The sequence below is a fragment of the Cenococcum geophilum genome, assembly GCF_001692895.1.
Source record: "Cenococcum geophilum 1.58 unplaced genomic scaffold K441scaffold_17, whole genome shotgun sequence".
Lineage (NCBI taxonomy): Eukaryota > Fungi > Ascomycota > Dothideomycetes > Gloniales > Gloniaceae > Cenococcum > Cenococcum geophilum.
In genome coordinates, this window is record NW_027137575.1 from 1924574 (window position 1) to 2063900 (window position 139327).

At 42.1% G+C, this 139327-nt stretch overlaps 27 protein-coding genes across 27 annotated transcripts; 16 read left to right on the plus strand and 11 right to left on the minus strand.

The window, feature by feature from the left end:
• Nucleotides 1-12750: 12750 nt before the first annotated feature.
• On the plus strand, nucleotides 12751-15337 carry K441DRAFT_676889 (molybdenum cofactor sulfurase protein-like protein; the record flags this gene model as incomplete). Its single annotated transcript, XM_067651003.1, has 2 exons — nucleotides 12751-12826; nucleotides 12888-15337. 2 exons carry the CDS (start codon nucleotides 12751-12753, stop codon nucleotides 15335-15337), a joined length of 2526 nt encoding a protein of 841 aa, XP_067504924.1.
• Nucleotides 15338-15408: 71 nt separating this feature from the next.
• On the minus strand, nucleotides 15409-16126 carry K441DRAFT_81870 (uncharacterized protein). Its single transcript, XM_067654475.1, has one exon. The coding sequence runs from the start codon at nucleotides 15938-15940 to the stop codon at nucleotides 15479-15481; it is 462 nt and encodes a 153-aa protein (XP_067504925.1). The 5' UTR covers nucleotides 15941-16126; the 3' UTR covers nucleotides 15409-15478.
• A 703-nt stretch (nucleotides 16127-16829) lies between these two features.
• On the plus strand, nucleotides 16830-17615 carry K441DRAFT_686767 (uncharacterized protein; the record flags this gene model as incomplete). Its single annotated transcript, XM_067652022.1, has 1 exon — nucleotides 16830-17615. One exon carries the CDS (start codon nucleotides 16830-16832, stop codon nucleotides 17613-17615), a length of 786 nt encoding a protein of 261 aa, XP_067504926.1.
• A 609-nt stretch (nucleotides 17616-18224) lies between these two features.
• On the minus strand, nucleotides 18225-18947 carry K441DRAFT_81878 (uncharacterized protein). The gene has a single exon (XM_067654476.1). It carries the CDS (start codon nucleotides 18842-18844, stop codon nucleotides 18383-18385), a length of 462 nt encoding a protein of 153 aa, XP_067504927.1. The 5' UTR covers nucleotides 18845-18947; the 3' UTR covers nucleotides 18225-18382.
• Nucleotides 18948-32949: 14002 nt separating this feature from the next.
• K441DRAFT_705207 (uncharacterized protein) lies at nucleotides 32950-33799 on the minus strand (the record flags this gene model as incomplete). The annotated part of the gene is made up of 1 exon (XM_067653577.1): nucleotides 32950-33799. The coding sequence occupies exon 1, from the start codon at nucleotides 33571-33573 to the stop codon at nucleotides 32950-32952; it is 624 nt and encodes a 207-aa protein (XP_067504928.1). The 5' UTR covers nucleotides 33574-33799.
• Nucleotides 33800-39190: 5391 nt separating this feature from the next.
• K441DRAFT_676892 (uncharacterized protein) lies at nucleotides 39191-40016 on the minus strand (the record flags this gene model as incomplete). Its single annotated transcript, XM_067651004.1, has 2 exons — nucleotides 39191-39759; nucleotides 39821-40016. 2 exons carry the CDS (start codon nucleotides 40014-40016, stop codon nucleotides 39191-39193), a joined length of 765 nt encoding a protein of 254 aa, XP_067504929.1.
• Nucleotides 40017-41342: 1326 nt separating this feature from the next.
• K441DRAFT_556659 (uncharacterized protein) lies at nucleotides 41343-43058 on the minus strand (the record flags this gene model as incomplete). Its single annotated transcript, XM_067643338.1, has 2 exons — nucleotides 41343-42448; nucleotides 42500-43058. 2 exons carry the CDS (start codon nucleotides 43056-43058, stop codon nucleotides 41343-41345), a joined length of 1665 nt encoding a protein of 554 aa, XP_067504930.1.
• Nucleotides 43059-43863: 805 nt separating this feature from the next.
• K441DRAFT_556345 (major component of the proteasome) lies at nucleotides 43864-49619 on the plus strand (the record flags this gene model as incomplete). The annotated part of the gene is made up of 6 exons (XM_067643320.1): nucleotides 43864-44040; nucleotides 44187-44230; nucleotides 44289-44978; nucleotides 45169-47817; nucleotides 47870-48071; nucleotides 48138-49619. 6 exons carry the CDS (start codon nucleotides 43864-43866, stop codon nucleotides 49617-49619), a joined length of 5244 nt encoding a protein of 1747 aa, XP_067504931.1.
• Nucleotides 49620-53612: 3993 nt separating this feature from the next.
• K441DRAFT_556731 (sensor histidine kinase-like protein/response regulator) lies at nucleotides 53613-56402 on the plus strand (the record flags this gene model as incomplete). The annotated part of the gene is made up of 3 exons (XM_067643342.1): nucleotides 53613-54561; nucleotides 54612-55265; nucleotides 55321-56402. The coding sequence occupies 3 exons, from the start codon at nucleotides 53613-53615 to the stop codon at nucleotides 56400-56402; spliced, it is 2685 nt and encodes an 894-aa protein (XP_067504932.1).
• An 883-nt stretch (nucleotides 56403-57285) lies between these two features.
• K441DRAFT_557131 (calcium ATPase) lies at nucleotides 57286-60622 on the plus strand (the record flags this gene model as incomplete). The annotated part of the gene is made up of 6 exons (XM_067643363.1): nucleotides 57286-57403; nucleotides 57459-57616; nucleotides 57678-58280; nucleotides 58328-60040; nucleotides 60130-60452; nucleotides 60514-60622. 6 exons carry the CDS (start codon nucleotides 57286-57288, stop codon nucleotides 60620-60622), a joined length of 3024 nt encoding a protein of 1007 aa, XP_067504933.1.
• A 528-nt stretch (nucleotides 60623-61150) lies between these two features.
• K441DRAFT_609904 (cell division control protein Cdc6) lies at nucleotides 61151-63169 on the minus strand (the record flags this gene model as incomplete). The annotated part of the gene is made up of 2 exons (XM_067645521.1): nucleotides 61151-63063; nucleotides 63118-63169. The coding sequence occupies 2 exons, from the start codon at nucleotides 63167-63169 to the stop codon at nucleotides 61151-61153; spliced, it is 1965 nt and encodes a 654-aa protein (XP_067504934.1).
• Nucleotides 63170-64672: 1503 nt separating this feature from the next.
• K441DRAFT_695927 (uncharacterized protein) lies at nucleotides 64673-67278 on the minus strand. The gene has a single exon (XM_067652846.1). It carries the CDS (start codon nucleotides 67208-67210, stop codon nucleotides 64895-64897), a length of 2316 nt encoding a protein of 771 aa, XP_067504935.1. The 5' UTR covers nucleotides 67211-67278; the 3' UTR covers nucleotides 64673-64894.
• A 360-nt stretch (nucleotides 67279-67638) lies between these two features.
• K441DRAFT_695928 (uncharacterized protein) lies at nucleotides 67639-69033 on the minus strand. The gene is made up of 2 exons (XM_067652847.1): nucleotides 68453-69033; nucleotides 67639-68397 (listed from the first exon to the last, which is right to left on the minus strand). Exons 1-2 carry the CDS (start codon nucleotides 68914-68916, stop codon nucleotides 67752-67754), a joined length of 1110 nt encoding a protein of 369 aa, XP_067504936.1. The 5' UTR covers nucleotides 68917-69033; the 3' UTR covers nucleotides 67639-67751.
• A 270-nt stretch (nucleotides 69034-69303) lies between these two features.
• On the plus strand, nucleotides 69304-70800 carry K441DRAFT_609910 (uncharacterized protein; the record flags this gene model as incomplete). Its single annotated transcript, XM_067645522.1, has 2 exons — nucleotides 69304-70405; nucleotides 70544-70800. The coding sequence occupies 2 exons, from the start codon at nucleotides 69304-69306 to the stop codon at nucleotides 70798-70800; spliced, it is 1359 nt and encodes a 452-aa protein (XP_067504937.1).
• A 6179-nt stretch (nucleotides 70801-76979) lies between these two features.
• On the minus strand, nucleotides 76980-78298 carry K441DRAFT_609913 (autophagy protein-like protein 5; the record flags this gene model as incomplete). Its single annotated transcript, XM_067645523.1, has 4 exons — nucleotides 76980-77321; nucleotides 77377-77644; nucleotides 77722-78096; nucleotides 78179-78298. The coding sequence occupies 4 exons, from the start codon at nucleotides 78296-78298 to the stop codon at nucleotides 77128-77130; spliced, it is 957 nt and encodes a 318-aa protein (XP_067504938.1). The 3' UTR covers nucleotides 76980-77127.
• A 347-nt stretch (nucleotides 78299-78645) lies between these two features.
• On the plus strand, nucleotides 78646-79402 carry K441DRAFT_556645 (uncharacterized protein; the record flags this gene model as incomplete). Its single annotated transcript, XM_067643337.1, has 2 exons — nucleotides 78646-78968; nucleotides 79045-79402. 2 exons carry the CDS (start codon nucleotides 78646-78648, stop codon nucleotides 79400-79402), a joined length of 681 nt encoding a protein of 226 aa, XP_067504939.1.
• A 191-nt stretch (nucleotides 79403-79593) lies between these two features.
• On the minus strand, nucleotides 79594-80051 carry K441DRAFT_676901 (uncharacterized protein; the record flags this gene model as incomplete). Its single annotated transcript, XM_067651005.1, has 2 exons — nucleotides 79594-79760; nucleotides 79871-80051. 2 exons carry the CDS (start codon nucleotides 80049-80051, stop codon nucleotides 79594-79596), a joined length of 348 nt encoding a protein of 115 aa, XP_067504940.1.
• A 552-nt stretch (nucleotides 80052-80603) lies between these two features.
• K441DRAFT_695932 (cobW-domain-containing protein) lies at nucleotides 80604-82420 on the plus strand. Its single transcript, XM_067652848.1, has 2 exons — nucleotides 80604-80842; nucleotides 80900-82420. The coding sequence occupies exons 1-2, from the start codon at nucleotides 80776-80778 to the stop codon at nucleotides 81991-81993; spliced, it is 1161 nt and encodes a 386-aa protein (XP_067504941.1). The 5' UTR covers nucleotides 80604-80775; the 3' UTR covers nucleotides 81994-82420.
• A 390-nt stretch (nucleotides 82421-82810) lies between these two features.
• On the plus strand, nucleotides 82811-84108 carry K441DRAFT_658869 (uncharacterized protein). Its single transcript, XM_067648432.1, has 6 exons — nucleotides 82811-82864; nucleotides 82899-82972; nucleotides 83053-83244; nucleotides 83455-83551; nucleotides 83804-84019; nucleotides 84051-84108. The coding sequence occupies exons 1-6, from the start codon at nucleotides 82837-82839 to the stop codon at nucleotides 84074-84076; spliced, it is 633 nt and encodes a 210-aa protein (XP_067504942.1). The 5' UTR covers nucleotides 82811-82836; the 3' UTR covers nucleotides 84077-84108.
• A 312-nt stretch (nucleotides 84109-84420) lies between these two features.
• On the minus strand, nucleotides 84421-86258 carry K441DRAFT_635190 (WD40 repeat-like protein). Its single transcript, XM_067646425.1, has 3 exons — nucleotides 86014-86258; nucleotides 85866-85967; nucleotides 84421-85806 (listed from the first exon to the last, which is right to left on the minus strand). The coding sequence occupies exons 1-3, from the start codon at nucleotides 86229-86231 to the stop codon at nucleotides 84747-84749; spliced, it is 1380 nt and encodes a 459-aa protein (XP_067504943.1). The 5' UTR covers nucleotides 86232-86258; the 3' UTR covers nucleotides 84421-84746.
• Nucleotides 86259-88178: 1920 nt separating this feature from the next.
• Nucleotides 88179-93292, plus strand: K441DRAFT_695934 (beta transducin-like protein HET-E2C40). The gene is made up of 3 exons (XM_067652849.1): nucleotides 88179-90643; nucleotides 90693-92573; nucleotides 92874-93292. Exons 1-3 carry the CDS (start codon nucleotides 88376-88378, stop codon nucleotides 92940-92942), a joined length of 4218 nt encoding a protein of 1405 aa, XP_067504944.1. The 5' UTR covers nucleotides 88179-88375; the 3' UTR covers nucleotides 92943-93292.
• Nucleotides 93293-94153: 861 nt separating this feature from the next.
• On the plus strand, nucleotides 94154-94890 carry K441DRAFT_556847 (uncharacterized protein; the record flags this gene model as incomplete). Its single annotated transcript, XM_067643348.1, has 2 exons — nucleotides 94154-94265; nucleotides 94322-94890. 2 exons carry the CDS (start codon nucleotides 94154-94156, stop codon nucleotides 94888-94890), a joined length of 681 nt encoding a protein of 226 aa, XP_067504945.1.
• A 1418-nt stretch (nucleotides 94891-96308) lies between these two features.
• On the plus strand, nucleotides 96309-97463 carry K441DRAFT_609943 (uncharacterized protein). Its single transcript, XM_067645524.1, has 2 exons — nucleotides 96309-96609; nucleotides 96662-97463. The coding sequence occupies exons 1-2, from the start codon at nucleotides 96492-96494 to the stop codon at nucleotides 97381-97383; spliced, it is 840 nt and encodes a 279-aa protein (XP_067504946.1). The 5' UTR covers nucleotides 96309-96491; the 3' UTR covers nucleotides 97384-97463.
• A 250-nt stretch (nucleotides 97464-97713) lies between these two features.
• On the plus strand, nucleotides 97714-101092 carry K441DRAFT_658878 (uncharacterized protein). The gene is made up of 3 exons (XM_067648433.1): nucleotides 97714-98585; nucleotides 98645-98883; nucleotides 98939-101092. The coding sequence occupies exons 1-3, from the start codon at nucleotides 98070-98072 to the stop codon at nucleotides 100641-100643; spliced, it is 2460 nt and encodes an 819-aa protein (XP_067504947.1). The 5' UTR covers nucleotides 97714-98069; the 3' UTR covers nucleotides 100644-101092.
• On the plus strand, nucleotides 100728-101436 carry K441DRAFT_82272 (uncharacterized protein). The gene has a single exon (XM_067654477.1). It carries the CDS (start codon nucleotides 100811-100813, stop codon nucleotides 101279-101281), a length of 471 nt encoding a protein of 156 aa, XP_067504948.1. The 5' UTR covers nucleotides 100728-100810; the 3' UTR covers nucleotides 101282-101436.
• Nucleotides 101437-101587: 151 nt separating this feature from the next.
• K441DRAFT_556446 (uncharacterized protein) lies at nucleotides 101588-102801 on the plus strand (the record flags this gene model as incomplete). Its single annotated transcript, XM_067643327.1, has 5 exons — nucleotides 101588-101649; nucleotides 101697-101751; nucleotides 101818-101897; nucleotides 101974-102501; nucleotides 102555-102801. The coding sequence occupies 5 exons, from the start codon at nucleotides 101588-101590 to the stop codon at nucleotides 102799-102801; spliced, it is 972 nt and encodes a 323-aa protein (XP_067504949.1).
• Nucleotides 102802-104703: 1902 nt separating this feature from the next.
• K441DRAFT_556130 (uncharacterized protein) lies at nucleotides 104704-104877 on the plus strand (the record flags this gene model as incomplete). Its single annotated transcript, XM_067643315.1, has 1 exon — nucleotides 104704-104877. A coding segment is annotated over one exon (174 nt), but the record flags the coding sequence as incomplete, so codon positions are not given.
• Nucleotides 104878-139327: the final 34450 nt, after the last annotated feature.

A 139327-nucleotide genomic window follows, 5' to 3' on the forward strand; every position in this document is an offset into this window, starting at 1 on the left:
ATCTTCCAAATCTAGAGTACTTTAATTCTCTTTAACTAAAATAGGGCCTTTATAAGGTAGAGCGTAAACGTCTTCTAAGCAAGTGTATATCTCCTAATCTATGCGCGCTCACTAATTAGTATTAGTATGACTTTTATAATATACAGAATATATATATCATAATGATATATACTATGCGGTGTTATAGATGGATGATTAATTCTCTAAGATCTATAAGTCGCGAGAGGTAAGGCTCGTCACGTGTTCTCCTATGACCTCTGTCAACCAATCACGATTTTCCATGCCCGGCATGGAAAATCGCCATTGGCTCGCTTACCACTAGCGCCTTGGCCGCCCTTACGATGTGTCTAACACTTTTAGCTACACTTAGTAATATAGCTCTAATTAAGAAGTACTATTTTACTAAGTATTACTATAAAACCTAAAAAAAGGCCCTATAATAAAAATAACTAATTTAAGGCAGTATATCTTTAGTATTTATTTATAAAGTCTATATAAAGGCTCTAAATATTTTTAAGTAAAAAAAATAGGGCTTTAATAAAGGGGCTAAGCTTTAAAAAAGCTAATAGTAATTAATTTAATAATATAATGACCCCAAAGAAGCCTTATAATATATATTATATAACTTAAGGCCTTTTAATAAGTATATACTTAATTAAGAGACTTGGTTACTTTTATAATAAAAATAAGTTAATAACTTTAGAGAGTTATTCTAAAGGCTGTATATATAGGCGCTTAAATATATAACTTATAATTATAACTTAAAGACTTTAAAAGTCCAAAATTATATAAATGAATAATGATAGATCTAAATATAATACTAAAATATATAGATGCAATAAACAAAGCTATAGTAAAGGTAGAGGGGAAAAAGGCCAAAATAAGGGTAAAGGGGCTAAAATCAAAGCTTTAAAATACGCTAGATAGAAAGCCCGAAGCCGATATACTAAATGGCATATAAGGGCAAATAATCAATTAAATTTTGTTGAGTGTAAATAGCTTCCAAAGTGGTGTGGCCGATTTGGTGGGGTAACCGAGTTCGGGAGGTAACCGAGTTCTAGGGGTCCGAGCTTACTACTAACTTCCTAAGTCTTTAATACAGGTGGCGTAATATAGGTAGTTTAGGGGCGATATAGTATATAGATCTGTTATAAATTAAGCTATATATCTTTCTTAAAGGCCTAGTCCCTACGTATAGTATCGGCTTAGTAAATAGTATTAATCTAGGGCCGTATAAGGTTTTCTATTATAATACTAATTTCTTCTATAAAGGAAGGGGTTAGGGGTAAGGTTTTGGGCTAGATAAGCCGTCTACTCTATATATTAAGCTATAAGCCTAAATAGGCTAGCTATTTTCGCCCTAAGATTATATTATAGCTACCTAGGTCTGTAATAAGGAAGGGGTTATTATACTACCTTTATCCGTTAACACGGAGGTAAATCCATAAGATAGTTATAATAGGTAGCCTTATCCGCCTATTATACCTATAGATATAAATTAGTTTAGGTAGTTCTTTAATAGGTATATTTAGAAAGTTAGCCAGCTTTATAGCATACTAGGTATCTATTAAGGTAAAGGTATTTACTCTAAAGTTAGCTAAAGTAAAGATTAAAACTTGGTATTTATTGCGGAATAAAGTATAAGGGATAGTGCAGCTTCTTTTACTAATTAGCTAACCTAGATTAACATCTAATATATTAATCCCTTTTAACCCTAAAGAGGAGTCTTCCTTTAGGGTTCCTCTTTTTCTAACTCCGCGCTATTCTTCTAGATTAATAAAACCTTATCCGCTTTTACGCCCGTTAGGTAATCCTTTATATAGTAACCTTTCTAACTATAAGAGAAGTAAGCTCCTTAATTACTAAGGGCCTATATATAGGGTTTACTATATATAGGCCGAGTATTTGCCAGACCTATAGCAGAACTAGCTATATAGCTAGCTGCTAAATTAGTGGTAGGCTATATAGGCGGTGCTATAGGGGTTGCTAATTGTGCTAGGGCATTGCGGGCTGTTCTTATATTGCTTATAGTCTAATTTAAAGGGTTTCTAGCTTTATACCGTTTAGCATATACTTTAATTTAGCGGAGGCCTTAGTTAATAGCTAAGCACTAGTCTATAAGTTCCTTTAGCGTCTATATAGTAGTAAAAACTAGTAGTACGGCTCGCTATAGGTTTAGGGTAAGCTTATTAAATAAGTTTAGTATTAGATCTTTTTAGGGAATTTAAGCCTAGCCAGCTAAGTACAGAAAGCAGGTCTAAAAGGCTAAGAAGGTCTCTATTGTTTTTATATTTAGGCTTTTATAATTAAGTTGGGCGTTTTATACTTTAAATGGGTCCTTATAAATAGAAGACAGGTAGATAATTATCTCTTCTTTAAAGAGGAAGGGATTTACTAAGTCCTATGCGTACTAAGGACGTAGGTACGTCTATATATCCCTACCGGTACAGCTGAAGACGTAGGCCATTTTAGCCTAAGTAGTAGGGAAGTAGTCCGCATTAACTTTAAGCTTATCCTATAATTAAAGCTTCTAATTATTAAATATAGGGTTAGTTCCGTTTATAAGCAATAAGGGGTCTATAACCTTTACGGACTATAACAATACTAATACTATATATTAGGCTAAAGCCTTAAGGACTATAGCAAGTCTCTAGGTATCTAATAACTCTTTATTAGGTATAGGGGGTTCTCTAGCTTTAAGCAGCTCTTAAAGTTATTTAATTTCGGTATTAGCTGCTATAAGCTCTACCTAGGAGTTTAAGTTAGTTGCTATTTTACTATTAGAGGTATTTAAGGGTCCTATAGCTGCTTTGCCAGCTGCTATATTTCTTAGTATTATAGTACGGTTATTAGGGTAACTTTTAGTAGGATTCTATAGGGGTTCTAGTGTATGCGTGTTCTATAGATCTTATTATTCTTTTTTATTATTCTAGTTCTATTTTATTCTTTAAGTTTTAGTAATAGTCTTTAGGTCTACTTCTATGTTTTATTCTTATTTATAAACCGTAAATATTTTTAAGTTCCTTCTTAAAAAGAAGAGGTAGTTAAGCTTTAGATAATATTAGCGACTTAGTTAATTAAGACATAAGTATAGCAAGAGGGACGCGCAAGCCTATATAATTGGTAGTCTATAAACGAAGATTTAAAGCTAGAAAAAGGAAAGGAGATGGAGGGTAGCGCCGCTCGACGTTATATACGATCCTCTAGTTATATAACGGCAACTGTCTATGACTGTCTATAACAGTCTGCAACTGTCCGCTATAATCTACTAATATCTATTAGCCACAATCCACCAGTTTCCACCAGTGCCGTAATATTACCCTTCTCCTATATAACCTGTTGAATTTTAGATTATAGCTTAGCGAGTAACTAGTAAAGTTATATAGCGTTATCCTATAGATCTAAATAGGGTATATTATCTTTTACTGCTTCTAGGTAGTTTATAAACTAAACTATACTCTAATCTTCTTACTATTTAGCGTTATAGTATCGCTAGTTATAATCTATCCCTTAATTAGTAGGGTTTTAGACTTAATTTACTAACTAGGACTTAAATTCGCTAGATTTAAAGGGTATAGTAAGTTTCTTCTTATAGCGTATCTATAAACTCTTAATAGTGCTACGTAGGAAGGTAAAAGTAATTAGTATCTAATTATACTTATTAGAGTAACGTTTTAGATCTAGCTAAAATATAGTTTCGCATTAATAGATAAGATAATTGTAGTTCTAGAGACTATCACTCTTACCCTTATTTGGGTTTTTCTAACGCTATAGCGTAGTATAGCGTTGCCCCTTTAAATCCGCTTTGTATCTAAGGTGTTTATATTTCTTCTATTTATCCTTACAATTATTGTTAATGGCTTTAATATACTTGCCTTAATTATATCTCTAACTCCTTTATTTTTTATAAAGTCTTACGTAATAATCGCTCTAATAACTCCTTAGCGGTAATTATTTTAAAGGGTCTTATAAGGTTAGACAGACTAGCCGTAGCTTTTTAGTCTTCTCTTCTATAAGTAAAGGGGATGCGCTCCTCTACGGAGACTCTATTAGCCTCTTATAATAAGGGCGTTATTTTAGGGAGTAATGTAATATAGCCTATTATCGTCGATTAATAGCTATACATTCCTTTTATAACGGATTATAAGAGGCCAGTTTAATTAAAACGTATAATTATCTAATTAATAGTATAGTATAAGAGTTGTAAGTAAGTAGAAGATAAGTTAAAGGTAAAACAAGCTTCACGTATTAAAGGATAAATGCTTTCTAACCTCTTTTATTTAGAGACTAATTGCTAGCTCTTCTCTAGAGGAGAACTAGCTCCCTTTATAATCCTCCTAAAATACTAGTAAAACCCTTCGCCTCTTATCTAACTATATCTCCTCTAAAATATTAGTAGGATATTAGTAAAACCTTTATCTGTTTTATCTAATATATACCTATATAATTACAGCACGTGGTACACCAAACGCGTGGTTACACGTTTGGTGCACTAACCACTTAGGTGCTGACTAATTAGGGGGAGGCGCGTCAGTATATAGACCACGTAGTCTACCTCAATAGAATCGACAGTTACCACCATCCTAAAGAGTATACGATACTATACGTATTTCGTGCCCCGGGATATGACTTACTTATATTATTAAGTTAATATAAACACTAATTAGTAAGCGCGCATAGATTAGCAATTACTTGACACCTCCCCCCAAGCGATACACGATAGCAACCACCCGTTTAGACTCCTAGTACGACCTATTAGAAGGTCGGAAGCCAGGGATTACGGAACTATCACTAACTCTGTATACTTATTTAAGTCTTAGTACGGTTTACCGGAAGTTTATAAACGCGAATACAGACCCTTACGGAACCCCCTATCCTTAACCCCTTAAACCTCAAACCCCTCCGGACCTTTTACGGAAACCCCCTACCCCCCTACAAACTATTACGGACCTATTAATCGCCGTTACGGACTATTATAAGACCTCTTAAACTATTACGGACCCTTTAATTAATTTTACGGACCGTTATAAGACCTCCCCCACCCGTTATAAGCTACTACCACCCGCTACGTACTATACTACATAGTATAGCAGATATAAGCAAGCAGATTAATAAAGGTCGAGAGAAATGGAGACAAGGAGTCGACCTTACGTCTATAGCTGACGTCGACAACTATATTAAGTACAAAATCCTTAAATACGGATATTTTAAGCTTATAAATAACGACCTGTAGGAGCAATATAAAGAAGACTTTACGGACTTTACGGAAGATATTCTTAAGACTTATAACCCTACTACTATCCGTAACCTACAAACCCTTTTACGTCACTAAGGTGTATAGGTTAAAAAGAATAAACGAGTTACTGTTGTATGGTCCTTATACAACACAATATAGGAGGAGGACCAAACGGAATGGACTAAAGAGGAAATCCTAGACTAGGTCAAAGTCACTAATAAACTCTTTGCTTCTCCTAAACTTAATAGCATCGCTAGCCTTATACCTAACCTACTTAACTAAATTCGTTCTATAAACCTAAGCGATTTTAGAATTAATCTTACGGGCTAAAGCACACCTAGTACTTAAGTTACGGACCGCAATACCCCCGTAACCCAAATTATGGACCGTAATACCCCCGTAAACTAAAATACGGACTAAAACCCTCCTATTACCTAAGCCACAGATCCATAGACCGCCTAAGTCACAGATCCGCAACCCACTTAAATAAAGACCTACGGCAAGGAACTAGCCAACTTGGCTAAGCTCTATACCGACGAATCTAAGTATAGCGGTAAAAATGATAACTTTAACTTTAAACTTACTATCTTTATAGACCTCTGTCGGAAGGCTAATATTCCTAAACAGGAATTTAGCTAAGCCTATTCCACTATACTGCGCGGCCTAGCCCTTAACCACTACTACACTAACCTTAAGAGTAACCCCCTTGGTGTCTCCTTTAATAAGCTATGCGAAGCTATATATAACTACTTTAAAGGGCCAGAATATAGGTGTGATATCCTTACCTAATGGAATGCGATTAAGTTACGGACCGTAATTAATAAGAATACCGAAAAGTCGACCATAGAGTGCCTGCAAATTCTTATTAAAGACCTCCGGCACCTATAGCACGGCCTTAATATTAAGCTTTAAACGGACGACTTCCTATATAATAAGCTTATTACAGCTTGCTAGGAAGTAGAACCCTATAAATACGCCTGCTATAAGCCTGCAGACACCGTAGCTGGTCTTATTAACGATTTATAGTCCTCTATTATAACATACGAAGTCTTAAACCCGCCAGATAATACCTAAGCCTTTATTACGGACCTATAAAACCCGTAAACTGACTTAGACGCCTACTTTACGGACCGCCGCTACCGCTAGCAGTACCCGCATCGACCAGGTCCTACCCGTAACCCCTATAGCAACTCCCGTATAAAAGCATACCCCCGCAGATAAACCAGCCAAAAGTGCTTTATATGCGGCAAGGAAGGATATTGGTTTATAAGGCATACCTAGGAAGAACGTGCCAAGTCTAGGAAGAGACTTAATAACCGTATTAACCAGTTTATTTTAGAATACGAAGGAGAGAAAGCAGAAGAGCCTCCTGATAAGTTAATAGAAGCCCTTATAATTGACTTTAACTTAGATACTTAGGAATAGGAGACCTTAGAGACGTTCCTAACTACTTTCAGACCTTTTACGGACAGCCAAGCCTTTAATATTACGACCGTATTAGCTGACCGCTCCTTCGTACACTTAATTGCACCCAAAAACCAGCCCATAAACACACCTGTTAGACCTATTATGGATGTCACGGACCGCAAACAGGACCCATTTACATATATTACTACTAAACGCTATACCCCCAAAGAATTCTACGGCGTTATGATTAATATAGGTGCCTCTAAGAAATCTACTGCAGGTTACGGACAATACCTTATATATAAGACCACCACAAATAATAATATGGACATTAATACTATGCAAACTAGGGCCGTAAACGTCTAATTCAGCATTAGCTTAACCACATTAATTAGATTAGTAGCAGTTAAGACCCTAATTGGCCTAGTTAACTTCCACGTAGTAAAAGCGGACACCCCTTTTCTACTCTGTTTTGCGGATATAGATAGGTTACAAGTTTACTACAATAATGTTATAGACACCGTAATTGGCCCCGCAACTGCCCCAGGAAGTAAGCATGTTACCCTACCAATTATACAACGATTTAGACACCTGTTCCTTATATAGGGAGAGACTTTATGGACCTATATTTAGGAATCTTTTAACTATAACCCGTGCTACCTTACTAGTACTAAAATCCACCAACTGTACTGCCGCTTTGGCTACCTGTTAGCCGAAAAGCTATACAGAGTCCTTAAACGCTCTAGACACGACAACGTTAATAGGAAGGTAATTGACCACCTGACCAAATACTGCTCTTTTTGCCAGAAATACGGACGTTCCCCAAGCAGATTTAAGTTTACCCTTCGTGAGGACCTTAACTTTAACCACTCAGTATACGTGGACATTATGTATATCAACGGCAGTCTAGTATTACATATAATTGACGAGGCAACCCGCTATTAAGCCGCCCGTTAGTTGCAAAATATATCCGCAAAATATACTTGGGACATTTTACGGACCTACTGGATTGATACATACCTTAGACCTCCTGAGTATATTACCCACGACGCTGGTAGGAACTTTATCAGCAAGGAATTCCAATAGTATGCTATGGCCATGGCTATTTTAACAAAAGCCGTTCCAGTTAAGGCGCATTGATTTATTGGGCTTATTAAACAAGCTTACCTAGCCCTATAGAGAGCTTACTAGATTATTACGGACGAGTATAAGGATATCTAAAAGGAACTAGCTTTACAGATAGCTGTAAAAGCTGTTAATGACACCGCTAGCCCTAACAAACTAGTACTCACCCTCTTGGTTTACGGAGCCTACCTAAGGATAAGCAACCTAGGCCCTGCTGCCCCATCTATTACGGAACGAGCAGCTATAATACGGAAGGCAATGGCCGAAATAGTTAAATTATGGGCTAAATAAGCCGTTAACAGCGCTCTATATCACCGCAACGGACCTAATACAACTTCAGTTTATGACCTCCCGCTTAATTCTAAAGTCCTCGTATGGCGTAAGAGCGGCAATTAGACTGGACCTTACCGTTTACTAGCTATAGAAGACAAAACGTGTTATATATAACTCCCTAGCGGACCAACTAACTTCAGAAGTACGTCCGTAAAACCCTATTTTCGGTCCGAAAATACCTATGCCGTTAAACCAGATAAACTAGAAGCACCTACCGAACCAAATAAACTAGAAACACCCCTACCTACTCTAGAAGTCCCCCGTAAACCTACTGAACCTGCCGTAAAGCGTGGCTAAGGATACCCCTAAAAGCACCCCGTAACAGAGAACCCTATAATGGAGAACCACCTAACCTCTACAGGCACATCCGTAAAGCAATCTCCACCTACGGATATATCAGTTCTAGTATAGGAAACCCCTTTTACGGACTTATAACGTAAAGAGATTAATAGACTACTTAAGAAGGGCGTCTTTACGGTTGTAATGGAGAAAGACGTTCCGCAAGGCGTCCGTATATTTAACTTACGCTTCGTTAACGAGATTAAGCACCCTAGTACTAACAAAGCCTTTAAGAAGTTAAGGCTTATTATATAAGCCTATAACGACCAGGGAAAGGGCTTAGTCCTTACACAATCGCCTACAATTTAACGAGTTAGTTAACGGATTATACTTATACTTACGCCTAGACTATAGTAAACCAAGCCCGTAGCCCTTTACTTACGGGATATCTTATAAGCCTATATATAATCCAATACCTACCTAAGTAGGGATATCTTTATACAACCACCCCTTAAGCTTAACTTGCAACTAGGAACAATTTTATAAGTTATAAAACCCCTTTACGGAGTGCCAGAAGCTAGAAACCACTGGTTTAAGATATACCACTAGCATTACGTCCGTAAACTTAAAACGGAATAGTCGACCTACAACCCCTGCCTTCTATATACACTATTAAACGGCCTTAATATTGTTGGACTCCAAACGGACGATACCCTCTTTATAGCGGACTAGACTTTTGTAAATACTAAAGAGAATAAATTATAAAAGGCCAAGTTCCTAGTAAAGCCGCGAGAGCAGTTAACTAAGTAGACCCTAGTTAAGTTTAATAGAGGCTTAATTATATAAAAGGGTAACCTAATCTAGTTAATATAGGAACGCCAAACTTAAAACCTAAGGCTTATTATAGCAAAGCCTACGGACCTTACCAGTTCCCGCGGAGAGACCCGTAAGACTATAAATATGAAGGACTAATACGTCGCATAGCGTGCAAGAGGCGCCTATATTGCTATAATCTGTCAACCTAAATCTGCCTACAACTTATCCTTTACGGCCTAGGTAATAGATCCGCAAGAGGAAGATATTAAGCAGCTAAATAAGCGTATTTAGTGGCAAATTAACAATGCAATAAGAGGACTTACTTTTGTACCACTAGACCTAAATTCCCTTAGCGTAATAGTATTTATAGACGCCTCCTTTGCTAATAATAGGGACCTATCATCGCAAATTGGCTTTATAATTGTACTTACGGACCGTAATTAGGACGCAAATATACTATATTGGTCTTTAATTAAATGCAAACAAGTAACCCGCAGCGTACTAGCTTCTAAACTATATGCACTAGCCCATGGCTTTAATATAGCAGCCGCAATTAAATTAACAATCCAGAAGATCCTATAATTGGAGTAGCTACCCCTGGTTTTATGCACCAATTTAAAGTCCCTTTACGACTACCTAGTTAAACTAGGTATAACACAGGAGAAGAGGCTTATAGTCAACCTAATGTGCTTACGTTAGGCCTACGAACGACGTGAGATTATGGAGGTCAAATGGATCAGCACCGAAGATAACCCAGTAGACGCTATAACTAAGGTAAAGCCGTGCCAAGCTCTTAAAACCCTAATTAACACAAATAAGCTTAACCTAAGGGTTATAGAATGGGTGGAACGAGACTAACGGAGCACTTACGGTTCATTTATGGCCCGTTGGAAGGCCGTACGGTCTACTTTACGGACCGCAAGTAGGACTTACGACCAGCTTAGAGCACCGTTTGGAAGGCAGCCCAGAAGGCACCTCGGGAGGGATTTCCTATGTATTTCTTTTGTATTTTACGGCTCCATTAAAGCGATTACGGAGGTTAGATACAATTAAGTCATTTCCAAGTACCGCCAGTGTATAATTACAGCACGTGGTACACCAAACGCGTGGTTACGCGTTTGGTGCACCAACCACTTAGGTGCTGACTAATCAGGGGGAGGCGCGTCAGTATATAGACCACGTAGTCTACCTCAATAGAATCGACAGTCACCACCATCCCAAAGAGCATACGATACTATACGTATTTCGTGCCCCGGGATATGACTCACTTGTATCATTAAGTTGATACAAACAATACCTTTTAGGAAAGCTCGTTACAGTTTAATTCCCTTTACTATATAGTTACTTTAACTACCTCTATAGTCTCTAGCGAAATAACCCTATTTTCTATAATTTATATAAGCTCTATCTTTAAACTACTTATCTTACTATAGAGTCCGCCTAAACGTTTTCTACTACTAAGATCCCTAGTTTAGCCTTTACACTTTAATCATATAATTACTTAATCTTTAACCTTTAGGTTTCTATAGTTTTCTATTTTATTATCTTAACTCTTTAATACTACTTAGGTCTATTATCTCTGCGATATACTATGGTTTTAATACCTGCTATAATGCTTAATTTATCTATATTCGTTTAACTATACTTCTACCGCCTCTCTTAGACTAGTAAACCCTATTATCGGCTTTAATTCCTTAATTAATTAGTTCCCTTATATTTGTTGCGTCTTCTATAGGTATTATTATTATTATTTAAACATTGGCCTTTGATCTTATTTGCTATTACGCCATTAACGCGCCTTTATTCTATTTAGTCTATATTGCTAGTATTTAGAACTGCGTTATATAGTCTATTGCTAACAATCTCTATATAAGTTTAGATAATTCTCTATAGTTACTACTAATTCTAGATCTCCATATATTTATATAAGTCTATTTATAAATCTTTTCTATAATAAGAACATATACCATACTTATAAGTTATTAGTTCCGGCTACTTTATTAATTTATATATTTATTAGGTAGGATTTAAACTATTCTAACGCCTAACCTAATAAAAACAACCCTATATACGCGACTTAGTCCGATAGTATAGGTAACGTACATACTATAAACACTAGATCTATTATACTTCTTTTTTATTAAATTAAAATATCAAAAGTAAATTATATCTCTTATATCTCTTAACGATATAGATTTAATTAAGAAGTATCGCTTTATTAAGTATTAATATAAGGCCTAAGAGGAAGGCCTTATAGTAAGGGTAATTAAATATAGATAGCGTACCTTTAGTATTTACATAAGTTAAGAGTAAAGCTCTAATTAGGGTGTTAAGCTTTAAGCAAGTTTAAAGTAATTAATTTAACATTATAGTTACCTTAAAGAACCCCTATAATATATATTAGATAATTAAATCCTTAATAACGATTATGCGCCTAATTGGAAGACTTAGTAGCTTTTATAAAAAGTAAGCCAACAGTTTAAGCGACTTACTATAGAAACTATATAAGGATGCTTAAATATGTAACCTATAATCGCAGCTTAAGGACTTTAAAGGCTCAAAGATTCGTAGGCGGGTAGCTATAGATCTAGATATAAAGTTTATAAATATATATTTAATTAAGCAAGCTATAGAGGAGGTAGAGGAGGTAGAGGCAAGTCCAAGGCCTCGAAGGGTGTAAGGTAGGAAATCTAGGGCCGATGTATTAAATAGCACGTAGGGGTGGAAGACTAAATTGATTTGATCAAGTGTAGATACAGCGATGTGCACGACTCCCCCCCTTTAGCGAGCGCTGCGGGATTTCAAATTCGGTACGCACATCCAATCTCGAAGTCGTATGCTTGGCTGCAAGAACTTTCGCGATCAGCCCTCCTCCGCAGTGTCGTGATCTTTGTCAAATATCGTTCGGGCGGAAACCTTACAACGGCACTGAGGAGGAAGGCAAGATTCTTGCAGTCAAGCATACGGCTTCGCTACAATTACTATGTACAGTTGGTGGCAATCAAGCGAGATTGGGTGCGCGTACCGGATTTGAATCTCGCAGCGCTCGCCAAAGTGGGGTGTGGAAGCTGGCCGTACACAAGGCTGTATTTGAGTATATGAGTATATGAGCTGTTAATTCATTGTTGCGTGGTTAGGGTGCAAGTGGATTGATGGAAAAAGCATTAAGACCCAGATGGTTAATGTGAGTCTAGCGGTGCTGTGGCGAACCCCCACTCCTCACCAAGATCGATTCTACAACCGCAACCAACTTGCAATTACTGTAGGCGTTGCATTGACAAATGTCTAATTCGCTAGAACTATCTTGCGGTCGCAGATTCTAGGAGAGGAACGCTGACATACCCACCTAATAGGAAGCAGATTTTCAAAGCAAGAAGCCTCCCGGTTGTCGGAGCTCCCCGGTCATCACGGCCTCTACCCTCTCAAAAGCTTCAAATCACCTCCAAATGGGACCTTTGGCTTTACCTCAACACCTCTTACGAGACAAAGGATAAGTAAGATATTTAAAATTCCGATTATACCAAACATCGGGAGAACGGCGGATATAGAAAAGCATGGGGGAACAAGGGCACATTAGATATAACAAAAATGTTGAGAATATACGACTGAGGGAATATCCCATGCTCCAAGGTATGTTTTAAGTTTCTACTTCTACTAGCTTATATAACCTCCTCATTTGATACATTTACAGGTACTACATACCTTGATCATGCCGGCACTACGCTGTACGCAAAGTCCTTGGTTGAGCGTTTTTCGGCGGACATGATATCGAACCTCTACGGCAACCCCCACTCAGCTTCCATGTCCTCCCAGCTATCAACGCGACGTATTGAAGATATACGGCTACGATTATTAGGTCTCTTCAATGCAGATCCCGAAACATTCGATGTCATTTTTGTTGCAAACGCCACTGCAGGGATAAAGCTTGTCATGGAGGCATTTAGGGACCAAGAGAATGGGTTCTGGTACGGATACCATCGAGATTCCCATACGAGTCTTGTAGGGGTGCGGGAAGTTGCGAAGCAGCATAGATGCTTTACCTCGGATGCTGAGGTTGAGTGTTGGTTGGACAATGACAAAGAGCATACTGGTAGCTTACAGATACCGGCTCTCTTTGCATACCCGGCTCAGTCAAATATGAACGGTCGCCGCCTTCCGCTGGACTGGTGCCAGCGTTCTCGATTGACTGAAAATAAGAGCAGACAGCCTGTTTACACTCTTCTAGACGCAGCATCTTTTGTGACTACCTCTCCCCTCGACCTGAGCGACGGCAATGTGGCTCCGGACTTCATTGTTTTGAGTTTGTATAAAATATTTGGGTTCCCAGATCTGGGTGCTTTGATTGTGCGCAAAGCTTCCGGCCATGTCTTTGACAGACGTCGCTACTTCGGTGGTGGGACCGTGGATATGGTTGTTTGCTTGAAGGAGCGGTGGCATGCGAAAAAGTCCGAAACTCTCCACGAGCAACTTGAAGATGGTACTCTGCCAATCCATAGCATCATGGCGCTAAACTCGGCCATGGACGTACATCAAGAGCTCTTCGGATCGCTTGAGCAGATCTCCGGGCATACCGCGTTCCTAGCAAAAGAACTGTACAATGGACTATCATCTCTGCGGCATGGAAACGGCACGGCTGTGTGTGAAGTGTACAAAGAGCCATCGTCGATTTACGGCAATCCAAAGACCCAGGGACCAATTGTCTCCTTCAATATTCGAAGCAGCCATGGCGGTTGGGTGAGTAATGCAGAAGTTGAGAAGCTTTCAGCGGTGAAGAACTTCCAGGTCAGGACAGGTGGGCTTTGCAATCCAGGAGGCATTGCTTCATTCCTTGGATTGGCTCCGTGGGAGATGAGGCAAAACTTCTCAGCAGGACAGCGGTGTGGGAACGACAACGATATCATGGGATCAAAGCCGACTGGAATGATTCGCGCCAGCCTTGGGGCTATGAGCACAACGGAAGATGTGAATTCCTTCGTCGAGTTTGTGCGGGGCTTTTACGCCCAGAAGGATTTCTCCCTGTCAACGCCGGCGCCTGTGTCTTCTCTTCAGATGAAGCCACCAACAGCGAGCCCTCTCCACGTGGAAAGTTTAACCATCTATCCCATCAAAAGCTGTGCAGGCTGGCAGGTGCCACTGGACAAGCCTTGGGAGGTGCGTCGAGAAGGTCTTGCCTGGGACCGTGAGTGGTGTCTTGTCCATCAGGGCACGGGAGCTGCCTTGAGCCAGAAGCGCTACCCGAAGATGGCCTTGGTCCGACCAAGTATTGACCTGGACGAAGGTGTTCTTCGGATACGATTCGGCAACTCTCTACATACTACAACACCTACCCCTGAACTTACTGTGCCTCTCTCGGCAGATCCAACACTCTTCTCAGATGGCAGTGTATTCAAGCAAAAGACTGCTAAGGTATGCGGAGACTCGATAAGTGCTAAGACATACAAATCAAATGAGATTTCACGTATCTTTACGGAAGCTCTTGGAGTGGCTTGTCATCTTGCTCGTTTCCCGGCTGTCGGTAGCGGGAACCATATGACGGCGTCGTCAAGGCACTCTAAGGCTCATTTGCAACCGCACCAAATACCCGCCCGGCTGCAGATTCCAGGCGAATTCCCAGATACGCAACCAGTGCCATTGTTATCGGCCGCTATGAGACCAATTCTGTTGTCAAATGAGAGCCCGATCCTCACTATCTCGAGATCAAGCCTCAACCGGCTTAACGAATTGATTAAAGAGGAGGGCGGCAAGGCGGCGCAAGCTGAGGTGTTTAGAGCTAATATCGTGGTTGCCGAGAACCTGGACTCAACGCCCGGGAACGAGCAGCCCTACGCAGAGGATCATTGGCGCTACATACAGATTGGTCACCAGTACTTTGAGATGCTGGGGTCATGCCGTAGGTGTCAGATGGTCTGTATCGATCAACATACGGCAGAAAAGAACGAAGAACCATATGTCACGCTGGCCAAGACGCGTCGTTTTGACGGGAAAGTCTTCTTCGGCCAGCACACATGCCACATACCGTTCCGCGACGTTTCTTCACCGTTAGCCCAGAACCCTACGATATCTGTCGGTGACCTTGTCAAACCTTACGAAGAGGGCGATGCTGCAAATGATTTGCTTCTGGAATCTCTTGTCAATACTTGAGGGCGTCAATGCGTCTTCGTTTCGCCTTTTCTCTTTGTTTTAAGTAGCGAGTTCCAATATTTGGTGCATATCCTATTAAGTACTGTTTGCACAGCGGCTTCTGTTTCTGTTCTCCTCTATTCGAGAAATCTCCGGGTGGCTTCAGATCACTCGCAGCAGGAGATGGGTGTCGATTGGTCGTTTCAGTTTCCTTGGTGTGGGTATTTTAAGTATAGAAGGATGCAACGAGTAGCATTTCAGATGATGGGGAAGCATTGGCACGCCTCGTCCGGGTAAGGCTTCTGGAGCACGCACTGGATGGGAGTCCTGTGGCTGTAAGCGCTGACAATGTGGGGTTTGGCAAAGCTTCTGTTTATCCTGTTCGGTCCAGTGAAAGGCGTGATTAGCAGCGAATCTGCCACAGCCTCTTTTGAGCGCTGGCGTGGAGAGGCGCGCGCCCCGGCCGGCAAACCACAGAATGGCTGAACAGCATTCCAACAGGTGGTCTCCTGGGAGGCTCGCTCCCTCAGGTCCGTCTTGTGTTGGAAGCGCGCGCAGTGCAATCGAGCGCAGGCAGAGCGCAGGCAGAGCACACGGCGGCTGCATTAGGTTCAGAGCCAACATAAAGTCGAGTCGTGCCAGTATGGCGGATTAGTCCTTTTATTCAAGCCATATTCCCACATTCATCAATCTTGCATCATTGATCATTGTCAGACTGGTCTAGCTCTTTGAACAGCGTTCCGCACCGCATCTCACCACACCTCGTCTCTCGTCTTACGAAAAGCGCGCAGCTGTCTCAGTTGAACAGAGCCCCAGAGCCCATCGACCACACAAGCCGGCGACGCCGTCCCGGATAGAAACTCACCGCACCGGCCACGTTGCTTTCCCCAGTTTGATCACCAACAGCGTTCAGTCAGCGGCCAAGAAGGCTTGCCTGCCAATCAAGCGGGCGTTTCATAGAGCAGACGAGGACAGCTGCAAGGGCCGCACACAAATCACACAGTGGTTTCAATCCTGCGATTCATCTTAGCAACGGCCTGGCGGTCACGGTGGTGGCAGCCAACCAGCAGGCAAAGCAGCGGGCCAACAAGCGGGCAGCGAGCAGCCAACCAACGGGCCCTGGAGCTCAAGCTGAAGCTTGACGGGCAGAACCAACCAGCGACGCGGAAGCCCCAGCAAACAACAAGCGAGCCGGCGCCAGCCCCCAAGCAGTAAGGCCGGCGGCTGTTTTGCATCACAGGCTTGCTGTTCTTAAGGGCCGTCTTTTGGATGCACCTGCAGCAAGGCGACTCTACGCGCCCGGCTCAAAATAGCAGACGAGGACCCGCTGCGGCCGCTGAAGCCAGCCCCACGCCTGTGCAAGAGGAAATAACAACAGAGCACCCGCTCAACAAAGTACCACCGCTTCCCTCCCGTCACCTCGCGGCTCTCCAAGGCTTCTGGGCTCCACCACCTTCATTGATAGTATTCCGAGTCATTCGTTTGAAGCACGGCATACTCCACCACGACCACCATGGCAGCTACCTCGACGAAGCCCACTCTGTCTGCCCTCAAGACTCCCATCTCTGCTACTTATCCCTCTGAACTGCGGAGCCCAATGGCCTCCACGCCCACCTACATCAAGCGCGAAGAGAGCCAGCAGACACCCATTACGCCTCCAGCTGCCTACCTCGATTTCCTCAAGACACTTTCTCCAGTGCTCATGAGCCCTCTGTCCACCGGAGCAAGCACCAAATTTACCTTTGGAGAGAACCGGCCATCCTCAACATATTCTATTGCCTCCACCACATCTACCACCTCTACCACCTCGGCAGCTTCCAATGACTCCGCTACTTCCACGTCCGGGCCCATTCCCGCAGACAAGCCTTCTCCAACATCCTCAACCCGCTCCTCGAGAGCTAGCAGTTGCTGCAACTGCGAACATCCCATATCACCTCTAACCAGCGCTCGTCCTTCGCCTACCAGAGCCGAAACAGCGATATCCATACCTCCTCCCACGCCCTTTGTGCGCCCAACGTCAGCCCGCACTCCCCGTCTCTCTATTCCCCAATCACCTTTCACGCCCGCAACCGCTCGGTCCCCAATGAGCGCACACTCAGTTCACTCCCCATACTCTGCTACCATGNCCCCACGATCATGGGACCTTGAGAAGAATAAAGTGGGGGGTAACACAACGCGCGCGGTTAGTGTGAGGCAGGTAGTTACGAGGACAGTGACGTACAGTCGGACCCCAATTGAGGCCACGGCGCCTGCGCCTTTGGACCCGGCGCCTAAGGGAAAGAGAAGAAAGGTTGAATAGGCTGGGCGTCTAACATGATGAGAAGATGGGCGTCTTGCATTGACAACTGGCGGCTACTGCGTTGCTCCTGCTTCGCTGCATCATGCATCCACTCCTTAATTAGGATGCTATTGACGCCGTCCACCTTCACCGTATTGCACATATCCCGGCAACCACTCTTCTCATCTCAACATCTGAAAAACACCTCAACACCCTTGACCACATCCTACATTCTCATTAACTCATCACTTGCATAATTCCACCCGACCATCCAATCAACCCTCGGGTCCTGGCGACCTGAGAGCACCGCTCTCTACAGCAGCCATTACTGTACTGGCTTTTAACATAAATCTCATTGCATTCACCAATGATCTGGGAGGCCTATTATCATTATCATTATATTCCTTTTGTTCCATTCGAATCTGCTCGTAGAGGAAAGGCCACGACATGCGTCCACGTGTGCACTTTCATGATTGTCATTTGGGAGAACTTTTTGGAGTAATTAGGAACAGGCCTTTGAGTTATTATTTTTTTTAGGGCAACTGCGCGCCGAATGCCTTTTTTGTGAGGGAGATGTGCGGCGCATTATAGGTGTTTTTGGGCGCACTGTGGGGAATATTCTCCCCTTTTGCCTGATTTCTTGCCTTGCAGAGCAGAAAGTAGGGGGACAGGAGGGAGACGACGGGGGGCAGCAGCAGTCCAGCATGTTCCGTAGAGAAGCTGGAACGGAGCAGGTATTACCAGTATACCTATCTTCACAATTTTTCCAAGTTCAAACCAAAAAGTACCTACGCATTATGTGATTGTGCATAAAAAAGACGAAAGAGCCTCTCCTTTTTTACAACAATAATTTCTGAAGTATTATCCGAGTCAGCGGCCAGGGAGCCATGAAACAGCAGCAGTTCGTCCCAAACACACCCTCCCTGCGTCAGATCCATCCCGTGTGTCGCGGCTCGCAGGTGGCCTGGGGCGACGCCATAACACCAGTCAGACAGCATTCCCAGCCTACTGTAACCTTCTTGCTCGCTCCGCGCAGCGTCCGAGTCCCCGGACGCCCAATCAACGCACCCGGTCCTCGACACCCAGCCAATCGCCACCAGAGTGGCCCCGCGCACCGGCCAATCTGCGCCCGCAACAGTTTCGTCCCCTTTTAGAGGGGAGCTAATATTACGAGTAGGGATACCGATGCTCTGGTTAAGCGCCGGGAGCTGCGAGTGCGTGATTGGCGAGACGAGCTGCCGGAGGTCCATGGGTAGTGGCAAGATGCGGCGGGCTGGTGCGTTTTCGGGGCGCTTGAGGCTGCTCGGGAAGGATGTGTTGGTGGAGCACGTATCGTGACTCGCGGGGCGTTGTTTTTTTGGGATTAGTTAGGCTGCAATTGCAGTCCGGATGCGGGGTGTTTTGCGGGAATTTTTTTCGCCAGGCCTGGTGTGATTTGGGATGTAATTGGGCTTTGTTAGGTGTGAAGTGTGTTGGTGGTTGTGAGAATCACGTGTTGGTGATTGGATATTGTTGGCACATCCAGTTGGGCTTTCATGAAATCCTTTGGGAAACTGCATTGAGAATTTCCAGACATCCAATAATGAAAATGACTCAAGACGGCATGATCCAATGTGATATTGGCTGGAGTGTAGCATCTGATCAAGATGCAGTTCAAAGCGGAAAGTCGTGAGAGTACTGGAGCCAACGAGATTACCAAGGCCCAAGTGGGTAATGAGAGGTCATGGATGTTGAACCGGGTTTGATCAAATGATTAGCCGTCAAATTCATAGGCTATCGTCGACGCCCAAATTATTAGGTAAGGCTATACGCCCTAACTGCTAATATGCAAGAGCGTCTCGAAAACACGGCGTCTACAGAACCAGCTCTAAGAGAAAGATTAACGAAGGGATTTGAACAAACCGTTCGGATGTAGTCACTGCCTTTAGAAAAATGGCGGAGATAGATTCCAATCTGGCTAATCGGACGAGAAATTTCCGCGGCATGCTCGGTCAATACGTGGCTGCGACAAACTCGAAATTGAAACGACATTGACGAATCTCTCGATGTTGGGCGAAGAGAGCTCACACCGGGCCCAAAGAGCTTCTGAAACGTCATCATTCCGCCATATCATACTTCGGGCTTCTTGCTTCGCTCCAAAACAATTTGACCACGTAAGAAGACAGTCGAAGTAGAAGGCCGCAGTCTATTGAACTTGTATCCGCAATCTCTCATGCAAATAAGCTAGGGCGAAAGCCTTAGGGGTACTGATACACATAGACTTGTAATGAAAATTTATAGCCTAGAACGCACGTTTGACAAACCTTTCGATTCCAGCAATGAAGTCATAAAATCGTAACCATCCTCGAGCGAACCGGCTCTCCCACGAGGGCCTAGATAAAAGCACCCCGAATCGGCATTCTTAGCCCACATGCGTGACGTTGCCTCTAACAAAACCATGACAACGTATAGCATGCTTCCCACGTTGGGAAGGCGGACGGAAACCGCAAATCTTCACAGGGAGATATATTCTACCGGTTAGATCAGGTATCCCCTGTATGCTACTTCATGTTATGTTCGAAGTAATCCTAAACTGCGCGATGTATGCTGGTCGACAATATCGAGCCAGGAGGCTATAGAAAACGCGGTATTTCTATCATCCTAAGAAAACAAGAGTTTGGAATTTTTTGGCGCTGAAACAACATACTCTCTTCCGAGAGGAGGGGATTATTGAGATCCTGGGTGAAGCAATAAGCTGTAGCCGCAATGTAATCTACTTGTGGCTCTCGGTGCTTCTCAGGATTAGCTGTTTCAGGAACTCGAGGACCGTGTTAAAAAATCGTATCAGATTTAGTGAGTCAACGAACTCGATTTTCAAGGTCTCATCAGATGGCGTGTCACTCTTGATCCCGGTTTTGATAACATCCTTGAGGAACTTCGGCGGTTCCTCTGGCTCATAATGAAACGGAAGACCGTTACATAAACTATTCATAGCTCATCTTCCTTTACCTCAGCGAGCTCAGACTAAGAAATCGATTGTGCGGATATAGGAATATCCGCACCGTCCGCTAAGCTGATTTAGGACGGCAATCGTTTTCTTAGTCTAAGGCACTTTGGTAAGCTTTATAGAAAACCTAAACACGGTTTATATAAGAAGACCTTATTAACTTTAACGAAATTAATCTACCCTCCTATAATACCTGTTAATATAAAAATTACACTAAATTATAGAGAAAAGCCTACTCTATAAGTTATAAGATCTTTAGCTTCTTATATATACGCAATATTAAGAGGAATTTGTTGCCGTAGAGGCCCTAATTCTACCTTTATACTGCTAAGCTGTGTAGTAAATACTAACGCTAAACGCTTATATTTACGCCGCTAGCCCTTTATATAGCTAGTGGATATTCCAGTGGATATTTTATCTGCTAGTCGGATAAAGATATTAAAGGAAGAGAAGGTTAATATTGTAAAGGACCTTCTACATTAATAGGGCTGGTCTTTTTGTAGGCTAATTTTTAAGTACTTAGAAAGTAAGAATGGGTATAAAGGTAATAGGAAGAAGAAGAAAGTAGGGGACCTACTTATTGCTTTACTAAAGGAAAAGGAAATATAAAAAGAGCTTATTAATAGGGCTGAAATTTATATAATGCTAGTAACCTATACTACCTACTATATCTAAAAAGAACTCCGCCAACTATAATTATAACGCGGCCCCTTTAATATATAGACTCTAGATATAGAGTTTTAGGATATTAACCTTAAGAATACGGCCCAGTTTGTTTAGTAGCACGGTCCGCTACTATTCTAGCTTATTAAGGGGATATCCGCACTAAATAGAGAGGAATATAGTTAGGATCCGTACGGCGGACGTATAGTTATAGTTGCCTCTATATTTCTTCTAGGGTTTACCTAAAACTCCGTAAATAGTTTTGCCTGTCTACTTAGTCTATATCTTTAGGCGCTTAGTATAAAGCGCTATATACTATCTTTTCTATATAGCCTTAGTTTAATTAATAGTTATAAAACTTTTAATGCTAAAAAGCTTAGGCTAGCTAAATGTTCTAAGGAAGATCTTATTAATTCTAATAGCCCTTCTAATGCTAATAACCCTTAAGAAACTAATTAAGTCTCTATCTATTTATAATAATGTCTATATTATTTATAATAACTTTAACTATTACTAAAAGACTTAATATTAGGTTATTAGTAAGATTAGTAAGTTTAATTTATATACTACGGAAAAGATTTTACGCGGAGTCTGCATGCCTAAAGGGGGCCTTAAGTAGTTAATGCTAAATAACACCTGTTAACTTAAGCTAGATAAGGTTATTAATGCAGCTAGAAATAGGTTTAATAACCTTTAGAAGTAAATATCTATAAGTTTTATTACGGACGCTATCTAATGCGCGTATTCTACTATAGTTAATAGTATATTTAACTTTAACGCGGATATTAAATATCTATATATACTAGCAGTTAATATTCTCCCTTATAAAAGGATAGAGTATATAACTCTAGGACCTATTCTAAATAGCAAGGCTTTTATTAATGGTAATTATTGCGTAATAGAGAATATCTTCTTAGAATAACTGTAGTATAATTATAAAACCGCTTTTAATAACTGGCTTTTTCTAGTATATAGAGATTAGAAAACTGTAAAGCTTATTTAATTATATAAAGAGGAGCGGGTTAAGGCGGAAGGTGCGTATAATAGCTATAAGTGGGTATTGCCTATTTTAGGGCTATGGTATATATAATTAAACTTCCTATATATAATTATGCGTACGTTCTATAGGGGTAAGAAAGCCGCGTAGCAGTTTTTAGCGCTTTATGCCTATATAAACCACCTAGGACGGCGTAATATTCCTAGGGAAAAGGCCTTGTTTTATTATATAGAAGAGCTAATCCTCTAAAGCTTTAATGCTTATATTATTGCGTTATTCCTACTCTATATCTATAATAAGTGTAATATTAAGGTAGATGGTAAGGCTAAGCGATATATGCGAAACCTATCTCTATAGCAATTTTTAGAGTATATTAAGGATATCTATATAGCAGCTTTTTTAAGAGATATATACCGCGATGTAAATTAGTATTTAGAGCTACCTACTAACGCACGTTAGCTAGTAGCGATGTTGTTCTTTATAGGTATATTAAGCTCTACTACTAATAATTATAATATGGAGTTCTTTAATTATATCTAGTTTCTATAGGTTATTAATACTTATAAGCTTCTAAAATATGCTATTAAGTATATAGATATCGGACTACTAAAGCGTATAATCTCTTGCTTTTGCTTATACTTTACTAGAAGCTTATTAAAGAACTATATATATAATATGCTAATCTTATAGTGACTAGTTAAAATAAGCGCTTATAATTTAGTGCTTTAATGGGCTATCCTTACTAATAGTTTAGTTAACCTTTAAGGGCGGCTAGATAGCTTTTTTAAGACGGATTGCCTTAATAAACTGCTAAATCTTTAACTTAAGGAGTTGCTCTAGACGTATAGGAATTTAATATTTAGTATAGATGAGTTGTTTAAATAAAGTGTTCTTATAATAAGTTATACTAGTGCGCTCTGTGATATTTTTAAGCGTATATTTAGTAAATGTATAAATAGTAAATATACGACTAAGTCTCTAGTGCTAGATATCCGCTATCTTGTAGATTAGATTAGAAAGGATTTAATTATATAATATACGCGGCGCTTGGCGGATTTTAAGGCTCCTTTGCTTTTATAGCGCGGATATAAGAAACTTGCAAAGAATAGCGTAAATATATTTAACGCCTTTCTATTAACTGTAGCCGGTTTACTATTTAATCCCCTTATATATAGCTTTAGTGATGCTAATAAGAATATAGAGGTACTAGGGGAAGCTGCTAAATATATTTATATAGTTTATTATTCTAATATTATACCTATACCTCTGCTAATATATATAATAGTTAGTGTATAAGTTGCTTAATAAATGCTAAAAGTAATAGTAATGTATTATTTTAATTGTGGATATACTTCTATTATGCGTTAGCGTATATAGGATGTTAGGTTTAAGGCACCTACTATTCTTTAACTTAGATTAGAGTGGCTCTTATAGGGTAGTATTACTAATTTTAATATATGGATGTTTTATATTAGCGGTTTACTATATAACCCTTATAAGGACGGATTTAATAAGGCTATGGATAATATGCTAGAGGACTTTTAAATACTTAGGCTTTTAGTACGTTTCTATCTTAATATATTAATTAAGTTCTTTTTATTAATATTAACTCTAGCTAGTATATAATCTTCTTAGTATATAGTATATAACGTAGTAGTAGGCTGTTTTATAGTGTAGATATATAAATATCTATATCTTAGCTTATACGGATATCTTTATATTAGCTTATACGGATATTATTATTTTAGCTTATATGGATATTATAATATTAATTAAGTATATTTATTAAATATAAGGCAGAGACTTAATTCCTATATATATAGTAGCAAAAAGGTATAAGCTACTATTTTATTATTGTAAACTAGTAATAATAGCTAGCCCGCAGCAATAGCTAACTTATATTTACCTATATTTAATATCTAGTAGCCTAGCATTGCGTATAAGCGTAATAATACTATACCTTAGGAACGTAAGCTTATCCTTTATTTTACTTAGAGAATCTTTAAACTTACTAAACTAGCGATTTATAGCTTAAATATCTTTCGCTATATTAGTTATCTATTTACAAACTATATTAACGCGCGTAGAAATAGCAATTACTAAATATACCCTAATAGATTCCGTGCTAGCGGAAGTGGTAGCAGTAATGGTAGCACCTAGCGTGCTAGTAATTAGTAAAAGAGTTAAAGGAGTAGTAGTAAAGCAGGTGCCTCTACGGCCGTGTATACTATTATAAGTAGGAGTCTTAATGGGAGGAAAGGTCTTAGTGGGGGGAGGCGTAATAGTATGGGCGGGGATGGTGCGAGAATAAAGCTATGTGGATATTAGTAATATCCGTATTATTAATACGCAAATATTATACCTTCTTAGTAGGCGTTTTGGCTAGACTATTAGTAGAAGCTAATTATATATATTTTTTACGCTAAGGTATAACTGGCTTTAAATTTAGTAAACTTTTTTATACGCGTGTTAGCTGACAGAATAATAGTATACTATTAGCACGTACCTTTCCGCACGACCTACTACCCATATAATATCTTAAGCACGCACCCCTAAAATAAGGCCTAGAGTCCTTCTTGTAAACGCGACATTTATAGCTATACTTCTTGTATAGAGTATATAGCGGGTTATATAGCTTATTAAAGCTACCCTTAATATTCTGGATGTGTATTAATATCTACTAGCGGCTTTCCTTTATATTCTCCTAAATACTAGCTTTTAGAGTATACCATTTATTTGCTAACGGCACTTAGATAGGAAGGCGCTTATTTATATTTATAGTACTATAAAGATTATAAGGGCTATGGAGATTATAAGGGCTGCGGAGATTATAAGAGTTGGCGTTATTAAGATCTTTATCTTTACCGCTGTCTAAAGATTTGCTATCTAAAGAAACCTTATAAATGTTTAGGTTACTATAAGAGGTAAATTAGTAGATAAGATATTAAAATAGTATAACTAATACATACGATTTAATGGCTATTTTAGCCTTTAAATTTATATTAGTAGCCTTTTTAGCCTACTTTTTAAGAAAAGAAGATAAATAAGCCTTATTAAGCCTCCTTTTAAAAGTATTAGGTGGCGGTAGTAGAGAAGCGGATAGCGAAGAAACTAATAGTAAAGTAGTTTATGGTAAAGATGTAGGTAACGGAAAGGTAGGTAGCGAAAAGGTACGCGGATTTTTAGCGGATTTCGCTCTATTTATATTTTTATTATTTACTAAATCCTATAAAGAGCGCTTTGGTATATATTTTCTAAAATTATATTAGCTATAGGTATAATTTAGTATTAAAAAGCTTACTCTTTAAGAATAGAGTCTAAAGGCTTAGTAAGAGTAGCTATGGCGTGCTTAATAGTATCCTCGTTTACTTCGCGTATATTAAGTTCCTTAACTACCTAGCTGCTATTATTTGTATTAATATTGTTTATAGGTATAAATAAAGGTATTGCAGATAGTAGAACGCCAAGGGATAGTGGATAAAATAACAATAATAAAGTTTGTGGTGCGGTGCTGTAAGGTAAAAGGTTAGTGGAAAAAGAGGTGTGAAGGTTAATTAAAGGTAAATATCTACGCTACTAATTTTATTAAATTAGCTTACTAATAAATAACTACTACTATAATAATTTACCTTAGTAATTATTAACGGTGCGGATATATAAATATCTTTATCTTACCTTATACGGATATCTTTATCTTAGCTTATATAGATATCTTTATCTTAGCTTATATGGATATTATAATATTAATTATATCTATTAAATATAAGGTAGAGACTTAATTTTTAAGTATATATATAGTAGCAGAGAGGTAAGAGCTACTATTTTATTACTCTAAACCCATAATAATAGTTAACCTATAGTAATAGCTAACCGGCATTTACTTAAATTCTATATTAAGTAACCTAGCGTTATATATAAGTGCTATAATACTACGCCTTATAAACGCAAGCTTATCCTTTATCTTACTTAGAGAATCTTTAAGCTTACTTAACTGGCGATCTATAGCCTAAATATCTTTTATTATCTTAGTTACCTGCTTATAAACTATATTAATATATACGGAAACAGCAATTGCTAAATATACCCTAATATTTTCCGTGCCAGCGGAAGCGGTAGTAGTACTAGAAGTAGCACTAGGCGTGCTGGGAATTAGTAAAAGAGTAGAAGGAGTAGTGGCGGAACGGGTGCCCCTATAGCTGCGTATATTACTATAAGTAAGAGTTTTAGGGGAAGGGGAGGTTTTTGGAGGGGGGATAGTGCGGGTATAAAGCTATGTGGATATTAGCAATATCCGTATTATTAAGATGCGGATATTATACCTTCTTAGTAGGCGTTTTAGCTAGACTACTAGCAGAAGCTAATTACGTATGTTTTTTATACTAAGGTGTAACCGGCTCTAGTCTTAGCAAACTATCCTATATGCGTATTAGCTAATAGAATAATAGTATACTATTAGTATATACCTTTTTATATAACCTACCACTTAAGTAATATCTTAAGCACGTACCTCTAAAATATAACCTAGAGTTCTGCTTATAAACGCGATATTTATAGTCTTACTTAACATATAGAGTATATAGCGGATCGCGTAGTATATTAGAGCTACCCTTAATATTCTAGACGTAGGTATATATCCGCTAGCGAGCTTCCTTTATATTCTCCTAAGCACCAGCTTTTAGGGTGTACTATTTATTTACTAATAGCACTTAAATAGGAAAGCGCTTATTCGCGTTAATATTCAATATTATAGCTTAGGCTATCTGTGTACTACAGAGCTTATAAGAGCTGTGGAGATTATAAGAGGATAAAGGAGGGCTTTTAAAAGAGTCGGCGTTATTAAGGTTATTTTCTTTATTATTATCTAAAATCTCCAACATTTCTATTAGGTTACTATAAGAGGTAAATTAGTAGATAAGATACTAAAAGAGTATAGTTAACATATATAATTTAAAGGCTATCTTATACTAAATATTTTGCGCAGCAATTTTATTAGCCTGCCTCTTAAGAGAAGTAGAAGCATAATAAGGATTAAATTTCTTAGAAGTAGTAGGCGATAAAGAAATAAGCGGCTTAAAGGTAGGCGGCAAAGAGGCAAGCGGTAAAGAAGTAGGCAGCAAAGAGGTAGGCAGTAAAGAGGTAAGTAAATTTCTAGCGGATTTCGTAATAACCTTATTATAGTACTCTGCTAGATCTAATAAAGAGTGCTTTAGTATATATTTCCTGAAATTATATTAGCTATAGGCATAATTTAGTATTAGAAAGCTTACTCTTTAGGTAAAGATTCTAAAGGATTAGTAAAAAAAAGAGCGTCCTTAAAAGCATCCTTAATTATTTTATTATTAACGTCGTACGTATTAAGTTCCTTAACTAAATAGCTATTAGACGTATTTAGAGGTATAAAGGAAGGCATTATAGATAGTAGTATGCTAATAGATAGTAGATAAAACAACAATAATAAAGTTTGCGGTGTAATGCTGTGAGGTAAAAGGTGCGGAGGTTAATTAAAGGTAAATATCCGCGCTGTAGATTTTATTAAATTAGCTTACTAATAAATAATTACTATTATAGTGACTTACCTTAGTAAATATTAACTACCTCTTATATAACACTTAAACTAAATAGCTAATATAATATAGGTTCTATAGGTTTTAGAAGCTTTAGGTATAAACCTTAATATCTCTCTAGATAAAAATCTAATAGACTATTTAAATGCGTATGTAGAGATTAACACTTAATACCTAGATATTAATTAGAGCTCTGCCTAAGTCTTAGTTAAATTAATAAATAAGTAGAACGCTAAGGAATATTAAATACTAACCTATTAAAGCTGCGTTATATCTAAAACCGAGGGCGGAGATTAAGCACTAGGCTGTAGGTTCTAAGCTATGCTTAGTTTAGAGAGTGGAGATTAAATATTAGACTGTAAATTCTAAGCTGCACCTAATTTAGAAGGCGGGGATTAAGCATTAGTACGCAAATTCTAAACTACGCCTAGTTTAGAGGGCGGAGATTAAGTATTAGCCTATAAACCCTAAGCCTTAGAGTTTCCTAGGAGCGGAGATCCAGTATTATAACTTAAATCCTAAGCCTTAGGATTTTCTAGGAGCGGAGGTTTAATACTATATTATAAATTCTAAATTTCTGGATTTCCTACTACCTGGGAACTAGTACTACGCCGCGGATATTAAACTTTGGAATTTTTCGTAATTAGAGGTCTAATACTATATTACAAATATTAAACCTTAGGCTTGTCCAAAAGTTAAGACTTAGTAGTGCACTATAAGCTCTAATACTTAGGCTGCCCTAAGGATTTAAATTTAATGCTATGCTATAAGCTTTAATATCCAGATTGCTTTAAGGGCTAAGACCTAATGCTGCGCTATAAGCTCTAATATCTAGCGTTTTAGCCACAGCCCATTTATACTTATATTGCCACTAATATTAATAAATAGACGTCTCTACGTCTTTTTTAAGGTTATACTACTAGCTAGTGTAGTACTAAAGGGAAGAATTAGCTAAAGAGACTGGCTTAGAGTTATATTGGCACTAGCTATATAAGTAGAGGTAGTACTTTTTACTTAAGCAGAGCGGCGGTAAGTGCTAGATTTACCTCTAGTTAATTCTACCCGCTAGAAGGGAGCTAACTCTATAGTTGTTAATATATTAGCCTATAAGTCTATACGTTAGGATAAGCTTCCTAACCGCACTAGTGAGCTACTAGGCAAAGTATATGGTTATTAAGCACTAGTATACAGTTAGTCAGACAAACTATTTAAAAGCCGCTATAAGTAATAAGCCTAGGTTAATAGATAAGCTGCTAAACCACTATACCAACCCTATAGATATCCGTCTACACCTACTATATAAGCTAATTCCCTTCTAGTATCCTACTACTAAGTTGCTATAGAGGATACTATAATACGGCAGTTTGCCGTTACCGTTAACACTAAATTACTATAGATTACTACTAATAACGGACTATTGCTAGCAGAATCATTAACAAGGCTATATTAATTCGCAATAACCGCACGCGGAGATCGCTATAGAGATTAAACACCACGCTATAAACTAGCGCCACCTATATTTAAGCTAATAATACTATCGGACCTCTGTTATAGAGCTTAAGGGCTATACCGCAAACTAATACCTAGGTTATTCTAAGATATAAACTAAAGTAGTAGAGAATTATAAGGATCGTATAGAGCTATATTAAGAAGCTATTAAAAACAATAAAGGCGCTATAGGAAGTTATTAGGATACTAAAGGTCAAGTTAAGGGTTCTACGGATATACACTAGACGATTTTTAAGCGGGTAGCCGTGTATTTAGAGTATGCGGATATTAAACATCCAGCTATTAAGATAACTGTAATAGAGTGGCATACGTAGTCTAGGACTAGTTTGCCTATAAGTCTTAGGTTAATATAAGCTAAGTTCTTTAAGACTTAGTTATATCTGTTTACGAGCTAAATACTAATAATAGCTATAAGGGCGGTAATACTTCGGTTTACAACGGTTAATTAAGGCCAGCACTCTTTATAGTTAATACACTAACAGGTCCCTATTAACCCACTAATAGTAGAGGTATTTATAACGAGCTTCTAGATATAGCAATATATCTACTAGATTGCGACGCAGCCTATAAAACGCTAGTACTAAAGTATCACATTTCTTCCTTATAAATAAAGCAGATAAGCGCGTCCACTTTATCTCCTAGGAAGCTATAATCCCATTTAGGTAATATTTACTTAAGGCCCTTATAAGTTAGTAGAGGTTAGATATAAAGTATATAGATTTAATTATTGGATATAATATAACTGGAAATTAGACTCTAAACTATATCCTAGTATATTATATTATTATTAATTCTATTTATCGCCCGATTCGGTCCCTATTCTAGGTCCATGCAGGCTTCTACCTTCTATATAGGAAAAATCCCTAATTAGGGGAAAACCTAGGTGTATCCTTTCAGCTAGTCTTACGCGCTCCACCTTCGCCTAGCCTGTATATCTTTGTAGTTTGTTTGCCTTTCGTACCATGCTTCCAGGGTATCTTGGAAGATCTAGGGGGTAGTGGGAGGGTTGGGTGGTTCGCCTGCGTGTCGCCTTCGACTAGGCGGGGGTGTCCAGTCCCTAATCCTAGTATATTATATTAAGCCATCCTTTAATCCACTTCTTAACACTTATAAATAGATCCTTTAAATACTTACTCTTCGCAATATTCCTAATATATAGTGCGATAATATTATACTCCTTATAAGCCTACAACGAATTATTATAATTAGAGCAACAGCGTGGACCTCTAGATAACAGACTTATCTCCTTATATAGCTTAAGTAGAATATTACATAGACATCCAGTAGCTTTATTTGCGAGCTCGTATAATATATTTAAAAGTACCGCCCGTTTCTCTATATTAGTCTTTACCCTCTTCTATTTTTCTATATACTTAATCGGCAGGGCTAATAATATTATATTCTTATTAAGTATTTAATCCTCCTCCTCCCAAGCAAATACCTGCGAGATAATATTACTATTAATTATAACGAATAAAGCCAGATCACTAGCGAAATCCGCTGCCCTATTCTCCTATATCGCTATCCTAGCAGTAATAAAGTCATGGCCGAGTCGGGTAGATAAAGGGGCTATAGGTTTTTAAAACTTTCGCTTTAGCAGTATAATATCTATAAGAGCGCCCTTATACCAGTCTTTAATAAGGATAATTATATATTTAGTAACACCGTCGCGTTAGGCGGCCCGTCTAAATTGCTATAGTATTATATTTAGGCTTTTATTAGGATAATAACCGTATATAATAGAACGGATAATATCTAGAATATCCGCACTATAGGCTAGGGCGTCTAACGTAATAAGAATACGGGTAGGTAAGTCTTCTGTATAGAAATTTCGATACTCCTTACTCTTATTATATTTGGATAATATCGCATAATAACTCCGCACTGCTATTTTAGCCTACTTTATAGTATAGCCCTTAGTTATAAGCTATAAATAGATTGTGTTTAGACACTTATAGATATAATTTTTGGTATAAAGAAAGATAATTATCTTAGGAATTAATTTGGGGCTTAGAACCTTTTATCCCTTTAGCTATACAGTACCTCCTACCAGATTTTAGATCCGCCCAACTAGTTAATAAATAGAGGTAGTAGGTATTTAACTAGAAGATGCGGATATCCTACTAGGCGCTATAGGCGTTTAGCTAGATAATACGGATATTTTACTAGACCCTATAGATATCTAGCCAAGGGTCGTGGATATATAATCCTCCTTTACTACCACCTCCTTAAATGCCTCTTTAATAACAAAGAATAGTGCCTTATAATTATTCTTATCCCTCCTCTTAATATAGCCCCTAATAATAGATAGGTCAGGCCAATTAATATTTATTTATTTAAGATCCGTTATACTCTAATAAAACCCCACTAGCTTTATTACCTTTATATACGTCTCCTTATTAAGTGTTATAGTACATATAAACTACGGCACTATTAGATTAAGCAGTAATCGGACCTTAAAAAGCTGTGCGTAATAGGGCTAAAAGCTCTTACCCTAGTTAGTAACTAGATAATACTTATTAATTATAACTAAGAAAATATGCGAGCAAAAAGCAGGCTAAGTAAGGATATAGTAGAACCGTTTACTTAATAGTAACTCTGGCGATACTAGAATATACGTAAACCAACCCGCCTTAATATGTTTTAGAATATCCGCATATACTTTTATTACCTCCGTATATATAAATACGGGATTTGCTCCTAGGATGGCCCGTATTTTTAACAGCTACTCCTCTCTAATTATATTTAAAGGTAACACAATAATAGTAACAGAAGCTTAAATTAGTAATGGAATCGCCTATATTATTATACTCTTACCCTATAATGTCTTCGCCGCTAGGAATAAGTCCCTCCGCCTATATATTACCCGTCTTAACACCTTAATTTAACTAGGTCGTCCGCTATATAGATATAGAAGCTTAATAGCTCTATCTATTAAGCTTAACTATTTATCTTTACTTACCTCCTATAAGGCCAGAAGCTTATCTTATATATCCTATAACTACCTCTCTACTAAGGACGTAAAATCCTCCTATAAATAATTATCTAGCTCCTATAAGCTTCGCAAGACCTCCTAGCGTTCCTATTTAACTATAGTCTTCTAACCCTAGCGGCTAATGCTTTTCTTCTAAGCTATAGTGGGTTTTCTATACGGATATAACGCCTAGTAGTAGTAAAGGCACTCTAGGCTAAGGGGGGATATTTTTAAGAAAGGACCTAACTATAGCACCTACTAAGTGTTATAATGGCTTTAAGTAGTAGATGTCTATATATCTGTATAGTTTTATCTATATTAGCAAACTATTTAATAAAATATAATATATGCTTATGCTTTTAATAACGCGTTTTTTAACTTTAATAAAATTAATATTAGGACTAAGCGATAGCCGTATTATAAAATTCGTACTATTTAGAAGCCCTAGTTCTTAAAAATATTATATTAACTTTTGGTAATAATAACGCGTTGTGTAAATGAATGAATTAGATATCCGTAATATCCGTTTTGCGGATTTTGCTTATGCTTTTAACAAAACTCGCCAAAGCCTCTCAGACGTGATTTTGCAATTCGGAAGACGGCGTAGGTTATTCCGATGCTAGCTAAAAAATCGCGTCTGAGCTCGCTGAGGTAACATCTTCCTATGCGCCACCCCATCGTAGGCTCTTTCCCCTAACCTTCTTGTCGTTGCCTCGGCGCCTGTCGATATCTCGATGAATGAGTTGGACAGACCAGTTTCTAGGCCACTTCCTCCTCGCAAGCTCTTCCACGAATGCAACGGAACGATGGTGCCCCAGTGCGCAATTACAGCCTACGCGTAGAACAGCTTCTGTTGGATCATATTCATCTTCTAAAGACTCGTAGCCCTCTTCTTCACCATTTTCCCTACTTTCTTCTCCATCGTCCCTACGATCCTGATCATTTTCAAGTTTCTCTGCAGTCTCTACAATCTTCGCTTCCATCGCCTCCAAAATTTCACTTTCCACCTCGTCAAGCTTCTGAACGAATTTCAGCTCCCCAAGCAGGTGCTCTCGTAGGCGTTTGGACCGTCCGTCATGCGCATCCCGGGCATTCTTAGGGGGATTCGGAATGCTGCGAAGATCGTATTTGAGATCCGGTGGGGGGTTTAACGGAGGTGTACGGCCGTGAGAGTATAATATTAGAGTGGGCCTGGTAGTTGAAGCTGACCTGTCTCTTCCATCGATTCCAACCTCTGGCGACGGAGACTCTCGCGACCTATCTTTTATCTCACTGTCCAGCTCCATGGTAGTGGGAGTTTGTGAGTGACTCAGCTAAGGGTGGAAATTAATGAGAGGATCTTTTCCTGTGCGTCTGGGTGGTAGATGGTGAGTTAGCCAATTTCCATCCAAGGAAAGTTGGTAGTCTCAGAACTCGATTGAAGGAGAGCCAAACAAGTTAGTGAAGAGACGGTTTGCTAGCATCAGTACTTTGAGTAATAAACTGTGTTCCATAGTGAAAAGTAGTTACAGCCAGCTCTCCTTCTGTGATTCGTTGTGGTGTAAGCCACTCGCAGCCGAGGTCAAATTGATGACACACCATGCCAAGTCTTTCATCCATCCCGTATCAGGAAGGTAGGGATTCTCTTTGTGGCGGTCTACGCAACATCCCTTCAATGATCTTCGCCGGTCATAACAAGTAAATAAGCATAGCGGCATTCGCTAATGCCATACTCAGCTCTAGGATTCGGAGTTGACTACTCACTAAGAGGCATGAAAAACATTCAAACTGCGTCTTCAACACGCAAGCTATTTCGCTTCTTCTTCATAATTCTAACTATATAATCCTCTCCATCAATTTAGCCTTACACCCCCTTTACATCGATCTTACATACGTCTTATCATCTGCCTTCTTTTCTATATAAAATATCGAACTTCAAAATCTCTCCTCTGTACACCTCTGAGGTTGAAGCCGTGACCATGATGAGCGGGTACGCCCTCCTAACGGGTAAACTCACCCGCGCCGTCTTTCCGCTTTCCAAAATCAACCCAGAAAATTCTCATGAGGAATTTAATTTCCGCGTTAAATGTATTCGGAAGCGCATGATCTCCGGCGGTGGACATTTCTTCAAATGTACAGACGGACGCTGACAGACGGATTATGGCGGTGACAAGCTGGTCGAGCCCAGCGGAAAGCAGTGGAAAGATGACCCAGCGCAGGACCCGGGCACCGAGGAAGAGGCACTGCCGAGTCGTATAAAACTTTCAGTGCATTATGCAGCCATTCAGTGCTTTTTTATCAATATTCAATACTTATCGATAAGGATTCAGTATTTTTCAACAAGACCATAATAACATATTGTTGAATTAAATATAAATTAAAAAGCGTTTAAATATCTATATTATTATTCTTTTTTTTTTTCCAGATATTAAAAAATACAGAATTCTTACCGATAAGTATTAAAGCACTGCAGCCATTAACGAAATGAAAGGCGTAAGAGAGAGGGTTTTGAAAGGAAACCATAATATTTGGTGTAGCCACCTCTAATTCGTATGTGCTTTATTGACTTATTAATGGATCTAGGGTCTTTGGCTACCGATCCAGACTACCAGGGTAAAGGCATTAGGAGAATGGTGATGCAGTCGGGGATTGAGTAGGCGGATAAAGATGGATTGCCGATTTACCTTGAAGCCACACCTACGAGAAAATATTTGTATGAGAAGCTCGGTCTTGAAATAGTGGAGGATTTAACATTTCCTGGGGTGGTAATGCATGAGCGTGAGCGTGGCCCGTATAAGGTGTCCATCATGTTGAAGAAGCCTAGAGAGAAGGTGGAGTAGGATATAGCTAGAGTGGCATCGATCCTAAATTCAGTTCTAGGCCTAATCTCAGGATGTCTTTCTACAACCTCTTTGATTCGTAGCTTAGCCACAGATGCAAATCCGGCGAGCATTGGAGTCACCAGGATGACATTTGGCCATGTCTCGTTTGATGCCGTATAATATTCGCCTCGTAGACTCCTCGCCGCTCAGAGGGCCTAAGGCAATGCTATTCAAGATTTATCTATTCAATCTTCACTCGCACGAATCAACACGGTTTGGGGTTTTCCGGTGCAGATGCTCGCCGGACACTGTCTGTCGATGTTATGTTCATGTCCTCAAATTGAAGTCAGGATTTCAGTAGTACAAGCAGGAAGACTTCAAACCTGCTACAATCATTGACGTTTCTGACCACACAAACTCGATTGGTAACTAAGAAAAAAACCACGAAAAGGCGAACAGAGTGCCTGTACATGAAGGGTGGCTATCCCTTGAAACGGCAGGGTCCTTAGAGGAAGTGGTCTGTGCGCGAACACCAGAATCAAAACAACGCGTATATCTATATAGAATTTAATCATGAATTATACCACCACCATGNCTTCTAATTATACTAGAATTGATGCGGACCTTNTTCAGAAGACTNAATATAACGTTCCTCCAAATNNAATTATAAAAAAACCCNGCCCTAAGCCCTNGCCGTTGCCCAAATTCGAACCTCNCNATATTNACGATTANNACGACCATAGCTNACNAAACCTACCCTCCAACGTTAATACACGCNATCCTTTTAAGTTATTTAGTCTGTTCTTTGCAGATAAGATTATAGATAAGCTTGTAGAGTGGATAAATAAGCATAAGGAGTTGTACCCGCCAGATAAGGAAAAGGAACACCTATATGCATGGTAGCTAATATGCAAGCAAGAACTCTGGGCGTACTTTGCAGTGCTGATTTATATGGGTATTACTATAGAATCGTGCATTGAGGACTACTGGAAGAGTTTAGATACATTAGCTATGAAATTAAAAGCCTCGTATTTCTGAGAACGGCTGCACGATTTAGGTGATTTGATTGGTGGGCTCTTATCGATACCGTAAGGCCCAATTTTGCCGTGTCAAGGGATAAAACGAATCCACTCGAGACGTCCCACACCTTCTCGACCCTCTCTTTTAGGGCTCGGTAGCGGCCTGAGAATATTGAAGTATCTCAAAAAGTACTGCTGGTGTAAGTCTCCGCAGTTGTTCAGCGAAGAACGACGGCTTACATCTGGTTACGACATCGAGCTCGTCATTCATACTGATTGATACATGCACGCATCGGCGAGACTGCTCGTAAAACTTGCCATGAGTCAGTGTCTCGGAGCAGCGCCGGCTCCCTTGACGAATTGTAACAGTGGTCCAAGGTCCAGCTCTTCGTAAAATCTTATTCATCTAGTTCCAAGGGTGGCGGGCTTAGACTAAAGGTGCCGTAAACGAGGCGGGACAATTTGTCGATCGGAAGACCAAAAGATCGAACTGTCTCATTGCAAGTGGCTCTAGAGCCTTATTATATAACATCTTAGCCACCCAAACGAGACAGCCACCCACTCGAGACAGCTACTGCCCCTTGCACGTGCGCACGGACTGTTTTCAAAATCAAATTCAACTTGACACCAAAATCGACCCTAAAATCGACCCTAAATCTACCCTATTATATATATACACTATAGTTTATTAGTAGTTTCTAAACGTTCCCTGCAAGGGTATTTTAACTAGGAGGGAGGCGATTTGAATGGCACGATTAGTAAAATGTCTCGGGTAGGTGGCTAAGACGTTACACTAAGTAGATGGTAAAGACTAACGTCGACACTGACGTCGATTTGAAACTGTTACCTCATTGCCACTTGATCGACATTGGTAATAGGTAATAGAAAGGTAATAGAAATAGTATGAAGTCATAAGGTGGTAGGCAACTAGAACAGGAACAGGGTGATCACCAAAATCCGACCTGGATCGACACAATTTGTCGAACGGAGAATGACGTACTTATCACTGTTTTTGATACCTAGTACCCTATGTCTCATTACCCCGCTATTTACCATCATGTCTCATCGAATGTCTAATTACCTGTTTCCACTACCGAATGACGACGTAGTCGTCATTCTATTTATCACCTATCTGGTGTATATATAGAGGCCTTAGAGCCACACTCAATCAACACACGAGTCCTCATTTTCAGACCTTATTTCCAGGTCGACACAATTCGAGGGGCTGCTCAATATATTGGCGCGATTTATTGGGTAGTAGATTTTCTTTCCCTTGTTTGTTTTTAGAGAGAAAAAACACATGTAACGTTCTCACGATGGTTACCTAAAGCTGCTTTCGGTTGCAAGTTCAGATCAGAATGAGGGCTTCAGAATGGAGTTGATCTGGAGTTCAAATCTGATTCTATCGATCTGAAATTAGGTTATACTACCCCCCCTATTTTAGATATATTATATACCCCCTGCCCCCCCCCCCCTATGGCCTGCACCTACACTATGTATATATAGCCTCTTTTTCTTCATAGATTAATCTTTACACGAGTTCTTCCTTTCTTACAATCGGTGCACGGACTACCGATCGACAGATTCTGAGGCGATTGTTCGGTTAAAAATCTCAGAATCAGAACCTAGCCACAAAAATATACGGCTTCTGAAATAGAGCTCTTGGCGTCAGTTTAATCCGGAGCTTGAAACTCTAGATTCAATCTAAAACCTTCTGTCGGACGGACAAGTCACTCATAAGAACTCTATCGATTGAAGCTGGCTCTAGAAGCTCTCTATATACATAAGGAAGGGGTAGTAGACTAAGTCGGTGACCGAGTCGGTGACCGTGTCGATGACCGTGTCGATGACCGAGTCAAAATAGTAAGAAACAGGGTGGTGAGTCACAAGGTGGTATCTGACAGTGACCTGAACGGTCGACACCTTCAGATTGCAAACGCCCGTGCAATTCGCAAAGCCATGAACGCGTGAAAAATCAGAAGGAATGCGTCCTTTCTGTCGGACTTTCAGTTCAGATTTAATCTGAAGGTTTTGCAACCAAACGCAGCCTAATAAGTCCAACAAGAAAGCACTGGAAATTTAGTACGGAAGTGCATAATAAGCATATGGGAATCTTACTGGGGAAAATCAAGGCATCGAACTGAACTTTTTAGGCCATGGCCATGCAACACCCAACAACCATCTAGGACGCCCACCATAACAAGGATGAAATGTCGTAAGGTTGTCCGTACCCACCTTGAATATCGACCTCACGAACCTGACATATGGAGCATATTCTTTGTTGCATGAATTGGGCACTGCCGAGCTAATTTCATGGTCGAGGGCCTCCTTAGCAGTGATCTTGTTGGATTGGAGTGGAGTGGATTTGGGGGTCAAATTCACTCCAAAGCTCCTGGAGTTCCACGAACGCTAAACCTAAATAGGACCAACGGTTACCTATAAAAGTTAGTAATCCAGCTCCAGTCCAGTCCAAATTGGCTCCAGTCCAACAAGATCACTGTCCCTTAGTGTAAAAACACATGAAGTAGGTGCTGCAACAACATGGAATTGTTTATGATGCAGCCTCGCAGCTGTGCAGAAAATTGGGTTTAAATCATGTTAGAGAGGCTAGCCAATATTTGATTAGCATTAAATTCTTATATCCTTTCACCTCGTCACGTCGCACTCTCGAATATAGCTCGAGTTCCAAAAATAGGACTAAATGTCCCAAGGGAAGCCCCCACGGCGGACTTAATTGGGCATAGAAATGACCCAGAAGCGCTCGATGAGAATCCCAGCGTGGAAGTCAACAAAGTGTCCAGAGGGCAAGGTAGCCACTTGTAGCACCTCTACGATCACTGCCTCAGAAAAGGATGTATGTCGCGTCCCAGATCAGTCTTTCAGGGCTTCGGGCGCTAAAGTTTAGCTCTAGAAAGAGGAAAGAGTTGATACTGATGTGAAAGAGAACCAAGAGATAATTGGGCATGCTAGACTCGCTTATCGTTATTTAGTGATTTTTTAACCCCGAGACTATCAAAATGGGAAATAAGATATTACGAGGATAAATTAAAGTCCCAATCCCTTTTGTCTGCGATGTTATCCATTCAGACGCCGAGAACCAAGCCCACGATGCCTCCGACCATCAACTCCAGTAAGCCGTTCCCCCACACCTCTACTCCATTTCCTGCGCCGGCCGTCGAAACAGCAGCGGCCGTTGAGGTTCTCTCGGTGGTAGTAGTAACCGAAGTGCCACGGGATGGTGTGGAGGAGATAAGAGATTCTAATCCAGGAATTTCAGTACCGCTTGTTGTTTCTAAAACGCTGGTTGAACTTTCTTCTGCTGATGTGACCGTTGTAGATGTTGTGAGAGGTGGTTCATAGGAATAGGTCTTCGATGAGAAACTCAAAGAGGGGACCACGATTGAAGGAGTGGAAACCGATGGAATATAAATACTTGGGACAGAGGTGTGAGGAGTGTTGATACTTGGAATAGTGATGCTAGGTGCGGAGAAGGCGAAGCTAGTAGCCGTACATAACCCCTGACTGGCATAATCGCAGCTGCTTCCTGCGTCGCAGCAGACGCCGGAATAGGCCCCAGCGCAGTAAACAACGGGAGGATTGCAAGTTTTCGCGCAGATTGGGATAGTAACTCTTGTCCATGTACACGCAGCACCTGTTCAAATTAGAGATACATTCTGTCATTGGCGTTCTATCTCATTTGGGTGTGAACATACCGCTTTGACAACATCCCAATCCATCAGGGCATACGGTATCCGTAGCCTTGGGGCATGAGGCGTCCTGTCTAGGCATTAATGCCGCAGGTGTGATTAGAGGACGGCGACCTTCATTTGCAGAAATGAAGTGGATGTGCACAGCTGTGGTAAGAAAGAATAGAATGCGTGAAAACAGAGAGATCTTTGAGAAGTACATTGTAGCTTTGGAGACTCCTAGTCAAACAGAGCCAGACGTTATTAAATGCCCAAGAGAATCTCGAATTCTGGCTATGAAAGAAACACGGCTGGGAGAAGCGTTGGTCCACATCTTGCTCCCGTTATATATGCAGTTGCTGTAGGTGCCAAGCTTGGGCTTCGCCAATGCTTTTTTTTGAATACGGGCCGTGTAGGGCAAGATCTCATGATAGCGAAGCAAATGCCGATAACGCAAGCCTCAAAATCATGGATGTCAAATGGTGGTTGATAAAAACACAGCCTGTACGAGCTCCGGCTTCTCCCCCCGTGTGCGCGCAGTCCACCGGGGGTCTGATTCATGAGATAATACACACGAAATTTCGCTAATAATTAGTTAAGTGCACCGTCCAGTGTAGACACTGTGCACTTATAAAAAAGGTTGTATACTCCGAGGCAAGGCATATACACTTACAATTTAGGTAAAGTCTCTAATTTAAGCTTAATCGTAAGAGTTAAATTTAAAGTTCTCTAGTGTGCAAGAAAGCGAAATTGCGTGCGCTCGTATCGCACACCTAATTTCGCTTTCTTGCATACTAGAGAATTTCAAGTTTAACTCTTACAATTTAAGCTTAAAAATTAGAAACTTTACCTAAATTGTAAGGTAGTGAGAGAAAGGGTAGGCGAGCTCTCTCACGATCCCGTTGTCACGACTCTCTCGCGCGCCCCCCCTTTGGGCCGTAAGGTTCAAATAGCCTCATACGAAATCAATTACTCCTCTTACGGCAGGTGTTGTGGTGTCAGTGCATATCCACCGGGCGTTACAACTCATTCACCATCCACCTCCTTGGCAAGAGTTGTGCAAGCCTCATACAAGGGGGTAGGGTGAGAGCAAGCGCCGTACTGATTCGGGCAGGTGTTGTAGCAAGTGTCCTGCCAGAAAAACCGGTCTATACCTTACTTGCGAGTGCACAGCCTTTTATAAGTGCATGGTGTCTCCGCTGGATAGTGCACTTGACTAATTGTTAGCGAAATTGGTGTTGCAAGACGGTAACATCGTGGAAAGTACGCATATTCTCCTCATGAATCTGAGCCGAATGGTACTAACATTGTCTTCCCTAGATGTCTAGGAGGTATCGCTGAAATAATAACATTAAGAAGACTCCGCTGGCATTCTAGGTAGTATGCTTGTAGCAACTGTTACTGAGCGCTGAGCTCCCCAATTCTTCGAGCACGCACCATGCATCCATAAACCCTTATGAACCCGTATCACTACCTTTATTGAACTCACGTCAATCACGGAGCTTGTATCCCTGCCAGAAACGCCGCATATATGCCATTAAGCAATGGTCTAATCGTCTGACTCGTCCAAGAATTCCACATTAACGCTCCCATTCCTCAACCCCGCATCTTGAATAGAGAGGTCTAGAACATCAATAAGCTTCTTGCCCATGAAGATAAGTTCGAATTCGACCCCTTCCTTGCCCTCCACTGGCGAAGCTTTGAGCCACTCAAAGATTCTCCTGACAGGGTCGGACAGCGCAAATCTTCGGACTTGTCTCTTCCCATCTGGAGTCCTGAATTGGATCCGGGTAGTTGCGGGGCCATTGGGAGGTTCTGTATGTGGATTTGAGGCCGAAATTGGAGAGAATGGAGAGTTGTCTGAGCCGTTGATGACCGGAGCGCGTTCTACCCCTGTAGTTTCCGTCGAGTCATCATCTACAACCTTACCTTTCCCCTTCCCTTTGACTTCAGGTTCCTTCGTTAGTGCGTCTGGATCATCATCTCTAGGCCCTTTGTTATTGTCTAGGCTATTCTGCATTGCCATCTCCAGCATTTCCTCCTCCGTCATTCGATTTACGTCAACCTTCTTGCGCTCCGGCTTGCGTGTTGCGACGGGGTTGCGAGCATTGGCCTTGAGGGAATAACGATCTAGAAATTCATGCAATTGCATAAGAAAGTCCATAGGTTTTGGGACGGGGGGCCCGGACCAAACTTTGACCTGCTCTCCTGTCCGCGGATCTACGATAGCGATGTGCGGGTAGGCATCCTGGCTGTCGCGGGTATGGAAATAGTATTGGATGTACTTGTTTCCCCGTGGATCATCCTTAGAGTACTGCATGAAAATAAAATTTTCTTTGACCGTCTCTTTGATCTGGGGGTTCTTCCAGATATCCCGATTGAGTACTTGACAATCAAAAATGGCTGGATCCTGTATATTCACTATTATCCATTTTTCATTCTCCTTCCCTTCGTCACGAGCTTCATCCCAGGGAAGCTGTGACATGAGCTCGAATGGAGGTCGGTACATCTCCGCCAACAGATTTGACTTTTGTGAAGTGTCCGAGGCGCCAGCGGTTGCCATAGATAAATCGCGGCGGCGAGCATTTGGGTCGCTGCTATCGTTATCCCACACAGAAGACCGGATTGGTCGTTGATTAAAAATCCCTGGTCGTCCTATGTTAAATATTAGTACAGAAGAGAGATTTTCAGGAAGTGAGAAATTACCAGCAGATCTCCGATTTCTGGCAGCCATTTGCTCGGCGACTAAGGCGTTCAAGTCTTCCGGATCAGAACCCCACGTTGCGCCTGGCCCGACTAAGGTTTCTGTTGTCCGAGCCATCGGCGCTCTCACATCCCCTGCCGCACCAGACGAGTCTCCGGCATAAAGCTCCTCTTGTAATCGGCGGGCCATAGCTTCATCATCTTCATATAGCGCATCGTTGGGTGGATGACTAGAAGGCGCTGCCGTTGGTGGCGTGGTAGTTGGATATTCTGCTCCAGCGTCAAAGTCCGACATGTCATCATCCGAATCAATGTGGATTGGGTCCTCATTGTAGTTTACTGGAGGGCGGGCTTGGTTTGTAGGGGCGCTAGATAATGGCGGTGGATGTGATGTGCTTGGCGCAGCTGGTGATGGGCTGGCGTTTCCGAGATCTAGATTCGGGCTGTCAAAAAAGAGCTGTATGGCTTGCTCGAGGTTGTTGTCCGTCAAGCGTAGATACTGCGCTGCACGTTCTGGATCAGCTGAGGTGATAGCTGTGAAGTTCGCGATGTTGTCATCCATATTGGACAGATATGGTCGGGTTGAGGGTGGTGTGGTGTTCTTGATACAGAAAGCGTCGACTCTCTGATTCAAGCTGGAAGATGGAGGTTGAGACGGAAAGTTTGTTGACGAGGTTCTCAAGGTAGAGTATAGGTGGGGAGCTTTTATCGGCTCATCCGTTAGTCCAGATATGAAGGGCTTTGCCTCCGAACCGATGATGATGGCTTGCCCACTACCAAGAAGGTCAATCAGTGAGATATGAATGTCCAGCAATAAATCTTTTGGGGTGTAAACACAAGTTGTGACTCGTGGTAGAACACGCAGGTTGCCACCTGTTGTTTGCTAGGCAGTCAGAACAAAATGGAGCAAGCAGACTGAAGGAGCGCAACGAGGGTGAGGTCTACGTGATTAGGTTGAGCTTGGAAGGCTAGAGTCAAACGGAAGCTGTTCGAATATCCAAGGCACAATAGTTACTGCGTCACCAGCCTGGCCCGAAGATTTTCCGCCCGGACGTGAATCAAGCACTGGGTGTGCATTTGGCGACAGACAAGACGCTGAAGTGGCACGCGAAGGTGGCACGCGAATGTGGCAACCCAGTGAGAGTAATTGTCTAGAAGCCTCTCTGAAATTGATTTGTGGTCCTTTTACACCATCTCACCTTGTCATCCAGGTGAGTATCCGGGAGACTGTCTTCCGCTAGCCACGCCATCAGCCGCTGCCTGCACCTATTGTGATTTAATATAGAGGGTCTTCTCCGTTACATGTCTTGCGTACAACCCCATCCCCGATATAACAGAGATCGAAAATACTGTCTTCGTGGTGCTAAATGGCCTCAACATCGAGTCCGAACGCAGCGGAGGCCAGGGAGCTCGCATTAGTCGGCAAGGTAGAGATGCGTATTGCCCTCACCGACACGGATGCAAAGCTAGAAGCTATACTGAAGACTTATCTTGCACCTCTACTGCTCAAGCTTGCTTCTGAGAACGTGACCGTAAGGAACAAAGTAAGCTCTTCCCATGATCTTTCATCTTCTTCTTCATCGTCACCTTTGAGCACCCTAAATTGTATTGCGTTGTTGTTCTGAAGCATATTTCGAACCCACTTTTCACCTTATTAGACACCGCTGATGGCGGTTTTCTGGATCTCTAGGTCATATCAATCTGCCAGCATATCAATGCTCGCACCAAGCCACAGTATGCTCTTGTCTTTTGAGGAACCCTCAGAAATGTACATAACCTAATTAAGTTGCAGAGAAATAAAGCTCCCAGTTGCAGCTCTCCTAAAGCAATTCAAAGAAAACCTAACAGTGCCACTCATTCGCCATTTCGATATTCTCTATATACAACAAGGCATATCCCGTCTACCCATCTCTGAACGACTAGAGCTGTTACCAATCTTAACTCGCGGCATCGAACTCGACTCCTCAAAGTCTTCTCTTCATGGCGCCCAGCTTTTCCATCTACTCTTACGGCTCCTGGGTCACTTCAAACTTCCACTAAGAGGTAGTAAGGAAGACGGCGAACTGCGTACGACCCTTGGTGTCGATGATCAAGACGCTAAATTCCTATCCTATTGGTTCGGCAAGCTAATACTACTAAGAATTGCACGAAATAGCAGCAATGAGTCGAATAGTCCTGTGGACTGTCCTGGCATCTCAGCTGATGAATACAAATTCCTAACCGTTCAAGGCAAACCAGACGCTTGGGATCCAACCACAGATGGTGGCTTGAACCTGGTAGAGACAAAGGTCATCGTATCACGACTCCTGGCTAGTGGCATGTTTACCGATGAAGAAAGGTTTTTGCCTGCCCTTTTCGCATCTGCAGATTCCAATTCTCGGATATCAGACATTGGAGATGACACGCTGAAGCGTGTATTGCCTACTACTGATCTGGAAAATCGACCACTTGTTCAACAACTATTAGAGGTCTATTTTGGAAGGTACGTACAGTTTCTCTCCTGTTATCTTTTTCATTGATACTCTGGTGGGTCGCCGCGCAACACCTCTCCTCTCCTCTGGCTCCCTCAAAAATTTTTTATCTTTTCAAGTAAAAAACCATCTCGTTGTCATTCTTCATTTCCGAAAGCCTCACCTCACATCATACCTATATCTAAAACTAACTTTCGGTAGTCAAACAACTGGTGGGCCTCCACCTGTTCGTGTTCCTCTGAGGATTAAAATACTTAATTTGCTTTCCAAGTCTGTGACAAGCACCACCTATCCGTCTCATATATCTCGTATAGTAGAAGAAGATCTAATATACGGCCATGATAGCCAGACCTCTGGGGCTGTTGGTCGAGAAATATCAAAATTCCGCTCGGCTATATTTGGACTGGCTAATTTCGTGGCTCGACATGGGTCTCGCAGTGATCTCTCTACAGTTGCACCAGGGCTTGTACAGAACCTCAGAACCTTTATTGAAGATCAGGGCTGGCCTGCGCCGGCTGGGAAACATGACCTAGAGCTACGAAGGTATGGATACGAGACAATAGGACTTCTTGCGAAGGCTTCTCCAGAAAATATTTTATTCGAACCGAAGGTCAGCTTGCTTAATTGGCTTTTCACCTCTCTCAGTGAAGATTCATCTGGAAAGGATGTTGTAGTCAGCATTGAGGAGGCACTTTCCAGCGTGCTGGGAGCATTCACAGTAACGTTCAAGGATCCAGAAACAGAATCTAGATTTAGGCAAATACTTCTCCGAAATACACTTCTAGACCACTCTAGCCAACTGGATAGGCTGAATGACACTTTTTCTGGCATTCAAAAGGTCTTGAGGAGCACACGTTATGTCGCTACTCGGTTTGCTAACCGTTGCTTGCCTTATCACGACGTGCTTGCTAGGTGGATCGACATTCTCGCCATGAGCGGGGCACTTAAAGAGAAGCATGAGGTTGTCGAGGAAGGGAAAAAAGGGCTCGACCCTTACTGGTATAGGATGTTGAATGGTTCTTACGACTCATTGGATCAAGCACCCGTCGAAGTAAAAGAGCACGATAGGTTTTCGTTTCCTGATTTCGACACACTCGTAGACTTCATCTTCGACCAAAACTATGAGAAGGACGACGTAGATATGGAAATCGAGGACAGCACACGAGTGCTTAACCGCGTTAATTGCTTTCGGGACCAATTCAGAGACGCCTTTCCGGCGGTTATAAAATACTGCTGTAAAGTCTTCATGCAATCAGCGCTGGCAGAGAAGCATATCAAAATCGAGACATCTGTGGAGTGGGAAAGAAAAATGGAAACACTGGTATCGACCGACCAGCGCGCTCGGCAAGCCATCAGGTCCTACGCAAAAGATGCAAGCCATTCATTGTCACTTGCGACATTACTGCGAGCTGCATTTGAAGAGCTAGTTCAAGATAATGTGGAAATTGGCCAAGCTGAAAAAACTCTTGTTGATCTCTGCTCGCTGTGCCCTGAGTCTGTCTGGAAGTCGGCAAACCTAATAAGAGACTTTCGGGCTCTTGAGCCTTCAGTCTTCTCAAACAATTCTCCTAGGCGCGCTGCAGCGTCTCATACTTTCGGGTTACTAGCATCACATAAGCAATGTGACAGCTTTGAGATTCAGAATTCCCTGTCACATTTACTTCAAAAGATCCAGGCATGGCAGGGAGCAGTAGGTGGAGAACTGAACAAGGCGAGTGGTGCCATTTTGGCTTTGGGATACTATTTCAGCAGGGTGCAATGGCGGGGGTTCACGACAGATAACTCCAACCAACAGTTGTCTGCGTACCTTCGAACTCTCTTTGAAATTCTGAAGACGTCTACAGACAGCACTCTCAAGGAAGCTGCTCATCTCGGCATTGAGCAGCTGAGTCTGTTTTATGTTCTGCAGCCGGAAACAGTGTGCGAGTATATGCCATACACTGAAGTTGTGGACAAGATACACGAAACGGCAAAGACTGGCAATGCGAAAGCAATCTTGGCACTCGGGCGTCTTGCCATGATTGCCGAAGAGCACGATGATGAAGAGGGAGCTAAGTCAGATCTTCATCACGTGGCAGAGAAGCTGTACAGTTTGCATGAGGTGCGGCAGCCGGAGGTCCAATTCTCAGTTGGAGAGGCGCTCAGCTATCTAGCATCTGGATGGAGTTCCAAGGCCCTAGCTGCGACGCTCGATATTGAGGGCCCAAACCAAGAACATCAGCAGTGGGATGAGGCGTTGCGCACACCTCTAGGTCCTAAAAGAGAGAAGACGTTGGCTGGAGTCTTAGAGAAGACTCTAAGTGGATGCCGCAACACGAAACCATCGCTGAAGAAAGCTTCGGTGATATGGTTGCTTTGTCTTCTCCAATTCTGTGGACAGGAATTGGAAGTGCAGAAACATTTGCCCGAGTGTCAGACTGCATTCAAGCTCTGTCTCTCCGATCGAGATGAAGTGGTCCAGGAAGCTGCGTCACGAGGTCTCGGCCTTGTCTATGAGAAAGGCGACCGGCAATTGAAGGATGAGTTGGTACGAGATCTCGTTGGGTCATTCTCAGATAACAGGCCGAAGATGGCTGGTAGTGTAACCGCAGATACCCAATTGTTTGAGCCTGGAGCGTTACCGACCGGAGATGGCTCTATCACGACCTACAAGGACATCTTAAGCTTGGCATCGGAAGTTGGCGATTCGAGCCTGGTGTACCGGTTTATGTCGTTGGCGGCGAATAACTCCATCTGGTCAAGCCGTGCTGCATTTGGCCGGTTTGGACTCAGCAATATTTTCTCGGACTCCAGTGTTGATGGATATTTAGCAGAGAATCCCAAGCTCTACCCAAAGTTATATAGATACAGGTAAACCCTAAGGCTGGAGATGAGTCTATCATGAAACGCTAACATTCTATAGATTCGATCCAAACCCCAACGTACGGCGTTCAATGAATGATATTTGGAATGCGCTAGTCAAAGATTCTTCGTCCACAATTGACAAACATTTCGATGCCATTATGGAGGACCTCCTAGAGAGTATCCTTACGAAGGAGTGGCGTGTTCGGCAAGCATCGTGCGCAGCCATTGCGGACCTCATCCAAGGAAGAACTCCTGACAAGGTAATTTGACTCTAGTTCCAGAGAGGGCATGCTTAAGTTTGAAATGTGATATTAACTATAAGACAGTACGAAAAATACTTGGGCCAAGTCTGGAACAAGTGCTTTAAAGTTCTGGACGACATCAAAGATTCTGTTCGGGTTGCCGCTGCGTCTCTCGCTCGAGTCTTGACTGGAATTCTCACGCGGAGTCTCGAAGCCGGAGAGTCCTCGATGAAGAACGCAAACGCCATGCTCGAGCATGTTCTCCCCTTTCTGTTATCTACTTCAGGATTAGAGTCAAGTGCAGAAGAGGTGCAGGCCTTCGCTTTGACTACGCTCCTCCAGATAATCAAAAAGAGTAATGGCAAGACCCTACGACCGTTTATACCAGAGCTGGTTGAACGCCTCCTCGGGCTGCTCAGTTCGCTGGAGCCACAAGCGGTCAATTACATCCACCTCAATGCATCCAAATACAACCTGACGGAGCAGAAAATCGACGATATGCGTCTCGCCAGCGTCCGCGGCAGTCCTCTCATGGAATCCATCGAGCGGTGTCTCGATCTGCTCGACGGCGACACCATGAAGCAACTTGTTCCCCGCATCGAGTCCGCTATCAAGAACGCGGTCGGCCTGCCCTCCAAAGTCGGCTGCAGCCGCATCCTGGTGACACTAAGCACGCGGCACAGCTTTCTCTTCACGCCCTACGCCGACAACTTCCTTAAATTGATCGAGAAAAGCATCCACGACCGCAACGAAACCGTGTCGAGCTCATACGGCGCCGCAGCAGGCTACGTCGCGCGCATCGCGTCGGACAAGCAGATCCTGGCCACGGCGGGCTTCTGCAAGCGGCTGTACTTCGAGTCGGACGACGACCGCAGCCGGCTCGCGGCAGGCGACATCGTCTTGGCAGTGTCGAAGCACGCGCCGGACCGCTTCGCCGCGCTGGCCGCGACGCTGCTGCCCTTCGTCTTCGTCGCCAAGCACGATTCGCACCCGCACGTGCGCCAGCTCTTCGCCGACACCTGGGCCGAGCACGTCGCTGGCGCTCGCGCCGTCCTGCTGTACGTCGCCGAGATCGTCGCCCTCGCGCTGCTGCACCTCGATTCGCCGCGCTGGGTCCTCAAGCATACGGCCGCGCGCGCGGTTGCGGATGCTGTCGTCTCCATCGCCGCGGCGGGAGACGAGATCAGTCGGCAGAATGCGGAGGTCGTGTGGCCGGCGCTGGACAAGGCGGTGGGCGGGAAGACGTGGGAGGGCAAGGAGGTCGTGCTCGAGGCGTTTGTGAAGTTTGTTGAGAAGGGCCGGCTGCTGTGGGGCGTGGATAAGGGAGTTGGTGCTCATGTGCAGAAGGTGGTGGTTAGGGAGGCCAAGAGACAGAATAAGGCGTACAGGCCGTTTGCGCTGAGAGCGTTGGGGCAGGTGGCGAGGGCGAGAGAGGATCTGAACATGAGCGAAGTGGTATGTGAAATTGTGGGAGGTGTGGTGGAGGAGCTGGTGAGTAACCAAGAAGACGGGGATAAGATGGAGGTGGATGGTGGGGAGGATATTGTCAAGGATTCGGCTACGTGAGTTCAGGCCTTTATTCCGTATATTAGGAGACTGGTGGTGCGGAGCTAATGGGGTACACAGGAAAGAAAAGACGCTTGCGAGCGCTGTGGAGTCGTTAATGGACTGCGTCAATCCAAAGGTCATACAGGGTGCCGGTAAGCATTATCCTCAGTTGAACCAACCGTCTCGAAGTCTTCTATTCCTAGATTAATATCATCCACAGATCTCACAAAGACCATCGATAGCATTCTCGCACTCGCGGCCCAAGCTTCCTCCTCCCACTCTCGCCCTGTCCACCTTGCCGCCTTTGAATCTCTCAAGACCCTCTTTGACCGCCTCGCGCCCGTGCCTGACTTGGAACTTGATTCACCGGATCTCGAAAGGAGCTTATCAAAGCTGCTGTTCGATCCTAGTTTCGAGGGTTTGAGCGAAGCTATCCGTCTTAAATGCGCGCAAGCGATTGTGGCCGTGTCGAAGATTGAGGGCGTCGAACTAAAAGAGAGGGTGGAGAGTGAGATGGCGAGGGAGAAGAGCCCTGTCGTCAGGAAGGAGCTAGAGAAGGTGGGTGTGGAGAAGGGGAGTGGAGGGTAGTTAAGTGCATTCAACTGCCATCTTTCAGGAGGGTCATGTACGTTAGTGGATGGAGATGGGGCCTGCTGGATATCAATGAGAAGGCCAGTGGCTTGTTAATTGGCATTGAGAGACGATGTGGTTTGTTCAAAAGAGTTGCAAACTGTATCAGGCAGTGCTCTACGTGCTCATTCCGCCGAAGTGTCAAGAGAAGAAGCACTGCTTAGAGCTCTAGTCACACCAGCAGGCAGGAAGATGAAGGCCAATGTCATGAGACTTCGAAATCAAGCATCGCACGAACCCTGGTTTGCCCGTAGCTAGGGCTTTATGCTGAGGCTTCGCTCGGGTTGTGATGCTCGCCACTTGGTCTTTGCTGTCCAGTTTCCTCGTAGGCTTCATGAGACGGTCTCAGTAGAGGTGGGGGCTAGGATACTTTTTCTATTGAATGGCTTCACTTTGTTCAAGGCATATTTTTGGAAGTCAAGTCACAGGTGTACGCTGATGGATAGCTCAGGAGTACCCATCATTACTTTTGTGCCATGGCGTTTTTCTGGTTGGAAAAAGAGGGTCCTTCACCAAGCTTGGCAGAGCTGAGATTTAGCCGGCATCACGGCTATCTCGCAGCGGTTCCAGACTGTCTTCATGGATTTTGGCCCACTTGATCGGAACGAGCAATGTTTACCACTGATGAGCTCGACTGCCAATGACAATATGGAATGCCTCCAAAGTTGTGGACTCTCAGCCCATGTTGATTGACTTGCATGCAGTTGACTCCCTATTAGGTGTGGCTTTGTTAGGTCTTGGCGAATAAAATGATACATAGCCTCGTTCTGGCAACGATCACCGCCGGGGCACATCAATTGCGGACAGGAAGAAATTCTCGTGGCTTGAAGATCGCCGAAATGCGACATTGATGGGGGGGGTGATAGTCAGTGCGTTGTCTGCCATGGGAAAGGCGTGTTGTCGTAGCTGGTGTGCCGGTTGTTGGAGAATAGAGAAAGCCATTCTTCGACTCCTGACCGCGCTTTTGGAAAAAATCGCGATGACAGTCCGAGCGCCAATTGGATTCGCGTTCCAATTCCCACATAACCGCCATGTAACGTTACCACCGCTATCAACCTTGGCCTGCCCAACCGCAAGTTGAAAAAAGCTTTGAATATTTTCAAATGGGGCTTCAGCACTTGCAGATGTGCATATGCGTCAACGAGAGTAAGCAATGGGGTATTATTGACCGGTTGAAGCAGTCTCACACCAACGAGACCTTTTGTTTGACGGCCGAGCAGCGTCAGCGATCAAGGGAATGCGGAGTCGAGCGCGGGAATCGGGAAAGCCTATCTCTACAGCGGCTACGCTTGTTTCCTTCAGTCCAAAGACCCGTCCGCGCGTCTTGGGATCACCAATCTGAAAATTCTGCGGGAGATGGCCAGGGCCCAGACCGTTGACATGGTGAAATGGAGTAGGGAAAAGGATAAAGGTTTCCTGTAGTGTGAAAGCCCGCAATCGCTTGCATAGCTTAAGGCCTTTAACTTCTGTGTCTATGATGCATGTGGTCAACAAGGCCAACGAGGCATCCAAAGAGCGCAATGCGAGAGTCACATCTCCGACGGGAGGATTTTTAGATGTGCGATGGCTGAGCAAATTTCGGACCACGTACGTGGGTAGAGGCATGAGAGGGGTCTGCTGGCTCCTGATCACGGGGAGTTTGATTGGAACTTTTGAAGGCCATGTTTGCTGCCCACGGCTAGTCATGGAAAAAATGTCTAAAGGATCTTGAGCAGAAGTATAGTACTCGTAAAGGCGATTCACGATTGGCCCTGGGGTTTATCCGCCACTCTCCCTCGCAAAGGAGCTAAGCAACCATTTATCCAGCACCACTCAGCAACCAGAAACTAGAAGCCAGCAGCTACCAGCCAGCAGCCGGAGCAATTAATGAGGAACATGTTCAGCAACAAAAAGTCAACGGAAACAGTGCAACACGTCATGCGCACCAACAGCCGTTCGTGTCTCAGGAGTATGTGGCACAGCACGTGCAAGCGACGGTACAATAGGCTGACAGGCTGACACAAAGAAGATGCTCTCCCTGGCCGGGCCCGGCTGCACGCTGGTTCGAGGGTTGCCTCACCGTCAGTCGCTGCTCGTAACGCAACCGCAATCGCAATCGACAAAAGACCCGCTGCCGCATCGCCCGAAGGCCAACGACGAGCATCGCGTGAGTTCTGCAGAGATTTGGACTCATGTGCCGATGCTGGCAAAGCCGCTGACGAAGGCCAAGCCCCCCTCTGCAAGCAGCTATCCCGCCGAAATGCCGCGCTAGCCCTGGCGGCTCGGGATGGCGTTTCTGGAGACCATACGGGATCCATGGATGCTGCTGCGTGTCGGTGCTGGTGCCGGTGCTGGTGATGCTGCCGGCCTACCCACTTGGCCTTAACCAGATCGCCCAGCAGGCACAACCACTCGCACCATCCCCAATCATCCCCAATCATCCCCCCGACGTCGCCAATCTCCGCCGATGCCCTCAAGCTGCATCGTGCAAAAGGGAGAGATCGTGCGACGCTGTGCTAGCAGCCCTGGAGCGTCCAGAAAAGGCTGAAACGCTGCTATTCCCTGGTCGGCCCCCCTTCTCACCTTCTCTCCTCCTGACCCACTAAGGCACCCTCGATTGGGCTGACTTCGGGGCTGCGCTAAGCGCACAATCCCTGCTCGAACGGCAAGATCAGCCCGGTCTAGAACCCCCCCCCCCATCTCAGCGTTGCTGTGCAGACTCTGCCGGCTCTTGTGGCTCTTGTATCTTCAAACATGCCCACACCCGCCTATTTTCTTCTATACAGCCGCTGTTCAAGCAGTTATTATTATTGCCCCGTAGTAGCTCGCGCGGTCCTTTTCTAGTGTTCCCGTCGAGCACTCCTATACGAGCTCGAGCTGTCGACGACTTTGCATGCTATTGACCGTGCCTCGTGAGTCCGCAGTGCACCCAGATTCCCGGGACCGACGTCGTGTTTGTGGACAAAGCCCGCGAGTCTAGACCTCGAGGCGCAACCCTTTTGCACTTGAATTCCAAACGCTTCGCGTCCGTTCCTTATGGACGAGACCGCGCATCATTACTCCTCCCATTCCTCGCCGTTTCACAGTCGGCGCCGCCTCCATTCCTTTCCCCCACACCCTCAGGTCGCACACACCCGTTAGTCATCCTACGAATGCGACTGCATACACAGCTTCTGCTCGTAACCTTACCTGAGCCGTCACCGTCAGCCAAGTCTTGTGCGAAACTGGATCCTCAAGTGTCACTTCCGGCCCTGCCGCTGCTGCACCCAGCACCGCGAGGTCGACTCCGACATTCCACAAGAACGGTGCTTCCGGCTACTCCTTCGCCTACCCGACCAACCAGCCTGCAAGCGTATACCGTGGAGCACTTCACACACGCTAAAACATTGGGGGAGTACGACGATGGGGGGGAGTGGAGTGGATACAAGTACTGAACCACCCGATATAATCGAACGAGAGTCTTTGTGCTTTGCACGTTCTTCACCAGGCATGGTGGTTCACGGAGGCGAGGATGGGTTTCGAGAAGAGCTGTCACGACTGTATTCGCCTGCCGAGAGCAATGCTGCTGAGAAGTTGATCAAGCTGAAGGAGAAGCTGCGGAAGGCCGACTCCGAGGCCTTTTGGCCTTTGCTCACTGAAGAACTTGCTGGGATCGCCGATGCCCAGTATGCTTTTGTTTCCAAGAGGATACTGCTTGACGACGAGAACATCGCCGTGGAGATGCCGCCGATTGGAGAGCCTGGAGCCTGCCTTATGGGAGCTGCATTTTACGTAAATGACGGACACGGCGTTGAGCATCAGCTGAGGAATTTCAAGTACCACGCATACTCATGTCCCTGCGCGTATATGCGTCACGACAAAATCTTTATCATACCAGAAAGGCTCAACGAATTCATCGTTAACAATCCGAACAACCTCAGGGTGCCTGGTGAAGCATACTTCGGAATACCCCTCTTTGCGGAAGGAAAATGTTTTGCGCATTTTGGCGTCATGTGGTCTCCTGAAGGTGCTGCTAGACGGAAGCTTGGCTGGGGTTATTTGGAAATGCTGTTTCACAGTCTTGAAGACCTGATATTGGGTCGTGTATTGGAAGGAAAGAGCTTTGCAACCCCCCCAGCACCAGCAACCGAGCAACCACAACGAGTAGTCCCGCATGAAGCTATTTCTGTTGCACAATCACTCAAACCTTACGCTCGCAGTTTATCGCACGAATTAAGAACTCCAATGCAAGGCGTCGTGGGAATGTTGGATGTGATGTATGCAACGGTTCAAGAAGCTGCCGAAGGCCAAGTAGATCCTCGGGTACGGAAGGTCTTTGACACACTCAAGGACAACATTGAGGCTGTCCAAGGTACGGAGCTTTGCCCCCTCTCATCACTAATTTTTTAATGTGTAATCCAGATAGCTCGAGACGCGCGGTGGAGGCTGCTGATAACGTTGTCCATGCATATGACATGAACATGGGCGTTCCAGATACGCCACTCTCTCCATCAGATAATGGCTCTGCAGAGGTCCAATCCCACGAACCAATACCCAGAGAAAGACGGCCAGACATATTAGTGACTGGAAATAACATTCCGTTGAACTTTCGTGTGAATAAACGACGAAGAGAAAATTCTACGTGGTCGGGTGGTAATGCCACGAAAATCCAGGCTACCGAGTCGAACTGGATTTCCCGCAACTATAAGTCTGAGGATTTCAGGCATCACCTCTCTGGAAACAGCCCCTTCAAAGACATGAAATTTACGCAGACGTTCGACAGCAACTATTATTCACAATCAGATGCACACGTTGAGCGGGAGAATACGCCGAGCTCGCCTGTATTTGCATCAGAACATTCGGTTGTGCCTGGCCTACGGCATACAAATCTGCGCGAGGTGCTTCAATATGTTATTAACGACTCGTTAAAAGTGGGAGGTCGGCCAGAGTCAGCCATAGCCCGCGAGACGGGTGGTGGCGAGACTATTGAGGTCAGGACGAGGAGCCCAAGCGGCGAGGAAAAGACTAAAATCATCGAATGGAAGGTGGATCCTAACGTACCAGAGACCATTCTTAGTGAGTACATCCATTCTATAAACAAGCAATTATTAGAATACTAATAGTTTCTTAGTCGATGAGAAAGACCTTGCGAAGATGATCTCTTGCGTTGCGCTCAATGCTATGAAGTTTACCGATCGAGGAATAATAACTCTCACCGCACAACTAAGTCCAAAGTCGAAATACATCATTATTAATGTCAAAGATACTGGTTCGGGGATCCCAGCTGCATTTTTACCAAATCTGTTCAAGCCATTTTCAAGAGAGGACGATTCTCTAACTCGACAAAGCGAGGGATTGGGCCTCGGCTTACTTGTAGCAAAGGGATTGGCTCGCAAACTTGGTGGTGACTTATTTTGCCTACGCTCAGACGTCTCAGGGCCAAATAAAGGCTCAGAGTTTGAAATGCGTGTACCACTCACACCGGGCGATGTGTGTAGTAGGCCAGGCTCTTCATCCGGGTCACCAACGCCGTCTATTAAGTCCCGCCTCTCTGCGGAAGTCGATGTACCACCGATGGACGCTGCTCAACCACCTCAGACACCGCCTACAGTATCGGAGGCTCTAAAAGCAGGACTCAGAGAGTCGCGCAGAAACACTCCTTCTAATCCACCTACATCATTTAATCACCTAAGCATACCTTCTCCTCAACGTAATTCCTCCCCTTCCCGTCGGAATGGCAGCATCTCCGGCCGGCGGATGTCCATTAAGAAATCCAATTTCGACCGTAATCTAGCTAAGAAGCATCCGTTAAACTTTCTTGTCGTCGAAGACAATAAAATCAATCGTAAGCTTCTCGTCAGCATGCTCCACAAACTTGGGTACCGAACCATTTTCGAAGCCTATGATGGAAGAGACGCTGTGCACCAAATGGAGATAGATCGCGGAAATGAGCAAGAGATCGATGTTATTCTCATGGATCTGTGGATGCCTTTCATGGACGGTTACCAGGCCGCCGAAGCGATTCTACGTATGGACAAGAAGCCCACTATCCTTGCCGTCACCGCAGATGTAACTGACGGAGCGCTCGAACGGGCAGCAAAGGCTGGCATGAAGGGCTTCATGACGAAACCATTCCAGATACTCGATCTGGAGAAGCTTATTGTTCAGTACTGCGCCAGTCGAACCGCCAATAATGAAGCTGTGAGTTTATGACTACGTGATTATCGCGCGCTCACGGCGATTGCTTCTACGTTTTAAGCCGCATTTGTGCGCTTTATATTGCAGGGTATTTTTACAGGTGATTTTAACAAGCAACCTGATGATGCAGCTTGGCTTGATTTTTGGGAGCTGATGAAGGATAGCTCGGTTCTTCTCGTATAGCGGATTCCCACTTCACGTTTTTCCCTTTTTCTGCTTATACGTTGCATTCTTGGATTGGATTCGCCATTGACGCGATTTGCATAGCGAAGGGGTTGGGCAGCGAATTTGGCGCATTGGATTAGGATGGGAAATGTGGGTGCTAGGGATGAGTGACCCGTGATTACCCTAGTGATTTACAGCGGTCTTGTTGCAGATGAACAGATCAAACTTTTGTTCAAATGATGGAACATGGTAATTCTGCTTGTATATTTGTGACGGGCCTCGAGGCATACCCTGAAGCACTGCCTCGTGGCCTAAATGAATTACTTCCACGGGTAAAACCGGGCCTCCTGGCCTACTGCTTTGATTTGCTGCACGTGTTGTTCCTGGGTGCCAGTATTGGACTAGATCTCTCGGTTAAGCTTAATCCCGATGACAAGGCAAACTATACCAAAGAGCCTCCTAGCCCTTCGCTTCTTAGAAAAGAACACCTATCGGTTTGAACCGCTACACTGGAGATAACTACGCGCGGCGGCCTTTGTTTCTACTCTGTACCGACCCAGTCCGTCTTTTGATCTTTAGATACTATTTTTTGATTCTCTTCTCTTGCCCACCATTTGGCATCTTCCTTCTCTCTCTGCTTCTACCTTTTTTTTTTGCAAACGGTAAGCGACGGATCGTTATAGGAATCACGTTGCACCTTGCCACTTGGAAACGACAGTCTTTGTTGAACAAGATGGAGAATGCGTACATACAATCTACGAAAGATGTTCTGGCCCATTTCCAAGTATCTGAGTGCAGTGGGCTATCAGACGAGCGAGTACTAGGCTCGAGACAAAAGTATGGACGAAATGGTATCAACCGCGAGTGACATCAATGGTTTGCGCTCGGGCTAACATAACGCCGCAGCATTGCCGGAGGACCCGCCAACGCCCGTATGGGAACTCATTCTTGAGCAATTCAAGGACCAGCTAGTCATAATACTACTCGGATCAGCCGCCGTCTCTTTTGTGCTGGCGCTCTTCGAGGATGGGGAGGGTTGGACTGCGTTTGTAGATCCCGCGGTAGTACGTATCCCCAACGGGACCTCGGGACTAGACTCTAGCTCACACGATTTATGCGATATAGATTCTTACTATCTTAATATTAAATGCTGTCGTCGGCGTGTCACAAGAAACCAGCGCCGAGAAAGCCATTGCAGCCCTCCAGGAATACTCTGCCAATGAGGCGAAAGTTATACGCAATGGAACTATCAAGCGCATAAAAGCCGATGAGCTAGTGCCTGGGGATATCATATCGGTTGCGGTGGGCGACAGGATACCGGCGGACTGCAGGTTACTCGCTATTCAGAGCAATAATTTCAGTGTTGACCAGTCAATCCTCACGGGAGAAAGCCAGAGTGTTGGAAAAAACCCAAGGCCAATCAAAGATGCGGAAGCCGTCAAACAGGATCAGATCAACATGCTATTCTCTGGAACAACGGTGGTAACTGGGCATGCTACTGCACTAGTTGTTCTCACTGGAGCCTCGACTGCCATTGGAGATATCCACGAGAGTATAACAGCGCAAATTTCTCAGCCCACGCCATTAAAAGAGAAGCTTAATGATTTTGGTGACATGTTGGCGAAGGTCATCACGGCGATTTGCATCTTGGTTTGGCTCATCAATATCAGGAACTTCAATGACCCTTCTCATGGAGGCTGGACTAAAGGCGCAATCTACTATCTAAAGGTAAGCAAGGCTGACCTATCACGGTGATTCGTTGCTAACCGGGACAGATCGCTGTCTCTCTAGGCGTCGCAGCTATTCCGGAAGGTCTCGCAGTTGTGATTACGACATGCTTAGCACTGGGTACACGGAAGATGGCAGCCAAAAACGCAGTTGTCCGAAACTTGCCATCTGTTGAAACCCTTGGTAGCTGCAGTGTTATCTGCTCCGACAAGACCGGAACTTTAACAACTAACAAGATGAGCGTTAATAAAATTGTCTTCATTAGCGAGGATAGCACCGGTCTTGAAGAAATTGATGTAGGAGGTACTAGCTTCGCGCCTGAAGGGGCCATCTCTTTCAGAGGTCAAAGGTTGGAAAACCCTGCGGCATCATCTGCGACTATCCGGCAAATGAGCGAAGTAGCTGCGCTATGCAACGAGGCTAAGCTAGCTCTAGACTCAAAAAATGGCACCTACAGCATTGTTGGAGAGCCAACGGAGGGAGCGCTACGCGTGCTTGTTGAAAAGATTGGCACTCCTAATGCTACGTTCAACTCTTCGAGGAGCGGTATGCCTACTACGGAACGTCTACACTACTCCAGCAAATACTATGAAGATCAGGCCCGGATATTAGCGACATACGAGTTTTCAAGAGACAGGAAAAGTATGTCAGTTTTGGTTGATGGCCAAAACACCCAGAGACTACTGGTTAAGGGAGCCCCTGAATCAATTCTCGACAGATGCTCCCACGTGTTAATTGGAAGTCAAGGGAAAAAAGTCGCTCTTAGCGGGAAGCTGTCAAACCTGATCTCCAAAGAAGTGGTTAATTACGGCAACCGTGGCCTCCGCGTCATTGCTTTGGCATCAGTGGAAAATGTTGGTGCGAATCCGTTGCTTAAGACCGCCAAGACAACAACAGAATACACCAAATTGGAACAGAACATGACTCTGATTGGCCTTGTTGGCATGTTGGATCCTCCTCGTCCTGAAGTTGCTCACTCAATAAGTAAATGTCGCTCTGCTGGCATCCGTGTTGTTATCATTACTGGTGACAATCGGAACACCGCTGAGACCATTTGCCGTCAAATCGGCGTCTTCGGTGCAGACGAGGATCTGACGGGCAAGAGCTACACAGGCCGCCAGTTCGACGATCTAAGCGAGTCTGAGAAGCTGGATGTTGCGAAACGTGCCTCGCTCTTCTCGCGTACAGAGCCGGCGCACAAGTCGAAGCTCGTGGATCTCCTCCAGCAAGCTGGCGAGGTCGTCGCTATGACGGGTGACGGCGTCAACGATGCGCCTGCTTTGAAAAAGGCAGACATCGGCGTTGCTATGGGCTCTGGAACCGATGTTGCGAAGCTGGCAGCTGATATGGTGTTAGCTGATGACAACTTCGCCACGATTGAGAGTGCAGTTGAGGAGGGAAGGTCTATTTACAACAACACTCAGCAGTTTATCCGCTACCTGATCTCGTCTAACATCGGCGAGGTTGTATCGATTTTCTTAACAGCGGCGGCGGGTATGCCCGAGGCATTGATTCCGGTACAGCTATTGTGGGTCAACTTAGTTACGGACGGCCTACCGGCGACGGCACTGTCGTTCAATCCACCCGACCACGATGTTATGAAGCGGCAGCCCCGGAAACGGGACGAGGCGCTTGTTGGTGGATGGCTGTTCTTTAGATACATGGTCATTGGAACTTATGTCGGTGTGGCGACGGTGTTTGGGTATGCTTGGTGGTTCATGTTTAATCCTGCAGGACCGCAGATTTCATTCTGGCAGCTCGTAAGTTATTAGGCTTCCATCTTATTTCTGTCACAGCTCACGAACGCTCTTCCTTTGGGTTTGGATTTACTAACGGTGACATCTGCCAGACACATTTCCACCGCTGCTCATCTCAGTTCCCTGAAATAGGCTGCCAGATGTTCGCAGACAGCTCGGCCAGGTCCGCCTCTACCGTTTCCCTCTCCATCCTTGTCGTCATTGAAATGCTGAACGCCATGAACGCTTTGTCGTCTTCGGAGTCCCTACTAACGCTGCCGCTGTGGGAAAATATGATGCTCGTCTACGCGATCATGCTAAGCATGGCGCTGCACTTCGCTCTGCTTTATCTGCCGTTCCTTCAAGGCTTGTTCAGCGTCGCGCCGCTAGATTGGAGCGAATGGAAGGCGGTTCTGTTAGTTAGCGCGCCGATCATGTGAGTAAAGAAAGGAACAACTCCACATCTTGCTACTGTAGAGATGCTAACAATACTTCAGTCTTATCGATGAGGTCCTTAAATTCATCGAGCGGAGAATATACATTCAAAAGCCGTCGTTGAAGCACATCGGCATGAATGGGAAGACAGTGCGGCCGAAGGCTGAGTAGAATATATACCGGCGACGGTGGACTTTTTTGATCCTTCCGTATTTCGATCACTTCTGCTTTACCTGCACATATAAGCTAGACCAGCCTGCTCGCGCGGGCGATGGCATTTAGAACCTGTGATTTTACTATCGGCATTTGACGCGCGTAGAGAGGAAGTCGAATCATTTGTTTTTGAACCCTGCATTCTTGATTTGACTTTGATTTTGATTCTAAATTTGAATATTATGCATTTGTTATGGAGTGCTGGAGGAGTGATTTCATGTGGGGTCTGCATAGCTTATGGTGTAGGTAGGCAAATTCACATCTTGCTTTTAAAGCTGTGTATTCGGTAATTAAGATTAATCTTGACACTTCGTTGAGTCTTCATCGGAGACTATGATCTATTTCTTACATCCAACTCTCCCGGCACCAGGCCACATAACCCGAAGGCTTCATACCGTAATCAGACACATCCAGAATCCAAAACATCAAAATGCTAACAGCACTCAAACATCATCCAATACAATACAATGCAATATAAAAGCAACTCTAAACTGTCTCCTCTCCTTCCAAAATCTCCTTTAAAATTGAACAGCCAGGCCCTACCAGCGCCGCAGACAGCTCCTTACACCCCACCGCACTAGCAATCCTGCGCTCCTCCACAACTCCGGCACCAAATCCTCCCCTACCCCTCTTGCTCGGCGTCGCAGCCGTCACGACCAGCGATCCCGTCTTACCCTCAACAGCCGAGATGAGCGAAAGCGTCTCCAAGCTGCCGACAATATCTCGAAACTCAGTGTTGGTGAGCGGGTGCAGGACATTCTCGCGCTTGCATAGGTTGGTGTAGGCTTCGAAGACCGCCTTGATGGTTGGAGCTGTGCTATGGGTTTTCGACGGGGTGGCGAGGACGTTTTCGACGGGCACGTTCCGCTTCTTCGTCTCGAGGGCTGCGAGAGCGCATAGCACTGCTTTCTGTTGGAGGTTGAGGTTTTGGAGACGCTGCACGGTGCCGTTGCTGAAGACGGCTGCGGTAATGCGAGCCATGTGGGCGATGGTGGCACGGGGCGCATTTTCAACGGTGATTTGGGCAAGTGATGCGTTGAGGGTATCGTAGCAGGTTGGCTTGGCGGGATTGCGGGCGACGGGTGGGGAGGAGAGGTTCATGTTCTCCACAAGAGGTGTTTTGGAAGGAGATGGCGTTGGTGATGGCGTAATTTCGCTAGCTTTCTTCGCGTGCTGGTCCCGAGTGTCGGCTTCAATGAGATCGATAGCTCGCCTGCAGATGTCGAATGCTTTGCGGAGATCGCCGGATTGCGCGGCGACTTTCTTGGAGAGAAACTGGACCGCGGTTGGGTGTATAAATGGTATGTAGTCTCTAGGGCCAGAAGTGCTGGGCGGAACCAAAGAATTGAGCTTCGAAGTAATGACGGAGGCGATTTGAGGCGCGGTGTAGGGAAGAAACGGCAAAAGGTGAGGCTTGAGACCTCGAGCCTTCAGGCGGGGAAGAAAGCGATCCGTGAAGTCGAGAGCGTTGGCAATTCCAACGAGCACGAGGCTAGAGGAGCGTTGAAGAGACCATTGGAAAAGATTATAAAGCAGTTCAAGATCGAGATCTAGAAGACAATCGATCTCATCGAGCGTGACAACGTAAGAGAAGTCTTGCAGCATGAACAGCTCCTTCAAAGCATCCACTTCGTCTCCCTCAGCAATCTCAGTGATGTCCACAAACTCTTCAAGAAGCTTTCTATACAAATCGCTCGCGTTTTTCGCACTCATACAATTGATGTATGCTGTTTTAACAGAGGTCTCCGAGTCAAATTTCCTGCAGATCTCATTTACAAATGCGCTCTTTCCAGTCCCTGGAGGACCAGAAATATAAATACATCCAGATCGGCTCGTTTTTATACGTTCTGAGACAAAGCTGTCCAGCTCTTTACGCTCATTTTCGCGACCAAACAGTGCTAGCGGTGCAGATCCTCTCGCGAACAGCTGACGGGCCTCATTGTATACGGTAGGCGCGGCGTTCCGAGGTGTTGTGGGTGTACGTGGAGTGCGAGGCGTTAACGGTCTTCCAGCAACGATTACACGATGTCTGGGCGTTACTGCGATTTTCTTAGATAACGCATCATAGTGTCGTGGTGTCTGAGGAGTTGAGATTTGAGATGGTTTATCGTTAACTTTAGGGGCCGGTTTCGTGGCTTTGAAGTGGGCATTGATCTTTGCCGGAGAAAGAGCAACACGGATTTGTGAAGTTCCATGTTTCGCTCGTGTAGTGCTAGCTTTCCTTCCTCGTTTATTGGGTGGCTTGACATCCTCAGCCAGCTCGTCCAATTCCATCTCGTCAACATGATGAATCGACTTCTTGTGACTCGGTGTAACGAATGGGTTCTCATTCTCGCTATCATCTAGAATCACGAATTGCCCTCGACGTTTCGCACATGTAGCGACTGCGGAAGAAGCATCTGCATGCGCTTGGTTAGTTTGTTTACCAAGCTCAGGAGTCCGAATGCGCCTACCGGGAGAGTCTGTAGAACCTCTAGTCCTCTTTCCAAGTACAGTGGAAGGCATTCTATACAATATAAATCAACAATGGGGAGGGTTGTGAATGATGACGGGAAAGAGCGAGTGGGAGTGAGTTGAAATTGACGGCGGGAAGGAGAAGTCGAGTCGCGTTCAGGACGTGTTTGCGCTAGTCCTTTTTCGCTTAAGTGGTTTCGTCATTTGTTCCAATCGCTTCACCCAACCGTGATCCGAACTTCTTCAGAAGACCACAAGGCGGCCAGAGCCTTAATCTACTGTATATAGACTCCTCCCATTAAGAAACTAGTACTACACCACAAGGTTCTAAATATTCGACTTTTGGATAGAGCTCTACGGCTTTAAAATCACGGTCTTGGCAAATCTGGCGTTGAGGTAGCCCTACTCGTTGAGATGGTCGGCACTTACCGGAGATGAGTGTATTTGCGACAACGGCACGGTATACATACGCCAAATAACGTCTTCAGATCTCACCGCAATAGCCAATTTTTTGTTTGTCTGACAGGTTTTCGTACAGATCCAATGCAGCTATGTCAGTTGTTAAACATGCAGCAACAAATAGTCATCTCCGGCTTCCATAGGTTGTCGCCTCGTCAATTGATTAATATATTAAGGAGACTGCTAATAACTAATATAATTCTAGTTCGTTGTTATAAGAAGTGCTCCATTTATTGAAGTTGATACGCCAACTTTAAGTCTTTCTATATCTACAAAGGGCTCTGGCACGTAGGGCGTTCGCTCAATCCACTTACTGTGAATGGTAGAACGTAGATAATGTACTCAGCCCTCCTTTTTCCCTTCTCATAAAGTAACAGACTACCAAGGCGGCTTATAAGGTTCAATCGGCCGTGCGATACGCATTTCTTTGGTCTATTTAGAGGCTCTAGTCGATAGCAACGTCTATGACTGTCTACACCGGATTGCTCAAATATGCTCCAGGAAATACGCCTCCACGCAGGCTGCCCACATCCGTGTCATCGGCATTGGCTGTACTACCAAGTTTCTCGGAGAGCTCGATGGGTGCATGGACGACGGACTTGCTGTGATTGGTATGAAATATGGTGCAGTCTTTATCCAGAATATGTGTAAATATATAGAACTTAACAACAATCAATCGAAGCTGGTAATATCTACATCACAGCGCGAAGACCCTGTTTACGAAATTCAACAAACAAATTCCGCTCAGTCCATCAATACTACAGGGGTGAAGTGCGAAAGAACCCCTACGACGTTGCTCGAAAGATCGACAACTTGTGAAGAGCCCTTTGGCACCTTTACAAATTAAACCCTCACGAAAGATAGCAGACAGCAGCACTCTCTAGTTCATTGAACGATATGTTTAAGAATATTGTCATTAGGCCACCGCGCACTTTGTATTACAAGCTACTGCACCTTCTTCCTGCTTATTAGAGTTTTGTATGCAGCAGGATATGTTTCCGGGACATTGAGTCTTAGTTTAGATCATTTCTGCAGTATACTGTGTGGGTTTTTTTATTTCACAAAAAATATATATATATATATTGATTGTATTGTGTTAATGAGAGATACGGTTCAAATCCTGCGATACGCCGCGATAAGTAGCTACTATCGTTAATAACTAAAGGGGCCAATTTTTAGTACCGAAGAGGAAATAAACGCTGGTTCGAGATGTCGCCTCATGGCCTCCGCCATGCCATAGCGTTCCTATATTACCTACTATGTTTCTTGACGCATCATAAACGACCTTTTCACCCACCCACCAAAGGCCTTTCCCACTCAATCAATAAGCCACCACTTGGGCTCCACATATTCGCCCTTAAGCCAGCATTTATTCTCTGCGATACCACCAAAATCACCAGTCCTACTGGTCCTTTCTACAAACATCGGCTCCCTGTACTCAATCATCGGTACTTGCTTGAAACTAAGCCTCTTACTTTTTACAGCCGGGTCTCTCGCCTTCCCCACTACTTCAGCTAAAATGCCTTTCTGCTCCAGGTTAAACCCGCGGCACTCGTCATGNAAGAACATTGCGAGAAGTATGACGAAATTCCGTTTACCCAGCCCCAAAATCTTTTGCTTGCCTTCCGCCCTGTCCCTATTCTGCAAGAAAAATCCCACCCGAAGGACCTCTCCGTCGGACAAATCGATCAAGAATCGATCTTTTGAGAAATCAATCCTCGCCACAGCGACAGCCGGCAAATATGCCATAAGGCCCTTTCCGCTAGGATGCAAGTAGTTTAGAGGCCTAATGATCATTTCCATCCCTTCAGCATTCATAGACGCTGATGCTGGAACACGTTCTGGAACCGGCTGACCAGCCATCCCATGGGGTTGAAGGAGACTCGCAGGCGCCCAACGATAGCCCTGTTCCGCCAGTCGCGGGCCAGCGCTAAATAGGAGATTAGCTGGAATGGCAGGGAGGAGGGAGAGCAGGACTTTCATCCTGTCCTCTGGCGGCGATTGGAGTAAGGGGGAGACATCGAGGTCGAGGAATGAGGCAATGCAAATTGTTTCATCTCCAGGGCAACTGGTGGTGCGTTTGGAGATTGCGCAGAGCATGTCCTGTACATCTCTGTCGGAGTCGTTGTGTAGAGTTTCGGATGTTTTGCGAACAATTAAGATGCGGAATGAAGCCGCGGCAAACATATTTAGGGAGTGTGAGATTGGGTCTTGGAATTCGCCTTCGAGGAGGCGCTGCTGAAGGGTTTCGATGAGAAAAGTAGTATCATTGCCTAGGATATAGAGACGGGGAGGAAGAGCACTTTCTTCGTATGTCCATAGCCGCGTGTTCCATCCACTAATACAGATTCTTGTAATGATTTCGGCGTAGCTAGCATAAGCGGTGAGTAGTTTGAGATCAGGGTCTAGGATTAGGACGCCGTGAGAGGATTTATATATTTGGTGCATCCGTTGGATGGAGAGGTTGCGGAGGGACTGGTGTTTGGGGTCTGCGGGTATGCAAAGTGTATCGAGCCAGAAGGACATCGGCCGTTGCTGTTCGCTGTTGGCGATGCTTTGTATACCTCTGGCAATTTCCATGAGCTGGCACCTACGAATAGAATTGGTTGAAGAATTTCCGAGGCCATCAATAGAAACGTGACTAAGTGCAATATATGGTGTTGCCCTATCACCCTCATGTACCTGGAGGGTGAGGGTTTCGGATGCCGTATTGTCACTGGGTAATCTAAGGAGAGGGATGTTGCCCTTACGAAGCACTTCTATGATTTCTCTGGTTGGAGGACTGATGAGTTCGCAGTCGCAGTCATCCTGTAGATGTCGTTCTTGATGTAATTCGCCAACCTGATTTGCTACGCAATACTGATAAGTGCAACGGCCATGGTCCTGTTTCACTCTAACCGTCCCAAGGCCTGAAATATACGCCTGCATATCATTCGGGAAATCCGTGGAGAGCCGGGAAACAATGTAGGGACACCAACCAGCGCCTCGCATTCGCCGCTCCAGTAAAGGGATCCGTGTCTGACCCATCCGGAAGACGTTAGGATGTCGCCCAAGAGCCTGCTCTGAGGCGACAGACAAGGCTCTGATCAACAGCGCTACGCAGAAATGGACACCTTCCAGTTGCTCTAGATATGGAGACAAGCACTTCCTATAAACGATGATGCGGAAAATATTTTCGTTGATGGCTTGAGCGTGGGCTATGTTTTCCGCTATCATGGCTAACATGCCTGTGTTTTCTAGCACAGGTGAGTAAGGTGATGTGCTATGGTGAACTCGGAGCTCCCAGTCTTCGAGGTACCTTGTAAGTTCAGCCGTGGTAATGTAGTTTCGGCCATCTAAATCCTTGCGCACAAAGTCCTCTAGAGGAACCGCATACTCGATAACGGAAGCCATCAAGCCAAAGAAGAGCCACGTCTGTAAAAACGCGGGTAGTTCATCCACCGTTCTACCATTGAAAGCCAGCCAGCTCTCAAGATCCAGCGAGGTTCCAGAGGTATCAAAGGCTTGCCATAGTGAGAAGTCCCAGCCTGACCTCTGGGGGTATTCGAGAAAGTTACCTCCATCGAATATATCGGCGGGAATGTATGGCACAGAGATAGGCGCTTTGTCACCCTTTAGAGGAAGATGCTCCATTATTCTTACAGACCCACAAAAATATCCATGAAGGATAGAGGACGACGAAAGGTGGATCCTGAGTGTGCTAGCCTGGTCTCGATATTAAGGTGGCACAGCTGCGCTAGCATGCAGCTTGATGTAGCTCTCTAGGGCTGTCGCTTGAAAAATTGAAAGAGATTGCAATGCATATTGTCCTGGAAACGCTATTAAAAGGCAATAGTGAAAAATATCACACTTGGCCATTTTCTGCTGCTCATGTTTTGCTGGTGAGAATCTTCATCCTAAGGCAACTTGGTTTCGAGCGAGGGCATGGGTGGACGTGACAGACGATCCAAACAACGCCCATTTTTCACTTCTGAAGTTCTCGGGTACCTTATGAGCCTAGGATGATAGATAGGTATATTTTAAGATTTTTCCCACTGAACATAATTTCTGTGGAAGCATAAGCCGTATTTCTAGAAGCCAGTAAAGCCACTTAAACGGCGATCAGATTTTCCATTTCTCACGAAAGTCGTGCTATAAGCTACGTAATTAACCAAACCACATATTCTCAACTTTGTCAAGACGAGATGGCCGGAGGGCTAGGAGCATCTGGCGGCATCTGGATAATTTGCGGGCGAGCCTTGTCATGGAAAACGTATACATCAATCTTTTCATGCGTAGTCTCGTCATCGCCGGGGATTTGAAGTACAGTCCGGCTCCCAATAATGAACCCAGACTCGGACATCAAATCAAAGAAAACAGCCTCGCTAGAGTGTCGCACTTTCATAGCTACCACCACAATAGCTTTGGACGATCTCTTCACCAGCACGGCCAGTGTGCGAACTAGAGCAGGACTGCTATCTGGGTTATAAGTACAATCGGCCACAAGGATGAGATCGAATAGTCTATCCCTAATAGGTAAAGGTAAAGGATTCTCCCAATCCAGAGTGTTAAATGAAACGTCGGATGATATTGCCGCGTTCATACCATTGATGTTCTTCATAGCAAGTTCTTCGGCTTCAGGTAGATCAGTCAGGATAACTTCACAGTCTGGAACCGTCTGTGCCAGCCCAATCCCAACAATGCCACATCCGCTTCCAAGCTCTAAGACTTTGAGCCTTTTATATGTGGCAGAGCTGAGAACTTCCTCCAGCAGTGGCAAGCCTTCTGCTTGTAGACCTACCATGCGGTCTAGAAAGGCTGAAAGAGCCATGCCAGCATCCCTAATATTAAATTCAGTTTGTGTTTTCTAGTCGTCAAGAGGCGGACAACGAATACCATAGATGGCAAGCTATACTCTCACCAGTCTCCTCCCATATGCTGAGAGTGCGATTACTCAATAGCGTGAACCGCCTCTCTACTTTTTTCTCGGCTTCATTTATGCCTCTGGGAACATCTACCAGTCCACTCCAAGCAGATATTATGCTTGGCGGTTCTGCATTATGGTGCTTCTCAAAATGATCTGAGTTAGGGCTTCCTTTGGTTCCCACGTGCACTCGTACAGGCCAATCCAAGTCGGTAAATGCCAGGTCAAAGACAATAGGAAAGGACCGCATGCCGCCTGTCCATTTCAGGGTTTTGCGCAGATAGATATCTCCTTCGGGATCGTCTGAACGAAGGGTAGCAGCGAGAGTTACGTCATCCGGAAGAAATGTCTCTCCCAAATCGGAGGTGATGGTGATGAGTGTTTTCAGGATGTTTCTTTCGACTCGAGGTGGTTTGAGGAAACGAATGTATCGCATATTGGCAAGCCCGTGGCGATGGAAGACAACATTCAAAATTAAGGAGCAACAAGGCAAGGCCCGCCACAAGCGGCGGCAGACGATAGAACTTTTCAATGCATAGCAATTGTTTGGTAGGGCGAGTAGCTGCTTCAATCTCGAGTTCTAGACCAGCTCTTGCTGGAGGGTATGAGATGCTCGAGGCTGAGACGTCAACCCTCCTGACTCGCACCTTATAGTGCATGCGAGGGTCGCAGAGCAACATCCCGCCATCCCGCCATCCCACCATCGTAACATCGCAACATCGCAACATTGCAATCTCCATGTCCTTTTGGACAGCGGCCAGCACCCGCTGCACCTCTATCTATCTGATCTATCTGAATTCGTTACTCTCAGCGCGTCGGTAAAATGTACCGTCGCAACGACCCTCGTTTTACCCGCACTCTACAGAACGTCGTCCACAACATCGAATCCGCAAATGAATCGGCACAAGCCAATCTCTTCACCTTCGCACACGACTATATCAATCCGTGCGTTTCCTCCATTGGGAACTGCTTTCAGTCCTGCTTTACGCCATGCTTCCCTTCACGCGAGGATCGCCTCCGTCGCAATCGTGGTAGGTCGCGGGGAAGGGCCGAATTAAGCTTCGACTTTTACGACGATTGGGAAGATGATGAAAACGATGGGTTATTAGGATGGGGGAACGACGAACTGGACAGGTTACTCGCAGGCTCGAGGAGCTATGGAGGCGCGACTCAGCCTAGCCGTCAGCGAGCCATGAGCTATGGCACACGCCGGGATGGAAGATTCCCCAGCGGTCGAAGAAAGAGCGCTGTACAGCCTCACGATGGCGGACCTGATCCAACAATCATTCCGAGCAGCTCTTATTTCGGATTTCTAGGCCGGCTGCCTTGGAAGATTGGCGGAAAAGGACTGAGGTACAAACCTTCGGCAGCGGACCTTACGGAGCATCCTGGCGCATCACGCAGAGCAGGGTTAGAGGAGCAGCCATTGATCGAAGACAGCGGTGAAGATGAGATGCGTGGTGAGCGAAGGAAGGGCCACAGACGGAATAGAAGCCATACAACAGGGTCGGGCCACACCACAGATTCACTAAGTTCACGAGGAGATATATTCCCTAGTGAAGATGAAGATGATGCAGTACCGTTGGATGATGAGTTCGCAACGGTCCTGGAGCGACGGACAACAGGACTAGGTGCTGATGACACCAATAGCGGGAAAACACGTTCTGGAAAGAGGTCAACAGGCTCACGAATGTCGGCCAGGACGGCCTCCTCACGAAGCACGCATGAGTCTGGGAGAAAGTCAGGAGGCAATTCGCAAGTGAAGCGCTCGGAATCGGTCATTGAGGCTGTTCCTACATTGTCAGATCTAAAGCACGAAGAGGAGCGTGTACAACAGGAGGAGGAAGCAGAAGTGGAAAGGAAGCGCCGGGAAGCTCGCCAGCTAGCTGCGAAATATGGGCTGAGCGTTGAACAATCCATAGTGAGTGATCTCAAAGACTTCACCTAGCAAGTTCTGGCAAATTAATAGCACAACCAGTCCCCCACCACGGAGAGCAAAACAGAACCTCCCATCTCATCCTCCCCCATACCACCCTCACAAATGATTTCCATCCTTCCTTCAGCATCTCCCTTACTCTCGCAACCTAATGCCGAAACTTCATTCACAACCGAAACGGTTCCTTTCCCAACCTTCGATCTTCAGACCACACCAGAAAGTGGGGCGTTCGATGTGGATGGCTCCGAGCTCGAAAGCGCCGCCCATACACCTAAGAGGCCATTGTCAGTGAGAAGCGGACAGACTGGACTTGATAGCAAGCCGGCGTCGACGTCCACGTTCGTTCCCGCCCGTCTACCGCATTTTGAAGGCAGACCGGATTGAGCACCCTTCCCTGCTGTTTTTGTCTTGAACTTTATTAGCCTGCTAATTAAGAGGCGTTCTATGATGTTCTCATGAGAACAGAAAGGCTGGAATCGTCTGGAACACCACGCTCCAAGGCCATTTTTGTCGTTCCGCAAACCCTCAGCACAATCTAGGATTGTGGTGGAGCACAGTAGAGGGGGCTCGGGCTGCAGGGCTTGCTAGGAGCACTCAAAGACGCACATATTCCCCAGTCTGTACTGGTAAACTTTGTTCCTGCTGTTCTCAGCACATTCAGAGTTCCTGCCACCTCAATAACGTTGGAGATTCTTCCCAAAGTAATACCATGCAGAGCCTCAGCAAAATAGTCGGACTTGGAATTCCTAAATTTGTGTAAGACAGGGTACACACTAGCATTACGCTCTCCTGAGCTTCTCTGTCTGCATCAACTGCGGGCTTAGATGAGAGGCACAGGAGTGGCAGGGGTAGAAATCACATGCAACCAATAGCTCTTCCTATACATCCCCTTTTAATTTTGGAATTTCTTTCTAGACTAAGAATAAATGTCATTTAAGGACGGGCACCCAACTCTAGACACTTTGCCACTTCTCTTCAGTGGAGTCATGTAATAATAATAATAATAATAATTCATTGCTTAACGTCCGATTCGGATCCCTATTAGGCCCACACAGACTACTCCTTATTTACATATAGGGAGAAAACTCTATTTAAGAAAAATAAGAAAACCCCGTAATCCATCTCCCCGCCTTTTAGGACTCGCCTACTTAGCGCCTACAAGTCGCCTATAGTGCTCTACTACCTTACTATTTAACCTCCTTAGGAACCACTGCTACCGTAACAAGCCTATAAACGCGCTAGTATTACAAACTATTACTCTACTACTATAGAGTTACTAGGGGGCACCTACTACTCGCCCCCTTACCTTCTATTACCATTTCCCTTATAACCCAAAACTAATTTAGCATATTTTAACTAATAAGCCACTAGGTAACCGCCTTAAGGCCTTTTTATATTAAGAGCAGTGTATTATAGTTCTCTATACTAGCTACTAAGAGTATTATTTCTTAATTAGTATATAGGGGGCATAGCAGTATTATATATTTTGGTATCTATCTTAGCTAGCTATATTCGCATCTTAGGCTACCTACTAGAACACCTACCTAGTAAAGCTAATCTTTTAGTCCTATTATTCCTATTCTTAAAAGTATTGCTATTATATTTTCTACCTTTATTAGGCCTTCTCAGAGCCCTTAGGTATTTACCCCCTATAGCGTTAACTATATTATAGCTTAGGTTTGTCTTACCTAAGTTAGCCTCTATACCTTTAACTCCCATTTACCTCTTTAGCGTTAGTCTAACCAGTATTATATTACAGTAGATAGTTTCCTAGCGTTCTTACATATTCTACTTTAGCTCCTTTCTCTATCTTACTATTATCTTTACTAACCTCTTATACGTCTCCCTTCCTCCTCTATATAGGCCTAGGCCCTAAAGCAGCACTATTCTTCTTTTACTTTCTTTACCTATTTCTCTAATATCTCTTCCCTACTTTAGGGTTATTAGTTTATTCTCCTATAGGGCACCCTAAAGTCCCTCTATAGTTTACTTAGGCGTATCTTAATATACTTTATAACATTAGAGTTACGTTTATTTTACGTCCTTTATATTACAGCGGCTTTAATATATAACTATAGGGGGGGAATATTAGATTCCTTCTTAAGCAGTGCTATAGCCGTTCGCTTATACCCGCCTATAATACTCTAAAAATAGGCTATTTAGACCTTTTAAAGTGGTTTAAGAAGTAATTTAGGGGGGCCCTTTTTAGTTTCTCTAATGGCCTAAATACTAGATCTATATATTATGGTTAGCCGGACAACTACTATATATAGTAGGCGTAACCTCTAAAAGCATAAACCCTATATAAAATTAATAATCCTAAATAAAGTAATAAACTATACTTAGCCTTTATAGGCCGCTTACGCCATATATACGCTCTACTAGAGCTTACTATTTACCTATACTCCTAATACCCTTAGGCCCTAAACTAGTTAACCCCTAAAGCCTTAAATATAAATTATATACTAAAGATCTATAGATTAGTTATATTTTCTTATAAAATAGATTAGCTAGTATTTCTCTAGTAAAAATTAGACTCTATAATATTTTGCCCATTCTATATAAGTATTATAGGCTTTCTCTAGTATTCTATAATTCTCTACGGCTATTAGCCCATATATAATTAAGTTTATATTATTAATAAAGCCTATTCCTTAGGTTGCCCCTTCCTTAAAGAAGTTAAGTAGGTTACTTATAAAGAAAAGGAAGAGTATAGGCAAGAGGGGTAATCCTTATAGTATTCCTATTACAACTATAATAGGGGGGCTCTAGTATCCGCTAAAGACTAGTAATATTTCTTTCTAGCCTATAAACCCTTAAATAAATTATATAATCCATTCTAGGAAGCCCTTTGCCCTAAGAATATATAGGAGACGCTTATAGGGTATATTATTATAGGCACCACTAATATCTAGGCTAAGCATTAATACTATAAAGTCCTTTTATATCACCTATATAGATTTAATAGTAGTAGCGAGTAGCGTAAGTACTAATAGTATTAAGCGGTTCTTTCTTACCCCTATTTAGCTTTATAGTAGTAGGGTATGTTCCTCTACTATATCTACTATATATTCCGCTATTACCCTTTCTAAAATCTTACTAAGGGTATTTTCTAAGGCAATAGGGCGGTAGCTTCCTAGGATTAAGTAATCTACTTTACCTTCTTTTTATAGGATAACTATTATTATAGATCTTCTAAGTCGTGGGTAGTAGCCTATAGTAAAGTATACTCTAGCTACATTTATAAGCTAAGGTGCTATAAGTGGCCTACAGGTTTTTAGGGCCTTATTTAGAATCCTATCTAGTCCTAGTACTATATTATTTAAAAGGCGGCTAATAGTTCTAGCCATTTCCTCTATTATTATATCGCTGTTAACCCACAGGCGAGTTACCGGTATTTCGCCTATAATATTACTAAGGTCTACTAAAGCTAGTTAGGGAAAGAACCTTTCTATAAAAATCTTTACCTTCTTATTATTATTGTTTATAGCCTATAATTCTCCTGCTCTTTATAGGGGTAGTAAGTATAGATCTTCTACTAAGCGCCCTACCTTTTTCTTTACCTATTTTACTATAGCCTAAAGGCCCTTATTATAGGGGAGGCTTAGGTTAGAAGTATACTTATTTATAAACCATTTCCAGTTATTCCTTACTTCTTTTTTTAGGGTATTCTTTAGCTAATTTCTTATATCTTTATATCGTCTCTTATCTTTAGGGTTATAGCTACTTATATATTTCCTTTTTACTTATTATTAGCTAGTAACTAGAACTACGCATTATATAGACCATATATATTACGCATAGGGGCCTAGTTTTAAGATTAGGCAGTGCTCTTTTAGTCTATTTTTAATTGCTACCTAAATCCTTTCTAGTCTTCGGTCAATTTCCTTAGGGGTGGCTAATAAGCCTCGCTCGTTTAGTATTAGGTAGATTTCTTCTAGGTCTTAAAGTTATTATTTAACTATATTAAGGAAACTGTCTATCTTAAGCTTCCTTATTACGTATCTTTTTCTATTTAATTATGCTTTAGTATCTAGGTCTAGCTATATCTAGATAGGGATATAGTCTAGGGTAAGTGCCCATTTTTCTTTAGGGTTACACCTTTTAAGTCTCTAGTATAGGCCTTTATCCATAAATATAAGGTTAATTATACTTCTAGCGGTGCCTTATTGCCATATAATTGCTCCTAGGGGGGTAGCTAGCTTAAGGCCCCAAATATCTATAGCTCTTAGTAGGCACTCTAACTATTAATCTACAGTAATATAAATACCCCCCTACCGCGGATAGTAGAGGTTTATATCTCCTAGTAGGATAGACTCTATACCTTTGGTTTCTAATAAGCTTATTACCAATATAATATTCTCTATTTATAGGACCCCTTTAACCCTAGGGTTATACACATTAATAATTTATACCGGTCCCCTATATATTTAGATTATTATAACTATAATATCTAGGTTAACTACCTACTATAACCATAAGAACAGGCTAATAGCCTTATTAATTATAAAGTACACGCATATAGCTGCTTTTAGTTTATATAGGAGCTGGAATCCTTAGGGGCAGTATATTAATTATATAAAGGTATTATAATACGGTTCTTATATAGTAAGGATATAATATTTCTCTAGGTCTAAACTATCTAGTAAGGGCCTTATAAGGCGGTAGTTTATATTGCCGCAGTTATACTATATAATAGATAGGTAGCGGACCCCTAGCAAGGGTCCTTTAACTCTCCTTTGTTCCTTACTTCTTCTATTTCTACTTTCTCTAGGATATTTAGAGCTTCTATCTCTTATATCTATACCCTAGTTACTACTTATTTTATATAGAGCTTTCTATTCCCGTATCTTATATTCCTATTAGCGCTTCTATATTTAAATCTATTATTATTACCGGTTTTTCCCCTATTCTTACTAGTTGGCTATATGCCCTTTATAGGTCGGCTATAAATATTATATTTACCGCATTAAGTCTAATTCTTAATTATCCTAGTTTTAAGCCTACTATCGCTGTCTATAGGGGTCTTCCTACGGGGCATCCTCTCCCTTATATCCCCTATAACCCTTATGTCCCTAATTAGTCTAGTAATATTATACAGCGTCACTTCTAGCCCGTTAAGGCTTAGGATAGCTAGCCTAGCCCTCTAGTATTAAAGGTAAAAAACGCTAGGAAGGCGCCTGCGTCCCCCTAGCTTATTACCTATTATTTCCATTTATATAACCTAGTATATAGTTATTCCCGCAGCTATTAAGCCCTTACCTTCCGTCTCCTATATTTAATATAGTCTTCTCTCTCCTACGCCTTATATATACTTTAGTAGCAGTTTACGCATTTTATTTAGTCTTAATTTAAGCAATATCTTATATTATAGGGGCCTATATAGTAGCCACAGCACACCTATACTACGCATATAGATTAGGTATGTCCCCATTATATATAGCAATAATATTATTCTAGGCGTAGTTTATAGTTATAAAGCCTTATATTATATATAAAGCCATTTATAATTATTCCTTTTTAGATAAGGAGTTTTTGCATTCCTAGTATATATATACTGATAATAAGGGAGCTATATATTCGTCCGGCGTCTCCCTAGCAAGTCTTTAGTAACCCTTATATCCTCTTATTATTCTCATTATATACTTAATTTGCATTTTCCTATTAAAGCTATTAAATTTAGGTGATTTTAAGTCCTAGTATAAGGCGTTCTATTTGTCTTACTATCTTCTATATAATTGCTGTGTTATCTACCTAGCGTCCCTTTTCTACCCTAAGGCTTATAGAAACCGCTAGGACTTTAACTAGGTAATCCTTATAAAGTACTTTTATACTAATACATTCTCCTAGCCTATCCTCTACCCTTACAGCTCGTTCCTTTACCTATTAGTCCTTTAAGGTAACTCTAATATCTCCGCTCTTAAGGTATTAGACTATAATAGTATTATAGACCTCTTTATATATCTCTATAAGGACTTCTATTTCTAATTATCCCCTAAGCCCCTTTACTTATTCTATATTTAGTTATATTATAATTATATACCCAATTATTAACTTAAGGGAGGTAGGTTCTCTATGCTATAAAAGCATAGCTATAGTAGCCTAGGTACGGTTCACCGGTAAAAGGGAGTTATACTTATTTTTAATTTTACTTAGCCGTTAGAGGATTTAATTAAGGGTTTACTAGAGGGGCGCCTAAGGTTCGCTAGACTAGCGAAGCTATTCTACTAGCTGCATTAGTTTATTATAGCTAACAGTTACTCCCCTATAATTCTAGATACTAGACACGTCTAATAGGCTTTATATTTTATTAGATGCCTTCTTAATAGAGGTATTTCCGCTTTATAGTGTGGTATTCGCCCGTCTTTATTGTGGAGGGCCATTGCTAGGCGTAGTTCTAGCGGTCGCGCGCGAGTGCGAGCCACCGTCGTTCGACGTGTGCCTCCCCTGCGATNNATGCATCTNAGGGGGATTCTCTGGGTGTTTTTCAGGGTTCTTTTGGTTGGTTTTGGTCTTTTTGGGCCGGGTGCAGCAAGAGCTCCTTTTGGAATTAGGTAATTTCTAGAGTGGAGTCATGTATATGTGTTACTAAAATTATACACTGTGAGGTTGGCTTTAAGAAGGTCGTTTCTCTACTTTTAAAATAGTCCACTGCTAGTACATATATGAAAATTAATCGATGCATTAAAATCCGAAACACCCATCGCGCAATCAACCCATCATCACAACAACTAAATGCAACCAACCATCGGCATAAGTTGCTGCTCTAACAAGGTCTTCAAAGTTCGCGCTTAGAGGTACCACAGCTCCATGAAGCACAGCATGAGCAAGCAGGGGGCTGCGTCTACTTGGGAATAAAGTGGGGAGGATAGAATTAAGAGCCGTGCCGAGTGTTTGTGGTTGTCCTGCAGTATTCCTATAAGTGTTAAAAACGCGAACTGCCGAATAATGAGGACTCACGAGATGAGAGAGCAGGAGTGACTAGAGCTTGCACGACTCGTAGTGACCCTGGCGTGAGTCTTTCTTCAGTGGTGCCGGGAGCGGCGTGGGGGAGGTAAAGCTTCACTGGCAAGTGCCGCAGAGTTGAACCCTGCGGGTTTAGTAGCTTCTGATTGACGGCGTTGAACATTGGGAGGTCGTGCTTTTCGACTGATTGCCAAAGCTGTGTTGAATCATCTTTGCTGAGGGACATGACGACTTTGGCGGTGCCGTTACGAAGAAAATCAGCCTTGTATTCGTTAGATATCTCCATTACAGATACCCCCTTGCGTGGGCCGAATTTCGAGACAGCTTCACACTCCATACCTCTTTAACGCTATTGATAAACGAATCATGCAAAACCCTGCCTTCAGCATCTAGCTTAAAGAGTTGTTCAACTGGCCATTCGGTGAAATGAACCGTTAATCTCCAAGGCAGTATATCATCTTCAGTCTTCGTTTCTTCATTTCCCACGCTTGGCTCTTTTGTTCCGAGACCGTCACGGCTAGTTGGATAGGTTGGCTCACTGCCGGAGTACAGATCATAGAGGAGGCCTACTGGATAATGCCATTTCAAAGGCACGCCCTCGTATGAGAGCCAACCCTCGGAGAAGGAGACATCTGGGTCTATTAGGAATGATGAGAAGAAGGCGAGTAGACGGGGGAGAAGGAAAGGCAGGTAAGAAAGGCGGGGAAATTGGATCTGTCACAATTATAAGTGTCGATATTCTGAGGTTGCAAACGAAATAGCATTCCTAGCAACGCTAATGAACTCATGGGAATACCAGATAAGGATCTGAATGATCAAACGTCCTGCACTCCGAGCTCGCCAGTCTAATCTCTAGTGGTATAGAGCCATTCCAGACCTTCTTCTGCAAGCTGCTGAGATTGCGAGGACTACTCATCGCCGCAGGAGAGTTGTACACGGGAAGCTTGGCCTGCAAGCGGAATGCCAAAGAAGCATCGTTGACAAGGCTAGTGTTTCTTCTGAAGGCTTCCGTTATGTGGGAACATGTTTCGTTGGCGTCTGCCTAATGAGGTCTAGCGGAAAAATCGGGTGTTCAGAGGGCTGAGGAACGAAGGCCCGTTCACTATTTATTTCGTTGTTATGACAACCCGGCATGAATCTCTCACTGTTTAACCTGTACATAGCCACTTTGCTGCAGTCTCTGACTTCTATCTTATACTCCGATATTATTCCTCAATGGTAGGTAGCTCCATTCTCCAGCCCGCTCTCCAGGCGCCCTGGACGATGGATCTTGCCTTTACCCGCCCACGAAAACGCTCCGCAAGCACCCCCGAGCTAGAGGAATATGATCGAGGCTCTCCCTCAGACCCTTTCGGCGAGCCATTGAAACGGACAAAGACAGATAACGAACTCGATGCCGTGGACATAATTCCTATCGCCGAAGCCTGGCCCGTTGATATTGCTAGCATACTCAGTTCGCCAACCTTAATGAAGCCGGTAGAGACTGGGTTACAGGCACATAACAACTTTGGAAATTACAGAGAGGGGAGCAGCATGTTCGTTTTGTGCGTACAGGGAGATTATCAATTGCATTACGACTTGTTGTGGTAGGAATAGAGCTCCTTACGTTCTACACAACATCTTTTTTTCCAAGTTACAGAACCTCTGACATTTGTTGCCTAGCTCCATTCTCCCAGACCTATACTCAATCTCTCCGAGTCTTCAAGCCCTGGTTCTCTGTCGCAATCCTTCCTCGCATAGTCCTTCCGCCTCTGCGTCCTTTTCGCTACCATTAGTACAGGCCGTGGGGCCTTCATATAATCATTTTGTTAGACTGGGACTTTTACATCCTTTGGGTGGAGGTCAATGTCCATTAGATGCATTGGTTTTGGTAGACTCTAGAGGACGTCGGAGGCTGTTGCTTCCCTTTGGATGGGGCGCAGGCCGACACGTAGCCGATGTAGGTGGCGGGAAAACAGTTCAAGATAGGTTGATGGACTTATTAACAAAAGCCGTTGGAGAGCTGCAGAAGGAAACTTAATAGTAGAGAAGTGGAAAAGGATGCCACCTTTAGCTTAAATTTTATATTGCATGGTCACCACTACCACAACTCAGATATGAGCTCGTAATGTCTGTGCCTTCCGCAACTATGCTCTACCAAACAAATACCATTGAAAATTAGTCAGTTTAATGACAAGTTAGGCCTTGCGGATGGTGCCCACTCAACACCCTTCAACTAAACCTAGTCTCCTTGTCCTTAATTGGGATATCCTTTCCGGTTGCATTCTTGTACTGACTGCGAATGAAATCCGAGATCTGCTCGTCCTTTGCCTGTTCTACCGCCGACTCGTTATTCTGCGGGCCTTGGCCGAAAATCTTCTCCTGAACTAGATCAATGCCTGTAGTTATCCGCATGTTAGTATACTCTACATGTTCACATTGACTAATACATTGTTGGATTTTCCGTTAGGTGAAAGGAATTTCAGGAGGATGAGAGAGGGAAACTCACCCTTATCTAGATAATCCTCATTCTTCTCACTCTCCTTACCACCCCCAGCTGCGCTATTGAGCTTGTTGCCAAGACCGCCGAGAAACCCGCCAGCCCTCTCTGGTTTGTGCTCGTTGGAGGGGTTTTGACTTCCCTCGTTACGCTGTTGCATGTCGCCGGCGAATTTCTTGACAAAGTCCATGACGATTAGTTGATCGAGTAATCTTGGAGTAGTTGTGATGCAGCTGAAAAATTGCTAGATAATTGTTTGTTGATGAAGCTTCAGGAAGAGAGGAGGCAGGACAATGATGGATTGGGTCAGGAGAGTAGCTACCCTGTTTCTTAAATACACAACTTCCAAGTTAGCTGCATTGCGCAGTGAGGCGTGTTAGTCGATCATTCCGATCCACATTATCATTGGCGCCCTTGGCAGATGGAAGAAGAAAGCTGAAAAGAAGGTCTGGACTGGATGGAAGAGTAGCGAGATGCTTGCGCGCGAGAGGTGAATATTTTGTAGCTACAAACACAGTCACAGTGGTGTGGGTTTCGGAAGAGACTGAAGCTGTTCTTCAAGAGAGCCTCTTCTCTCGTATTTATAGAACGGCTAATTGCACCTACTCGTTTAACTCTTAGGAGCTTCGTGATATCATACTCAGATCCGGACTNCCCCTCCTGCCCCGCCATGCCCGATAAGCGATGCAAGAAAAGAGTTTGTGGCGTTGTGGCTGATAGCTGATCCCACGTCGATTGAAATTTTGGCTTGCATTTCTCGGCGAGAACCGCTCTGGTATATGCGCCTGTGAAGGAAAAAGAAACACCACTTATTTTTCTTTTCCGTAACATCCTCCTTCCTCATTACAAACAGATGCTACTTAGTCAAATCGACCCTGTACCATTATTAGAACTGACTTCAATCTTGCCTTGAAATGCCTACTTCTATCCGCCCAATTCCTATCACCATTATAACCGGTTTCCTAGGTTCTGGAAAAACAAGTACAATCCCCATTTGCGCTCCTTTTAAATTTTCAGAGTCATTCTAAAGTTTCACAGCACTTATCCTCAACCTAATCCCTCAGCTCCCTAAGTCTTACAAACTTGCTCTCCTTAAGAATGAATTTGGAGATATAGCTGTAGATTCGCAATTGGCCTCGTCTAGCGCCATCTCCGGGGTCCAAGAACTTCTCAATGGTTGCATCTGCTGCAACCTCGTCGGGCAACTCTCCGACGCCCTAGATGCTCTGGCCCATGACGTATCGCCTGACCGCATCGTCGTCGAAACATCTGGCTCTGCCTTCCCGGCAACTCTGGCTATGGAGGTGAATCGTATTGCTCAGAAGACAGGCGGATATGTCCTTGATGGTGTGATGTCGGTCATCGATGTGGAGAATTGGAAGGGTTACGAGGATACGAGTTACACAGCTAAGATGCAGGCACGGTATACGGATCTCATTGTATTGAATAAGTGGGAGCTGGTTGATGAAAGAAAGCTCGAAGATTGTGAAGATCGTATCTTAGCGCTAGAAGTCGATCCGCCGACGCCACGGACGAAGAGTGATAAGGGCTGGGTTGACAAAGATATTGTGTTTGGTCTGGACGCGAAGCTGGCTAAGGACATTGGTGAAGACCGGAGGCATGTGCATGGACACGAACATGGACACCATAGCGAGGTTGAGGTGCTATCAGTAACGCTATCATCGCCAACGGAGAGTAGTGGTGTTGATTTGGTGAAGCTGGAGAAGCTCCTTGAGGAATCCTCTAAAGATGAGATTTATCGTATCAAAGGGATACTTTACACCGCCTCACCCCCTAGATCTTCAACAGAGAATAAAGCAACACTGTCTGAAGTTAGTCTTGTTCCGGATGCTCTTTCGAGATACATCCTTAACTGGGCATTTGGGCGCTGGACTTTTACACCTGCCTCGTTAGACTCGACGCATACGACCCCAATGACTTCTAGATCTGCAACCCCACTGACGTCCGGCCAGACGACACCGTTCAGTGCAGTTGACGAACCCACGTTAAGGATGACAATCATCACGGCAAGGTATGAATCTACTAAGTGGCAGAAAAGGATTCAGGCGGGGGGGTTCATTGCTTTGGAGAATGTCATCGAAGGATCTCTAAGCGTGAAACGAGTCTCATAATGATCTCATATGCACGGTTGAATTTTTCTGTGCCGAATGTAGACGTGACAAAGGAAAGTCTGGATTTGGGTGTCTATTGTGGACTTTTCCATATCACTTTACCTCTGAGCTATCCCGGGAACCATGGGTGGAGAGGACCCTCCGTCGTTTGGTGAGCGATCCGCTAGCCAATCGCCAAGACAAAATCATCGAGAAGGGCAAAGATAATTATAACGGAGTTCAGAAGCTAAAGACTCAAGATACTGCATACCAAAAGATGTAGTGAAACGAAACCCGGGGTTATGCATATGCTATAACACCTAACGCTGCTCTAGACAGTAATGACCCCAGCTCGCGATTCAACCTTGACTATATGCGATAATTCTGAAATTGTATGAGACGGAAATTTTATTTTAAGGGCCTCGCACAACTTAAGTTATTGTGATCTTAGAAGACCTCTCTACCAAGAGCCTGAACTTGAAACATTAGAAGATTAACTGTTTAGACAGTTCAAACATAGACCGCTGAGTATGCACATTGTGAAATACGGTGGTTTTGTCGACCGTAAAGATGGGGTAAGAAAAGAAGGACTCGTGTGTAGATTGATCTATGAAGAAAATGAGGCTATATACATGGGATAAGTGAGCCATAGGTAGACGTGAGTCACCGGCTGACGACAAAGCTGATGACGACAAATTGCCACCAGGTAGGCAGGCAGTAGGCGACAGGTCGACAGGTTTTAACACTGGAACAAGTCCCCAAGCATTGCTTTACTACAGTACCAAGACATTGGTCTGTGCACACGCGAGCCAACACCACACGATCGCAATATTGTCGCCAAATTCAATCAATTACTACAATACAATGCAACGCTCGTTTGGCACGGAAATTAGTAGAAAATTGAAGGCCTGGAGCAGAGATTTCAGATATACAAAGAGCTAGAATCCTTAGCGCAGTAGAAGCAGGGGAGGAGAAGATTGGAATCGCGACCCGATACCGCGTCTGTCGTCGCGTTGTTTACAATACAATCGATCGATGGAATAACCACCACACGCTCAAATCTTACCAAAACCTGGACAGCCCGAAAAGCTTACTCGACGCCAGAAACGTCTACTTCTTCGAATTGTACGTAAGAATCCTCGAATCGACTATGCAGCTCTCAAGTACCAGGTTGCAGGGATTACCGTTCAGCATAGAACTTTGCAACGTCTATTCAAAAAACACCATATTACGAAGTGGCTCGCCAAAAAGAGACCAAAGCTGACGCTAGTGGTAGCTCGATTGAGGTATCTTTGGGCTCGAAAGTATAAGGGATTCCCTTAGAGACGTGTTAAGTTTTCTAATAAATGTTCCTACAAACAAGGCTCAAGAAAGAAACCTGTCTAGGTCTTCCGAACGTCTCTACAAAAGTGAGATCATGATTTTATTATAGGGGTGTCCAACGGAAAGGATCTTACGCAGATAATTTACGCCGTATTTTAGTACGATGGCCGTTCGGAGTTGATTACTATAGAAAGGGACGTTTTGGCGCGGAAGGATGGCTACAGCGCCCGAAGCTATATTTGGGCCTTAGAAGAAGGTCTTATGCCAATCTACGAGCCTTTGGATATCTATTAAATGGATAACGCCCCAATCCATATGTCAAATCTTGTAAAGAAGTGGTTGGAAACTGTCGAACTAAATCGGATTTCCTTACCAGCGGCTCGGTTAACGACTCAGTCCGACACGGTCACCGACGTAGTCTACTGCCCCTTCTTCCTTATATATATATAGAGGCTATAGAGCCGCATTCAATAGACAGAGTTCTCATTCCTAATCGTCCGTTCAACAGAAACGCACGGCGTTTGGACCCTAGATTTCCCTCCATACTCACCCGATCTTAACCCAATTGAGCACCTTTGGCTAGCACTTAAAAGGAAGATTCTTGAGCTTTATCCAGAGCTTGAACAAATGGGACAAAGCAAGGAGGATTTAGAGCGTTTAATTAAGGCGTGTAAAGAGGCGTGGTTGGCTATCGATCAAGGCCTTATGCGACGGTTGATCGACAGTATGGACAAGGCTGGAGGCAGTAAAAAAAGCACGTGGCTGGCAGACAAGGTATTAACTATAATTAAATAATCTCGTACTGATTTGGCTGCATTTGATTGCTGCGGCGTTGTGCGACTGTTCAAAGTCGTTCGATTTTGGTGAGAATTTGTGTGCACAGACCAATGTCTTGGCACTGTAACATGCTCGTGTTTGACCTTTGCGAATAAACGCTCGCCTCGTTCTCACTACTAAAGGTATACCTATAAGATTTTAAGGACCCTTTTGTGGATGCGGACCAAGACGACTTGGTCTAAGCAAAGTGCTTCCAAATATCCTCACAGATCAACAATTCTTTGATGGATGATTTAGTTTACTATTCCCATTACTCCTTTATCCCTTAACCCGCCAACGTCCACAAATCAAGTGGTCAGTGCGGAACGCCAGGATCAGATTGTACTTCCAATGATATAGGCCTTATTCAGCCGACTTAGTATAATGTTTAACTAAGTCGTGTCTCAAAAAAGCCTCCCCTGGGGTCTTGGCTGTTGCCCGATTTTAAACCTCTTAACATTAGCTGTATATTCCTGGGCACAGCGATTTTAATGCATTGATTTGATTGGTAAATCTTTATCGATAACGTGTGGACGAATTTTGGCGGTTAAGGGATAAGAGAGCCTTAGAGTCAACAGACCTTTGCCGGATTTTATGTATTAAACAATCCTAAAACTTAGCTCATTAAAATTTGCCTATATCTTAGAGCCAAATGTAACTTTTTGCTTTGTCAGGTCACGATAGATATCCTCCAGCGCCTCTCTCTTGCGCTTCCTACTCTCTTCTTCGTCCTGATCACCATTTAATTCATGATCCTCTTCCTCATCCAAAAGAGCTTCTTCGGAAGTCCGTGGCATCCATGCTCCGATAGAACCATCTGAATGAGCAGAATAAAACTCAACATTATGAGGGCGCCATGCAAGAGCTGTAACTCTACTCTTCGTATTCCTTTTACCAGCGATAGGCATCCTATTCGTAATAGTTTCTGCAGAGTTAGGCCGTTTCAATCTCTTAAGTAAATTTCCTTCAAAAAGTTCGTACATTAGTATCTCATGTCCGTTAGGGTAGAATAACACATCTTTTTCCGATAGCGCTAACCCACTTGGCGCGAGTAGCGGTATCAGGGATGAAAGGTGTGAATTCCTGACAATGGGCCCAAAGCTCACGAGGGTATTTGCGCCAGAGTTGGTATCCCAGACTCGAATCCGCTCGTCGTGGCCTGCAGTGATTAGGTGGTAACCGTTATCCGTCCATGCGACGCCGTTGACGGCCCCTGCATGCGCTCTACCTCGATCGCGGTGTCTAGCTCCAGTACCAAAACCGTTGTGTCCTAAGATGCCGACAGAGTCTTCCATGTCTAGAACTCCTATCTCGCCGACACTTCGGCGGATATCCCAGAATCGCACAGTCCCGTCAATGCTTCCGCTCGCGAGGATATGTTCGTGTATGGGACTCCATGATACAGACAGCACCGCCCCGCTATGGCCAGCGAGAGAGTGCGTGCTAGCGCCGGAGCGAAGGTCAACAAGACGAACGGCGGGATGCTGGGTGGCACATGCCACGAGAAGATGCGATGCGATTGATGAGAGCGCAAGGGTATACACAACACAGTCCAGGTCGAAGGATGCAGAGGCGCTAAGGGTTTCGGACGAGTATATCTTGACGGTATGATCGTAGGATGAAGATAGGAAGGCGAGGGAGTCGAACGGATAGAAACAGAGCTGTGTGATACCGAATTTGTGCTCTTTTGGGGTCCTAGACGGGGATCAGAACTCTGGCTAGGTTTATATCTATAAAGATGGAATGAGAGTTACCTGTGCACTGAAGAAAGCGGTACATACGAAGCATCTGTTGTGCTAAAACTGGTTTCTAAATCCCATATTGATATTGAGGAGTCGGCGCCCCCAGACAGAAGGCTATTAAAGTCAGCGCAATTGTTATTTATGTCATGTGAAAACTCACTATCTGCCCTCAAACTTGTCAATTGTGATGGCATTAACTCCAGAGGCGTGCGCTAGACTATCCAGCTGAATACCAGTCTCTGGCGAGACATCCCTGCTATCGCCGTGGAATTGGACATCAGTAGGCTGTAAGGCGTGAAGCAGGTGTGCGGTCTCTACACGCTCAAGAACACGAGGGCTATTTAGACCGAGAGAGCGATTGAGAAGATAGGCACTCATGCGAGCTCAAATTAGGCTGGGTGCTGTCTAGAAAGGGACGATAAGCTTCCAGCTAACTTGGGTGATAGGGTTATGACGGCTACTACCGCCTTCCTAATGTAGCATATTGCCGGTTCCAAAATCAACTTATTTTAAATGCTTGCAACTAAATTAAAAAATCTTTTACTAACACTATAATACCCCGCTGGCCCCTATAACCTAGCAGGGAAGAGAAAATATAGAGCGCTATTATTGCCTAGAATTTTAGGCTCTATAAAGACCTGGAAATTTTGGTAAAGGCCTATAGGATAGATCTATAGATATTGTCGGAGCGCGTAATAAACCTTGTGAAAGTGCCTCAGACGTGATTCCGGTGGTTTCGCACAAATGTAGTTAGTCAGCTTGCGGACCGATTGAAAATCCGCACCAACGGAATGACGTCTGAGCCTGCTGAGGTAACTCAGATAGAATTGACTTTGCGCGGAGCGGAACATATAAAGATCCGTCGATTCTATGGCACCCGGCACGCTGTGGACAAAAAAGTTGGCACTGCGAAAACACGCTCCCCACCTAAATTTGTATGCGCATGCATGAATGCACCTATTACCACTATGTCTCACCTCCATACTCCTCAAAATAGCGACTAAATTATTTACTATAAGCCGTATAAAGCCTCATACTTTATAAAAACGTAATTAATGGGTATATTTATACGTAACGTCTATCCCCGTGCAACGGAACACCCTGCGTGCCGGAACAAGCTCGAGGTACTTTGCCTTCAAACAACGCAGCATCTCCGTACACACTGAGTCCCTTCTAATGTTGGTGTTAATATGCTCTATAGTTATATCTATATAATCGAGAATCTTCCTAACGAAAATTTCACACGTATGGTTGTCCTGTCGCTCCATTTTTGCAAAGAGCGCCTTAACGCCACGACCAAATTTCTTCACCACAACACCGCCATCACGAATTTTGTCATTGTTTGAATTAATACAAGGGATTGATGTGAACTTTTTAATTTCATTATTGTGCTAGAAATTCATAACCAACGATGGGCGTAGTATAAGAAGCAAATCCGCCACACAGGTCGGTACCTCTGAGCGTCATGCAACAATGAAGGCTCATCTGACTGTGTTCTTATGTAACCATGAAACGTAAGTAAAGCTTGGTCATCGAGTTTTTTTACTCGGCCCCCAGTTTCTCCACGGCTGGCAGTCTTGACCTTTCCTGGCGGGACACAAAATGCCCTGTGTGGAGGAACAGAATATTTGCTCATTACCTCAGCGAGCTCAGACGTGATTTTTTAGCTAGCGTCGGAATAACCTACGCCGTCTTCCGAATTGCAAAATCACGTCTGAGAGGCTTTGGCGAGTTTTGTTAAAAGCATAAGCAAAAATCCCAGTTTTAGCAATTTTGTATAGGGATTTCCTCTACAACGTAATAAAATAAAGTCTTCAAAAGTTCATAGATATATCTTAGGTGGCTACTTTATATACTAACAGCTTTAGAATTATAATATCCCCTCCTAAATCTAAGATTAATTTCGTTAAAGTTAAAATTCCCGTTGTTAAAAGCATAAGCACTTTTACGTACCCTTATATACGGGCCCACGTAAGGTATAAAAAGCCTAAAATTTCATAATCTATAGAGCTAGATCTCCTGAGTAATTTAATATATTTTTTACCTTAAAATACGTTATAGGGAGATTAATTAATTTTGTTGGGGTTTATAAGTTTTCCTTACAAAAAAAGCTTATGCTTCCATACAAATCTCGCCAAAGTCCCTCAGACTAAGAAATCGATCAAATATCCGAAGGAGTTTAGCGCGCCAGCGCAATCGATTTCTTAGTATGAGTCCACTGAGGTAAATTTGCTCAAGCAACCCCGCTGTGCAGCGTCCGATGACTAAGCTCTTCGACTTGGCGAGAGCGGCCGCAGCGGAGTGACTGCCTTCGCCTAGATCAAGTTCTCTCCCAGCTCAAATGACATCCCAGCAGGAGACAAGGCCTCTAGACACTCACTCTTCTTGCTGGACCCATCGAGCTATCCTACCGCTATGCCCAAACACGAAAGGCAAACGCAACTCTCGACTTCGCGGTCGCAGTCGAGTTCGAACCGCCTTCGACATACTCTCCTCCAAAGCCTCGCGGTCCTTTCGGAACAATGCGTCTTTTAGAAATCCTACCGAACGGAGACTTCCGCCTGACCAAAGAGTTGCCCGACAACGCGATCCCTCGATATCCTTATGCTATCCTTTCGCACACTTGGGGAACAGAGAGCGAAGAGGTCACCTTTGAAGAGATAGGCGAGGGTTCAGGCCGAGTCAAAGCCGGCTACAGGAAAATCCAATTCTGCGGCGATCAAGCGGTTAGAGATGGCTTACGCTACTTCTGGGTGGACAGCTGTTGCATCAAGAAGTCGAGCGACGCTGAGCTTTCGGAGTCACTCAACTCCATGTTTCGCTGGTACCAGCGCGCCGAGAAGTGCTACGTGTATCTGTCTGATGTCTCTATAAGGAAAAGGAAAAGAGGGGATAATAACATACAGAATACGTGGGAACAGGCCTTTCGGAGAAGTAGATGGTTCACTCGTGGCTGGACTCTTCAAGAGCTGCTTGCTCCTAGTTCGGTTGAATTCTTCTCCAAAGGGGGCAGCCGATTTGGTGATAAACAGTCTCTCGAGCAACAGATCCACGAAATAACGGATATTCCCATTCTTGCACTTCGAGGGTCTGCCTTATCTCAATTCAGCACCGAGCAGAAATTTGGCTGGGCAAAGAACCGGAAGACAACACGCGAGGAAGATTGGGCGTACTCGCTCTTGGGCATTTTTGAAATATCAATGCCGGTTGTGTATGGAGAAGGGAGGAGAAACGCAGTCAGACGGCTGGAGAAGGAGATCGATGATGCCTCAAAGGCTAAGCAGTGCTTGCGTGACCTACGCGTAACCGACCCTCGTGCCGACAAGGTCCGCATCGAAGAGACGAAGGGTGGCCTGCTAGTGGACTCGTACCAATGGATCCTCGAAGATGGCGACTTTAAACAATGGCGTAATGACCAGCAGAGCCACTTGCTATGGATTAAAGGCGATCCTGGGAAGGGCAAGACGATGTTACTCTGCGGAATTATCAACGAGTTAAAGAAGTCAATAGCCAAGACACATCTCCTGTCTTTCTTCTATTGTCAGGCAACTGATTCACGAATCAACAGCGCCACAGCTGTTTTGCGAGGTCTCCTGTATTTGCTTATCGACCAGCAACCATCTCTTATTTCGCATATTCAGAAGCAGCATGATCTCGCAGGCAAAACTCTCTTTGAAGATACAAATGCCTGGGTCTCCCTGTCCGATATCTTCACAAACGTTCTGCAAGATCCGAGCTTGGAAAGTGCTTACTTGATCATTGATGCACTCGACGAATGCGTGGCAGCAGACTTGCCGAAACTGTTAGACTTCATCGTCAAGAAGTCGCCTGTATCTCCCCGTGTCAAGTGGATCGTCTCTAGCCGCAACTGGCCAAGTATCGAGAAGAAACTTAACACCGCAGCGCAGGGAGTATGGCTGTGTCTTGAGCTGAATGAAAACTCCGTCTCTACAGCTGTTACTTCATACATCCAGTTCAAGGTTAACCAGTTGGCGAGGGGAAATGCATACGACAATGAAACGTGCGACGCTGTCCAACAGTACTTGTTGTTAAACGCAAATGGCACCTTCCTCTGGGTGGCCTTGGTCTGCCAAGAACTAGCCGATATCTCTGGATGGGATGCTGAAGAATTATCTAAGGCATTTCCACCTGAGCTCGATCTCCTGTACAAGCGGATGCTGGATGAGATCTGCAATTCGAAACATGCTAAGCTCTGCAAAAGTATTCTGGCCGTCGTCTCGGTCGTACGCCGGCCCATTATGTTGGGCGAATTAGAATCTTTCGTCGATATGCCTGCTCGAAGTTCTGGCAATTACAAAATTCTGGCGGAGATCATAGGGCTTTGTGGCTCTTTTCTCACACTCCAAGAATGCACCATCTCCTTCGTTCATCAGTCAGCGAAGGACTTTCTAGTCGGAAAGGCATACAATGAGATCTATTCTTCTGGAATAGAATACTTACATCACACCATCTTCTCGCGATCGCTGCAGATCATGTCTAAGAAACTAAAACGCGACGTGTACGGCCTAGGTGCTCCGGGAGTTCCCATCGATCAAGTCAAGCAACCCGATTCGGATCCGCTCTCTCTAGCACGATACTCGTGTGTCTATTGGATTGATCACCTACTCGACTGTAATCCCACTAGGAATGCGACTAACGATCTCCAAGATGGTGGATCCGTCGACAAGTTCCTGCGTCGGAGCTACCTTTACTGGCTCGAGGCTCTTAGCCTTTGCAGAAGCATGTCGGAAGGAGTGGTGTCAATGGCGAAACTCGAGGCTCTCCTCCAAGTAATCCCTAGCCTAGCCTCTGTGTATGACATATGCTTATATAACATAGGTAAGAGCAGGCGCATCCGGATTGCTCGAACTAGTTCAAGACGCTCGTCGATTCATTATGTATCACAAGCAGGCAATACAGATCAGCCCTCTTCAGGCATATGCGTCCGCACTCATATTCAGTCCAGCCAGTAGCCTGATAAGGCGTCATTTCAAAAAGGAGGAGCCTGAATGGATTACGATAAAGCCAAATATAGGGGATAAATGGAGCGCCTGCCTACAGACGCTCGAGGGCCATAGCGGATCCATCAACTCGGTCGCCTTCTCACGCGACTCGACCCGACTTGCGTCGGCGTCGGACGACCGTACCGTCAAGATCTGGGACGCCAGCAGCGGCGAGTGCCTACAGACTCTCGAAGGCCATAGCGAGTCCATCCACTCGGTCGCCTTCTCACACGACTCGATCTGGCTCGTATCGGCGTCGTGGGACCGTACCGTCAGGATCTGGGACGCCGGTAGCGGCGAGTGCCTGCAGACTCTCGAGGATCATAGTGATTCCGGTACGTCGGTCGCCTTCTCACACGACTCGACCCGGCTCGCATCGGCATCATGGGACCGTACCGTCAAGATCTGGGACGCTAGCAGCAGCGAGTGCCTGCAGACGCTCAAAGGCCATAGCGAATGTGTCCATTCGGTCGCCTTCTCACACGACTCGACCCGGCTCGCATCGGCATCATGGGACCGTACCGTCAAGATCTGGGACGCTAGCAGCAGCGAGTGCCTGCAGACGCTCAAAGGCCATAGCGAATGTGTCCATTCGGTCGCCTTCTCACACGACTCGATCTGGCTCGCGTCTGCATCAGACGACCGTACAATTAGGATCTGGAACGCCGGCAGCGGCGAGTGTCTACAGACTCTCGGAGGCCATAGTAATTCTGTTAGGTCAGTCGCCTTCTCACACGACTCGACCCGACTCGCGTCGGCGTCGGGGGACGGTACAATTAGGATCTGGAACGCTAGCAGCGGCGAGTGCTTACAGACGCTCGAGGGCCACAGCCAGTCTGTTACGTCGGTCACCTTCTCACACGACTCGACCCGGCTCGCGTCAACGTCGGGGGATCATACAATCAGGATCTGGGACGCCAGTAGCAGCGAATACCTACAGATGCTCGAAGGTTACAATAATTCCGTCAACTCGGTCGCTTTCTCACGCGACTTGACCCGGCTCGCGTCGGTGTCGGAGGACGTTATAATCAGGATTTGGGACACCGGCAGCGGCGAATGCCTACAGACGCTTAAAGGCTATAGCGAGTTCGTCCATTCGGTCGCCTTCTCACATGACTCGATCCAGCTCGTGTCGGCGTCAGGGAACCGTACCGTAAGAATCTGGGACACCAACAGCGGCGAGTGCTTGCAGACTCTCAAATGTTATAGCGAGTCCTTTACGTCAGTCGCCTTTTCACGTGACTCGACCCGGCTCGCGTCTGCATCAGGGGACGGTATAATCAGAATCTGGGACGCCAGTAGCAGCGAGTGCCTGCAGACATTCAAGGGCCATAGCGGATCTGTCAATTCGGTCGCATTCTCACACAACTCGACCCGACTCGCGTCGGCGTCGGACGACCGTATCGTCAGGATCTGGGACGCCGGTAGCGGCGAGTGTCTACAGACTCTTGAGGGCCATAGCAAATCTGTTACGTCGGTCGCCTTCTCACACGATTCGACCCGGCTCGCGTCGGCGTCGTGGGACCGTACCGTCAGGATCTGGGACGCCGGCAGCGGCGAGTGCCTGCAGATGCTTAGTATTGGCGAGGTGCTCTACAATATATCATTCAACACCACAGGCTTGTATCTTCATTTTGGTACCATTACCGTTGATGCACCATCAGCTTTAAACATAACACTGGACAAAATAGAACGTCAAAATCCGCGATATCAAGGAGTGGGTTTGAGTCCAAATGGAGAGTGGATAACATGCAATTCAGAAAAGCTTATATGGTTGCCATCTGAGTATCGGCCGTCGTGTTCGGCCGTGTCAGGGAGGGCGATCGGCATCGGCGTTGGATCTGGAAAGGTGTGGATGTGCACTCTCCAGGTCACCGGCTTTTGAACATCGCTCGAAACATTTGCGAAATGTTCGATTTCAATATAATTTTTTTATAATATCTCTATTTCATAGGGGGGTCTGGGGATAAGCGTGAATATATAGTCGAGTAGTTTTGCCTACTACTCGTGTCAAAAGCTTCTAGAATACCAGGGCAGGCTTTTCGCCATAACCTTGGGATACCTAGCGGGATCCATCTACGAATAGTGGTAATGATGAACGCAAACCAGTGACGGAGCTGAGCGACGCAGCAGAATCAGAGGACGTTGTCGTGGACACCCGTCGCCACTTTTATAATCTTACCGAAATGTAATTTTCAAGTATGCAGCGAGGTGCGTAATGATACGCTACATACAGCATAACGTAAGCTGCGCGAGTAAAACGTCATTACGTGCTGTGGCCGTTGTCCCTACTCACTCTCGGCGAAACTCCCGGAATGCCAGTTACTGAGTTCTGGGTGTTAAAAAAGCTTATTACAATAATCATTGTAGATATTAATTTATTTCTATGGCCTCGAAAATCGGAGTGCTTCCGATATTCATGATATGGCAGGGGAGTACATCTTGAGCGTCCTTTCGTGAGATAAGAAAGCTGCCCGAGAAAATAGCCAAGTCACACGTATTTTTGTCGTTGTAAGTAAGAATCATTTTGAATAGAGACTGAAGAATACCTGAATTTCAATTTTAGATTTATAAAGAAAAGGAGCGGGATATAAGATGTTAATTAATCTAAGTATTTCCGGTATGGTGGGTTTTCCGCCACACCGGGAGGGAGGTTACGCATACAAATTTGGGTAGGGAGAGGTGGGTGCGGGCATCTCGCATATTTTCGCAGTGCCAACTTTTTTGTCCACAGCGTGCCCGGGTGGGGTTTGTGAGTTCGGTCTCGCTACACCCATTAAATCTGAATTGCCATCCATATATCCACAATAAAGGCCTTTTTTATTGTTATCTATATTATAGAGGGCTAAAGTAAGGTCACTACTATTATATTCACGACTTTCCTTAATTAATTTTGGTTGTGTTTTAATGGTACAGGTCTAATTCGCAATTTCTGCCTTGCTGACTTAACCGAACTCACAAACCTCACCCAGGTGGTGATGGTCTGAGCTTGCTGAGGTAATTAGACGTGATTTTGCAAAAGGAAAACGGCCCGGCTGTTATTCCGACGCTAGCCAAAAAATCACGTCTGAGCTCGCTGAGGTAAGGTTAAAGTTGATGTCTAAAGCTCGGAGGCGGCAGTTTTCTACGTTAGGAAATTAACTAGCTTGAAAAAGAGGGCGGTCTGCTGGCGCGAGCAAAACTCACGTTAACTACGCCAAATGGATAGAGTGCACAGACTAACGACGACGCTGCTTGACTCATGACCTCCCTCTTTGCAACCAACACGCCTACCACGTCCCTCGAACCCCATCATTCATGGAAGAAGTCGCTCCAAGACGGCGAGGTAGTATTTCAACGTCTACTAAACATAAAGGGGCTACCGTGACGCCTCGGAAACGCCAAGCCACTCTCTTCGATGCTGTCGCTGGTACATTCACCCATAACCTTCAAGAGCGGAGTAGCACAGTGCTGACATTTCCACAGGCAGAGTGTCAATAAATGGATTTATCGCACCTAGTTCAATACCTTTGAAGAAGCACAGGGATACAATCTCATCCTCTACAGTACCCATAAAGCCAGACGAGCTCCTCTTCAAACGTTATAATGCTCCAACAAGGTTTGCAGAGACCGATCAATACTTCGCCAATAGACACCTCAGCCCTCACCAGAAGTTGCCTCACTCTGAATTACTAATTTCCTTACATGCGTATATCTCGAAGTTTTATGGATGCTCAATTCCACGAAAAAGCAAGAAAGCCTGGAGGTCGATGGATGAAACTGCTCTTCTTGCTATGGGAATTCTCATTGAAGAAACTGCTAAAGAGTCTCTTGGTGAGACTGGGGACTTAACCTTTACCGAGGGTGAAGACCATGATCACTTAGGCTGTCCAGATGTCTGGGATGGTGCCAATGGGGTGAGAAGCGTGCTTGCCAGAGAACATGCAACCCCGGAGATTGAGCTACGTAGACAGCCATCTAGAGTCAACCAGAATGTGCCAACACACATCAAGAGGAGGAGAACAGCATCCACCTCGAATTCCAAGCGTGACTAGAGTCGGACTTAGACTGCATGCAGCATCCCATCCTGATCGATCAGAGTCCAAGAAAAAGTCTTGCGGTTCTTGCGAATAATTTGGCAAATGCTTCTTGGAAGTGAGCTAACCTGTTGGTTTCATCGGCACATTGGTCCCACCATACTGGGATATCGATACAATACCACTTAGGCCGACCTTGAAGGTGCTACTCGTCGCCAATAAGACGTCTACTACCCGAGCTGCTCTATTGGTCATTCAAATCTGTCATATTTATTTCATAGCGGATTCTCTTCTGTGGTATATTTCGAAAGGCCGCTGCCAAAAGAAAATTTTGTCCAAACTTCTAGGCAAACCCTGCGTAAATTGTAGCATTACTTTCTTCGCTCAGTTCTTTAGTCGATGAATCGTTTTTACTTAAAGATCTCTCACCTAATTTCTATGATATTAAGCTATGTTAGAGTTGAAAAGAAGGCTAGCGTTAATACGTGATGCTAACTATTAGGAGAGGGAAACAAGGATAGGCTAATCATTCTAATTGTTACTACAATCTTGCCGCAACAGTCCAGTTGTAGTAGATCAAAAATGCTTATTAGACCTAAGCCGTTCTTGAATACACCTCAAAAAAGCTTCCCAATATTAGATGACTACAAAGTCGAGAGTGCGGAAAATGTCCACCAATTTATTCAGATTGTAAACGCTATTGTCGCTGTTCTTACATACATTGCCAAGGAAGGATCTACAATTCATTGCTGCTCGATTCTATTTTCTGAACCCGGGTTCTACTGGATTTGTCAGCGCCAATACTTAGCGCAACCTAGGTGTCTTATAACTGTAAGTGTATCATCCAAATAAACGGGGTCTCCCAGAGACGGAAATGACATTCTCAAGTACTGCACCCTTACGACTTTCTCTACAGCAAAACGCGGTTAGGAACACTGGTTGATCACCAGATACAAGACTTTCTATACAGTATTTGTTCCTATGACATGTGAATGGAACTATTTGCGCCGTTCTCTTTAATACATATATCAAGCCCTTTATATTCCATTAGACGTAGATATGGTCTTATTCCCAAAATATAGACCCTTCGTTCCTTCTTGAAAGTTTTCTACTAACGTTCTTTAGTGCGTCTAGCTTGTCATCAACCTTGCGGTGAGAGGAATATGAAAACTCTATCCCAAACCCCGTCACACTTTAAGGAAGACCGCAAGACTTCTCAATGATAAGGCGGCTATTTTATATGGTGATACTGCAACAGGTTACTGAAATGTACTTGCTCAAGTGCTCCAACTTGGAGGGGGATATGAGTCTATGAACACGGTGCCCGCACAACTCTTTCAATGTTGTGTGATAGTTAATTTGAGGGATTGTCGCTGCACGAATGGAATATTCTTATTGGTCAGGGAGGTCCCCTCTATCCGTAGAAGCATCCTCCGAAATATGGGTGGAAATTTGGTACTCTGAGTCGTACATCGTTAAGCTTGAAGGGCTCGGTATCAAACCTCTTTGCAATGACGGCTTGGGCTGTTCTCCAATCTCCAAGGACATGACTTCTCACGAACTAAACTATACATTTTAACAGCCACAATCAGGTTGAATTCTGCTCAAATTCTTCGTGGATGCTGTGTTCTTATCGATTGCCCCCCAAAATCGAGTACCTCCAAATCCTTTCTTTCCTATCAAAGTCGACTCACTCAATAAAGAGTGATTTACATCCATCCCGTTCGTATACCACCTGATTCTTTCCCTCGTATTCAGTGCTAACTCACTAAACTGTTGCAGCTCTATGGTAAAGATTCTGCAAACCCGTCACCTAGTCGAAGAGCGCTTTTACTCACCTTAAATACTCAGGCACCCAAATCATCCCCTCCTGCTGCAAAGCAAGCACTTATCCTTATGTGGATTCAGAAATCCGGCATAGCGCATAGCATCAAAGACCTCGAGAAAGCCTTGCCCTCCATCGCATCGATCAATGGCATGCAGGTCAAAGACTATCTTCAGGCACTATCAGACGACGACAAAATCCGCGTTGAAAAAATAGGGAGTGGCAATTGGTACTGGTGCTTTCCGAGCGAAGAGAAGAACGCCAAGGATACTGCTCTCAACGCAGCTCAAGATGATAAAGAGAAAGCAGTCTCATTGGTGGTAGAACTGCAGAAGAAGGTTGAGGAAGCAGGCGCAGCTCGAGCCGAGGACGAAGATATGCTTCTTGGGTCTGGGAACGATCGCAAGTCGCTCACTACAAAGTATACGGCGTTACTGAAGGAATTAGACATGCTGAGGCAAGAGTTCGCTGGATACAATGAGAATGATCCCATGGAAGTGGACAAGAAGAGACATGAGACGGAGCAATACAAAAGAGATGCTGAGAGGTGGACGGAACATATCCAGAGCATTGAGGGATGGATCAAGGAACAAACTGGTGGCGATAAAGATCAGATAATGAACATCATGAGGAGTTATTATGGAGATCAGTTCGACAAGGAAGACGAATGTCTACGCGAATTCTAGAGCTTCTGTAGTATGAACATGACCAATGGTGATCCTTATGCTGAGGAGGAGGGCATGGCATAAGATGATATTGCTTCAGATTCACCAGGTACTTCAGTGTATTCCAGAAGCTGCTCCTCTGCTTAGAAATTGAAGTGCCTTCCATTTCCCATCTTAGTAAATTGGTTTAGATTACATAAGGCTCTGATGGTCGTGTAAATAGAATGATGGTGCTTGGAACCACTGCTGCAGGGGCAGTTATAGATTCTTTACTGTTCCCTTTCAGTTGCTATAATTTGTGGAGGGCTATAGTCGAGTGAGGGGCGGAGGCCGAGGCTGAGCCCACGCCATGGTTTTTATCCACCGCAATATCTCAACTCCGCCAAGTATTGATGACAGGAGATTAGTCTGGTGACTCATGCCCATTGAATTGGTGAATCATAGTCAAATACTTGGATGTTGATAATGTCTATATAAGACGACTTGTTGGCAAAAATCACCAACCGAATACACTATCGTCATCGGCTCGTTCATACACCAAGCGCACGAAGCCAAACATCTACAATACCTGCCATTCCTCCGAAAGTCGACACTAAAGCACGAGTTCTATTCCTCGCCATCCCAAAAACATCCCCGGACTTATAGCTACACTATCGCCGCCATTGTGGTTAGTCCTTTGTCCCCGAAAGACCACGCGTCTCTGAAAAATGGCATCCTCCACAGAAGTCTTTGGTGTCGCATCAGCAGCACCAACTGGACCAGCAAGCCCACAACGGAGGGAAAACAGAGGAAGAAGGGATCAAGGTAGACCTCGTGGTTCTGAAGGAATCAATCCAACTGCACAGTCTGACAGAGAGCGGGGTGGGCGTCGCGGGGGACACGGAGAAAGAGGACGTAATACCCAAGGTAGAGGGAACACTCAAAGGAACAGTATTCTAGAACACAATGTAGAAAAATCGCCTCCGCAAGCACCACCGCCCCCTCTCCCTGGGCAAGGCACCTCCGGTGTGCGCCTGATTGGAGATGCCGCAACGAACGAAGGCGTTAATGGAGCTACAAAGGATAAAAACCAAGACATAGACGAGGTAGAGGCTGAGATATGCTTCATATGTGCTTCTCCCGTAGTCCACAATGCTGTGGCTCCTTGCAATCACCGAACTTGCCACATATGCGCATTGCGGTTGAGGGCTTTGTACAAGACGAAAACTTGTGCTCATTGTCGGGTAAGTACCGTCAATATTTTGACTGAACCATTAGCATGAGGCTAATTGATAAATTCTAGACTAATGCCAACTATGTAATCTTTACTGATGACGTGAACAAGCGATATGAGGACTTCTCAAGTGATGACTTTTCCAGCTCGGATGACAACCTAGGCATTCGATATGAGAACTCCGATATATTTGAGGATACTGTGCTCTTGTTACGTTACAATTGCCCAGATCCAGGTTGTGATGTAGCATGCTTAGGCTGGCCAGATCTTCATCGACATGTCAAAAGTGTACATCAGAAAGTCATGTGGTAGGTCATACTCTTTTCTGAAACAGCTGTCAAACAGTATCTCATACCAAGTTAGTGAACTGTGTACGCGGAACAAGAGCGTTTTCACACACGAACACGAATTATTTACATTCAATGAACTCAAGAAGCATCAGAAGTTTGGTGACGACAACCCAGGCGCAATTGACCAGAGCGGCTTCAAAGGTCACCCAGAATGCGGTTTCTGTCGACAGCGGTTCTACGGTGATGATGAGTTATATACACACTGCCGTGACAAGCACGAACGATGTCACATCTGTGATAGACAGAACCAGGGACGGCAGCAGTATTATGTTGACTACAACGCTCTGGAAATTCATTTTCGAAAAGACCATTTTCTCTGTCCAGACCAAGAATGTTTGGATAAAAAATTTGTTGTTTTCGATTCTGAGATGGATTTGAAAGCCCACCAACTGGAAGCCCATCCTCACGGTCTTTCGAAAGATGCCAGAAGAGACGCTAGGAAAGTCGATATGTCTGGTTTCCAGTACCGCGCTCCACACGAGCCGGAAAGAGGTGGGAGGAGAGAAGGCCGAGGAAGAGGCAGAGGCAGAGGCAGAGATCCCAATACAGAACCAATACCCCAGTCTTCTGCCCAGCCATTGCGAAGGGATGAGCTTGCATATCAAAGGCAAATGGCCATTCAAAGCGCTCAATCTGTGTCCAGTCGAACCTTCGGCGGCCAACTCACTTCTACCAACGCTTTTGCTGCAAGGCCCCCGCCACGAGCGCAGGAACTAGCCGCCGTAACTGCTCCTCGCCCTGTCCAAAGCGTGAACGCAATTTCTGCCTCAATGGGCTCTCTCGGCATTGGTTCGAGCGCCGACTCACCAGTGACAGGCTCCCCTCCTCGAGAGGTAACATTGACGCCACAGGAGCAAGCCCGTCGCTTGCGCCACAATGCCGTCACAGAAAGAGCGGCGAACATACTCCGAAATGATCACACCAAGCTCGCTGAATTCAGGTCTAGAATATCCTCTTATCGCAGCTCCAAGCTTTCCGCCACTGAGCTAATTGAGTCATTCTTCTCACTTTTCGATACTAACTCAGTGGAGCTGGGAAAGCTCGTTAAAGAACTTGCAGACATATTCGAAATAGCCAGCAAGCGGGACGACCTTCTCAAAGCATGGAGTAATTGGAAAGCTATCAATGAAGATTACCCCTCTCTTCCAGGCTCAAGTGGGCTCTCGTTGAGTGGTGGTTCTGCCGCGCATGGAGGATCTAGGGTCTTGAAATTAAAGAGCTCCACTGCACAATCGTCACGTTCTGCCGTGAGCAGACAAGGCAGCTGGGGTTCTGCTTCAAGCAGCAATCCTTTTCCACCATTGTCATCTGGTATAGCTGGACCAGGCAGTCGTGCTGGAGCTTCTAAGCCTGGAGCAACGCCATGGGCTGCTTCTTCTGTGCCGGCCCGGCCTTCTCCGGTCCCATCCCGCGTCTCCTCCCAAGTATCGCTAGCTAGAAACACTTCCAGCGATCTCTTAGAAGCGTTTCCTGCTCTACCAGCAGGAGCGAAGCCCACTAGCACATTATTCAGCCCTGGATATGGAGGTGGAGGTGTCATGCGACGGGACAATGGCGCCCGTAGTACTCATGTAAATGCCTGGGGGCCTGGCTCCACGTCTGGTACTAGTACCTCTGCTATCTCTTCCAACGATCCAGCTGAAGACGGAGCAGCCGGAGCTGGTCAGAAGAGAAAGGGAAACAAGAACAAGAAACAGACCCTATTCCATTTTGGGTAATGAGGGTGCAGGAATTACGCGCTGGCACATGATGTACGTGCTAGCGGACGACGCGGTGTGACCTATGATTAGAAGGCTCGTTTGGGTGGGTGTCAGGGGCTCGAAATATCCCGATTACATAGCGTAGGCGCTGCAATTAGGGAAATAAATGCGATGGGGTGGCTGGAATGGATGGGATAAGCGCGGCGTTGAGGATAAAATGCAAAGGCTGCATGCCGTCTGGAGCGGGAAGGGTAGTAGATAGGTGTGCAGGCGCAGAATCGGATAGATTAGAGGCAGCTGCAGGGCGCGTTCGAAATGACAGCGATGTGCTCCAGATCCGCGGGCGACTGGTCAGAGGCGGCGCGGATGAGGGAAACAGGGACGTGGCTCTGGGCCGCGGTAAGGCTGCTAATTGGGGCTCCTCGCCTGACCTCCGCGGGCAGCTCTCTGTATCGCACCCATATCACCACCGCCATCGCTCCCACTGCTGTTACCATTGCCTCGTCGCTGCTATCCTCGTCCAACCTCGCCGTACTGCAGCCACGGCCCATTGCATTCTTGCCGGCACGGCGAGCTCTCTGCGCATGCAGCGTCCGCGCAACCGTTGCTGTTGTGGAACAGCACAGTCGCGCCTAGACCTACCGCTGCTGGAGTAGAGGCCATGAGACGGCAATAATAAGCTTTGCTTCGTACCGCGACCATCCCCACCTTCACAGTCATCGCCAAAGCATAAAGCACCCTTATTCTACCTCCGCACGCATGCACAATCCCAGCGCCTCGAAATCCTCACTAACATCGAGCGCGATCCGTGGTCCTTAGGCTCTAACGGACGACAAAACATGTACCCGCGAAATCCATATCCAGTCCCAGCTCCTCTACCACCGAATTCCGAGGGTGCAGCTCAATCGGCCACAAACGCCAGCCACACAATGATCCAACTTCCGCCCTCCCAGAACCAACAGATGTATGGCGGGAACGACCATCTTAAGCCATTTCGAGGGAAGAAAGGAGATAGGATGTTCAGGTATGCTTGCCCCACAATTTCCGGTGCATATGCTCATCCTGCTCCAGTCTGCAAGTCGAACAACAGCCCATCCGTGCCCGTATGTGTGGTTTTGGCGATAAGGTAGGAGCAATCCGGTTTATGCAAGTTTGGGCTCGGAGCTTTACTGAGACATGCGGGAACCCACAGGACCGAAGACCAATTACCCCACCGCCATGCATCAGACTCATTGTGTGTGACGCAAGTACTGGGAAAGAGGTTGACTTCACGTACGAAATGCCCTCCGCTAAGCTTTTCTGCTGTTCCTGTTTGAACCAATCCATCTGACGGCCGTTCCACTTCTAGCGAAGTCGATAGCACCTTTTTTGTCCTCACAGTCGACCTGTGGGATGCAGACGGCACACATGAAGTTAATCTCGTCCGTCATTCAAGTGGTGCACCAACCGTTTCCATTTCTAGCTCGACAACAACATCATATCCTCCTCCCGATCGCCCTCCGATGTACATGACCCAGATGTCCATGCAGACATATCGTGACCCTTACGGCCAACCAGTACCAAATCCACAACCTCAAGGCAACCCTTACAGTGCCCCGCCGCCCATTCCACCCAGCTATTATCCACCAACACCCAACACACCAATCACCCCTGCTGGGTTTCAGTTCTCTTCAGCGCCTAACGTTACAGGCACTTATGTACCGATGACCACTGCTATGCCGTTACCACCGCCACCAGCTACAGCAACTGGAATGTTTACAAGAAACCTCATTGGTAGCCTTACTGTCAACGCCTTTCGCCTTACAGATACAGAGGGCAAGGTCGGCTTTTGGTTTGTCCTTCAGGATCTCTCTGTCAGGACAGAGGGCAATTTCAGGTAAGCTGTAGTGATCGCTGATGAGGTTCTTCGCACTCACGAGCTGGTGTTAGACTCAAGATGAATTTCGTTGATGTGGGGAGCGGCCAAGGAAACAATACTTTAAATACTGGCAGAGCCCCCGTTCTAGCTACATGCTTCTCCGAACAATTCCAAGTCTACTCGGCTAAGAAATTCCCTGGCGTAATCGAGAGCACGCCACTCAGTAAGGTCTTTGCCAGCCAGGGCATTAAGATACCTATTCGCAAAGATGGTCCAAAAACGCTGAGCAATCAGGCCGAATACGATGCTGATGATTAAACATAAAAACCTCAGAAAAATTAGGAACCGGCCATGGACAGATATGCCGATCTATGGGTATAAGTATTGAAAGGGACGGGATTACAGTATTGCTAACGATTGTTGCGTTTCAACTTCTCTAATAGAACGCACAATTGTGGACACATTTGAATAGGGCGCGGGTTGTTGTCCACGAAACCCTTTTGTCAATTATATCTGGCGTCATGGAGACATTGGCGTCGATGAAACCAATGGCTATTCTCGCTTTTTTTACGGACTGAAGTAGAAAGGGAGAAGAAAGAGTCTTGTAGACTGCTGTATGAGAAAAGAGACCAAGAATCTCGCATCACAAGTCTGAAATGCGAAACAGGTTCATAGCTCTTTAATACGCATCGCTTGGCTTCCACGTCATTTTCTTCGTACGCAGTTTTCAGTAGAGCCCTACTTGTATCTTCAATCCATTTTTTAAAAAACCACGATCATGATGGCGGGAGTTCAAGTTCAAACTCATTCGAGAAGGCACCTGAACATCCTTCTGATACTTCATGGACTTTAAAGCATGAAGTGATTTTGGAATATTCAATCTTCTAGTGTATTAGGAGCGTATTAGGATGGTAGGTTCCTATCAGGAACCTATTAGAATAATTAGGGAATTAAAGTCCTACTACAGTCATGGGTTATAAGTCTCCGGTCGGAAGCAATTTCCCACCAAAACTCAACTTGTTCGCAGCGTATCTTTATAATAAAAACAATTAAGATTTTAAGCTATAAAAATCAATATTTATAAAAATTTACTTGATAAATGACGCAGGTGATAGGGTTATGACGGTCGGCATAGTTATGACGGTGGGCCCCACCGCCTTCCTAGTTAGGCTTACCGCTTGCCTAATTAAGTATATTACCAATTCTAAAATTAAGACAGGAAAATCAAAACAGAGGAAATTTTAAATGCTCAAAAAAAATTCTTGTTAACACTATAATGCCCCGCTGGCCTCTACACCCTAACCGCAACGAGACTATATAAATTACTACTACTGCCTGGAATTCTAGCCTTTATAATAGCTAGGAAGGCTGCGTAAAAGCCAATAGGGTAAATCTATAGATATTTTAACGTCGCCTTAATAGAAAACAACAGCCTTATAAAATCGCCCGTACTAACTAGAATTGTATTACTATTCCTAGCAAATATATAATTACTAAGTACTATATCTATCTTGCTAATGCTAGATTTCTATATCGCCGGCACGCTCTTCAAACTATTGCGACAATAGTGCTTAAACGAGAGTATATTAACCTTCCTTAATACCTTTAAATCGAGCCTTTAGGCAAGAAATAGGTATATAATTTCCTAAAACAGTAAGAAGAGCTTCATTGTTGCTATATATATTTAATTAATTAAGAACGAGCTTTTGCTAATAATAATCCTAGCTATATTAAGAGATTCTTTTTTAACTACTATAATGTTATTACTAAATATAATATTAATAAATATATTATATAGAACATAGGTAAGACGGGCTTTATAATAGGCTTAGCTTTTAGTGCTAAGGTAGTTATTTTAAAAGGAAGAATTATTAATTTTAAGATAGTTAATAGTAATAGAGAATGGGTTACCTAGGTAGACGTAATTAGTATATATAGGCAAACGATTCTACCGTTTATTATTTTTAAAGGACAACAGTATATAGATTTTCTATAGGAAATGGCAGAGGAAGCTATAGGAGACCGTTTAATTAGAATAATAGAGAATGGCTGGTTAAATAAGGAAATAGGCCTTAGGTAGCTTGAATATTTTAAATAATATACCTAACGATTAGAAGCATAGGAGGCCTCTAAAATTAGTAGTTTAGATATTAATTGCTTATTATAGACGGATATACTTTTTATACTTATATTAACTTTATAAAGTTCTGCTAAAACTATAAGAATATACCTATTTATCTTTTACCTTACTTAACCTACTTCTTACAGCCTCTAGATCTTATTATCTTTTCGGTACTTAAGCGCCTTTATTTAGCTAAAGTTAATAAATATATAGCTTATAGCATTATGGGTATTAATAGGGACGACTTTCTAAGAATTCTAGGTAAGATTTAACCCTATATATATATCTTAGATTTAATTAATAGCGCCTTTAAGGCGATAAGGCTTCTTCCTTTTAATCCTAATTAAGTCCTTTAGCGCCTTATAAAAGGACCTTTATTTATACGGCTAACTATACCCCTTCTAAATAAATTAACAATTTTATCCTTATCTCTACATCTAAAAACTCTTAAAAGTTACTCTAATTAAGCTCGGTACAGCTACGTTAGGAAAAAAAAAAACCTGCATTTAGCCTGCATTTCGCTACATCTCGCTGCATTTCGCTACATTAAAAAAGACTATAGGCCTTAAGCAGCATAACGTCTTAGTCACCCAGACGAGACAGCCACCCACCCGAGACAGTGTATGGGCCTCCTACGAAAATCAAAATCAAAACATCAAAATCAACCCTAAAATCAACCCCAAAATCTACCCTAAAATTAACCTAAATCTACCCTATTATGTAAATACACTATAATCCATTGGTAGTTTCTTTCAAACCTTCTTTATAAAGGTAATAACCCCCTATAATACAGCCTTTCTTTCCTTCACCCTCTTCTCTTCCTGCTCCTTTTAAAGCTTTTCATCGTTCTTCTTTTATGCCTCTACTACTGATAAAACTCGTGCCTTCCCATAGGCGGCTTTTGTCTTACTATAACGCTCCTTCTTCTATCTTTTAAGAAGTTTCTAATTTATTCGCTTAAGGATTATATTATTAGCTACCGTACTTAATATAAACTGCTAAATATTATATATAATTTAAGAATATAGGGGTAATATACCTTGTAAGAGCTGCCTAAATATTTTAGTAAGTCTTTTCTCTATAGAAGGAGACATGGGTATATTAAATTTATAGCTATTTTTATCTGTAAAGTTTATATAGGAAGGAGTTATTAGCCGAATCTTTCCTAAAATAATTAAAGGATTAAATGGTAGAAGGCTAGTTACCCGCTATATGCTTACTATATTAGTTAGTAATATAGCTTTATCTTATATAGCTTAGTAATACTTAAGGAACTTAGGCTTAGTAATATTAACGGCTCTATAAAAGGCGAAGTTATAAAGGCGCTTTTAATAGACTTTTAATAAGGGGTTAAAGTAGGTGTGTCAAATAAGGTAGTAGATAGAGAGGGATAATCTTATAAGCCTTGCAATATTTAACAAACTATATTAATATATAGCTCTCGTGTCTATTAAGAATTAATCCCTAAGTCGCTCCTTAAACCACTTTAAAAGGTCCAAACAGCCTGCCTTTAGAGTATAATAGGTGGATATAAGCGAACGGCCACAGCACTGCTTAAGAAGGAAGCTAATATTCCCCCCCTACAACTATATATTAAAGCCGCTATAATATAAAGGGCGTAAAATAAATGTAACTCTAATGTTATAAAGTATATTAAGACACGCCTAAATAAACTATAGAGGGACCTTAGGGCGCCCTATAGGAGAATAAACTAATAACCCTAAAGTAGGGAAGATATATTAGAGAAACAGGTAAAGAAAGTAGAAGAAGAATGGTGCTGCTTTAGGGCCTAGGCCTATATAGAGGAGAAAGGGAGACGCGTAAGAGGCTAGTAAAGACAATAGTAAGAGAGAGAAAGGAGCTAAAGTAGAGCATAAAAGAATGCTAGGAAACTATCTACTATAATATAATACTGGTTGGACTAATACTAAAGAGGCGTATAGGAGTTAAAGGTACAGAGGCTGACTGAGGTAAGAGGAACCTAAGCTATAGTATAGTTAACGCTATGGGGGGTAAATACTTTAGGGCTCTAAGAAGGCCTAACGAAGGTAGAAAATATAATAGTAATACTCTTAAGAATAGGAATAATAGGACTAAAAGACTGGCTCTACTAGGTAGGTGTCCTAGTGGGTAGCCTAAGATACGAATGTGGCTGGCTAAGATAGACACTAAAATATGTAATACTGTTATGCCCCTTACATACTAACTAAGAAGTAATGCTCTTAGTAGCTGGCATAGAGAACTATAATACACTGCTCTTAATATAAAAAGGCCTTAAGGCGGTTACCTAGTAGCTTATTAGCTAAAATATACTAAACTAGTTCTAGGTTGCAAGGGAAATGGTAATAGAGGGTAGGGGGGGTAAGTAACGGGCGCCCCCTAATGACTTTACAGTAGTAGAGTAAAGTTTGCAATACTAGCGCGTCCGTAGGCTTGTTACGGCAGCAGTAGTTCCTAAGGAGGTTAAAAAGTAGGATAGTAGGAGCACTATAGGTGACTTATAGGCACCTCGCAGGCGCCTTATAGGCGAGTCCTAAAAGGCGGGGAGATGGATCACGGGGTTTTCTTAAATGGAGTTTTCTCCCCATATGTATATAAGGAGTAGTCCGCGTGGGCCTAATAGGGATCCGAATCGGACGTTAAGCAATGAATTATTATTATTAAGAATTAATAAGTAATAGATTCCTTAAAGACGTGGCTCTATATATTAGTTAAAGTATTTTAACTAATTAACTACGATGTCCGAATTTGTCCAGCCTAAATCGCTTACTTAAATTACTGTCTCGCGATTAAGTTTAGGTAATATCTAAGATCGTTACATTTGCTTCTCTTAAAAGATAAGGTAGGGAGGAAATTAATATTGACCTCCTAATTGACCTCCTAATTAACTTCCTAATTGACTTCCTAATTGACCTCCTAATTGACCTCCTAATTAACCTCCTAATATGTACTTAATAATAGACACCTAATCGCGATTGCCCGGCTCTATAATAAAGGCTTAAGCCTCTAATTAAGGAATAAGCACCTTAACCTTATCACCTAACCCTATTGCAATTCCTTTCTTATCTATATTATATTAATCGCCTAGGGAAATTATATACTTAGTAATAGTAGCTTTATAGAGATTAAACCACTCTTTAATAATCTCTAGATCCTTAGTATCCTTTCGCTTTTAATTAAGGCCTTAAGTAAATTAAGCTTTAAGCTTTAGGTTTTGGGTAAGGAAGTTTTTATACTAGTATTAGCCAAGCTTTAAAGGACGTTTCATTGTAGTAGAAATACTTTTAGCTATAGATTTAAGGTATTAAATTTAAGGTGGCCAACTCTAGGCTCCCATTATATTAATCTATTTAACTAAGGAGTCCTTCTTAATAACTAAGAGCTTTTAAAGCTTTTGGTAATACTCCTTGCTTAACTAGCGGTTGTTATAATAATAGTAAATAAAAGAAGGCGATAGACCGTATATTTAGGCAAGCAAACGACTAGATTAATTAGGATTAGCTTCTAATAATTAAAGAACAATTTACATTCGATCTTCTTGGTTAAGCAACAGCAATTAGGGGGTAGTAGAGGATATAGTGGTGGTGTAGTCAAGGAGTATTTTGATGTTTTAATTTTGATTTTCGTGGGAGGCCCGTGCACTATCTTGGGTGGGTGGCTAGTGCTGGCACCAATAAAATATCGGTATTGCCAATATTGCCAATATTCGGATAATATCGCAATATTTCTTAGCACACCAAAAATTTTCACCGCCACCTAAGGTTACCTTCTATCTATATAATATCGTACAATATGTCTTCTAGAAATTAAGAAATTAAGGATTTTAGATTATCTCTTACTTTTAATACCATTGAGGAAACTATAGACTTAATTTCTTTAATAAAAAAGTTACGAAAGACCTCTCTAATTTATAAGTATTGTCGTACGCTAATGCTAAAAGAAAGATTAGAAAAGCTAAAATAAAAATGGATTTAGTGTAAATATTATCTAAAATATACGGCTTAAAGTATAATAAATATAAGATAGTATTTAGAGAGTGTTTATAGAATTACCGTTAGCAAGGTACTTAACTTTAGCATTTATACAACAGCTTTTAAAACCATTAAAGCGTTATATACTAAGCTTCTTCTTTAGCTTAGTAATAGTAAAGACAACCTTAATTAAGAGATTCTTTAGTGTACGGTTAATTAACAGGTTGTTAACCAAACGGTCCTAGATCTGATTATTGTACAATAGCTTCTATTTTATATATAGAATGGCCAGAATAGTATGCCTTTATTTAAGTAATAAATCCGAAGGGCCGTATATTTATACTAATATCTTATAATACAATTAAGTAGAGGATAGGGGCTTGGTTTCCGCAAGTAAAAGATATTATATAAAAAAGGCTTTAATCGTTATAAATAAGCATCTATTTTACTGTTAATATTTAAACCTTACTAAGTTATAACCTTTTACTTATAATTTGCGCCAGCTTTATTAATACCCAGAATCACTTTTAAAATATCTTAATTGCCCTTCGTACAGTATATGGCTATAGTGGTTTAAATTAATAGGAAACCCTTCGCCCCGTCCTTAAAGATTATAGAATTATAGGAAATATTAGCGTTCTTATTAGCGATAATTCCACTATAAATAATACGCTTTATTGTATAATGGCAACTTATCTTAGTATAGAGAATTAAATTAACTAGAATTAGACTTTCCAACGGCTCTGCTGTATAGGCTATATCCTTAATCTTATTACTAAAGCTTTTCTCTTTACTAATAATAGCGAAGAGTAACTTATAGAATTATATAATAGAAAAGATAAATTAGGAGAAGAGTTAGATAATAAACGCCAAAAAGAGAGAGCAAATTTAATAAGAGCGAAGATAGGTATTATAGGGAAGATCTATAATCTTATTATTTATATCCGTGCCTCGCCTAATCGTATAAATAAGTTTAAAGCACTCTCCGGAAAGTTAATCCCCCTAGGTAATTATATAAGATAGAACAGCTAGTTCCGTATACTTTATATTATACTTAAGACGAAAGTTCTTAATGCGCTTTAGAACTATACTAAAGCGTATATTTATAAGGGTACGATTAATAAAAGAGATAAGCTTACTCTTTCTAATATTGCTCTCTGTCGTATAATAGAGCAATTTCTCTCTATTTTTAAGAGTGCGACTCTATTTCTTAAAGGTTAACAAGTAATAATTAAACGGGTTCTTAAAGTTATTAAGATTATTAGAGAATATCTTAAAATCTCTTTAGTATATCGTATAATAACATTTGACACAATGCAATCGCCCGCCAAAGAAACCTGCGAAACAAGCCCAATAGAGCTCCCACGAGCTCCAGAGGACTATAGAAACCCTTCCTATTAAAACCACACACCCCAATTTGGCGTTAGTGGAGGTATACGTGGTGTTTTCTAATATATAGCCCCTAAAACTAGATTATAATAAATAAACAAACCCCTAACCCTAACCTCCCTAACCACCCTAATTAAACAGCGCGCCTTTTAAGAATACGTTTTATAGACTATACAAACCGCAGAATAAACCTAGTAGGCACTATAGAAACGATCTCTTAATGTAGACAAGGAGCGCTTTACTATGCTCTCCTTCCTTACTACCGCGATTACAACCCTCTAAATAGCCTTTATTACGTTGGCGGAGCTTATCTAGACTTAAGGAACCTAGGAGCAATATGTCTAGGATATAAAGGCAATCCAGACAGATATTGGCGCCCTTAGGAAGGCCGTAACGATGGCTATAAAAAGCGGACCGACGTTTATAGGCCCGCTATTGTACGCACACGTTGCTGCCACTATACCTATAATGCCCCAAGCTATAAGATAAGTTGCCTATAAACCTATAGAAGTATATAAGATTATAATCCGTATAGGCGACGCCGCCAACTATAAGGAAACCTTAAAGTAGAATAGCTAAGCCCTAGTATATAAACTCCAGGCTATAGGACCCCTAGACACCCACAGAATATAGGCCGTAAAGAAGTTATAAAGCGGTAACGTTAGGGCGTATATTACGGATAAAGATGTAAAAGATAGGTTGCTATAAGAAATAGAGTAGACGAAGGTCCTTAGACGATCTGCTACACTAGCTGTTCCGCTAATACTAGTAGAGGTCTATATAGTACCTATAAGCCTTACCATCTAAGGCCTAAAGGCTAAGTAGATAATAGAAGATATAATAAAGCAGAACTATACTATAGCGGGGCTTATAGTAGAAAGGCTGGCGTGGAAAAGGCTAGGAAGAGTCCAAACGGGATAAAAGGTTAAATTGTTACTTATTATGGGTATATAGTTAAAAGAGTTAGCAAATATGCTATTTAATTAGGGCCTCTTCTTAGGAGGAGATTACTACCTAGTTATAAGGTATAAGACAATATTCCTAGTAACGCAGTGTTTTAAATACTAAGGCTTTAACTATATAGCTAAGAGTTGCAGAAGAGAAGCTAGATGCGGATACTACGCTAGGTAATATAATACTAGCGAATATATAGGAGACCTACCTAAAAAGTATATTAACTATAAAGTAGACTATAAGGTATAGAATAGGGCATATAGTATTAAGCGGATATAGTAGGAGAAGGCTATAGTAATTAGGGCCTATACACCAACACACTACGCAGGCACCTATAAGGCACCTACAAGTGGATAGTAATCACAATTATAGTACGAAATTACTACTAAGGAGGCCCTATAATAAGCTAAGAAAAGGAAGCTAAAGAAGATAGTTACGTAAGAGAGCTCTATATAGGCAGAGGAAGCCCCCTAAAAGGTCGGCCGGCCGTAGACTTTTAATTATTTTAGGAAGGAAATAGGCCAGAGGACCCTCTAATTAATACTCTAAACAGTACTATATAGTAGTATACACGCCCTAATTTAAATCCTAGTAACCTAGGAGCCCCTACTAAATATAGAGTTTAATATAGAGGTAGAAGTAGAAGCCTAGATCTAGAGAGAGGTATCTAAAGGCTCTAAAACTACGTTATAAGGAAGCAAACGGACGCCAAAAGGCACCGACTTAGCTAACTTAGAGGCCAGCATAGATCTCTTATATTAGGACACTAGAAAATACTTATAATTATATAGTATAACACTAATAATAGTAGGAACGGCGTACTGCTCTACTTTCTACAGGAGGTGGAGCAGGCGGACCCCTAGCTAGATATATTAGCCATCTAGGAGCTGTGGCGGAGAGACTAAGGAAATATAATATATACTACAAAATCCTACTACCTAGTATACGCGGGAGTAGGTAATATAAGGGTCTGCTTTTATATAAATAAGACTATTAATATAAATAAGTGGGCGCCTATACACTACTTAGCGGACGCATATATAATTAAGCTAGAGGGCTACGAGAGGACTATCTAGATTTATAATATTTATAACCCCTAATAGACGAATAGTAGTATCTATATACTACTAGAGCTACTAAGGGCCAAAGGAGAATATATACTATTAGGTAATTTTAATCTACACTACCCCTTTTAGGGGGGTGTAATAGTAATATACGTAGATAACGCGGCGGATAACCTTATCCGCGCTATAGAGGTAGTTAACCTAAGCCTAGCCACTAAGGCGGGCATAGAGACGTAGGCAAAGGGCATATTAAGGAGCACGCTAGACTTGGTATTTACCTCCCCCTAGATTACTAATAGGCTACTATAGAGCTAAAGATAAGACCGCTGGCATATAGGGTCTAACCACTTTCCTATTACTATAGAGGTGGATATAGAGACGCTAGAGGGGCCCCCCTTACCTAGGAGACCGCTATAGAAGAAGGCTAATTAGAAGGCGGTGTAGAGTAAGCTAGAGGGCTGACTCTAGCCCCTATATAGACTCCCGTACGATATAAAAGATAAACTAAACGCGTTAGTAGAGGCTATACACTAGGCGATTAAAAACACTATAGTAAAAATAGTGTTTAACATACGGCCCTTGCCGTAAGCCTCTAAAGCATGGTTAAAGAAATATATAGAAGTGGTAAAGGAAACCTAATAGGCCTTTAGGGCGTAGAAGGTCTCTTAGTTAGTACCTAACTAAATTAAATATAGAGTTGCATAGAATAAGAAGAAAAGGGTAATCTAATAAGAGGCTAATAAGCTATAAAGGAGGACTGTTAAAAAGTTAATAAACAACCCTAAAGGGATATAGAGGATGGTAAAATAGGCGTATATAGCGGACGGGAAGCCAAAGGCCCTACTATAGTTTTCTCCTATTAGTAGACTAGAAGAGGAGACCCTACACTATAATAATAAGGAGAAGGCTATTATCCTTATAGAGCAGTTCTTTCTACTGCTAGTAGAGGCGGACCTTAGTAATATACTAGGGTTTATATACCCAGAGCCGTAAATAGTAAAGGAAGTAGTTAAGGAGGAGGATATTATTACGGCCCTAAAGGGGCTTGCCCCTAATAAGGCCCTAGGTTTAAAGAAGATTACTAATTAATTCCTTAAGATATGCGGAGAGCAGCTAGCCCCAGTACTGGCTAAACTCTTTAGCAGCTGTATAGTAATTGGATATTACCTAAAACTATTTAAAGACTCTATTATAGTAGTTCTCTAGAAACCGTAAAATCCATTCTATACCACGGCAAAGGCCTACCGGCTAATTGCGCTGCTTAATACTATTAGGAAGCTACTTAAGAGAATAGTAGCTAGCTAACTATCTAAAATTGCGGAGGAGACGGGTATACTACTAGCTAGTTAGATAGGAGTAAGGCTAGGGCGCTTAATATAGATAGTACTAGAGCTACTAACCTAACAGGTATATACGGTATAGAGAAGTAACCTAAACCTAGTAGCCTTATTACTTAGCCTTAATATTTCTAGGGCCTTTAACTAAGTCTTCTATAAAAGAATAATCTATAATATAAAGGCCTANGCTATACCCTACTAGATAATATAGTTTATAAAGTCCTTCCTTAAGGATTAAATAATAANGCTCTTAATTAGAGGATATATAGTATAAATAATATAAATAAACACTGGTATACCCTAAGGCTTAGCGCTATCGCCAATCCTGTTCCTCTTTTTTGCCTATATACTCCTACTAGAGCTATAAGGGGGAACTACTACGGCAGTTGGATTTGTTAATAACTCTAATATACTAACGTATAGCAAGACTACGGAGAAAAACTGCAGAACTATAGAAAGGGCGCATAAGGTATATATAGCGTAGGCACGCCAGTATAGGGTAGTATTTGCCCCTAAAAAGTACTACCTTATCCATTTTATAAGGAGCCATAAGAAGTTTAATATAAAGGCTATAGCTAATATACATGGCTTTACGGAAGGCCTAGTTAGTAACCTACGTATATTAGGGGTATAGGTTAACTTAAAGCTTAAATAGGGACCGTACGTTAACATTGTTAAGACGAAGGTAATTACCTAAATAGCCGCACTAACCTGGCTCACGGCCTCTATATAGGGCGCCTCCTTCTAAAAAGCGCGGATAGTATACTCTGCCGTAGTCTAGCTAGTAATCTTATATAGATATAGCACCTAGTACTTGCCACCAGAGTAGATAAAATCTAAGAAAATAAGTAAAACTAAGCTGCGCCAGCTGGGCGTAGTATAAAACCTATACCTCCGCACTATTACAGGGGCGTATAAATTAACGCTAATAATAGTATTAAAGTACGAGACGGGGTTTCTACCGCTTTAAATACACCTTAAAGAGCTAGCTATAGCCTATACGGAGAGGACACTAAAAGGACTAGCAAGAGAGTATATTAAAAGGGAGTGCAATACTATACGGGCTATAATAGCCTACTAACTCCGGCCTAGAATAAAGCTACTAATGCGGCCCACTAGATAGGATAAGCTTAAGAAGATAGCGGCCGCTATTTTAGGGATAGATATACGGCTAATGGAATTATCTAAAGCGCAGTATAAGAGAAGTAGAAGGGCTAGGGTATAAGAGGCGTTTAAGGAGTAGTGGAAAAGGGAATAGGAAAAGTACTAAAGCATGCTTACCTACTATACGATAGCTTAGGCCGAGCTATAGAATAAGGAAGTCTTTAAACGCTACGCGAGGCTTATAAAGGTAAAGAGCATAATTAATACGCTACTTAGAACCGAGTATATAGGGCTTAATAGATACCTCTACTACTAAAAAGTACTAGGGTACCTAACTCCGGCCTGCCTATGCGGCTATAGCCAACAATTAATAATATACGTAGTGGTGTTCTACCCTAGGCACGCTGCTAGCTAAGTGGAAATATATTACTATACTAGAATATCCTTATATAAGGAGCTCCTAACTAAGCTAAAGGCTGCTAAGGTAGTTATGGACTAGTTTATATAGACAAACCTCTTACTATACCTTTTATTTACTAGAGAGCTAGCTAGGGTAAAGAGAGAAGACTAGGAAGTACTTTAAGAGGCAAAGGATAAATACTATAGGGATGGCAGAATATAGTAGAATTTTGTAAATAGTAACCTAGTAGAAGTTGGCAGAACTCTAGTAACCCAGCAGAATTTGGTAGAACTTATTAACCTAGCAGAACTTAGTAGAATTTAGTAACCTAATAGAAGTTGGCAGAATTTTAGCAACCTAATAGAATTTAGTAGAGTTTTAGCAACCTAATAGAATTTAGTAGAGTCTTGGCAACCTAACAGAATTTGGTAAAATCTTGGCAACTTAGCAGAATCTAATAACCTAATAGAAGTTGGCAGAACTTTGGCAACCTAGTAGAATTTAACAGAATTTGGTAACCTAGTAGAATTTAGTAAAGGTTAATATCCTAATAGAACTTAATAAAACTTAGCAAGGTATAGAGCTGCGTACGTTAACGTAGATGTAAACGACGGAACCTTCTATACTACTACTAGCCTTATAGGCCACTAGCCTACGCCCTACCTAGATAACTAAAGCAGCCAGGAACGGAACCCAGGCCCTAGCTATATACCCCACTAGATAGACCCAGGAGTACGCATTAAGATGGCTTTTCTGTAGCGCCTTAAAGAGACGTCTACTCGTGCTTAGCCGTTACTAATTAGAAGAGAGGCTATATAGGCCGTATAATAAGAGAAGGAGAGGTTTTATCCGGCCCTAGTGGTACGGTTCCCCCCTTATATATATATATATATATATACCCATATAGACCCGCTATATAGACCTTAACAGGAGCCGCAACAGCGTAATTAAATATTATAACATAATATATATCGTATAATAATATTAATTGCTTTTACTAATTTAAGTAGAAAGAAAACTAATAGCTTAAAAATCGAATTAAATATATAAAGGCTAAGTTCGACTTCTATGCTTTAAAGCTAAATTAATCGCCTTACTACGCTGCGGCTTATATTCTTTATCTAAAATATTATATAACCTAGTTTAAGGATATAGACGATAGTCTTATTAATCTATATATCGCCTATAAACTTAAAGTCTAAAGCCTTTAAAATAAATCCCACTAAGAGAATTGATTCTTCTTTTAATTGTATAATAGCCTTTAAAAACTAGCTAATTCTTTAGGTAATTAGGCCTAGCCTCTAAATTAGTTTAAGAAACTTTATTAAAATATAAAGTAAAAATACACGCGACCTTAAAGTTAAGATGAATTTAATAATTACTGTAATAAAGCAGCGTCGTACGACATTAAGATGCCTGTATTAAAGTAGTAGTTATAAGATATATAGCGAAAACGATGGCCATAGCTTTTGCGCTAGGCAATTAAGATCCTATTAATCCCATTAATAAGTAATAAGCTAGAGAGAATCTTTTTAGGAGGTCATTATACGGTTACTTAGGATAAGACGTTAATAACGGCAGTAATATTAAAGCAATTAGAATGCGGAAGAGATTAGAAAAGGGGAGACCTACTTTAAGATAATTTTTAGGAGGACGTTATATGATATTATGGGAAAGGATGCAGCTTAGAATAGGAGAAATTTTAAGGAGTAGTTATACGAGAAGAAAGGGCAGAAAGGAGATAATATAATATTAATTAGATTTTCCGCCACCCTAATCGTATAATAGGATTTTTATTTATTTTTTATTTAAAAAAAAGCTTTTTCTATAAAGTAATAAGGCTCTATTATAATATAAGGCTGCGTAGGGCTGGTTATTTTAAATTTTAACCCAATATTGGCAATATTATATTGCCGATATATTGCTAATAACCGATATCTTATCGGTTCGTATTAGTTCGTATCGGTGCCAGCTCTGTGGGTGGCTGTCTTGTCTAGGTGGCTAAGACATTATAGGCAGCTGCATTTATATATTATTAAATTTTTTTTAAATAATAATAGTAGGCAAAAGATACTAGGAAGCGTATAAGAAAAAAAAGCAATATAGCTATAGTTATATAGGCGTAGATCTAAGAAAGGAGGCTTATATTTTTGTAAAAATAGCTAAAGAGTTTGTAGATTAATATAAAAGGAGTCTATAAGATGTAAAGAGGAGCTTAAAAAAGGTATAGAAAGCGTTAATAGTTATAAATAAGGCCGCTATTAAGAAGAACATACTAGAAGCTTATATAGTGGCTATTAAAGGAGTAAAGGAGGTATAATTAATAATAGAGGCCCTAGTGACGCTATAGAAGTAGTAAAAGGACTCCTCTACTATAGCTATAGAGATTATAACTTACTTTAAGGCTCTATAAAACACTGTAAGGGCCTTAAAGAAGGATTCTTAATAAGCTATATAGTCTATATAGGAAGAGAATAAGGAGGAAGGGTTAGATAGATTAAGTGGAAATAGGGTATTAAATAAGGACAATTCTAAAATAGATAACGTGGGGTTAATTAAGGAGTAATTAGTACTTAAAATACTATAAAACGTTAATATAGAGCCTCTTTTATATATATAAAAAGCTTTATACTACGTAGTAATATTATAATACTATACAATACTTTATACTAGTATTTTACCTATAATTGGGCATCTAGTTAGAATTTTAATATTCTAAACTGTTATAACCCTATTATATACGTTATACTTAATTAGATATACAGTAAACCTAATTAGGAAGGCGGTAGGGCCCTACTGTTATAACTATGCCGACTATTATAACTCTATTCTATTTATTGCCCAATTTAATCCCTTTTTAGGTCTATATAGACTACTACCTTTCTATATAGGAAAAAGCCCTATAAGGGGAAAAACCTAAGTATTTCCTTTCTGCTGGTCTTACGCGCTTCGCTTTCGCCTAACTAGTATATCTTTATATCTTTTAGTCTACCTTATATACTATACTTTTTAGATATATTAGACGATTTAAAAGGGGGGAAGGATATAGTAGAAGGGTTTAGTAATTTGCTAGTGTACAGCCTATAGCTAGGCGGGGGGTATTTAGTTATTAAGGGGCTAGAATAGGGCGTATTCTTTAATATCCTCCTATTAGATCTTATATGCTATTTAAAACTACTAAAGGATTTTCTAGCTAATAGGCTATTTTATTACTACTTATAGGCTCCTACTTATAGAGAGTATTTAGGTAATATAATTTATACCTACGCTAGTAAGTAGCTAGTCCCTTACTAAGTGGTGGCTATAGAATAGTAGTATATAGCGCACTAACTAAATAGGCCATCTATATATATATTAAGGTATAGTATTTAGGATATAGATGCTTAATAGCTATATACTTAGCCTTAAGACCTCCGTCTATAGTAAGAAAGCATTTATAAATTCTATATTTATTAGTCCTTTATATAGGAGGAGAGTTAGTACTAACTATAGGGTATTCTATATAGTTGCGTCTTATATTTTTACTACCTCCTTCTATTATCGCTTCTATTTAAGATATGCTTATCTTATAATTAGTATAGTAAATCTTTATCTATACTAGTAGCCTTCTATTCTCTATTACCATTATAGCGCTTTACTAGTATAGCACTAGGTCTTCGCCTAGTAGGCTAATAAATTCTATATTTTTCTTTCTTTCTTTACCGCTTATAGGTAGAGGGCTTCTTAGCTAATATACTTAGGTATATTACCCCTTTAAGGGGCCCGCGTTTCTTATATATGTTTTAGAATTTAGTATATCTTTTCTTCTACTAAGTGGCCTTATACTACAACTGGTTTTTATATAGCGGTTATATTAATATATAGGTCTAGTAGTAGGACTACTACTTTACGTTTAAGTACGGCATGTAGTGTTTTTCTATAGGCACTAGTTTTATAGCTTAACTAGTAGCGCTAGTAAGCTTTTTACTAGCACCTTACCGTCTAGTCCTAAGCCCTAAATCTAGGAGCCGTATAGTATTATTAGCCTTACCGCTAGTATATATAGTAGTCGTGTATATCTAAAAGAGGGTCACTATATTAAGGTAGTAATTTAAAATACCGCTAATAATACTGCTACTCCCTTATAGGTTGCCTATATAATATATTTATTCTAGTTTAGTCTAGAGTTTATCTAGACTCTTAGGACCTTAAGGGTAGTTTCTAGTTTTACTTTATATCCCTAGATATTTACTATTAAGACTAGGTTATTATTTACCCTCCTTTTCCTTATAAAGTAGATAATCTAGTATTTATTTAGTATAAATTTAAAGCCGTATTATTTTGCCTATATAATACACCTATAATATATCTAGTTTAGCCTAATACAGTTTTCTACTACTATGTTTCCCTATATAATTAGGTTTATATTATTAATAAATCCTAGAGCTATTATATTTTAACTATTATTATATATCTCTAATAGTTTAGATGTAAAGAAAAGGAATAGGATTAGTAATAGAGGTAATCCCTATAGGATACCTATAGGTATAGGTATTAATTCGCTTTTATAGCCCTTAATTATAATCTTTATAGTATGCACCGTTAAAAAGGTTTAAATAAACTTAATTATCTAGTCTAGTAGGCCTTTATTTCTTAGAATCTATAAAAGTCTCTTATATAATATATTATTAAAGGCTCTGCTTAGGTCTAGGCTTAATATAAATATAATATATTGTAACCGACTACCTAGACTGTGCTGAGACATAAGATTATAGCCTGGAAGGCTGCATCAACACTACTTTTATATGCCTCGTATACCTCGTATATGGTTAAAATCGAGTTATAGACCCTACGGTTATGACTCTACATTTATGTATATATTCTAACTGATTTCCATAGGTTTTAAATCAAGTTGCTCGTTTAATCCATATACTGCAAAGCTTATATATATCCTAGGCAAGCTTGCTATACTACTTAAATACTAAAGGTAATTAGGGAGAGGGCTAAGAGGGCTAACCGTTTCTTTTTTACGCCTATTTATATCTACGATAGCAGCTTCTTATATACGTTTTATAACTATCTTTTCTAAAAGCTTTCCTATAGTATTTTTTGGGTAATTAGTTAGTAGCTTTCTAGAAGAAAGTTGTTGTTTTTCTTTACCTTTTACAAGACGACTGTAGTTATTGTTTTAAAGTATTTAGGTAGTTTACCTCTTTAGAGGTGGGTAGTTACGGCGTTAGTAAATAGTATTACTACTGCTTCTACTACGGCTTTAAGTACCTTATTTAAAATCTTATTAGGCCCTAGCGCTTTACTGCTAACAAGCTTTTATATAGCGTTCTTAATTTTTTTAACTAATATTATATAGCTTATTTTAATAGGTAATGGGTAAGATTAACTACTAATATTTTATAGGTCTACTTGGCCCGTGTATAAAAAAACCTTTTTACTAGTAGTTTTTTCCTTATTATTATTTATATACTAGTCCTATTCTATTTAGCGGAGTATAGGTAAATAGGGGTTTTCTAACGTCTCTGTAGAGACTTGCCTACTCTACTTTAATATACGCTAAAGTCCTTTATTATATAGTTTAGTAGGGTTTAAGGCAATCCTCCTAGGAATTAGCGCTAGTTATTTCTACCCTCTTTCCATATTATTTTCTTAAGCCTACTATTTAGGGCCTTGTAGCTTTATTAGTAGTAGGCTTTACGTATTATACTATACTATTACCTTACCCTTTTTACGCCTATAAGTAACTAGGCTACTTTTAGCAACTATTTATAGCGGGCGTGTTTACTAGGCTAGGCGTTTAGGTAGTATTCTTTTAAGTAGTTATTTATAATCCTTTAAATATCCTTTAGTAATACTTAGGGCGTAGCAGCTAACCTATTAGTAATTTACTATATATACTTTTCCTAGTTAAGTTTCTTAGTAACGTATCTTTAGTAGGTTTATTACACTAGCGCGGCGATATTAAGTATTATCTGTATAGGTATATAGTCTATAGTATTTACCTATATATCTTCTAGGCCGTAAAACTCTAGTTAGTTTATAAGTATTTCTTATATAAATATAAGGTTAATTATACTTTCTTAGGTTCCTCTTTTCTAGGTAGGTTTACTAATTAGAGTAGTTAGGGTAAGGCCTTACGTTTTTAGCTCGTTTAGTAGATAGATTACCTATACTTTAACTATAGCCTATTATCCTCCCTATAGTGTATAGTATACGTTAAAATCCCTTAGGACTATTACGTCGCCTTCTACTATATTAATAGCCTATTAAAGTAGACTATATATAGTAATTTAGGGGTTATTACCCCTTAGGTTATAAACGTTAATTATACTAATTTAGTCGTCTATACCACTTTTAATATAGCTTTATAACAACCACTATGCAATCGCCCGCTAAAGAAACCTGCAAAACAAGCCTAATAGAGCTCCCACGAGCTCTAGAGGACTATAGAAACCCTTCCTATTAAAACCACACACCCCAATTCGGCGTTAGTGGAGGTATATATAGTGTTTTCCAATATATAGCCCCTAAAACCAGATTATAATAAACAAATAAACCCCTAGCCCTAACTATCCTAACCACCCTAATTAAATAGCGCGCCTTTTAAGAACGTATTCTATAGACTATATAAACCGCAGGATAAACCTAGTAGGCACTATAAAAACGATCTCTTAATGCAAACAAGGAGCGCTCCACCATACTCTTCTTCCTCACCACTATAATTATAACCCTTTAGACAGCCTTTACTATATTAGCGGAGCTTATCTAAACCTAAGGAACCTAGGAGCAATATGCCTAGGATATAAAGGCAATCTAAACAGATATTGGCGCCCTTAGAAAGGCTATAATAATAGCTATAAAGAGCGGACCGACGTCTATAGGCCCACTATTGTATATATACGTCGCTGCCACTATACCTATAATGCCCTAAGCTATAAGACAAGTTACCTATAAACCTATAAAAGTATATAAAATTATAATCTATATAGGCAACACCACTAACTATAAGGAAACCTTAAAGTAGAATAGCTAAGCCCTAGTATATAAACTCTAGGCTATAGAACCCCTAGATACCTACAAAATATAGGCTATAAAGAAGTTATAAAGCGGTAACGTTAGGGCGTATATTATAGATAAAGATATAAAAGATAGGTTACTATAAGAAACAAAGTAAACGAAGGTCCTTAGACGCTCTGCTATACTAGCTATTCTACTAATACTAGTAGAGGTCTACGCGGTATCTACAAGCCTTACTATTTAAGGCCTAGAGGCTAAGCAAATAATAGAAGATATAATAAAGTAGAACTATACTATAGCGGGGCTTATAGTAAAAAGGCTGGCGTAGAAAAGGCTAGGAAGAGTCCAAACGGGATAAAAGGTTAAATTATCACTTATTATAGGTATACAGTTAAAAGAGTTAGTAAATGCGTTATTTAATTAGGGCCTCTTTCTAGGAGGAGACTACTACCTAGTTATAAGGCATAAGATAACGTTTCTAGTAACGCAATGCTTTAAATGCTAAGGCTTTAACTATATAGCTAAGAGTTATAGAAGAGAAGCTAGATATAGACGCTGTGCTAGGTAATATAATACTAGCGAATATATAGGAGACCTATCTAAAAAGTATATTAACTATAAAGTAGACCATAAGGTATAAAATAGGGCATATAGTATTAAGCAGACATAGTAAGAGAAGGCTACAGCAATTAGGGCCTATATGCCAACACACTATATAGGCACCCATAAGGCACCTACAAGCAGATAACAATCACAATTATAGTATAAGATTACCACTAAGGAGGTCTTACAATAAGCTAAGAAAAGGAAGCTAAAGGAAATAGTTATATAAGAAAGCTCTACATAGGCAGAGGAAGCCCTCTAGAAGGTCAGCCGGCTATAAACTTTTAATTATTCTAAAAAGGAAATAGGCTAAAGGACCCTCTAATTAACACTCTAAATAGCACTATATAGTAGTATACACGCCCTAATTTAAATCCTAGTAATCTAAGAGCCCTTACTAAATATAGAGTTTAATATAGAGGTAGAAGCAGAAGCCTAAATCTAAAAAGAGGCATTTAAAGGCTCCGAAACTACGTTATAAGGAAGTAAATAGATGCTAAAGGGCACCAACTTAGCTAACTTAGAGGCCAGCATAGACCTCTTATATTAGGATACTGGAAAATACTTATAATTATATAGTATAACACTAATAACAGTAAGAACGGCGTACTGCTCTATTTCCTATAAGAGGTAAAGTAGGCAAACCCCTAGCTAGATATATTAGCCATCCAAGAGCTATAGTAAAGGGACTAAAGAAATATAATATATACTATAAAATCCTACTACCTAGTATATACGGGAGTAGGTAATATAAGGGTTTGCTTTTATATAAATAAGGCTATTAATATAAACAAGTAGGCGCCTATATACCACTTAGCGGATATATATATAATTAAGCTAAAGGGCTACGAGAGGACTATCCAGATTTATAATATTTATAATCCTTAATAGACGAACAGTAATATCTATATACTACTAGAGCTACTAAGGGCTAAAGGAGAACATATACTGTTAGGTAATTTTAATCTACACTACCCCTTCTAGGGGGGTATAATAGTAATATATACGGACAACGCGGCGGATAACCTTATCCGCGCTATAGAGGCAGCTAGCCTAAGCCTAGCCACTAAGGTAGGCATAGAGATGTAGGTAAAAGGTATATTAAGGAGCATACTAAACCTAGTATTTACCTCCCCCTAGATCACTAATAGGCTGCTATAAAGTTAAAGACAAAACTGCTAGTATATAGGGTCTAACCACTTTCTTATTATTATAGAGGTTAATATAGAGATACTAAAGGGGCCCCCCTTACCTAAAAAACCGCTATAGAAGAAAGCTAATTAGAAGGTAGTGTAGAGTAAGCTAAAGGGCTAACTTTAGCCCCTATATGGACTCCTATACAATATAAGAGATAAACTAAATATACTAGCGGAGGCTATATACTAAGCAATTAAGAATATTATAGCAAAAACAGTACCTAATGCGCGGCCCTCGCCGTAAGCCTCTAAAGTATAGTTAGAGGAATATATAGAAGTAGTAAAGGAAACACAATAGGCCTTCTAGGCATAGAAGGTCTCTTAGTTAATACCTAACTAGATTAACTATAGAGTTGTATAGAATAAAAAGAAAAGGGTAATCTAATAAGAGGCTAATAAGCTATAGAGGAGGACCGTTAAAAAGCTAATAAATAACCCTAAAGGGATATAGAGGATAGTAAAATGGGCGCGTATAACGGACGGGAAGCCAAAGGCCCTACTATAGTTTCCTCCTATTAGTAGACTAGGAGAGGAGACCCTATACTATAATAATAAGAAAAAGGCCACTATCCTTATAGAGCAGTTCTTTTTACTACCGGTAGAGGCGGACCTTAATAGTATACTAGGGTTTATATACCTAGAGCCGCGAATAGTAAAGGAAGTAGTTAAAGAGGAGGATATTATTACGGCCCTAAAGGGGCTTGCCCCTAATAAGGCCCTAGGTCTAAAGAAGATTACTAATTAATTCCTTAAGACGTACGGAAAGCAGCTAGCCCTAGTACTAGCTAAACTCTTTAGCAGCTATATAGTAATTAGACATTACCCAAAACCGTTTAAAAACTCTATTATAGTAGTCCTCTAAAAACTATAGAAGCTATCCTACACCACGGCAAAGGCCTACTAGCTAATTACGCTGCTTAATACTATTAGGAAGCTACTTAAGAGAATAGTAGCTAGCTAACTATCTAAAATTATAAAGAAGACGGGTATACTACTAGCTAGTTAGATAGGAGTAAGGCCGGGGCGCTTAATATAAATAGCACTAGAGCTACTAACCTAATAGGTATATATAGTATAGAGGAGTAACCTAAACCTAGTAGCCTTATTACTTAGCCTTAATATTTCTAGGGCCTTTAACCAAGTCTCCTATAAAAGAATAATCTATAATATAAAGGCCCAAGCCGTACCCTATTAGATAGTATAGTTTATAAAGTCCTTCCTTAAGGATTAAACAACGAGGCTCTTAATTAGAGGATATATAGCATAAATAATATAAACAAACACTAGTATACCCTAAGGCTCAGCGCTATCGCCAATCCTATTCTTCTTTTTTACCTATATACTTCTACCAAAGCTATAAGGGGGAACTACTATAGTATTTAGATTTATTAACAACTATAATATACTAACGTATAGTAAGACTATAGAGGAAAACTATAGAACTATAGAAAGGGCGCATAAGGTATACATGGCGTAGGCACGCTAGCATAAGGTAGTATTTACCCTTAAAAAGTACCACTTTATCCATTTTATAAGGAGCTATAAGAAGTTTAATATAAAGGCTATAGCTAATATATATAGCTTTACGGAAGGCCTAGTTAGTAACCTATATATATTAGGGGTACAGGTTAACTTAAAGCTTAAATAGGGACCGTATGTTAATATTATTAAGACAAAGGTAATTACCTAAATGGCCGCACTAACCCGTCTTATGGCCTCTATATAGGGCGCCTCCTTCTAAAAGGCGCGGATAATATACTCCGCCGTAGTCCAGCCGGCAATCTTATATAGATATAATACCTAATACTTACCACTGGAGTAAATAAAGCCTAAGAAGATAAGTAAAACTAAGCTACGCCAGCTAGGTATAGTATAAAACCTATACCTCTACACCATTGCGGGGGCGTATAAATTAACGCTAATAGTAGTACTAGAGTATAAAACGGGGTTTCTGCCGCTATAAATACACCTTAAAGAGCTAGCTATAGCCTACGCAGAAAGGACGTAGGAAGGACTAGTAAGAGAGTATATTAAGAGGGAGTATAACACTATATAGGCCATAATAGTATACTAACTCCGGCCTAGAATAAAGCCACTAATATAGCCTACTAGACGGGATAAGCTTAAGAGAATAGCGGCCGCTATTTTAGGGACAGATATATAGCTAATAGACCTATCTAAAGCGCAGTATAAGAGAAGTAGAAGGGCTAGGGTATAAGAGGCGTTTAAGGAGCGGTGGAAAAGGGAATAGGAAAAGTATTAGAGTACGCTTACCCACTATATAACGGCCTAGGCCGAGCTATAAAATAAGGAAGTCTTTAAACGCTATATAAGGCTTATAAAGGTAGAAAGTATAATTAATATACTGCTTAGAACTAAGTATATAGGGCTTAACAGATACCTTTACTACTGAAAAGTACCAGGGTACCTAACTCCGGCCTGCCTATACAGCCACAGCTAACAATTAATAATGTATATAGTGGTATTCTACCTTAGGCACGCTACTAGCTGGGCGGAAATATATTACTATACTGGAATATCCTTATATAAAGAGCTCCTAACTAAGCTAAAAGCTACTAAGGTAGTTATGGACTAGTTTATATAAATAAACCTCTTACTACACCTTTTATTTACTAGAGAGCTGGCTAAGGTAAAAAGAGGAGGCTAGGAAGTGCGTTAAAAGGCGGAGGATAAATACTACAGGAATAGTAAAATATAGTAGAATTTTACAGATAGCAACCTAGTAGAAGTTAGTAAAACTTATTAACCTAGTAGAATTTAGCAGAATTTAACAACCTAATAGAAGTTAGTAGAATTTTAGCAACCTAATAGAATTTGGCAGAGTTTTAGCAACCTAATAGAATTTAGTAGAATTTTAGCAACCTAGTAGAATCTAATAACCTAATAAAAGTTGGCAGAACTTTAGCAACCTAGTAGAATTTAACAGAATTCGGTAACCTGGTAGAATTTAGCAAAGGTTAACATCCTAATAGAACTTAATAAAACTTAGTAAGGTACAGAGCTATATATGTTAACGTAGATATAAATAAAGGAACCTTCTACACCACTACTAGCCTTATAAGCTACTAGCCTACGCCCTACCTAGATAACTGGAGCAGCTAGGAACGGAACCTAGGCCCTAGCTATATACCCTACCGGACAGACCCAGGAGTACGCATTAAGATAGCTTTTTTATAACGCTTTAAAGAGACGTCTACTCGTGCTTAGCAGTTACTAATTAGAAAAGAGGCTATATAGGCCGCATAATAAGCTATATAGGCCGTATAATAAGAGAAGGAGAGGTTTTATCCGGCCCTAGTGGTACGGTTCCCCTCTTATACATATATATATATAGACCCATATAGACCCGCTATATAGACCCTAACGGGAGCCGTAACAGCGTAATTAAATATTATAACATATACCAATTCAGTCCCTATTAGTAGCTATTTATAGTTTATCTATATTGGGGCTAATATTATAATAGCTCTATACCTATATATTAATACATTAACTAATTAAAAAGTATATATAGGTAGCTATATTTGCTTTATATAGAAGATAGTATCCTTTTAATTGGTATATTTTACGTATTTGCTTATTATAAGCCGGTTCTTATAGTGAGGGCTATTATCTAATATTCTTTTAGGTTTAGGCTGTTAAATAAAAGACGTATTACTCTATAGTTTAAGTATCCGCAGTTATATTATACTATTATTAGTCTTTTTATAGTATAGGTTAGTCTAGTAACTTATAGGTATTATCCGTTTACCTTTAGGGCGTCTTATCTAGAGTTATTATAATTAGGATTCTTTATTAAGATAGGTCTTTAGTGGTATTAGTACTGCCTTATAGACGTCCTACGCTCCACTTTACTACTAGTTAGGTAGAAAGTGCCCCTATTAAGGTAAGTATCTTAAATCTTTTTCTTTATATAACTATTTAGCCGCTATTACCTATTACGGTTAGCTCTTTCTCCTTATATACATTTCCTTATAGTATGGCTATAACCTAGTATAGTTAGGCTTATTTTATCCTAGTAGATTCTAAGTATACCTAGAAGGTCTTATATATCGTTTTCTACTATACTATATATTTTTTACTATAGTTTATATATCTAGCTCCCTTATTATTAGGGCAGTCCTTTATTTTATATATATTGGCGCACTACCTATATCTTTTCTATCTTCCGTATATGCTCTAGGTATAGCCCTACTACTAATATTTAAAGCATTAGTAGACTTAGGCTGCGTAGTAGTATAGCTAGGCTTTATACTAGAGGCTATTTATAACTATACCTTTATAGGCTACTACCGCCTATATTTCCTAGGTTAGTAGGTTAATTATTAAATACCGCGTGTTTTAACCCTTTAAAATCCTGGCAATACCCCTATATATATTATACGTACTTTATAAAGCTATACGATTCTAAATATTATAATTCTTAGGACTAGTTTTTTAGTGGCCTCTATTATCTTTTAAATAAGTTCTAAGTTTATAGCGCCTTACCCGCTTTCTACTTATATATTAAGGGGTACTCTAACTACTTTAACTAAGCAGTTTTAGCGGGGGATCTTATACTTAGGGGTATCTCCCTAAATAATAGCCTAGTCCTTTACCTCTTAATTAGAGAGTATAATTTTTATATTACTACTATATAGGACCTTTACTGCTATTGCTTTTAGTATATATACTTTAGTTAATATAAGGAGCTATTCTAGCTCTACTCCTACTACCTCTAGTATATAGACCCTAACATAGACTTTATGGGTACTATGCTAAATAGGTACTAAAGGGGTGCTAGTTAGGCGCTAGTAGCGATATTAGCCTATAAGGGCTTTATTATATACGTTATTAATATCCCCTATAAATTTATAGCATTCTTAATACCCCTAAGCCTATCCTCTATAGTGTTTTAGTTTCTATTATATCTTATCTAGAGTTTTTAAGCGATTTATCCTGCCTATTAGACCGTATACGCTACCCCTACGCATAGGTATTTGTCCTCTCCCTTTTCTAAATCTCTCTTAATGTCTTTTAGCATATCTATAAGTTTTTACCATTTCTAGTCGTTGTCCTTTAGTTATTGTGGTTGGATCGCCCCCTATTAAGTTTGTTATAGTGTTATGTTTTACTATATATTAACCTACCTTTAAGTTTACTACGTCCCTTTTATATTAAGCAGGCTTTCTAGCTATGCTATATATATTAGTTCTAGGGTATATTATGCTAGAGATTTAATTAGGAGTGATTATTTCTTTATTAAGTAAGTAGTAGACATCGGGAAAATATTCGCAGGATGAGATTCAAGTAGACTTTGGTTTTCGCGTTTCGCGTAATTGACCAACTTGACACGCAATTGACCAATTTGACACATCTAAAAGTCAAATAACACGCAGTTGACCTTATTAACAACTTTAAAGCGTAACTATATATTCCTTGACACGCAATTGACCTTACTTAAATAGGCTAACTGTATATTTCTTGACACGCAGTTAACCTATTTAAACAACTTAAAAAGCTAACTGTATATTCCTTGACATGCAATTAAGGTAAAGTTATATGCTAATTACGCAAATGAATTTTTACACAGTTTTATTACTTAGAGGCTCTGCACAAGGCTCTACACGAAGCTCTACACGAAGCTCTCTACACGAAGCTCTACACGAAGCTTCTACAGCGAAAGCTCTAGGTACAGAGGCTCTGGCACGAGGCCTCTGCGGAAGCTCTGCGTACGGAGGCGTCTGCACGAAGCTTCTGCACGAAGCTCTGCACGAAGCTCTGCACGAAGCTCTGCACGATAAGATCTGCACGAAGAGCTCTGCACGAAGCTTTGCACGAAGCTCTGCACGAAGCTCTGCACGAAGCTCTGCACGAAGCTCTGGCACGAAGAGCTCCTGCACGAAGCTCTGCACGAAGCTCTGCACGAAGCTCTGCACGAAGCTCTGCGTACGGAGGCTCTGCACGAAGCATCTGCCCGAAGGCTTAGATAGAGAGGCTCTGCACGAGGCTCTGCGCGAGGCTCTGCGTACGGAGGCTCTGCCACGAGAGCTCTTGCACGAAGCTCTGCACGAGGCTCTGCGCGAAGCTCTGCGTACGGAGGCTCTACACGAAGCCGCTGCACGAGGCTCTGCGCGAAGCTCTGGCCATTACGGAGGCCTCTGCACGAAGCTCTACCACGAAGCGCTCTATATCGAAGCCCTCTATACGCAAGCTCCTACGTACAGAGGCTCTGCACAGAGGCTCTGCCGGCGAAGCTCTGCCCGTACGGAGGCTCTACACGAAAGCTCTGCATCGGGTCCCCGCTATATTCCCGATAGCGGTTCTACACGTGTCTCTGCCTATGTTAGCCGCCTTATTTTTTTACCCTTCCTTCCTTCTTACACCCTCCCTACCTAGGGAGGCACTAGGAACGGCAGCAAGCAGAAGGAGACCGTTGCTAGAACTAGATGACTATCGCTAGAACTAAACATCTCGTCGCCAGAAACCAGACGACCGCGTACTAGAACCAGACGACCGTCGCCAGAGCCAGACGACGCGTCGTCCTAGAAACAGTCACGACCGTCCGTCAGAGCCAGACGGACTATCGCCAGAGCCCAGACAACTGTCGCTCAGAACCAGACGACCGTCGCCACAACCAGAACGACCGTAAATAAGCTCACAACCAGACGACTCGTCGCCAGAGCCAGACGACCCGTCGCTAGAGCCAGACGACCGTCGCTAGATGGCCAGCACGACGCGTAGCCAGAACCCAGAAGACCGTCTCCAGAGTCAGAAGACCTGTGCGCCAAAACCAGACGACCGTCGCCAGAGCCAGGACGACCGTCGCCAGAACGCGAGACGACACGCTTACCAGAGCCAGACGACCGTCACCAGAACCAGACGACCGTCGCCAAGAACCAGAAGACTGTCGCCAGAGGCCAGACGACCGTCCGCTAGAACCAGACGACTGTCGCCAGAGCCAGACGACCAACGACTAGCCAGCCGAACACTATAAACAGATTCGATCGATTTGATGCGAATCAAGGTAGCACAGACAGGTAGGCACAAACAGGGAGATGCTGACGGGTAGGCAGATGTAGACAGGTAGGCAGATACAGACAGGTAAGCAGAGTTGGCAGATAGGTAAGCAGATGCCGAGACAGGTAGGCAGATGGCTTGACGGGTAGGCAGATATAGACAGGTAGGCAGATGCAAACAGGTAGGCGATGCAGAACAGGTAGGCAATGTAGACAGGTTAGGCAATGCAGAGCAGGTAGAGGCGATGCAAGCAGGTAGGTAGATAGGCAGGTAGGTAAGGTCAATAGGTAGATAGGTAGAAGAGAACCATCGCTATATTATATTAAATTATCTAAAATAATATTATTTATTTTGCTAGCCTTATAAATAGCTTTAAAATAGCTTTTATTTATTTAAAATATGCTATTAGTATAAAAGAGGTAAATATAATTATGGTTGCCAAATGCGCAGATTGCTGGCAGGTTGCGCGCAGGTTGCGCGCAGGCTGCGTGTCAAAAAAACACGACATAGGCTAGTCGGTCGAGTTGCCAAATGACCTCAACTGCGCGCCAATTGCGTCAACCACCAGCCATTGAGGCCATTGAAAGGGTACCATATTTTGCCGATGGACGTATTCTACTGTTATAACAGCTTTTTAACCTCTAAAGTGCTTATTATTACTCTATTACCTACGTTAATATTTTCTATTTAGATTTTAATAAATTATTATTATTATAAAGATGAATATACTCTAAAGTTTAAATACTAAAATTTTAAGCGAATTTATATATAAAATCGAAAATTTTACCCCTTATCTAACTTTCTAGCTTTATAATAATTTTCTATGTTATTATTATATAATACTACTAATAGAAAGTTTTAGCTAAAGTAAAAATCTACTAGTAGTTTTAATTTTAGCTTAATAAAATATCGTGGTGGGTATAAAATCTTAAAGTGTTTTAAGTAAGTTTTAGTATAAAAAGGCTTCTAACTATAGACTTTGTCCTAGTACTATAAAAGCCTACTAAGAGCCTATTAGAACGACTAAGGTAATTAGGAATATTAAAATCCTATTAAGAGGCTTCTAAGATCTTAGTACTTTAATAATTTACTAGTATAAAGACTAACCGCTAGTTCTTCTATAGAGGAGAACTAGTTTTCTTTATAATCCTTTTAATATATTAGTAAAAACCTATTACCTCTTATCTATCTAACTCTATCTCCTTTGGGATATTACTAAAACATTATCTATTTAACTAGGTTAGTAATAATTATACAACCCCTAAATAATACGCGTATACCCCCTACCTAAACAGCTTAGATCCTTTTACTTTAAGTTAAAATATTACTTGTATTTAACTTATTTACAGCTAAATTGTAAAAATTAAAGCATTAAAATATAACACCTATAATATATTTAAGATCGTCCTAAGTTAACTAGTAGGGGTAGGACTATGGAGTGCTCTGTAAGACGCTATAGGAACTAGATAGGTGCTACTACCTCTACTTAACGTCTGTAGATTGCCTTTATAGCACGCCTGTAACTGCGCCTGACCTAAACTTAGGTAAATTAGTATTTTACTTAAATGTTAAGAGCTCCCGCTAAGTAGAGTTATTAATACAATTTATAGAACCAGGTAGGCGACCGCAATGCCGCTCTATAATTATAGGCTCTTAGAGGGCAAATGCGAGGTATTAATTTAAGTTTAGGCGCGTGGTGTTGTTTTCGCGATTTGGGTATAAATAAGTCAAATATATATAATGTTCTAACTTAAAGTAGAAGGATCTAAGCTATTTAGGTAGGGGGTATATAATTATTATTAACCTAGTTATATATACGTCTCTATTAGCGACTTAGTTAATTAAGGCACGAGTACGGCAAAAGGGTCGCGTAAGCCTATATAATTGGATTGTCTATAAACGATAATCTAAAGCTAGAGAAAGGAAAGGAGACGGGGGCAGCGCCGCTCGACGTTATATACAATCCTTTAGTCACGTGACGGCAATTATCTAAAACTGTGTAAAACTATCCGCGACTGTCCGCTATAATCTACTAATATCCATTAGCTATAATCTACTAGTGTCTATTAGCTATAATCTACCAGTTTCTACCAGCGCCGTAATATTACCCCCCCCCTCCGAAAAAGCCTACCCTTAGGCTTTATACGTCTATATTATATCTATAGGGTATTTTTATCTTTATACTTAATAGGCAGCTTATCGTCTTTACTATTCTAGCACTTTATTTACTCGTTGAGGTACTTTAGGGGTCTGGGTTTATTGGGGTAACGGCTATAAAACTTTTAAAGCCTATAGGGACTACCTATAAAGTTCTATATAGGGTACTAAGTGGGATTTAGGTCGTACCCTTTCCAACAAATACGATATTTTAATGTTCCCCTTATAAGCTTATAGGCCAGTATTTCTTTAATTTCCTATTTATCGTCGCTATTAACTTAGATTGGTAGGGGAGGTTTATTCTTTTATCTAGGTAATAGGTTGTTTATAGCTTTCTATAGTTTATCTAAAGAGAAAATAGGGTAAACCTTAATTAAATCTAGGAGCTTTACTTTGTATAAGTTGCCTATCTTCTTAAAAACCTTATACGGTCCTGCTATTTAATAGTTTAGCTTATAGCTAGGTCGTTCTGTCTTCTAGTTCTTTATTATAACCTAGACTATATTTCCTATAGTAAAGCTAGGCTCTCGCCTATGCTTATTTGCCTACTATTATATTAATTTTTAGGCCTTTTCTAGAGTTATACGGGCTACCGTTTAGGCTTTTTTTAAGCGCTTAGCGTACTACTATGCTTCCTTATAGGATAGTTTTTCGCGTACAATTTAGGGTCCTTTTAGCCCTTTCTAGTTAAAGCTTATATAGGGTAAGTAGCCTATTTCTAGTTAAATAGGGGCAAATCCTATGGAGTTATAGAGTAAGGTTGCTTGGGTATAGTCTATTAGGGGTAGTAGTTTAGCCTAGTTATCTTAAAAGTAGTTAATAAAGGGCCGAAGTCTCTAATCTAAGTATTAATTTATAAGTTCCGTCTAACTATCTATCTAGGGGTAGTATACTATAGAAAGCTTTAGCTTAATGCCTAAGATTTAGGTAAACTTATTCCAGAAAGCTAATATAAATTACGGCCTATAATTAGATATAATAGTATCTAGTAGTCTATAGATTTGGTAGACGTAGTAGATATATAATTGGGCTGCTTCTTTAGTATTAATATTCTTATAATATAGGATTAAGAACGGGCGCTTGCTAAAGCGGTTAACTAAAATTATAACTATATCGTATTTGTTATGGTCTATAAGTAGCTTATAGAAGTCTATAAAGATATACTACTAGGGGCGTTCTAGTATTAAGAGTGGTTTTAATAGTCCTAGGGTCTTATCTTATAGGATTATATATCTATAGCAGCTGTTATAGTTCCGTATATAACGGTTAATATTTATAACCATTCCGGGCTAGTAGTAGCGGTTACTAATAATCTTATAGGTCTTATTTTTTTAGGGTAGGCTGTAGAGACCTAGGTATAAGCTTTGGTAATAAGCTAGGTCCATAAGTTCTGTTTTTTAGCTACTACTAGCTATTCCTAGTGCTTAAGTAGTCCGTTTTTAAGGGACCATAAGCTAGTAATATTCTTTACCTTTTTATAGTACTCCTATAGAGAGGGGGTTGTTTGGTTAGCCTATAGTAATTTATTAATAAGGTTAAGTTTAAAAGAGTTAATAGAATATATCTTGGCGCCTAAGGAGTCTATACTTAGTTCTGCCCGTATTTAGGGATTAAGGTATTCTAGTTATAGTAGCGTCTAGGTCTATAATAAGATCTTTATAGCCATTTAATTATCTAGGTCTTATTTGTGCCTTATAAGAGTGTTTGCACGGTTTATAGCGCCTAGTCTATATATAATTAAGAAGTTAAACTAAGATAGGGTATCTGCTTAGCGTGCCTACTAGGCTATAAGGGCCTTATAATCTAAAACTACCTTAATTAGCTTAGGGGTCTCCTCTAACTATATATACCAGTGCTAAAAGCTAGAGATAATAGCTAGCATTTCTTTATTATAGATATAGTAGTTTAGCTTAGCGTCTATTATAGTCTTTAAATAGTATATAATAGGGTGCTATTCTCCGTCCGGTTGCTTCTAGAAAAAAAATACTAGCTATTACGCTATCTAAGGCGTTAGTTTCTAGTATTAAGGGCCGTTCTAGGTTAAAATGGGTAAGTAAGGGAGCTAATACTAGCTGTTTTTTAAGCTTATTAAAGGCCTGCCTATATATAGCGTTAAAGTAAAAGGGCTGGTCTTTTTTAGTAAGATAGTTAAGAGGCTAGGTAATCCTACTATAGTTCTTAATAAAGCGTTAGTAGAAGTTATAAAAACCTAAAAATAATTATACTCCCTTTATGGCCTATAGGGGTACCTGTTACGGCACTAACCTAACACGTTGTTATAACTTAGTGTTATTATAACACGAGCACAGACCTAACTCCTAAGCGACGTGTATATATACCGCCTCACCTCCTACATAGATTCTCACACGACATCGTTTATTAATAATATACAGTCACCTCGTACCTCGTACCTTAACAGTCGGCACGTACTATAATAGTACCCACTAGTTAATTATAGCTGTTTTATTTAGGTTAGCTTTAATTCCGTTTATACTAATAATAAAACCTAAGTACTTTATACGCTTAATACTAAACTTTAACTTTTTAATGCTAACCTAGAGGCTAGCCTTGTGGAGCCGTTATAGGACTTTATAGACGTACTCCTTATATTCTAGCTTATTCTTAGAATAGATTATAATATTATCTAAATAGGCCATATAGAAGTCGTTAAGGTAGTTAAAGAGTATATTATTTATATACCGCTAGTACGTAGCTAGTCTGTTAGTTAGTCTAAAAGAGAGTACTTTATATTTATACGTTTTGTAATAGGTCTAAAATATATTAAAATCCTTAGACCTAAGGTCTATTTTAATTTAGTAAAAGGCTTAGCGGATATTAAGCTTTATAAAGACCTTAGCTCTATTTATATGGGCTAAAGTCTTATTAAATAGGGGTAGCGGATAACGGTCCTTATAGGTTATATTATTTAACTTATAGTAGTTAATATAGAAGTAGAGTCCTCTATTTAGTTTTTTAATAAAGAGAATAGGTAAGGCGAAAGGGGCTTAGCTAGGCTTAATAAAGCTCTTATTTAGGTTATTAATAAGATACTACTTTATAGCCTATAATTTAGTAATAGACTACTTATAGAGGGGGCTAAAGCTAAGGGTATTTTCCTTACCCTACTTAATCTTAATCTTATAGTTATAGGGTTAATAAGGTGGAAGTATATTAGACGCTATTTTAAAGAATATATCCTTAAATTTCTAGTGTTAATAGGGCAGCTTTTATTCTACTAGTGTCACAGCTTAAATAAATGCCTCTAAACCGAAGCTTGAACGAATGCTGTATTACGAAGATACTAAGCTAAAGAGAAGGAAAAGGGGTCGCCAGGACCGATGTAAATAAATATATAGGGTAAGCCGCTAAGGCGCTAGCTTTAGGCGGGCTAATTATAGGTCGGCAGAATATAGCAGAATTTGGCAGGTAACGTGCGATAGCGCCGTTATATTACCCCCCTCTTTAAAGAAAGCCTGCCCTTAGGCTTAGTTAGAAATAGGGTAGTACTAGGCTTATAAACGTGGGATTATAAAATATAAGATAAGGAGATAAAGGGGATACAAGTACGTCTAGACTAAGTATAAAGGGCGATTATAGGCTAAGTGGAAGTACTAGGCTAGAAAGAGTAGCCGCTAAAAATCTTAGCACGGATCTAACTAATTAGATAACTTTAACCGGCGGTCAAAGTTCCTAAACATCTAATATTTTACAGTACTAGCAGAAAACGGCAGAATATAGCAGAATTTGGCAGATAGCTGTATTAGGGCTTTAGGGCGTTTTTGTCCCTATATTCTTCCGGTAACTTATTATCTTTATTATACTAGCATTCCATCCATTCGTCTAAGTACTTTAGGGGTTTAGGCGTATTAGGGTATTAATTATAGAATTCTTTAAGCTTCTGGGGGCAGCCTATAAAGTTCTATATAGGGTACTAGGTTGGGTTAGAATTATAGCCCTTTTATTAGATATGGTATTTTAGCGTTCCCTATACTATCTTATAGGCCAGTATTTTATTAACCTCCTATTCGCTATCACCGTTTACTTAAACTAGTAGGGAAGGCTTATTCTTTTATTTAGGCAATAGGTTATTTATAGCTTTTTGTAACTTATCCGGTAAGAAGATAGGGTAAACCCTAATTAAATCTAGGAGCTTTATCTTGTATAAGTTACCTATCTTCTTAAGAACTTTATACGGTTCTACTATCTAGTAGTCTAGCTTATAGCTAGGTCGTTCAGTTTTCTAATTCCTTATTATAACCTAGACTATATTGCTAGGGGTAAAATCGGGCTCTTAACAGCGTTTATTCGCCTACTGTTCTATTAACCTTTAAGCTTTTTTTAGGTTCTTACGGGCTACTATCTAGGCCTCCTCTAATTATTTAGCGTACTATTAGGCCTTAGTATAGAATAGCTTCTCTTATACAGTCTAGGGTTTTTCTAGCCTTTTTTAGTTAAAGCTTATACGGGGTAAGTATCCCATTTCTAGCTAAATTGGGGTAAACCCGGTGGAGTTATAGGGTAAGGTTACTTGCGTATAGTCTATTAAGGGTAGTAGTTTAGACTAGTTATCCTAAAAATAGTTAATAAAGGGCCTAAGCCTCTAGTCCAGGTACTAATTTATAATCTCTATCTAACCGTCTATCTAGGGGTAATAAGCCGTAAAAAGCTTTAGCTTAATGCCTAGGATTTAGGTAAACTTATTCTAAAAGGCCAATATAAACTATAGCCTATAATTAGACATAATAGTATCTAGTAGTCCGTAGATTTAGTAAACGTAATAGATATATAGCCGGGCTGCCTCTTTAGCATCGATGTTCTTATAATAAGGAATTAAAAATGGGCGTTTACTAAAACGGTTAACTATAACTATAACCATATCGTATCCGTTATAGTCCCTAAGTAGTTTATAGAAGTCTATAGAGATATACTACTAAGGGCGCTCTAGTATTGGGAGTAGCTTAAGTAGTCCTAGGGTCTTATCCCGTGGGATTATAGCTCTCTGGCAGTCTTCGCAGTTCCTTATATATTAATTAATATCCGCAACTATTCTCGGCTAGTAGTAGCGGCAGTTAATAATTTTATGGGTCTTATTCTTGCTAGGGTGTGCCGTAAAGACTTAGTAATAAGCTTCGTGGATTAATTTAGTTCTTAAATTATTAATATTAGGGACTATAAGCCGCTCCTAGTATAAGAGTAATCCTTCCTCCGTCTTAAAATTGGGGTCTTCTTTTACAGCTTATTCGCGGAGGGCCCTTAAGGCGTTAACTGTGCGGTTTACAGTTAGGAGGCGGTTAATTAGCCCTATTAGCTTATCTAAGGACTCCTTTATTAGTACTAGCTTGTTTTACTAGAAGTCTAGCTCCTTAAGGATCTGCGGGTTAAGCTATTCTAGATAGAAAAGGGCACGCGTCCGATATTAGGTCTTTAGCTTATCCTAGGGTCCTATATCTTATTTTTTTTAGGTTAGGGTATTAGCCTTAGAGTTTTACTTACTAGAATAATATATAATTGTAAAGAAGAATTAGGAGAGTATTTTAGCCTACTAGGCCTATTATTTAGTAAGCTGCTTTATAGTTATAAAGTACTCTAGGGCTTTATAATCTGTATATATCTTAATCCGGGAATTCGTACCTTTAAGCTTTACGCGCTATTAGGAGAGTAATTAAATAATAGCTAGCATTTCTTTATTGTGTACTTTATAGTTATACTTAGCCGGGTCTATTATCTTTAAGAAAAAAGCTATAGGGTACCATTTGCCGTCTAGATGTAACTATAATAGGATTCCCGCTATAACCCTATTAGAGGCGTTTGTTTTTAGCATTAATTTAAGGTCTGGGTTATAGTAACGAAGAATTAGGGAAGAGATAAGCTAATCCTTTATCTCTTTAAAGGCTTTTATATAGCTATTATTAAAGATAAAAGGCGTGTCCTTCCTGGTTAGTTATATAAGAGGTTTTGCTGCAATTCCGTAGTTATAGATAAACTAGTAGTAGAAGTTGCAGAAGCTAAGGAAGGACTAGATTTCTTTTATTATATAAGGGGGCTTCTAGTTACGGATTGCCTCTACCTTCTTAGGGTTAACCTTAATTCCTTCTATAGTCATGATAAACCCGAGGTATTTTATACGTTTTACCTTAAACTTGTATTTCTTAATATTAACTTATAAGCCCGCGTTTTATAGTCTCTCTAGGACCTTCTTAACATGAACTTAATGCTTAAGTTCGTCGTCCGAGTATATGAGAATGTCGTTTAGGTATGCCGTGCAGAATTTATTAAGGTAATTAAAAAGAATGTTATTTATATACCTTTGGTACGTAGCCGGTCCGTTTATTAGTCTAAAGGGAAGAACTTTATATTTATAGGAACTATAACAGGTACAGAACGTTGTTAAATCTTTAGATATAGGGTCTATCCTAATTTGGTAGAAAGCTTAGCGGATATTAAGTTTAGTAAAGATCTTTACCTGGCTTAAATATATAAGGGTCTCGTTAATTAAAGGAATAGAATACCGGTCCTTTT

What these genes read in the sequence shown, in the direction of transcription:
- K441DRAFT_81870 (XM_067654475.1), bottom strand. Translation starts at nt 15,940, where the DNA reads ATGTTGGCTCTGAACCTAATGCAGCCGCCGTGTGCTCTGCCTGCGCTC.
- K441DRAFT_81878 (XM_067654476.1), bottom strand. Translation starts at nt 18,844, where the DNA reads ATGGACCTCCGGCAGCTCGTCTCGCCAATCACGCACTCGCAGCTCCCG.
- K441DRAFT_695928 (XM_067652847.1), bottom strand. Translation starts at nt 68,916, where the DNA reads ATGCGATACATTCGTTTCCTCAAACCACCTCGAGTCGAAAGAAACATC. An exon ending in AGTATAGCTTGCCATCTATG is followed by an intron (nt 68,398 to 68,452) that starts GTATTCGTTGTC and finishes ATTTAATATTAG; the next exon opens with GGATGCTGGCATGGCTCTTT.
- K441DRAFT_695932 (XM_067652848.1), top strand. Translation starts at nt 80,776, where the DNA reads ATGCCTACTTCTATCCGCCCAATTCCTATCACCATTATAACCGGTTTC. An exon ending in CCTAGGTTCTGGAAAAACAA is followed by an intron (nt 80,843 to 80,899) that starts GTACAATCCCCA and finishes AAAGTTTCACAG; the next exon opens with CACTTATCCTCAACCTAATC.
- K441DRAFT_658869 (XM_067648432.1), top strand. Translation starts at nt 82,837, where the DNA reads ATGCAACGCTCGTTTGGCACGGAAATTA. An exon ending in TATTTGGGCCTTAGAAGAAG is followed by an intron (nt 83,552 to 83,803) that starts GTCTTATGCCAA and finishes TCCGTTCAACAG; the next exon opens with AAACGCACGGCGTTTGGACC. An exon ending in TATGCGACGGTTGATCGACA is followed by an intron (nt 84,020 to 84,050) that starts GTATGGACAAGG and finishes CAGTAAAAAAAG; the next exon opens with CACGTGGCTGGCAGACAAGG.
- K441DRAFT_635190 (XM_067646425.1), bottom strand. Translation starts at nt 86,231, where the DNA reads ATGAGTGCCTATCTTCTCAATCGCTCTCTCGGTCTAAATAGCCCTCGT. An exon ending in GACAAGTTTGAGGGCAGATA is followed by an intron (nt 85,968 to 86,013) that starts GTGAGTTTTCAC and finishes TGACTTTAATAG; the next exon opens with CCTTCTGTCTGGGGGCGCCG. An exon ending in CCGCTTTCTTCAGTGCACAG is followed by an intron (nt 85,807 to 85,865) that starts GTAACTCTCATT and finishes ATCCCCGTCTAG; the next exon opens with GACCCCAAAAGAGCACAAAT.
- K441DRAFT_695934 (XM_067652849.1), top strand. Translation starts at nt 88,376, where the DNA reads ATGCGTCTTTTAGAAATCCTACCGAACGGAGACTTCCGCCTGACCAAA. An exon ending in AACTCGAGGCTCTCCTCCAA is followed by an intron (nt 90,644 to 90,692) that starts GTAATCCCTAGC and finishes TATATAACATAG; the next exon opens with GTAAGAGCAGGCGCATCCGG. An exon ending in AAAATCCGCGATATCAAGGA is followed by an intron (nt 92,574 to 92,873) that starts GTGGGTTTGAGT and finishes TCGTGTCAAAAG; the next exon opens with CTTCTAGAATACCAGGGCAG.
- K441DRAFT_609943 (XM_067645524.1), top strand. Translation starts at nt 96,492, where the DNA reads ATGCTGTGTTCTTATCGATTGCCCCCCAAAATCGAGTACCTCCAAATC. An exon ending in ATCCCGTTCGTATACCACCT is followed by an intron (nt 96,610 to 96,661) that starts GATTCTTTCCCT and finishes TGCAGCTCTATG; the next exon opens with GTAAAGATTCTGCAAACCCG.
- K441DRAFT_658878 (XM_067648433.1), top strand. Translation starts at nt 98,070, where the DNA reads ATGGCATCCTCCACAGAAGTCTTTGGTGTCGCATCAGCAGCACCAACT. An exon ending in AAACTTGTGCTCATTGTCGG is followed by an intron (nt 98,586 to 98,644) that starts GTAAGTACCGTC and finishes GATAAATTCTAG; the next exon opens with ACTAATGCCAACTATGTAAT. An exon ending in GTACATCAGAAAGTCATGTG is followed by an intron (nt 98,884 to 98,938) that starts GTAGGTCATACT and finishes ATACCAAGTTAG; the next exon opens with TGAACTGTGTACGCGGAACA.
- K441DRAFT_82272 (XM_067654477.1), top strand. Translation starts at nt 100,811, where the DNA reads ATGGATGGGATAAGCGCGGCGTTGAGGATAAAATGCAAAGGCTGCATG.